General features: G+C 37.7%; 3 protein-coding genes and 2 pseudogenes across 10 annotated transcripts; 1 reads left to right on the top strand and 4 right to left on the bottom strand.

Moving 5' to 3' along the window:
• Positions 1-10,933: 10,933 nt before the first annotated feature.
• C6H11orf97 (chromosome 6 C11orf97 homolog) lies at positions 10,934-31,181 on the bottom strand. 2 transcript variants are annotated; one of them, XM_036028650.1, is made up of 4 exons: positions 30,413-31,181; positions 25,690-25,794; positions 14,436-14,601; positions 10,934-11,141 (listed from the first exon to the last, which is right to left on the bottom strand). In XM_036028650.1, exons 1-3 carry the CDS (start codon positions 30,693-30,695, stop codon positions 14,438-14,440), a joined length of 552 nt encoding a protein of 183 aa, XP_035884543.1. In that variant the 5' UTR covers positions 30,696-31,181; the 3' UTR covers positions 10,934-11,141; positions 14,436-14,437. The 2 variants fall into 2 exon arrangements, with proteins under 2 accessions (XP_035884543.1, XP_028370663.1); XM_028514862.2 differs by having other exon boundaries at positions 14,476-14,601; positions 30,413-31,180.
• A 12,001-nt stretch (positions 31,182-43,182) lies between these two features.
• Positions 43,183-54,718, bottom strand: ANKRD49 (ankyrin repeat domain 49). Its single transcript, XM_028516948.2, has 3 exons — positions 54,454-54,718; positions 51,442-51,796; positions 43,183-50,007 (listed from the first exon to the last, which is right to left on the bottom strand). The coding sequence occupies exons 2-3, from the start codon at positions 51,718-51,720 to the stop codon at positions 49,546-49,548; spliced, it is 741 nt and encodes a 246-aa protein (XP_028372749.1). The 5' UTR covers positions 51,721-51,796; positions 54,454-54,718; the 3' UTR covers positions 43,183-49,545.
• A 137-nt stretch (positions 54,719-54,855) lies between these two features.
• MRE11 (MRE11 homolog, double strand break repair nuclease) lies at positions 54,856-134,641 on the top strand. 7 transcript variants are annotated; one of them, XM_036028645.1, is made up of 20 exons: positions 54,856-54,925; positions 55,659-55,776; positions 57,416-57,548; positions 61,042-61,202; positions 64,359-64,446; positions 65,259-65,400; positions 68,398-68,512; positions 70,694-70,879; positions 71,760-71,931; positions 73,309-73,389; positions 78,120-78,246; positions 81,401-81,501; positions 82,683-82,856; positions 93,650-93,712; positions 101,829-102,048; positions 103,021-103,104; positions 111,872-111,930; positions 121,803-121,870; positions 127,154-127,235; positions 129,657-134,641. In XM_036028645.1, the coding sequence occupies exons 2-20, from the start codon at positions 55,757-55,759 to the stop codon at positions 129,711-129,713; spliced, it is 2,133 nt and encodes a 710-aa protein (XP_035884538.1). In that variant the 5' UTR covers positions 54,856-54,925; positions 55,659-55,756; the 3' UTR covers positions 129,714-134,641. The 7 variants fall into 7 exon arrangements, with proteins under 7 accessions (XP_035884538.1, XP_028372108.1, XP_035884540.1 ...); XM_028516307.2 differs by having other exon boundaries at positions 54,872-54,982; XM_036028647.1 differs by having other exon boundaries at positions 54,877-54,982; positions 103,024-103,104.
• Positions 125,666-126,790, bottom strand: LOC114499823 (annotated as a pseudogene).
• A 6,514-nt stretch (positions 134,642-141,155) lies between the features above and the next one.
• Positions 141,156-142,976, bottom strand: LOC118501220 (annotated as a pseudogene).
• Positions 142,977-144,179: the final 1,203 nt, after the last annotated feature.

Below are 144,179 nucleotides of genomic sequence, written 5' to 3'. Positions count from 1 at the left end.
AATGTGTGGCAATACAACTATGTACAGTATGTAATGATAATAAACGACTATGTTACTAGTGTAGGTATTTCCCGTACGATACATTTTTTTCCATTTCACAAGCATTTTATTAATCAGACGTCCATCAGCTTGCTCAGTTCAGAGAAATAATTGCTGCCAACAGCTTTCAAGAAGCCAGGGGCCTGCTCCCTGTGCCCCCTTCAGGAATCTGGGTCTGCAGGCCATCCGTTGAGTCACAAGTGACAGGCAGACGTGGTTGCAGCCACACACACTGTAAGTTCTTTGGAGTCCACCGTGGAGTCTCCATTGGCATCTAGGTCCTTGAGCAGTTTGTCCATAGCATCCTTGTCCCGTGCACTCTGCAGGAAGCCCAGGAGCTACTTCTCCAAGAGCACCTTTAACTCCCCCTTGCTCAGGCTCTGCTTGTTGCTGTCTGTACCCCCGTACCTGGCAAAAACCTCCCCAATCATGGTCATAGCCAACCCCAGTTGTGACATGGTGCTGGGGGCATGGTTGAGGGAATTTCTTCCTGGCGGCTGGTGTGGCTGAGGGAATGCTCTACACTACTTTTTATCATTATTTTACTATTTCTGTTTATTAAAAAAATGTTTGTTGTAAAATAGTATGCTGCGTTACACTGGCAACAGTCTCACCCATCTCATCTTCACCCTGTGTGAGTGCATTGTTTCCCTCTGATTTAATCTTGTGTTGTTTTGTACAGTAACATGCTGTACAGGCTTGTAGCCTAGAATAGGCTATAGCAGCTAGGTTTGTGTAAGTACACTTTCACGATGCTCACACAAGGACAAAATTGCATAAGGACACATTACTTGGAACACTTCTCCATTGTTAAGCAGCATAGGACTGTAGTGATTAAAGGTCATAGGCATTGATTTATTCACAGGGCAATTGGTTAGTTTTTACTTAAAAAGAATAAGAGGTCGGGGAGGAAAGGCATTAAGGGAAAGGAATAATGCCAGCTGTTCTCATTTATTCCTTTAGCCAACTGGGAAATGGAATGAAAAACACTATTTCTACCTTCAATAATCTGTAAGAGAAACAGATAGGAAAGAGGGAAGGGATCATGGAAGTCTTTGAGGAAGTGGCTCCTGGAATAATTAAAAACTGTTGGCATGGGGGAGGGAGAAGGCTTAGATGTGTAGTCTTAACAAAAGGGGCAGCGCATGTGAAAGCCAAGCAGAGGAGTGGGATGGTAGGTTAGGGATTACTGGGGTTTAGTTCGGCTATGGAGATGCAGTTTTATCCTGAAGTCTGTGGAGAGTCCTTTAAAGGTTTTAATAAACCAAGGGAGCAAGATAGAAGTTAGAATTTTAAAAAGCTTATTTGTGAGGGGAGGGGAATACACAGAAGGGGAGGTGAGGTGGGCTTCAGGTATGCTGGCCATGTGTGTTGACACAGGCCTTGGTTAATGAGTGTGTTGGCTGGGAAAACTCATCAAGCTGCATACATACGCACATACATCACTTCAGTAAAATGTTTTTTTTGTTTTTTTTTTAAGATTTTATTTATTTATTTTTAGAAAGGGAAGGGAGGGAGATAGAGAGAAAGAGAGAGAAACATCAATGTGCAGTTGCTGGGGGTTATGGCCTGCAACCCAGGAATGTACCCTGGCTGGGAATCGAACCTGGGACACTTTGGTTCGCAGCCCACACTCAATTCAGTAAAATGTTTTAAATAAAAATTGTTCTGTCATTAATAAAAGATCCATTGGGTGTTAAGGACCAAGATAAGAGTAGAAATAAGTCCAGTTGGAAAGCTATTGCTGTAATTCAGATATGAAATCAAAAGGGCCTTAACTAAGACAGTGGCTGTGAGAATAAGAAAAGTAAAGGAAAATAGAGTCACAGATACCAGGAAGCCAGTCCCTTCCTCTAGGAAGCCTTCCTGGACACCCATATGCACATATCCAGGGTAGGCTACATGCCCCTGCTGTGTGGTTCCATATGTACATCTTTCCATTTCATTCATAACTGCATCATGTAAACAGATCTAGGTATCTAGTAGTATTCATCATCTCAATGAATACTTGTTTAATTAATGAATGCTTTAAAAAAATCCTCAATGGAGGATATGTTTATTGATTTTAGAGAGAGAAACAGCTATGTGAAAGAAAAACAATTGGTTGCCTCCTGTAAGTGCCCCGACCTGGCATTGAACCCACATCCTAGGCATGTGCCCTGACCAGGCATGTGCCCTCAACCTTTTGGTGTATGGGACGACACTCTAACCCAGCCAGCGAATGAATGGTGTTAATGTATTACTGAAATGACCTGTCAGTATCTGTGTTCCCCACTTAGAATGTGGATAGGTATCAGGAGGAATTGGCTATGTGAATGACCTACTGGGACCTTAAGAAGCCCCTTTAGCTTTCAGTGTAAAATGCTACATTTGTATTAATCAGAACCCCGGTGACAGGCATTACAAATTTGATCAAATTAGGCTGGCTCTCATTGGTCCAGGTTGGACCAAGTACACATTTGTGGTTGAGGGAACTCAAAGGAGTTTAGACCCTCTTTTGGAACTATGGGGTAGAATCAGCCCCACATCTAAACCTCAAGGACCAACAATAATGGGAGGGCAGGTCCCCAAAGGAGAAAGGTCAGCAGGCAAAAACAACATTGCCAAATGTAAAGAATTATTATTATTCTAGAGGAACTGTAAATTCCTTAGAACTTTATAAACATTTCATGATTATTTTTAAATTAGTAACATAAACATATGATTCCTTGTGTATTTAAAGGCCTCTTCAACTTCCACAAAATGTTAAGACAGAATAGTAAGAAGCTAGGAAAATTCCTGGGCAAGCAGAATGTGGCAACTGAGACAAGAAAATTAAACAAGGCCAAACAATTTAAGCAACTTACTCTAGCTGGTTAATCGCCAAAACCTTATCTCCCGTAACCAAGGACACTTAAAAGAAAATGGTTTATATCTTTCCTCCCCAATGGAAGAGTACCTGACCTCCCTGGCCATAAACCACAGCACAGGTGTTCGGGAAGAGAGGGACGCTAATGCAAACAGAGAGAGAACACCAGCACAAAGGCAGCCAGCTTGGGGAGAAGCAGCACGACTCCCCTTTCAGCTCCTGTTCCCAAAAGAGACAGTACATCTGTGTCCCATTAGAAACTCGCCCCCCTCCCCAAATTCCCACATTTCCCCAATATAAACTTGCTTCTGAAAGCTCAAGATAAGGTGGATGTGAAGGTTTTTACCTGCCACCTTCTTAGAGTGCTGGCCTCTGATATTAATAGAAGCACAGTTATAATCCAATCCTTGTCTCTGCTTTTTGGCTAAATGGTGACAGGCAGCAGGAGCCCAGACTCGGCTGCCTTCTGGTTTCAATATTACACAGAAAGAGTTGGCTTTCAGTTGCAAACATGAAGACAACAAGGTCAGGTATAAAGGAGGGCTTTTGGAGCCCAAGGCTTGATAAAGCAGCATAGAAGAGAGTTTCATAAATTGAGGCTTATCAATGTGTCCAAGAAAGACCCGTTCAGTTCCAAAATGTAACATAGGGCACAATTCTCTGGGGGCAAGAACCAGGCCAACTGTGGTTCCTAGAAGTCTAACTCGTTCTTTGTTCTTCTCCGGGAAAATAGTTCATTTTAAGCTTGTCCTTGTGCTCCTCACCACAGACAGCTGGGATTTCCCAGGGAAGCACCAGAACGCAGCCCCAGGGCCTTGGCTGTGCTCCCCAGCTCCAGGCTCTGCTGGCCTAGGAGCCACGAGGCTGTCCTCAAGTGGCTGCTGTTTTTGATTGGATCTGTGATGTCTCTGACTTAATATTGACCTGCTAAGGATACTTTCAATTTTTTCTTTCTTCAAGAAACAAAAGAGCTATTCAGAGTCCTCCCAGTAGTATGTACTTAACCAGGAGATGGGGAGTAGCCAGTAAACAGGTGTGGTTAGAAAGTTTAATCTGTACAAAAATAGGTGGAGATTGTTTCCTTTGGCAGATGCATATGAACCTAATCATTAAAAATTAATAAGACTTGTGTAAGTTCAACAACAATCCACAAATTTTTGTTATTGCCCTATTAAATCTTTGATAGAAAAATAAACCTAACACTAACTTATGAGGTCTTTTCTTTTTTTCCAAGAGCAAAAACTTACTGCCTATGAAAGACATTGTTATGAATAGTCAATATGAGAATTTGCTATGTTTATTTTAGGGTTTTACTCTTGTGCACATTCAAGTTTTTCCTGCACATTTACTGGGCTAAATAGGTAATGCAAGAATTTTGGATGTTCAGAAAAATGTACATAGTGAGATTTTTACTAGAGTCATAAATATTTGTATGATATTTTAGATATATAGAGGATTTACCTCTGTATTCCTCTTGTTAATCTACTTTCTAAAAAAATACAGATTATTTTTAGTCACGTGTAACAATTATGGAATATAAGACTCACACAAAAGAAAATTATTTTGATGGTGAAATGAACATGTTAATATCCACAGTACAATGCCTGCTACATATGAGATGTTTCATAAATACTTATTAAATAAACAAATACACAAATGAGTGAATGAGTGAATGAATACCACTTACTAATTTCATGAAAATACATTTCATGAAGCACTTATGAAACAACTCAATTTCTGCTCATGAAGATTATGCAAAAGACTGGGACTATAAAATGATGACTTTGACTAAAAAAAAAAATAGCTCCCAAGTGTAGGATAAAAATGGTAGGTATCATGCTGGCCTTCCCAAATCCTTCTCAGGTTCACCAGTACTAACTTCTTACCCTCCACCCAAGTCTACTTTACTTGGGTCCTCAGTCAAGTGAGTTAGCACAAATCCTGTGGAATTTCGGGAACTCTGGCTTATCTGATCTGGGTTTGCTATGGCACCTGCCCTGTATCAGTACCTACGTGTGGCCACACTCAGGGCAGCCAGACTCTAACTCAAGGAGGCAGCCCAACTGTCTGTGGATGGAGAAAGGGATCTTGACTTGGCTGCCCCTCTCCCTGTCCTGACCTACTTCTCACACAGACCCAGGGCACAATTCACAAAAGAACATGGAAGGAAGATGAATTTTCCCCAGAAGTCTGGTAATTCTACCTTCATTAGTAAATTCCCCCAAGCAGCTAATCAGACCACAACAGTGGTCAGACTGGGTTCTATCATACTCGTTCCTGTGATTCCTCCTCTAAGGGTCTGAGGTACTGGAAATATTAAGAAATACTTGTTGGATTAGAGTAAACAAAATTAGTGACCTATAAATGATTTTGGGAAAGTGTGGAAACAGAAGAGCAGATTGTTTACTCTTGTTGCTCATATGGCAAGGGAAAAAAAAGAAAAACATTCCTGAAGGAGGAGGACAGCCAAATTTTACAGGTCCAGATTAAGCTTATTGTAGCCAAATATACCCCAGCCCAGAAATCTTACATGATGCATGAAAGTGAAATCACATTGAAAATGTTGGTTATAGTAGGATTACTTTCATCCACTCCACAATGAGCCTTTGGTCTGTATTTATCCTCAGTAATGTTTGGTGCAGTCCACCAAACATTCAGCCTAGGGAGGAAGAGAAAGACGATGAATAAATACTGTCTGGTCTAGCTGCATTGCAGAAGCTCCTTCTGTCCTGGTAGCACCACTGGGCTCTGTGAGAAAAGGGAACTTCTTTCTTGAGTGTGTCACTGTTCAAAGACTTAATTTCCTGGATCACTCAAGACAGTGGGGAAATGGCAGCAACTCTTCAAGTCAGAGATATTAGATGCGAAGGATAGTGGGAGGCACTGCCTGACCCCTGTGGCCAGAGCCCACCCTGCATCCCTTCCACCACTGAACAGCTCTTCTGGCTCTTCGGGCTCCCTTGAAACTCCCCTGGGCACATTTCCCAGTTCCCAGTTTAAGAAAGAAGCGATGAGGATTGTTGTTAGATTTTGATATGATGACCCCAGGATTTGCTGTGTTCCTTTGAAAAATAAACTACTTCAGTTTTGTCTTTAATTTGATGTATTATGACATGACTCTCTTGTCCTTACCAGCTGGTAGAGCTGTTTCTAAAGCATTTACCAAGAAATACCGGACTGAGAATTATCCTATAATGACATTAGAGTCAGACCTTGCTTGAACTTATAAATCTGCACAAGTATAACTTCATGCAATAACATTTATTGATGCCAGTCATGTGCCAGGCACATGAGGTACAGCTGAACAAACAGACAAACCAACATTTCTGCCCTTGTGGGACAGCTGGCTACCATACTCAACCCACTCACATAAATTATAACTTTAGAGCAAGTCCAGATCAAAAGAATCCAAAGGTTGACGTGAGAAGCTGTGATGTGTTCAGACTGCACACTTGTCTCTTGAAGCACCATTTCCTTGATTACCTTATCACTTTGTCCTTTATCACTTCTGTATTGATCCAGTGTCACTATCAGTGTAGAAAGTTCTTTCAGGCCTCTATGTTGGAACCTTTTTTATCTCCATTTACAATTAGTTTAAGCAAAGTTTGCCAGATTTTCAATGAAGTTTTTGAAGGTAAAGGAAAGCAAGTTTCCGTTGGGGGGAGGGATAGAGATGAGCCTCCTCACCCCATAGTTTCCACTCTCCCTCCTTTAGTTATAGGGATGTGCAATTATAAACCAGAACCAGTGAGCCTGCACACAGGCTCAAGCAAGCACTGTAATTAAGTCAGATAAAACTAAAGGCATTTGTGTTAGTAAGAATTCTTTTGGTTGCAATTACAATGACTTACAGGAGGCAGTTTTAGACAAAAAGTTGGGGCAGGGGTGCAAAATTTGCTGCCATTTTAAGTGGTGTCATCTATTGTATAGGCACCAGAAAAAAATAAGAGTTTGTTATTTAACAGATGTCATTGCTATTCACCATGCAAAAGACAGCTGAAAGGTAAAAAAAGTAAGACCAAAACTTACTGAGAACTGAGATATGGTAAGAAATAAGATATATAAAAGTACCTTGGGGTAATTGGGGAAGATTTTTTCCATAGCGCTTATTGTATTTGTCTCATATTTATTATATGAAAATTTTTAATACAGAAAAATATAAGAAAATAATGCTTCTCTTTCATCTCTACCTCAAGATAACCACTTTTTATATTTTAGTATTTGATGAACACATAGTATATATAAATGAAGATCATATTGTAATACTATATGTATTCAACTTTCCTCCTTTAATATAAGCTTTGTCCCATGACTTTAAATACACATCAAAAACATGACTTCATCATGATTTCATTATAACACACACACAAATCTCTAGTAACCAGCGGCTGGAATTCTCTCTACAAATAGCCATGTCTTGAACCATGCCCTGTAAAAGGGAAACCACCAGTCAATAAGCTTTGCTCACACACACAGTTTTAGTCAGCATTTTAGCCTATTACTTCCTTTTTAAAATTTTATACCCAATGATTAGCAATCCCCTAATTCTCCTTTACTTCAGCCCATGGCAACCACCATCGTATTCTTTGCTTCTACCAGTTTGACTATTTTAGATACATCATGTAGGTGGAACCATGAAGTATTTGTCCTCCTGTGACTGGCTTATTTCACTTAGCACAATGTCCAAGTCCAACCACGTACCTCTAATCTCCTGTCTCGTGTGTGTGTGTGTGTGTGTGTGTGTGTGTAAACAGGAATGTGAATCTGGGGGAAACATTGAAACATTCTGGGAACTCAGGGGATCGGTGCTCTTGAAATGGACAATGTTGACTCCCGACTTGACTGCCCTATTCTCATTCAAAGTTCTTCTGGTTTATTCCTTCTGGAGTATAAACCTACAGATTTCTATCAGGATTAAGGAGAAAACCAACTGGGTTATGAGAAAATCTGACTAAAGGGTTTCCTATTTGTTTTGTGGGCAGAAGGAGATGGAAATATTTCTTCAAATGCCAACTGAATGTAAAATGAATACCCATCAGTAGGGACAAAGTTAAGAAAATTTTGGTACTGTCATATCGATATACTATATATATAGCCTATAAAATCATGATTTTGACAAAAATATTTTATACAGGAAAATGGTCATGGTGTATGACTAAGTGCAAAAATGCAGACTATGTAGTATGTGTAATGTGATAGTATTTTATTTTTAAAAATGTCCTCATTTCCATGACTGGTGTGGTTCAGTGGGTTGGGTGTCATCCCACAAACGAAAATGTCGCCGGTTGAATTCCTGGTCAGGGCACATGCCTGCTTTGTGGGCTAGGTCCCTGGTTTGTGGCATACAAGAGGCAACCAACTGATGTTTCTCTCCCTCTCCCTTCCTCCCTTCCTTCCTTATTTCCCTCTTTCTAAAAAGAAATAAATGAAATCTTTTAAAGATAAAAAATAAAATAAAAACCTTCTCATTATATGATTTCTATCTCTATAAACATTTTAGTTGCAAGACAAAGGACATGTTTATGAGATAAACCAAGGGAAGGATTTCTTTAAGACTAAAAAGTTGTCTTTGCAGAAAACTTGTGGCCCATTTTGTGCAGCTAAATAGCCTTCCCAATCATTTCAGCTCGTTACTTTCTACTTCTAATCTTTTCATCTGTGTAGCTCACAGATACTTTGCCAGGAGTATTTGGCCAAATTAAGAATTGGGGTGCCAGCCCCATGACACTGAGTTATCCAGTGTGCTGTTGTGGCACAAACTGAGGAAATTCAAGGGCTACTGAGGCCAGGAGCATATAAAATAAAGAATGAAAGTGAGCAAGTTGCAAACATCATTAGGAGAAAAAAAGAGCATTTTTGCTTTATTCCTGAACTTAGAAGGAATGTTCTTATTCTATATCATGAGGTATGCAGATGGCTATTGGTTTAAGATTGCTATAGATTTTTATCATTTTCAAGAAGTGTCCTTGTAATCCTGGTTTTCAAAGAGTTTTATTTTAAAAGTGCTTATTAAATTAAAAACAAAAAAGATGCATGATATGATATAGTAATTTTAAAAATCATTCTCTACATTTGGTGTTAGATAGTCTTAGTTATTCATTATTATAAGCAGTCCTGTCATAAAAAGCCATGTACGTGACTCCAGTTAGGAGGCTATGCAATGGGGCAATGAAGAACAGAATTTAAGCACAAAAGGAACCAGGGCTCCAGAGCCCCAGAGTGGAATAAGGACAGATACCTAGTGAGGAAACAGTGCATGAATCAGTTCTCAGGGGAGCACCCAGCCCAGGCAGCAAGCCTGAGAATGAAAGGGAGTGGGGTGCAGGTGGATTGGTGACACCTTATTTATTGAGCAGGAGTAAAGTCAAGTGAGGAAGGAAATCCCTGAGCATGTTTGTAAAGTCACACTGGGAGCTCAAGTGCAAACAGGATATCATTTCCAATGGATGAATAATACTTCCCACCCCCTGTGCTTTTTCTGTCATCCTAATATACATGCAAAAAAAAAAAAAAAGGATCGTAAGCATTTTTAGAAGGTTAATATCTTGGATCAATAAGTAAATGCTTTACCGCAACTCCAGGTAGATTCTGGTGTTACAGCCCTTGACTAATTTAAGATGTAATCTCTCCAATTTTAGCCACTGGCCCAAAGCACTGTTATTGAAATAGCCAATGATGAGAGAGTTCCATAAACACAGTAGTGGCTGGAATTGGCTTACAGGTAGGATCTCTTCTAGTGTGTATTAACTAAATGGAAAATTTTTCTAAAGTCTGGAGAAGTTTGGACTTTGACTCAAAATATTATTGGCTGTTTTACAGTGTAAATATTTTTAAGTAGGGAAAGGACATAACCAACCAACAAATCTTTGTTTATCTGATTGGATTTATTACACTGAAACTGAGAAGTAACCCTAGCTGGTATGGCTCAGTGCACTGAGTGTGGGCTGCACTCCCAAGGGTTGCTGGTTTGATTCCTAGTCAGGGCACCTGCCTGAGTTGTGAGCCAGGTCCCCAGTGGGGACCTGAGAGGCAACCACACATTGATGTTTCTCTCCCTGTCTTCCTCCCTTCCCCTCTCTCTAGAAATAAATAAATAAAATCTTAAAAAAAGAATCTTTATATAAAAAAAGAAACTGAGAATTAAACTTCAGAACTCTAAACTGGAGGAAGTTTTAAGATGATCTTAGCCTACAGAAGAAGTAGAATGAACAGTGTATTATAACCGGAATACTAGGAAAAACTTTTTAGGAGGTGGCTGTGGTAAGTAAATCACAACATTGTATATAAAATGAAAAATCAAAATGTCCAAAAATAAATTAGTAAATGTAAAAAATTAGTAGAAACATATAAAAACTTTTAATGTAATTATTTAAAGCTAAATTTTAATGAATGGGAAGTTATATGATGTATGTTAAAAGGACAATAAATATAGATACTGTACATGTGATTTCAAATATGTAAACTAAAAAATGAATAAGAAAAAAGAATGAAAATATATAAACATGTGATCAGTGGTTGTTTCTGGGAAGTGAATTACAGATTTTTTTCCTTTATTTTCCATTTTTTCTTTAGTACATAGATATTACTTTTGACAACTGGGCAAGGGGAAAGGAAGAAGGTTGGATCTTTCCCCTCCTTTTAATTTTTTTTTATATCCAGTAGTATTAGTACAATTTTTTCCCTTTCTTTTACATCTCTCCATAAAATTCCAGGCCGCTTAGTATTCAGTGGACAAATTCTAGAAAAAGGAGGAGCTCTAGCAAGACCAGCGTGAAAATGGTTGTCTCCGAGTCAGGGCCTTTCCGTCCCTGTCGTTCATTTCCTCGCCTACACCTGCACCCGATGGACATCCGCTTTGTTTTGTTTTTAATGAATGAACATAATGGTATCCTAGTGAAAGGTTAAAGTTTATAGTGTTTACCTGGAGTAAAGACAATAAGGCACCTTTGTTTTATTATGTTTTATATATTTAATAAAATGATCTGAATTACAAGCTCAATATATTCCGACTGTGATGACTAAAAATAAGTATATTTTTCTTCACTGTTTTCAGGTGCTTAGCAAACTTTACTAATAGTCCATCATTACTTTGGATTAATTGATAGGTAGGAATTAATACCAATAATAGAAATTATAGATTAATGTACATTTTTTACACCTCTTAAACTGTGAAACAAGCTTGGATTTCTTCTCTGTTTTTCAGACATTAGGAGAAAGAGGTTTCTTCTCAAAGGAAAAATTTATTCTTCTTACCCTAGAGTAAAGAAATATGTGAATTAAGTAAATTTTACTCTGGGAAAATGCTCTTTAATTCCAACCCCATTTTAATTTAAACTTGATTTAGTGTCCCCAACACTAAGTCATTACTTCCTTCATTTGGTAGAGCAGAATGTAAAAGCCACAGCCACGTGATTCAGGGAACTGAGAAACCACCCCTCTGCCTTCTAGCCCCTCATCACTCAGAGTGCAGTGTCACTCCAGCAGCACTGGCTTCACCCAGGGCCTCCTCAGAAGTGGAGGATCTCAGACCCCACGCCAGACCTACTGTATCAGAATCTGAATTTTAATGAGAGACCCATGTGATCTCTTAGCTTTAATGTGCCTACACATTGAGAAGCACTGGACTAGACAGCTTTTTGTTGTTTTTACAAGCCACAGGATAAGAAGGAAATGCATAAAAGTAAAAACAAAACTTGTTAGGATGATGAAAGTGAAACTTCTGTTTGCAGTCTCTAACAGAAATGTGTTTTAGAACTATAATTGGATGACCATAACTCTAAATTTTAAGTGAGGTGCATTAAATGTTGGAAAAGTCACAGCTGCAAGGATCATGTTGTTCACAAGTGAGTGGAAAGAAGTACAAGTGAATAGAAAAAAGATGACGAATAAGGACTGACTGAACTATCTAAATGAAGTACACTTTACAGGAGAAGTTTCTGGAAATATTGTAACCCATGAAAAACCTCTCTCTGAAGTGTCAGTTCCAAAGTATATAAAAGATATGTGAAACTTTTCATGATTCACACACTAAAATCAATATATTCCCTTGCTTTTCCTTCTATTATCTGTATTCTGTTTAACTTAGCAGTGTCAAGTGGCAGAAAACCATAGACTTTTGTGGAGGGAGAGACATATGTGAGTTAGCAGCAAGAATATTCTAAACACGTAGTTCACATTCATCATGCACATGCTGGTTCATCACTTATTGGTCATTCTCATGACAAAAGTGATAGAGCATTTACTCTGTCAGGCCCAGGGCTAAGTTCTAGATACAGGGTGGTGAGTGAAAAGATACAGTTCCTGATTTCATGGTGCTTCTGACAGTGTATGAATTACTACCAATCGATTTTTGAAAACTATCTTTGGATTTTGTTCATCCATGGTATCTCTGTGCCTTGCATCTATCTACCCTTTTTCACTGATAATGAGAAAGGTCTAATTTTCAGTTATCAGTCTGACTCATATAGACTGATCATTTGTGATTGGTATGGCAGATAGTAGCAGTTCATAAAGCAAAATGCAGCTGGCCACTTAGTGATAAGGAACTAAGATATATAACAACAACAGTTTCACAGGGTAACATGATCACTACAAGGGTTTGACATGGGCTGGAGACAGAGGGCTGGGGGCTGCCAGAGAAGCCGTGTGTGTGAGTAACAATGAGCAGGAATCATGAACAAGTCTCTCCTGAATTCCATGAATGGAAGTAATACAATTATGGCCAAGATAAAACACACATTTTTAAATCATATGTCCCCAGCTAAGGAACTGGGTAATCTATTGGACTTCTTGCCTTCAAATGAAGGTAATTTGTTCTCCAAACCAGTCTTATAACGTAGCATGAAGAAAATTATTCACTCTCAAAATGAATTGCTTTATGAGTGTTCATGGAACGATGGATTTACCCACTGTAAGTAGGACCTGGCAAATTGGGTGGAAAGCTGAAATAAATAACTCTCAATGGGCAAGTGTCCCAGATGTGGGTTGAATCAACCATTACTTCAGGACATTGATATCTTTGTGGATTTTGAGTGCAGTTGCCTTCTAAGTTCCTAACCCTGCAATCCCATAACCCTGGGATTTGTGCCTGTTTAACCACCATGTCTGGTTCCACCCTTGTTTCTTAGTGACTAGATTCTTTGCCATGATGGCCCTGTGGTGAAGAGTATAGTCTCGGGGGTTCGATGGACACAGCTTTGTAGTTCTGACCTCATTACTTCCTAGACATGAGATCTTGGATAATGTAACGTTTCTATGCCTCAGCTTTCTTGCCTGGAAAGTGGAGATTGAACATCTCATCTCATGTGATTGTGTGGGTCACAGAATTATATAAGATACTTACAGCCATGCCTGGCACATGGTAAATGGTGGCTACTACTACTTATTAGTAAACCCAGGTCTCCATATTGCTACATGAATCCCCCTTAGTAACAAGTGTTTCTGTTTATTTGTATTACCTTGTGTCTCAGTCTCTCAGTGTCTATATTTTCTCCCTACTGAATTCATATTCCAGAGGCTATCTCCCCAGGAATCTTCCTCCTTTGTGACACTTTTGCTGAGGGTCCTTTGTGACACTTTTGCTGAGGTCTCAATGTCCTCCAGGTTGAACAGACACCCATAACTTGGGCACTGTTTGTCTCAGAGGCAGTAGTTCCTCATGGTTAAAAGCCACTGGAGACTGGCTGCCTGGGTTCAAATCTCAGTATTTCCACTTATTAGTTGAGTGACTCTGGATAAATTACTCAACCTTTCTGTGCCTCAGTTTTCTCACCTGTGAAATGAATTATAACTGTTTAATGTGATTGTTGTAAAGATTAAATAGATTAATATATGTGAAGAATCTAGAATAATAAGTGCTACATAACATTTGTTATTATGAGTCATACCTTGTGTAACTCCAAGCTTGGCACTTACCCACTTTTCTCTTCTTACCCTGGAGTAACACCCCAACTGTAGAGCTATTTTTAGGATACCCAATTTCATATCCCTAGACTATCTGAACACTGCTGTGCTTCCATGTCAAGCCCCCTCCCTTCTCCACATCCTGTCACAAATGTTCCTGGCAGACACTGACTGTGACAGTGAGGGATGAGTAATATTATGTTCCAAACTCTATGTCTGTGTGGAAGAGTACACTGTGCCCGGCCTGATGGCCTCTTACATGAAATGGGATGAAACCAAGAGAGCCAAACAAAGCAGTGGCCTTATTCTTCCTTACTTCCCTCATTTCCCATTCCCCATTTCCACTGGTAACAAAGATCATTCATCCAGAAGAAAGGACCATGCAAGATTCCTCCCCACTGAGGCTGGCTGTGTGCTAGAAAGTCTTATATGCATATACATAAGTAAAGGAAAGAGTCAGATACGAACTTCTATTGCTTACATGGGATAAAAAATCGGTTAGCTGAACTGTTAACTGCTTAAATTCCACAATGAGGCAATGTGGCTAAACTAAAAGCAACCTGAGAAAAGTGAGGCAAAGGAAGATTGAATTTTGATTGAGAACTTTGAATAAAGGATAACCACCGGTGTGTAGACTATTCAGCACCCTCAGGGCTTTGGTGGAAGTTGGGGTGTTGGGGTCTTACTTCTCATCCCTCCATGCCTTGAGTAGAACTTGGCTTGTGGCAGTGAAATGTTTCTGCTGGGCAGTGCTGGCTTCGAGCTTCCCACAGGGAGATTCCTTTTAATGCTCCAAATCCCTTCCAGGGCCACTGTTAATATTTTCAAAAGCGAGATGATGATTATTACCTTATTCTCTTCTTAGCATAATGTATTTTTAAAGTACTTACTTGTTGATTATTTTTTTCAGTCATTTGGGCGGTGGTTTATTTAATTAATCAAACCACCCAAGATTTTTATTAGTTGTTTAATTTTTTAGTCCAGTTCATTCATTAACCATTATGCAATTAAACCTCTACAATGCTTAATTATATTATTTTAATTTGTCCTTTAAGAAGTAGATGAAAAGCCAATATAGAAATATAAATAACAAAGCACAGAAAGATCAAGAATAAATAACAGTTAATATAGAGACTTCAGTCAAATTTCTCTGATTCTGATTTAATTCCAGAATCCTGATTTAAATTCCTAAAAATTTCCAAAAGTAATATAACCCAAAGTTACCACATTGATTCATCCAATAAATTCAGCAATCTTCTAAAAGGCATAAACTAGGACTTCTGGCCAAGATGGAGGCATAGGTAAATATACTTTGCCTACTCACACAACCAAAAGGACAACAAAAAATTTAAAAACAAAAAATAACCAGAACTATCAGAAAATTGAACTGTATGGAAGTCCAACAACCAACGAGTTAAAGAAGAAACATTCATCCAGACCCACTGGAGGGGCGGAGACAGGCAGCCAGGGTAGAGAGGAACTGTGGCAAGGTGGAATCTGGATGACCAGGGTGGGTGAGGCAGAGGCTGCTGGACCAGACGAGGCCGCAGCTGGCAGACCAGGTGGTCCCACATTTCCATGCAGATAAACCAGGAGGAACAACTAGGGAATGAGACAGACAGTGCAACCCAGGGCTCCAGTGTGGGAAATAAAGCCTCAAAACCTCTGCCTGTAAAAACCTATGGGGGTTGCAGCATCATGAGAAACTTCCAGCCTCACAGGGGAGTTCATTGGAGAGAACTCCCATACAGAAACCCACCCACCCAGGAATCAGCACCAGGACCCAATTTGCTTATGGGTAGCAGGGGAAGTGACTAAAAGCCTGCTGAGAGCCAAGCAAGCAGCATTGTTCCCTCTTGGACCCCTCCCCCACATACAGTGCCACGACGCTGCATCATGGGTTGCCCGACCCCAACGAATACCTAAGGCTCTTCCCCTTACTACATAACAGTCACACTGAGATGAAAAAATATGGCCCAAATGAAAGAACAGATCAAAGCTCCAGAAAAAAATACAACTAAGTAATGAAGAGGTAGCCAACCTATTAGATACAGAGTCCAAAACACTAGTAATCAGGATGCTCACAGAAATAGTTGAGTATGGTCACAAAATAGAGAAAAAAGTTAAGAGTATACAAAGAGAAATAAAGAAAAACTTACAGGAAACCAGTGGTTAGGGGAAGGAAACCAGGACTCAGATCAATGATTTGGACCAGAAAGAATAAATAAACATTCAACCACAACAGAATGAAGAAACAAGAATGAAAAAAATGAAGAGAGACTTATGAACCTCCAGGACAACTCTAAATGTTCCAACATCTGAATCATAAGAATGCCAGAAGAAGAGGAAGAGCAACAAATTAAAAACTTATTTGAACAAATAATGAAGGAGAACTTCCCTAATCTGGCAAAGGAAATAGACTTCCAGGAAGTCCAGGAAGCTCAGAGAGTCCCAAAGAAGTTGGACCCAAGGAAGCACACACCAAGGCACATCATAATTACATTAGCCAAAATGAAACATAAGGAGAGAATCTTAAAAGCAGCAAGAGAAAAGGAGACAGCTACCTACAAAGGAGTTCCCATAAGACTTTCAGCTGATTTCTCAAAAGAAACCTTGCAAGCAAGAAAGGGCTAGAATGAGGTATTTGAAGTCATGAAAGGCAAGGACCTACATTCAAGATTGTTCTATCCAACAAAGCTATCATTTAGAATGGAAGGGCAGATAAAGTGCTTCCCAGATAAGGTCAAGTTAAAGGAGTTCATCACCACCAAGCCCTTATTCTATAAAATGTTAAAGGGACTTATCAAAGAAAAAGAAGATAAAAACTATGAACAGTAAAATGACAAACTCACAACTATCAACAACTGAACCTAATACAAAACCAAAACAAACTAAGCAAACAACTAGAACAGGAAGAGAATCACAGAAATGGAGATCACATGGAGGGTAATCCGTGGGGAGGAGGAGAGGGAGAATGGGGGGGAAAGTACAGGGAATAAGAAGCATAAATGGTAGGTCCAAAATAGACAGGGGGAGGTTAAGAATAGTATGGAAACGTAGAAGCCAAAGAACTTATATGTATAACCCATGGACGTGAACTAAAGAGGAATGTTGGTGGGAGGGGGTGCAGGGTGGAGAGGAATAAAAGGGAAAAAAATGGGACAAGTGTAATGGCATAATCCATAAAATATATTTAAAAAATAAACAAAAGCCATAAACTAGATGCTGTTTTAATCTCCCCTTCAAAGAAACATAAAATACTAGAAAACACTATAGCAGAATATTTGGAATATGATGTTTGTACATTGGCATAAGGAAAATTATAGGCTTAAATGCCATTCAGTAAGTATTGGTTTAGTAATAAATTGCACTGGGCTCTCCTCCATACCCTAAGGTCAATTATTTAGGTTTTTCAGAGTCACAAATTTTCAGAGGTAATCACAAATTTGGGGAAAATCTACTGCATAGAAATCTGTGACCCAAGTGAAGTAAGGTAGTGAATTCGGGTTAGTGCCATAAGTTGGTTTTCCCATTTTGGAAGCTGCAACTTTAGATGACAAGTATTTTCCACAGATCCAAGTTGTCCACTGGCATCCACACTCACATCTGATCCCTCCCTAAAGGATTTCATACCATGTAATGATTAGGGGCATGGTCTTTAAGTTCAGAGGGGATCTGGTTTCAGTCTCTGCTCCACCACCTACCAACTGTGACTTTGGGCAAGTAATTTAACCCATCATGTCTCGGTTTCCTCATCTATGAAATGGGAGTAATAATATTTACCTTGAAGGAGGAAATGGATACAAGTGCTCTGCACTGAATAAACAGCAACTGTTACATTTAAAGGGACAATGATTTTCCTGTCCAAGCATGGGCTTAGATTCCATTTCAAGAGGCGTAGTTACTGAGCTTACTCACTGAGCTGAATTTCGATACTTGCTTTTCCTTCCCTCTCCTGAATGGAGTAGCCAAAGGTATCTGTCAAGATTAGTGCCTTCCTTCTTCTTCAAAGACCTTCAAGGAAAACTCCACAGTCTTCTTCTGTCAAGACTTACAAGGTTTAAGCCGTTCCTTATATCTAACATACATCTTCCCCCATCATTCAAACCAGGTTCCTTTCCTTCTATCCTATTTAGAGGTAGAAGATGGCTGCTCCCTTGTGTCTAGGTAATAAAGTCTCAGATTTAGGACTCCATAAATGTTTATTAAATACCCCCTTTGCAAGACACCCTGTAAGATTTATATTTATTCTCCATTGTGTGAAGGTCTGGTAAATGGGAAACAGTTTAAAATAGGAGGCAGAACTATGTAGCAAAATCATATCAAATTAGATAGAAGAACTGTTCTAGTCTAATTTAGTTGTGGTCTTTCAGATGCTATCACAGGCATAGCTGGAAGTTTACAACTTGATAGGGAGAATACCTGAAATGTAAATGCAGATGCTTGGAAATGCATGGGAAAAAAAAACCCCAACAACCTCAAAGCATCACTGTGCATAAGTATTAACTGTACTCAAGAGCAGAGGCTGCTGGAAAAAATACCATTTCTTTGATCTGATATGATGTTTGGGTGAAACATCATACATTATAAAAGATAATGCATTCAGCTGGAGAAAATGAGGTATGGAAAGAAGCAAGAATCCCCTTTGAAGCAGCTGCTTCTTTAAGGAGAAATCCAACTCCCTCAGCTCTGGCCACGTGCGTTCCAGGAGGAAGAAGGAAGACAAGGGGAGCAGCTCCAGAAAGACCTGTGTTGGCAGCTGAAGCTAAAAAGGAAAAGGGCAGCAGGCACAAAAGAAGAGCTAAAAGAAAGGAATTAAATTCTTTCTTTCTTGAAACTCAAGATCTTCTTAGGGATTCTACTTCTTTGTTCCCCTCTCATTCTCCCAGCTCCTTCTACTCAGAGACCTTTTCAGGTGTGTTTTTATTCTGAATTTTCAAGTTACTGAACCATGCTCTTGTGCTGGCAAGTTTAGCCAGTGGGATCTGGCCTGGTCATTCAGGGAGGGGAAGCTTGCCCTTTAAAAATATTTTGTTTCCTTACGCTGTCTCTGGACTGTGCATAATGAACACTAGAGCTTGAAAAACTAGTTTGGAGACATATCGTCTATGCCTCCTTTGGGTAAACATGGAAGGATTTGACCAGAGGAAGAAAAATTTAAGTGATTTAAATTTATGTTTGCTGGCTTCTAGGCTTTGTAATTATCTTGACATGCCTTTGGTGTCTAGTAAATTCCTGGCATACTGCAGGTACACAAAACATTTTTGTTGAATGAATTAATGAGCAACAAATGTGTCTACTCTCACTGAGCAACAATTTACATGTTCTGAGTTGGTACTAAACATAATAAATAAACCAGACTCAAAATTCAGTTTCCATGCATTAAGACACATGTAGAAACAAATAAATGTATTTGGTAGGACATTATTGAAATTCACTGGAAAAGGAAATATGGAAGAAAAAACTAGTAAGCTTCATTAATCAAATTTATCATAACTACTAAAGTTCTGTAGATTTTAGCCAGAAAAATACAAAAGTTCTTGCAATTTGAAAACATTAAGTTAGAATATTAATTTATTTCTGTGAAGTCTTCTATAGAAGTTCTTAGATAAATAGAAATCATGTCTCACAAGCTTACTTCCTCTTTCAGAGAGGTTGTGAGGAGTGGGAAGTCTTCAGGGAATCACTAAGAATATGTGAATGATGACGTTCAATAAATTCTTATTTATCCAGAAAGTTCCATAAGTTGCCCCAAATTCCATTTTCATCTGACAAAAGATCTGATCAAAAAATTGCATTTCTTTTTCTTCAGGATGATGAAAACCTTTTGTGTAGATCCCAGGCCATTCTTATATGACAAGAATGTGTGTAATACCTCTGAAGCCTTGGTTTTACCTCAAGCTGAAACCTAAACTGAGGCTGATACTGAAGAAAATTGTGTCAACTTTTTTTTTTAACTGAGGAGGGTACTATTTGCTACCAATGCAATTTCAAATCTTTTTCCTCTCAGAAAATATTGCCCTATGTTTTAAAGAAAGACAGTATAACCCAGTGGCTAAGAGTAAGGACATCAGCTTCTGACAAGCATGCATTCAAATATCAGCTGTTTCAGTGTGTGACAATGGACAAGTCACTGCACCTCCCTAAGCCTCAGCCTCCAGCTCTGCCAAGTGGGAATGATAAGAGCCAGGGTTGTTGTAGGAATTAAGAGAAATGACAATTTGTATGTCCAGAAGACATCCTGTGAATAATAGCCATTATAATAATTATTATTATTCCCATCATCACCATCATCATTTTACATATAGAGATACATTTCACCCACCCCTCACCCCAGCATCCAATGCTTCTTCCTACTGAGCCCAGTATCTCTGCATGAAGAGCCTGGAAAAAATCAAAAGCCCTGTCTGTGGTCACTGATGCCATTCCCGAAGCCCAAGTATGGGGTACACAGTAGCAATCACCTAGGACATCTTGACCATTTCATTGTCTTCACAGCTTTTATTAACTGTTGCCACAACACAAGCACAGAACAGCTGGGCTCGCTCATTCAGCTGAGGGCCCCAGAAGGCTGAATAGTTCTTTGTCCTGAGTCCCCTGTTGCTGCCCAAACAATATTCTAAAAGAAATGTGATGTTCACTTTAGATGTCCATAAAACCTAACTTCTGGATCTTTTGATTTTTTTTTACCAATTTCATTCAACCCAAGGAGAATAAACTTTTGAGCTTTTGCCAGTTTCATTCAACCAAAAGAAAAGAGAAAAAGCACAGAAATCACTTAAGTCTATTACTTCTAGACACTTTCATGATTGTCATCATTAGCTCAGTCACAAGTAAAATATCTATAATTTAAGTTTCTTAACTTCAGGATAAATCTTCCTCTTAACAAATGGTATAAGCTCTTCAGTAAGTTTACCTGCATGTACTTTGTTATGCAGTCATGTTTTCGTGCTTTATCTACAGTTGAAGGGAAGTCCAGTCTGGAAACTTTTTGAAATCTTACCTTCCCCAATCATACTATTGCATAAGTATGTTAAATGTGTTGTTTAAAAATTCAAACAAACCCAGGCAGTGCATATATAACTACACAAACATGCTTGGAAACATGCATATGTACCTTGGAGTCCCTAGAATTAAGGTAGAATTGGGTCTAAGAAATAGTATATATTAAGACAGAGGCCAGGCAGGTAACATAAGTAAGTAAAGCCAGGGGTAAGAAATAATTGGCTTTCCCAGTCTTATATTTTTCCCCCACTGTCATTGGAGGCATGGATGCCAGAGAAATACTTTTTTCCCACTTCTACCACAAGAAGAGAAAGTCTGCAGTGAATGGGTGAACATTGAGCAGCTTGTGATATGCCCCACTGGACTGGGGACCCTGGTGAGCAGTGGTCAACAGCAGAGTGGGGAGGCCAGCAGCGACAGTGAGACCCAGCTCCAGCCACGGCTGCCACCTGTGAATGCAGACTCTGTTGTCACCTCTTCCCTTCTCATCCCTCCTTCCTCTTCACCCAAGATAATCTAGAAACCTAGATATGTACATAAAAAATCCTGTTTTTAAAAATGTTGACAACTGCTTGATATGTTTAAAAATACACAGCAGAACAAATAAGTATGTCTATATGTTTGCAAGAGGAAGCTGATGTATATGAGTCAACAGTTTGGATCTGAAGCCAAACTAAAGTACCCCCAACAGCCTGCTGAGTGAGAGGTAGGACACGGTGATTGGGAGGAGGAATGGAAGATGGCTCTCTGGTTTTAGACATGGATATCAGTCCATGTCATCCATTGGGATGGGGGACAAATAGGAAGGAGCAAGTCAGGGAGAGGTATAAGTTTCGTTTTGGACATTGATCCTAAGTACTTATGGGACATGTGGGAGGAGAGATTTAGCCTGGAGACACAGATTTCAGAAGCATCGCAGTGACAGAGCACGGGAAACTTTGGGAATAGCTGAGATGATCCAGGGAGAGCCAATGAAACAAGATCAGAAGACTGTGGGTAATAATACCCTGGTAAACATCAATATTTGAAAATGGGGGTTAATTAAAAATGTTCATAAAGGAAGATGAGAAAGACCATCCAGAGAAGTAAGAGAAGAATGAGGACATTTTAGGATCAAGGAATTTGAGGAAGGAAGAAGGTTTAAGGAGAGAGCCATCACCTATGTCAAATGTTGCAGAAATCTCAGGCCAGCCAAGGGGTGAAACAGTATCCACTAGATTTAGCTACAATATGTCACCAGAGGCACTATAGGAACAGGAAGTCAATGGTGCCCTGGCTGAGTGCTCAGCTGGTTAGAGCCTCGTTCCGATACACACCGAGGTTGCAGGTTCCACCTCTGGGCAGGGCACATACAAGAATCAACCAATGAATGCATAAATAAGTGTGACAACAAATCAGTGTTTCTCATTCTCTCTCCCTCTTTCTATCTCTTCCTCCCTCCATCCCTCCCTCCCTTTCTTTTTCTGTCTCTGTTAACTCAATTTAAAAAAAAGGATGTCAGTGGCATTTGGGGTCAAATCCGAGTTTGGAATTCAGCTTTTCCACTTAATGCATAAACTTGGACAGTAAAATACTTCTCAAAATTTCAGTTTACTCATTCATAAAGTGGAGATCATAATATCTACATCACATGGCTTTTGTGAGAATTTATGGTAAGCAAAATAAAGCCTCTATCCTCAGGTAGCTTATGTTGTCGTGGGAAAGACAGTCAATAAAGTTAATATATAATTTCAAGAAGTGACAGAAAAAAGCAGAAAGCAGAAAGTAGGGTGAAGAATTATAGAGTAACTTGGAAGGGTGGGTAGTTTCTATTTTAACCTGGTAGAGAGGTTACCTCGGAGAAAATGACATTTGACCCAAAATTTGAAGGGAGAAGAAGGAAGACATCTGATGACCTAGGTGAAATGTAAAGGTCCTGTGGTAGGAATGGGTTTGGCCTGTTCCAGAATTTTAAGAAAGTCTGTTTGGCTAAAGTGGATTCGGGAAGTATAGGAGATGAGTTCAGAGATGTGAGCTAACCATAAAAGTAGATTAAAATGTAAACTAAGAATTATAAGCCATTGGAGAGTGTTGAGTGAGCATGGAGGTGATGTGCAGTGATTTACATCTGTAAGAGGTCTGTTTTCTGTGTAGAGAATAGGATGCTGTTGCTGAACCTGCAAGATGTGATAGAGGCTTGGGCAAGGTTGTGGTTGGGGAAATTCAGGATATATTTCAAATGCAGATTCAAAGGATTAGCTGATGGATTGGATGTGAAGTGGGAGGACTTGACTTCTGGGTCTTTGGACCTAATCAATGGAGTGAATGGTAATACCATTTTTTTTCTTTCTTTTTTTCTAAAAAAGATTTATTTATCTATTTTTACAGAAAGGGGAAGGGAGGGAGAAAGACAGAGAGAAACACTGATGTGTGAAAGATACATTGATTGGTTGCCTCTTGCATGCCCCCAATTGGGGACGTGGCCTGCAACTCAGGCCTGTGCCCTGCCTAAGAATAGAACCTGTGACCTTTCGGTTGGCAGGCCAGCACTCAGTCCACCAAGGCACACTAACCAGGGCAATAGTACCATTTCTTAAGAAGGGTCAAACCTGTTGAAGTATGGGATTTTAAAATCTGGAATAAGAATAGGAGTTCTGCTCTGGACATGTGACATTTAAGAGACCTCTTAGACATCCAAGTGGAAAGTTGGCTTGTGGGATTTGAGAGGGAAAGCACAAGCTAGAGACATCAGTCTTGGAGTATGATAGGGCTAGATACCCAGAGAGGGAGTGCAGATAGAGAAAAGAGCCTGTGACTGAATTCTCTAAAGTTTAGAGAAAAAATTCTCCACAGTGGTATGAGCAAAACCAGGAGACTGGAGCATGGTGACCTGGAGGCTAAGCTGAGAACGTGTTTTAACAGGGCAGATATAAACAATTGCATCAGATGCTACACAGAGGTTGAGTTTGACCAGTTTGTGGATTGTACCTGACCTTTAAGATCATGGGATTGACCTTTTTGAGGAAAGCCATTTGCATACTGGAAAAGAACAGTTTCCCTGTTTTCATGGAAGCAAAAGCCTAATTGGAATTAGTAAAGGAGCAAAGAGGATAGGTAAAGAAGTGGAGACCATGGGTCAAGTTCACTAATTCTTACATCTACAGGAGTCATAAATTCCTGCAAGTTTTATGCAGAATTTTGGGCGTATGGTAGCAAGCTGTGTTTCCCAGGAACAGAAGCCATGTCTTTCCCCATAGATTTAAAGGACTGTGTCACTGACACTCGGCACTAGAGGCCCAGTGGCTGGCCCAGGGCTGCCAACACTCTCAGGCCAAACTGAAAGAGGTGGCACCTTCGCCAGGTGCTAGTTCCCTGCTGTGGCCAAGGACAAGAGGCTTCCAGCCATTTAAAAGAGAAGGGGGGAAAAAGGAAAAAATAGAAATTTCTGTTTTCCATAAGTTAAGTCCCTTTAAAACTTAACTTTAAGTTTGGACAAGTGGCTTAGTTGGTTGGAGCGTTATCCCGTGCGCCAAAAAGTTGTGGGTTTGATCCCCTGTCAGGGCACATACCTAGGCTGTGGTTCCATCCCCAGTCAGGACGCCTACAGGAGGGAGACAACCAACTGATGTTTCTCTCTCCCATCAATGTTTCCCTCTGTCTCTCTCCCTTCCTCTCTCTGTGAAACTCAATAAACATATCCTTGGATGAGGATTAAAAAATAAATTTAAAAAAGTTAAAAACAAAAAACATTAAAAAAAATCTAGTCTCAGCTTTGGAAGATTTTTCTAGACTAAAATAGCACCTCTGTGCGACCTCTAGTGTATGTTATAAAAATGCAGCCCAAGCATTCTATTTTACATGAACATATTTGAAAAGATAGCTTAGAAAAATGAATTTTTATAAACCAAATGCTATTCCCTATTATACACATTTGATTGTTCCTATATGTATAAGGATATGTATATTACTGTTAATGTATATAATAACAGTAATGTAAGATCTAAATGGTATATAAATAATAAATTTGTAAGTGTATAAATGAAAGTAAAACCCAAATATAACAGTATAGACTTAAAAAAATGTTTTCTAACCATCAGGCAAATGGTACCTGTAGGCTGGGTTTCAGAGAGACAGGGAAGTGGTCATTCTCCATCCATTCATAGAGCTCAAACTGGACTTTCAACTTTCCTTCAAAGGGAGGCAGTGTATGGAGGTGGAAGAGGGTATGGGGGGATTTGGAAAGTATAGGCGATGAGTTCTAAATAACATCTGTGAGGAATTCTGAGGATTCTAGAGAATATCTTTTCCCAAGGGATCCATCAGTGAAAACTGTCAACACCACGGACTCATAGACTATGTGTATGTACAACACAATCTTTGGATGAGTTGACCTATTTAAATGACTTACATTCTTCTGGGCCAGGCATTTGCAAAGTGAGGTCCCTGGACTTGCAGCCTCATCACCCTGGAACTTAATGGAAATTTAAATTCTTGAACCCCACCCAAGACCTACTGAGCCAGTTCCAAGCAATCTGCTTTTAATAGGCTCCTCGGGAATACTGATGAAATCTAAACTTTGGAAACCACTGTTATTGGTGATACCTATACTGATAAAGATTGAAGATACCATTGTGCTCTTCAGGCACTTGGAGGAAAATTCTGTTTGTCATTAAATAGAAATAAGCCTTCAAAAAATGTGCGACAGTATTATAGATACTGATACTTAACTCATTTTTTCCCTAAATATAACAGCTTATTTGGACATAGGCAAATAATTATAAAGTTAGCTCAATAATTTCCCAAAAGACCCATTTTTCTCTTGAAAGTCATGGTTTTGTAATAACTAATCATTCTGATATAAAATAGGTAATTTTATACCTATTTCACAAATATACTTCTTTTGTCACTGAGATTACCTGCAGGTGGATTTTTAATGTGGCATTCATCTTTCTTAATATAAAGTTCTTCTTCCAGTACTTCCTTAATTCTCTTATGTGGCTCACAATATAAAAATTTCTTCCCTATAAAGACATCAACAAAATTGGTTATGTATAATAAAATCTTCCCAACCTTCTAGCCATCACGCCTACATGAATAGCTTTAAAAAAAAAAGACATATCCTTCTATACGAAGGCAGATGATTTACCTTGCAGACTATTTTCAGAAGATCTCTTTCATTCTGGCTCCTGGTTCTTTTTGGTGCTTCACAATTCCATATAATTCCAGCTTTTGGGGTAGTTTAAGATACATCTTTTAGGTATTATGAAGAAGCTAATGTCTTCATTAACTTCAAGAAAACTTTCATTTATTCAATAAATTCTCATTAAAGACCTACTCTGTGCCAGGCATTTGGCTAGCTAGGGGCAATGGACATAGCCATGAAAAATTCAGATGTGTGCATGAAGTCTACGATCCAGATATATAACAGAACAGCCTCACCATTATTTAATAATCATTTTTTAGAGGCTGAACCTGAATTGTAGTAGTGAACCACTTATGGATAAATGACTGTGCTGGCCTCTAAACCTGACCCTGAAGGAACTCCCTACAATAGTGGAGAACTGTATCATTTGTTCTAAGTACCTGAGTTTTATTTCTTCAGCTCTGTGTGATCTGACCCCATCTGTCTCTCCAATCTCTCCTGCTAGCCTCTCATTCTCTAAACTCCAACATGGCTCTTCTGCCCACTTCCACATTCTATATTCTCTGCCTAAACTGTCTCCTAATTGTTTCCCTGGGTAACTTCCATGCAAATTTCAAGTGTAGCCTTAAATTTCAGTTCTTGAGGAAAAGTTCCCTGATTCCACAATCTTGAAATGCCCCTGGTTTCTTTTTCTCATACAACTTTCCTCTTTTCTTTCATTTCACTTATTGTAATTTATCTATGGTTTCATTTAGTTTATATACAATTACTTGTGTAATGATTAGTTTAATATGTCTTCCTTTCCAGGCCATAAATACCCTAAGGGCAGGGATGTCTATTCAGTCAGCAGAGTCCTAGAACACGGGTTGGCATAATAGACACTCAGCAAATGTGTGTTCAAATAGAACCAAACATTGTTAAATTAGATAGAGCTCAAGGCCATTCTGTGTGCATGTCTGCCAGTGTAGCCTTGTGAGTGTCAGGACACTAGTACCTCTAGTCTCAGTACTCAAAAGCTCAATGCAAAGAACCATGCAAAACCTAAACAACCAAGTACTTTATTCAACATTTGACTTTAAACTCACAAAGACATGGCAGGTGTCTCATCTTTTCCAGACTAGTCAATAAACAACACATGTGAATAAATTTGCCTTCTCTGCAGGCTGGCCCAAATGGGGAAAGAGACCTGCTGCTTCAGGCAGGGATCCCGGGTTATTCCCAGTCATGAAGACCCACACACACCCTTAGACACAGAGAAGAAAGAGATGTTTTGTACCTCTCATTCTCATTTCCTCACCTGAGACCTAGGAGTCTTATGAATGAGAGATGGTATCAGCATTACTTCAGTTTAATTTCAGGATAAACTGTTTTGGCTAAAGTTTAGGCAGAAAAGGTTTTAGGAAATGTGGCTAAGGAGGACGAAAAGCCTAAAATAAGTCAGTAGAAAGGAAGAGATCATCTGCCCTAAGTTCAAGTCTTCTGACACATTTCAGCCCTGCTACTTCAAGAATTTGCAGAGGAAATCACTAAAGGTTTTGAGGAACTATAAAAAATGAGAGTAGAAAAGAGCCAGTATAGGCATATATTCCCTGCTCCAAAAAAGGAAGGAAGGAAGGAAGGAAGGAAGGAAGGAAGGAAGGAAGGAAGGGAGGGAGGAAGGGAGGAAAGAAAAGAGACAGAAAAAAAACTAGCAACAGCTTAAGGTTGACCTTCACCAACATTCTGAATGAATCGGTCAACAGCTTGATTGTGAGGACAGTGAGGAGCTGTGTTTACTACATGATAAGGACTGCTGAAAACATTATTATTCCAGGCTCAATTATTCTTTTTTTTTAGTTAGGGGCTAATAACAATTGCTGTAATTTATTGAATGCTACCGTGCCCTAAACATCTTACATATATTATCTCTCTCATAATTACCCTATGGGTAGATATAATTATTCCTATTTCATAGTGAAAAAGTAACTCCCATGTCACAAAACTCATCAAAAAAGTAAAAGCCTTGACTACCTGACTCTTCCAAACACAAATTACTAAACAAACTAGATTAGTGAGATGTACCCACAATGTATCTGCATTTCAGCAAGGCATTTGATAAAGTGTATTTGTAGGGGACAGAATGCCCACACCAAAGATGCTGACTGACAGGTCAGGGGCTATTAGAGACTCTTCTTGGACTTGTTGAGATAATCTAATTTGCTCATTTGGATGTAGGAACTGCCAACAAACCTGACAAATGTGAGAATGGTACAAAGTTGGCGCATGGCAAACTCAGGTCTCAAAGGGCTACTTCTGTATCTGGAATGAAGTGCTAAAATCTATAGGATGCTATTGATGGGGGATAACTATGACAACATGTATTTGGGACCAAACAAATGAACTGCATAAGTATAGGATAGAAAAGGCCTGGCTCAAGTATTTTCTTTTTTTTTTTTTTTTTTTAAGATTTTATTTATTTATTTTTTGAGAGGGAAGGGGGGGAGAGAGAGAGAGAGAGAGAGGGAGAGAAACATCAATGTGCGGTTGCTGGGGGTTATGGCCTGCAACCCAGGCATGTACCCTGGCTGGGAATCGAACCTGCGACACTGGTTCGCAGCTCGCGCTCTATCCACTGAGCTATGCCAGCCAGGGCAAGTATTTTCAAATGTACTGAGGAGAGGAAGAGAAACTATGGATGTCATAGACTGCATTTGTTAAATGTGTTAATAATATAAAGTGTCTGCCAAAATAGCTACTAATGTTCATATCAAAGGAGGTTATAGTCCCACCACACAATTCTAATCTGATCATATCTAGAATACTGGATTCAGTGATTTAATAAAGTGGAGAATATTGGAAGAGATCAGCCATCATGAGGAATGTGCTATCAGTTATTTCAAAGGTAATACTGAAGTCTGTGAAAGATTGATGGGTGCTCAAATGAGCCATTTTTATTTTTTCAAAGATGGAGTTATATAATTTCAATGAGAAAGGACTACATTTTATCTGTGTGTATTTAAGAGCAGATTTGTGACTAGGGAGTTGAAGCTGTAGAGTAACTGAAGACCTTTCCAAAAAATAGACTAAAGACTTTTCCAAAAAACATTTGAAAGTTGAATGAGTACTTTGTGTGGGTGTGAACAACCTGTTTCTACTTAGACTGAGGCCCTAAAAGGAGGCTTTCAGGGAGGCTGAGGAGGGAACTGTGTATTCCCAGACCCTGACTTTGTGAGCTCCAGGTAGTTTACACTCTTGCCTCACAATTTATCACTCACTCCCCTGCAACTTGCCCATTACCTAGCATGCAATAAAGAGTCAGTATTTGTTAAGTCCATGAGTGAATGACTAATTCTACCTTTTACACTTACAACCACAGGAATAAAGAACCTTTAAATTCTAGCATCTTTAATGAGAAAATTCCCAGATAGAATTTTATCAAAATAAGGAATTACTTAAACATACTAAACACTTTAATATACTGAATTCAGTTGCTCTAAGGCCTCTGCATGCTGCTGATAGTAATAATAAAAGAAATGAAGCATCATAATCAGTCATATTAGGGCTGATGCCGATGGAAGAGGCCCTTTCATCAGGAGGCAGAGGTTTTGTGACTTCTTGATGTGAGAGAGGTCTTGCCTGAGGATGGTGTGTGATCGATCCCCTGGGGTGGGAGATCTGAGCTTCTTCAGCCCAACCCTTCCTCCTGGGGATGGCTGAGCACAGAGGGACTTGGTGGAACAGAACGGAGACAGCTTTCTAAAGAGGCAACAAGGAGATACCTCTGAAGGGCTGGCAACCGCTTGAGCTCCTCTTTGGCTTATTATTTTCACTATCATCATTCCTTAGCACCTACTGAAAACCTGTGGGGACCCAGGGACTGTGAGATACCTGTAAATTCATGGAACAATATGGATGAGTGCTGCAACCTGGCGTGGACTCAAGTTACAACAATGTCGGTTGTAACTGTGGACCAGAACTGCCTTTATGTATTTGAATATTGTCTGTGTGTTTGGCTGGGCAGAAAGGGGACAGCAGTGTGGTACAAGGTGGCCTGTGAGGTTCTAGAAGGATTAGGTAATAATGTATGAACTGAAAGTCCAAGAGGTGAGAGTTTAAGTGTTTTAAGTATTTCTCCAGCACTGACTGTCTGTGGTCATATCACTTCCTTTTTTCTAGTCTAGACTTGTTTCCTGGTCTGTAAAATGAGGGAATTCACAAAAATGATCTACATGTTTCCCTGTATAAGGTTTACACATTTTATTATATATTTTAAGTAAATAGTATAATATTTTCATAATTTTATATTTTTAATAAATTTTATATATACATTTTTTTCAATACCTTCCAGGCCCATGTTGCTACCAATTACGTCTCAGTCTACCCAGGGAAACGGACTGGATGCTTTCTGCCACAGTGCCATCACCTCTCCCTTTGCCAAAACAGCAGCTCCATCCCCGCCCTCCAAAATTTTCTCAGCTTCAATCAGTCTCACTCCTGTTTTCCCGTTCCCTTCTCACCAGTTCTCCACACCGCACGTCCCTCTGCGCAGGGTCCGCGGCTGCTGGGGAATACACTTTGTTTGCGGGACTCCTGAGGGCAGCTGGAGCTGGGCTCCCAGCGAACTCCGCACCCCAGCCCGGCCTCCTGCCGAGGCTGCTCCCCGCTGGGGCTCGCCTCGGGTGCCACCACAGTAGTCATTACCACCACCTTCTCCACTCTCCTGCCGCCAGTGTCGTCGCCAGTCGCCTTCTCGGCTCCGCCGCAGGCTGCGGGAGAATGCGAGGCGTCTCCCGTTGCCATAGTGACTAGGGATCCTCCCCTCCCCCAGACGCTCTCCGCAAGTTTCACCCCAGCCCCAGGGGTCCCGCGTGCACCAGAAGCCACCTGCTGCGGTTAGTTACTGACCAAAGAAAAGCTCTTGCTGTCAATCTCTCCTTTGTTCCTCACATCAGTTTCACAAGAGAGACTTTACTATTCTCTGAATCGGTAAGGAAACCGATTCAGAAATAGCTAAAGAAATTGTCTGAGATCACACAGGTAGGAAGTGGCACAGCGGGACTCTGAATTCAGAAAAGTGTAGCACCAGAGCCCAAAGAATAATCACCTTAAGGAACAGGTAGGGGAGGGAGCTGGTATTGGACAGGTGAGTTGAAGATAAGGTCCCTGGTTTCACACAGTACTTAATGCTTAGCGTGTCCACTGCCTACTACACACACAACGTAATTGAGTAAATGAATGTTGAGGATTCCCAGTTTTGGATTCTAAGTTTTTATTATTGTTGTTGTTAAACAACTCTTGTAGTTTCTAAGCACTTATGTATTCACAATGTATTTCAATTTATCCGAGGTCTGTCTGGGAAAAAGGCCAGCTGTTGTTAATACAAGGAGAGCAGGGACTGTGCCACAGGGACTGGAATGCACATGCGTGAACAATGATAACTTCACTATACTAGTCAGTGGGGGTAGCAGAGCTGTTGAGTGAGCATGTGTACTGTATGGTAGCCACATTCAAAATGACTGAGCAAGTAGAGCAACGAATCTGCATCAAATTTTGCATTAAGCTTGAATGAACATTCCTCTATGGAAACTATTGGGATGATTCAGAAGGCTGCAGCTATGGGCAATTGGTGACTGGCAACTCCATAATGACACCTCCCCTGCTCATGCGTCACGTCTCATGCAGAGATTTTCGGTGAAACATCAAATCACCCAGTTGACTCAGCCCCCCTACAGCCCAGATTTGTCACCCTTCGATTTCTGGCTTTTCAGAAAACTAAAATCACCTTTGAAAGGGAAAAGAGTTCAGACCATGGATGAAATTCAGGAAAATATGACGGGGCAGCTGATGGTGATTGGGAGAACTGTGTGAGGTCCCAAAGTACCTACTTTGCAGGGTACTGAGGTGTCATTGTCCTATGGACAATGTTTCTTGTATCTTTTTACATAAATGCCTCTATTTTTCATATTACATGGATGGATACTTTATGGACAGACCTCTGTATACTCAATTTTACAGGTGAGGAAATCAATTTCAGAAAAGTTTGATTTGATAGCAAATGGGAAAATCTAGAGTTTTATTTGTAGCCTGAGGTTGCTTTTGTGTTGTTTTTGCAGCCATATAAAAAGGCTTTTTGTTGACTTAATATTATGAAAGCTCAATGTTCATTATTTTACAGGGTTAAATAATACTACAAAGCTTGCAACCAAATACAAGGCACACCATCTGCCTCCAGTTCACTCCAGAGGCAGCCACTTTCACCTCTTTTGGCTGATAATTTACTTTTTACAACCATATAACCAAATGCTTATTTTGCTGCTATTTATTTTTCAATTTTTGGTATCATATGTTGATTTTCTACTATGGAAGATGAGAATTTAGTTAATGTTCATGCTCACCGTCTCACATATAATTACTACCCCCTCCAATTGCTAATACAGACAAGCTGTAATTTTGGCGGGAGCATTTTACATTACTGTGACTATGTAAACCCCCATGACAGCTGCCTATGTAATATCCTATGGTCACTTTTCTCTTCTGGAATTAATAATTGCCTTGTTTTTCAGTTTGCTTGATTTTTAATGTCCTTATCACTTATTAATTCCCAAACTCTTTATCCTTGTGTAAATTTCTTAGTATGTCCAAACACATGAGGGATTCTATCAATTTCATCTTTTCCACAGAGTCCCTTTCAGAGAGTCTGGACTGGTCCATTGCTCTCTAGGCCTCTGGCTGCACAGCTGTTGTCCAAGGACTTCGCTTCACCATGCTACCTCTCTCTTGTGTTGGATCCCTTATTTGTTAATCCCATCTTTTTCTCTTTCTTGGTTTACTCATTATTTGGTGGAGCATATCTCCAGTAGCACTTTGAGAAATGGTCTATGGGAGATAAAATGTCCAAGTCCTTACAGATTTGCAAGTGTCTTTATTTTACTCTCTATCAAAGTAGAGGTCTAGCTGGATAAATAACTCTAGATTGGAAATAATTGTTTTCCTCAGAATTTTTTTTATCCTCACCCAAGGACATGCTCATTGATTTTAGATAGAAAGGAAGGGAGGGAGAAAGAGAGGGAGAGAAATATCTGTGTGAGAGAAATGTCGATCGGGTGCCTTTTGTATGTGTTCCACCTGGAGACCAAATCTGAAACCTAACCTGACCAGGAATCAAACCTAAAGACCTTTGGGCTTGTGGGACAACACCCAACCAACTGAGCCACACCAGCCAGGGCATGTCCTCAGAATTTCAAATTCATCGCATCATTGTCTTCCTGGCATCCACTGTTGCCATAGAAGTCTGCTGCCATTGTTTCTGTTCCCTTGTTACAGGACCCGTTTTTCTCTTTCTAGAAACTTGGAGGATTTTTGTTTGTCTTCATTATCTTGAAACTTCATACATCTTGATATGGTTTTATTTTCAACCTTTTTGCTGGGCACTCAGTAGAACACTTCAATCTCAAATCTCATATCCTTCATTTTAGAGACTTTTTAAAAAATCACTTTATTTCAGTAACTTTGTTTTCTTTGTTCTCTCTGGAACCCTGGTATTTGTATGTTAGATCTCCTGATTTGTCCTCTAATTTTCTGACCTATTTTTTTTAACCTTCACCTAATGACATTCTTTCATCGCTTTTAGAAAGAGGAAGAAGAGAGGTAGGGGGACAGGGAAACATCAATGTGAGAGAGAAGCATCTATTGGTTGCCTCCTGTTCACACACAGATGGGGCATCGCTCACACTTGGATAAAAGGATGGAACCCAAAACCTAGGTATGTACCCTGACTGGGAATCGAGCCCACAGCTCGACTTCAGTTAGGGGATGATGCTCCAACTAACTGAGCCACACCAGCCAGGGCCTGACCTATTTCATATCTGTATTTTTGTACTATATTCTGGGAGATTTCCTCATTATTTTCTAGTTTTCATTTTTGCTATCATGTTTTTAATTTCTCAGAACTCTCAGAATATTCTTTTTTATGTAACACCTTGCCTTTATATCTGAGAATATTAATAATATACTTCATTTCCAACTTATTCTCCTTATATAATTGCTGTTTCCTCCAAGTTACCTATTTCTGTTTGTTTTGGTCTCTGTTTTAGTAGATTTCCTCTATCTTCCTTTATCTCCTTTACTGTCTTGCCTGTTCTAATAGTGCAGATTATGAATCTGTGTACACAGGTGGGCCTTACTGACTGAAAGTTTCACTGATGGGTGATCTGTCTGGGCTGTTTAGTTGGGGAACCTCTGATGTCAGTATTTTAAGATCTATCTCTGGAACTGCTCTGATACTCCAAGGGGTGTCTCCTTCAGACTCCCTGTTGGTGGGTATCTTTAGTCTGGTGCCAGCACCCTGGAAAGTGAGTTGGAGAAGAGAAATGAAGACTCAACATGGAATTACCCTGTTTCAGCATGGTGGTCCTGCACCCAATTATGCTTTGTACCTTCCAGTCTAGAAAGCCTGACTTCTTCCACCAGTCAGTCATCTTCTGGGGTGAGGTCACCCATCTAGTTGTTTCGAATAAGGGAACTAAAGGTCTAATTGCTTTATTTTTATTGTGATAAAGTATAGATAATATAAAATCTACTATTTTAATCATTTTTAAGTATAAAATCAATGGCATTAAGCACATCCATAATGTTGTACAGCCATCATCACTATCTATTTCCAGAACTTTTTCATTGTTCCAAATAGAAACTCTACCCATTAGACTTGTATTCCCAATTTCACTGTTTTCAGTCCCTGGTAACTTCTACTTTCTCTCTATGAATTTGAATACTTTAGGTACTTCTTATAAATGGAATCACAGTATTTTTCCTTTTGCAATTAGCTTATTTCACTTAGCACCATGTTTAGTATGTATCAAAACTGGATTCTTTTTAAAGGATGAATAATAGTCCATTGCATGTATATACCACATTTTGTTTATCTAGTCATCTGTTGATGGTCATCTGATTGTTTCCATCTTTTACCAATTGCCAATAATGCTGCAATAACATGAGAAATTATATGTTTGAGTTCTTGCTTTCAATTCTTTTGAGTATGTACCTATAAATGGAATTGCTGGATGACATGGTGATTCTATGTTTAAATTTTTGAAGAACCATCTAACTTTTTCAAGTGGCTGTACAATTTTACATTCCCACCAGCCATGCACAAGGATTCCAGTTTCTCTATATCCTTGCCAATATTTGTTACTTTTCTCTCTTTCTCTCTCCTTTCATAATAGCTATCCCAAGTAGTGTGAAATGGTATCTTTTTGTTGTTTGGATTTGCATTCTTCAAATGACTAGTGGTGTTGAACATCTTTTCATGTGCTTATAGGCTATTTGTACATTTTTCTTGGAGAAATGTCTATTCAAGTATTTTGCCCATTTTGAATTGTGTTGTTTGCTGTTCTTAAGTCTTAGGAGTTCTTTATATATTTTGGATGTTAATCTCTTATAATATATGGTTTGTAAATATTTTCTCACATTTCATGGGTTCTCTTTTCACTTTGTAGATAGTGCCCTTGCTTGATTATAAAACATTTAGATTTTATTGTAGTCCCATTTATCTATTTTTTCATTTGATACCTATGCTTTTGGAATCATATCCAAAAAAAATCATTGCTAAATTCAATATCATGATTTTCCCCTAAGAGCTCTATAGTTTTGACTCTCATACAGGGTGGGGGAAAAAGTAGGTTTATAGTTGTTAGTATGAAAAATTATACAATAATAAACAATGATACAAGAATAAACTTTGTGTTGTGCATATTATCACTATAAACCCACTTTTGCCTCATCTTGTATTTAGGTCTTTGACCATTCTGAGTAAATTTTTGTATTAATATTATAGTGTGATTAATATTATAGTCCAACTTCATTCTTTTGCATGTGCATATCCAGTTTTCCCAATGCCACTTGTTGAAAAGACTATTTTTTCCCTCCATTGAATTGTTTTGACAGCCTGTCAAAAGTAAGTTGTATATGCCCTGGCCAGTGTGGCTCAGTTAGTTGGCCAACATTCTGCACCCAAAAGCTTGCGGGTTCAATTCTCTGTCAGGGCATACTCCTATGTTGTAAGTTCAGTCCGCAGTGGGGGCATGTGCAAGAGGCAACAAATTGATATTTCTCTTTCTCTCTCTCGAATCAATATGCATATCCTTGGGGGAAGAGTACAAAAAAAAAGTTGATTGTTCATAAATGTGAAGGTTTATTTCTGGACTCTCTCTCTCTTTTTTAATTGAATTGTACTTATTTATTTTTTTCACATTTTAAAAAATTATTCAAGCACAGTTTTCTGCCTTTTCCCCCCACCCCAGCTCAACCCCGCAGCCCTCCCCACCTCCCTCCCACCTCCACCGCCACCCCCCCCCGTTATTGTCCATGTGTCCTCTATAGTTGCTTCTGCAAACCCTTCACCCTTTTTCCCTAAAATTCACTCCCCTGTCCCCTCTGGTCACCATCACCCAGCTCTCAATTTCAGTGTTTTTGGTTATAATTTGCTTGTTTGTTTGTTTTGTTGATTAGGTTTCTGTACTCTGTATTCTTTTCCACTGATCTATATATGTCTATCCTTAATGCCACTACCAGAATGTCATCATTAACATAGTTTTCTAGTTTTATTTTTTAATTTTTATTTTAAAATTATATTTTATTGATTATGCTATTACAGTTGTCCCAATTTTTCCCCTTGTGTCCCTCCAACAAACCTTGCCCTGCTGGCTCTGGCAATCCCCACACCATTGTCCATGTCCATGGGTCATGCATATGTGTTCTTCAACTACTCTGTTTCCTGTGCTGTGCTTTACATCCCTGTGATTATCTCTGTAACTTCTAATTTGTACTTTTTAATCCTTTCACCTTTTTTATCCATCCCCTGGACACCCCTGGACCCCCTCCCATCTGGCAACCATCAAAATATTCTCTGTACCTATGATTCTGTCTCTGTTCTGCTTTTTGTTTATTGTTTTTTTCAATTGTTGATAGATGTGTATTTGTTGCCAATTTATTGTTCATATTTTTTATCTTCTTCTTAAATAAGACTCTAACATTTTGTATAATGCTGGTTTGGTGATGATATACTTCTTTATCTTTTTATTGTCTGGAAAGCTCTTTATCTGACCTTTGATTCTAAATAATAGCTTTACTGGGTAGAGTAATCTTGGTTGTAGGTCCTTGCTTTTCATTACTTTGAATATTTCTTGCCAATCCCTCCTGGCCTGCAAAGTTTCTTTTGAGGAATCAGCTGACAGTCACATGGGGGCTCCCTTGTAGGTAACCAACTGCTTTTCCCTTGCTGCTTTTAAGATTCTCTTTAACATTTGGCATTTTAATTATGATGTGTCTTGGAGAGGGCCTCTTTGCATCCATCTTGTTTGGGACTCTTTGTGCTTCCTGGACTTGCATGTCTACTTTCTTTATTAAATTAGGGAAGTTTTCTTTCATTACTTTTTCAAATAGATTTCCAATGTCTTGCTTTCTCTCTTCTCTTTCTGGCACCCCTATGATGTGAATCTTGGTACACTCGAAGTTGTCCCAGAGGTTCCTTACACTGTCCTTATATTTTTGGATTCTTTTTTCTTCTTGCTGTTCTGATTGGGTGTTTTTTGCTTCCTTATATTTCAAATTGCTGATTTGATTCTCAGGTTCATCCACTCTTTTATTGTTTCCCTGTAAATTGTTCTTTATTTCAATTTGTGTGTTCTTCATTTCTGACTGGATATTTTTAGCTGTTGATGTTACTGGACAGCCTTGTGCTGTTCCAGAACAGTTGGTGACTATCTAATGCTTGCTGCTTAGAGGCATAACTCTGAAGACAGGAGTTTGGCAAAAAGGAAAGGGGTTGTTTATTTAAAGGTTATATAGTTTTGGAATAGTGGGAGGTTTTGCCTTAGGGCCCTATTCCCTTTAAAATACCCAAAGACAAACAGCCCTGCCACCCTCTGCCAGTTCAGGAATGCACCTGAAACCCATTTCCCACTCCTAAAAGTACTATCTTTTATGAAATGCAGCTAACTGCAGAAGGTTCCCAGCCATGGTTTAGCTAGCACTGCCCCTTTTTATGTGGGATGGGCTCCTGAGACTGCAGGTTCCCTGGAGCTTGGCCACTCGGTCTCCAGGGAACCTGTGGTCTCAGGAACCCAGGCTCCCTGTGGCTGACCAGGGTGGCTAGGGGAAGGGAAAGAACTGACAGACCTTGTGCTCCCCAATGCACTCCATCTAAAAGTCCTCTTCTAGAATCCCATGCATGCTGGGGGCCAGTGGGAGTGTCCCATTTCTAACCAATGAGAGCTAATGTTGGCCATGTTTGCCTTTGTCCCTCTTCCACCCACCATGCTCCATAAGGGAGCAAAGTCTCCAGTCATACATGCTCTGTACAAGCTTCCTTCTGCTGAGCCACAAGTTGCCCAGGTGCTTCTGGCAATTTCCCTCCCCTGGCCCCTCCCTTCGCAGGGAGGTCAAGCTACTTCTAATCTTCAATCCTGCCTTGGGGTTTTCTCCCTGACCCCTGCCTTCTCCAGTATTTGGCATGAACCCTCTGTCACATTGAGGACCTAACTAAGTTCCTTGAGCATCCTTATAACCAGTGTTTTGAACTTTGCATCTAGTAGATTGCTTGTCTCCATTTTGTTTAGTACTTTTCTGGATTTTTGTTCTTTCATTTGGGCTGTTTCTTTGTTTCCTCATTTTGGCAGCCTCCCTGTGTGTTTACATGTATTAGGTAGAGTGGCTGTGTCTCCCCAGCTTGGTAGAGTGGCTTGATGTAGTAGCTGTCCTGTACAGTCCGGTGGCATAGCCTCCCCTATTACCCACGCTGGGCATTCATGGTGCACTTACTGTGTGGGATGTGGACACGCTCCTCTTATAGTTGACCCTTGATTACTGTTATCACATCCAAGATCAGCCACTGCTTGTGTTCTGTCCGGGGTCACACAGAATAAGCTATAAAGCGATCCTCAGATGGCTGCTACTTGTGGTGGGCTTAGAGGTGCCCTGTCAGGGCCAAGCTGTGAATCAAGGCTGGCTGCTGCTAGTGCTGCTCCTGGAGCAACTTGGCAAGAGGTATAGGGCTTGCCAAGATGCTGCTTGTTTGAGATAACTTAGGAAAATCTGAACCACAGGTCAAGGCAAGTCATTCATGTGGAAAAGTCACTGGAAACAGTTTGGGTGGGCCCCAAAATTGGGTGGGACACGGTCTTGGAGAAATCACCGGAGTGGGGCAGTTTGAACCAGGTTGGTGGAGTCTTAGATATGGCTCCCCACTGCCAGCTCTGTCAGGGAGGACTCAGGAAAGAAACAGTGGCTTCTGTCAGCACTTCTCTCTGGGAGAAACTGCCCCCTAGCTCTCATCCTGGTGCTGGACAATTCAGTTCCTCCCCAAATGTCTCTGGTGCCTTACACTCGCTGTCACAATACTGGAGCTCAAAGGGAGTCAGTCTGAGTCTGTGTGCGGGCCCTTTAATAGGATCTGCCAAGGACTTCAGAAGTTTCTGTCTTCCACAGTTTCAATCCTCACTGGTTTTTGCAGCCAGAAATTGTGGCGACTTCTCTTCCTGGCATTGGAACCCTGGGCTGGTAGGCCTGTTGTGGGGCTGGGACCCCTGGCTTCTGAGATATTCCTCCTGATTTTTAGCTGCCACATGTGGGTGTGGGACCAGCCTGTTCCATAACTTCACCCCTCTTACCAGTCACATTATATTTTCTCCTTTAATTCCGTAGTCATAGGGCTTCCATTCAGCTCGATGTCTGATGGTTCTGAATGATGGTTCTATAGCTTAGTTGTGATTTTGATGTGATTGTGCAAGGTAGCAAGCAATGTTTATCTACACCTCCATCTTGACTTGGAAGTCACTGGTGATATCTTTTCTAGTAAGTTTTAAAATCAAAAAGTGTAAGGCCTCTAAATTTGGTGCTCAGTAACATTTAGAACTTTTCAAATTGCTTTCATTATGTTTTGTACTTCTCAGAAGAAAAGTTTTGCATTTCTTTTGTTAAATTTATTTCAAAGTATTTTATTTTTTCTGTTATTGCAAATAAAATTATTTTCTTAATAATTTAATTTTCAGTTTGCTCACTGATAATGTTTAGAAATACAATTGATTTTTATACATTGATCATGTATCCTGGAGCAGTGTCGAATGCATTTATTAGTTTTAGTGGGGTTTTTTTCCCCCAAAGGATTCCTTATGATTTTCTATATATAAGATCTTATCATCTGTAAATACATGTATTTTTACTTCTTTTCCAATCCGGATTCCTTTTATTGTCTTGCCTAATTGCCCTGGCTAGAATTTCCAGTACAATGTTTAATAGTAGTGAGAACAGACATCCTTGTCTTGTCCTTGATCTCAAAAGAAAAACATTCACCAGTAAGTTAGGATATTAGTTTTGGGTTTTTATAGATGTACTTTATTGGGTTTAGGAAGTTCCCTTCTATTCCTAGTCCGTTAGGTGTTTGTATCATGAAGATTAGTTACAGCTCTTTGCTGTGTTTATTTTACTGGTTGCTTTAGTGTTTACAGTATACATTTTAACTTTTCACAGGCTGGCTTCAAGGGATATTATACCACTTCAAGTACTTCGGGTATAGTTTAAGAACCTTCCATTTCTCCCCTCCCAGCCATTACATAATTGTTGGCATATATTTTACTCTTAGATATGTTATAAACTCTGTACAAATTAATATTTTTGTTTAAAAAATTATCCTTTTACATACTTATTTTATAAACCTGTATTACATTTACTTGTAATCTATGAGACCATTTAGGGTATTTTGAGGAATCACAAATATTTGAAATTATCTTTTTTATATGATTAACAGTTTTTACCACCTTAGCCCATTTTTAAGTATTACATTGTTCTGTACCATCTCTAGAACTTAATCATCTTGCAAATATATACTTTATACCCACTGGAGACCAGCACCCTCTTTTCCCCAGCCTCTGGCAACAACCCATCCTATTTTCTGTTTTTGTGAGTTTAAATACTTTAGATCTCATAAAGTCATACAGTACATATCTTATTGTGACTGGTTTACATTTAGCATAATCTCAAGAATCATCCCTTTTCTAGCATGTGACAGGATTTTCTTCTTTTTAAAGGCTTAATGATATTGTTTTATGTCTATACTACATTTTCTTTATTCATTCATCTGTTGAAGGACATTTGGATTGCTTCCACCTCTTGGTTATTCTGAATAATTTATAACAAATGTGGGTGAGCAAATATCTCTATATTTTTATATTAACCCCTTCTCAGATACCTGATTTGCAATTATTTATCCCATTCTGTATGTTTCCCTTCCCCTTGAAACTCCTCCAGATTTCTATTATTTATCTTCTGTATACTAATTTTTTTCTTATTCCCATACTGACTTTTTCATTTCTACTAAAAAAACACATAAAATCCTTCCCAACAAGATCATTCACATTTGGTCTCCAGTTGTTCACACTCAAATCCCTTAAAAACAAAAAGATTTTATTTATTTAGAAAGGGAAGGAGAAAGAAAGGGAGAGAAACATCAATATGTGAAACACTGAATGGTTGCCTCTCAGCATGTCCTCAGCCGGAGACCTAGCCCACAATCCAGCCATGTGCCCTGACTGGGACTAAACTGGGGACCTGTTTGCAGATGATGCCCAATCCATGAGTCACACCAGTGAGGGCCCAATTCACATTTTAACTTCCCATAGCCTGTTTCCACTCTCATCATGTTATTGAATTTAGTCTTTTGAAGGTCACCAAGTACCTACCAGTCTTCAAATCAAGCTATGTTTTCTCACGTTTCTTTACCTCTCTAGTAGCATTTGACAATGATTTATACCTCATTTTTTCTTGAAAACATCCTCTTGGTTTCCAAAACTACATTTTCCTGACTTTTCTGCCACCTCTTTAGTGGCAGAAAATGTCCTCCTTGCTGTCATTATTCTTTACAGAACTCCAAACTCATCAATGTAAATATACCTTCAAGTTCCCTTTTTGCCTTTTTTTTGGGCGGGGAGCAGGCGGTGCTGGTTGTGTTCTGTATCTAGATCTGGGTTGTAGTTACATGCATGTGTTCACTTTGTAGAATGCACCAAGGTTTATGAACTTTACTGTTTTCTATACTTCTACAAAATTATACAAAAATTAAGTATATTTTAGTTAAAAAATTAGTCTGAAAATTTTACTCAAAAGTATGGTTTACTTTGATCAAATAAAAAGGAATTATGCAGTTAGTTTTTCCCTTTTTGTGTCTAATATGAAAATACTTAGAGATAATTTAATAGTTGTAGTAGTAATTACAATATATTAATTTAGGTGTTTTATTTCCTTTTTTTCTCCTTCTAAATGGCTTTTGATTTTCTATTCCTATTTATTATATGTTTTAAATTATATACCACCTGAAATCTTTTTGGGAACAAGTTACTAATAAAAATAAGTTTAAAATTTACTGCTTACCTAGAAAATGTGGTTATTATTCTTTACTTTTTTATTTTAAAAAACTGAAAGTGAACAACAAAAACAGGATGGCTTATCCTTTTCTCATTTTAATTAAAACATTGATATGTTCAATAGATGGAGGCAAACCCCAATAACATTTTCTTGTAAGAAATTATACATTGTATTGTTACTACATTACTTTGTGTTAATGATACATCAGTAAAAACTAGGTAGATTAATTTTTACATTTTGTGTTTAATTCTCTAGATCTTGAACACATCTCTAGAAGTCATTTCCATGTTCTGCTTAGTAACAGGGCAACTGAGTAAGCAATGGATGTTTAATGCTCTGTTTTTCCACCAGAGAACTATTGAATAGATGCTGTAATCACTCTGATATCCTAATTTCTAACATTCCTGATCTAAATTATTTTTTTAATTTAATTTTTTAAAAATATCATATTTATGTATTTTTAGAGAGAGGGTAAAGGAGGGAGAAAGAGAGGGAGAGAAATGTCAACGTGTGGTTGCCTCTTGCACACACTCCACCAGGGACCTGGCCTGCAACCCAGGCATGTACCCTGATTGGGAATTGAACTGGTGACCCTTTGGTTTGCAGGCGGGCACTCAATCCATTGAGCCACGCCAGCCAAGGCCTGATCCAAATTATTTTAAAAGACAACAAAATCCTTCCTATAATAATTAAGCCATCTTTTCTAATTTGTTGAATGTTGTCAAATGGACTATTTTCGGACAATTATTTTGCTTCCTACTGTGGCATTTAATGGAGAAACTGCTCCTTCCAATTACAAAGGGCTTTTTGCTTGGGACTTTAAAATTCCAGTGAATAGGTGAGATCATCATCATCATTATTATTATTATTTGCATAATTCACAGGACTCTGCAGCCCCAAGGAAGATATACCCCTTAAATTTGGTGAAGAGATACTCATATGCCCCTACTTGCTATGGACAATGAAAAGATGAAATTAATCATTGCAAGATGTCTAATTTTAAAAAATCAATTTTACTGAAGTATAACTATGTACAAAAACTTAATTCCATTAAATGTATAGAATTTAATGACTTGGGCATTTGTATACTCATTTATCTGCAAAACTACCACTACAATCAAAATACAGAACATTTCTACCACTTCCAAAAATTTTTTCCTGCCTTTAAAAAAAGACTATTTTTAATGTGAGAAACATACATTGGTTTGCCTCTTGTACTCCAAGATCTGGGACTGCAGCTACAACCCAGGCATGTGCCCTGACCAGGAATTGAACCAGTGACCTATCAATTTTCAGGATGACACCCAACCAACTAAACCATACCAGCAAGGCAGGTGCTTATGATTTAATGAAACTTGTTTACTTATGTTTTATGCCATAAAATGCAATTTGCTGCTAATGGTAATTTTTATATCCTCAAATACTACCATAAATAAACTACATAAAAATAATACAAAATTTAATTTTTGTTATGATTATTTGATAAACTGGTGGTACATGGATATTAACATTCAAGACCACCACAGATGAAAAGCTGTAATATTTAATCGTGAGCTTTCTGGAAACCTGGTTCATGACAATGGGTGATTTACTTAACCTCCATTAGCCCAATTTCCTCATGTCTACCATGGCATTTACCTCATGGGGTTATTGTGAGGCTCACACAAAATAATGTGTGTGAGCACCTACAGCACAGTTGGTACACACTAAGCACTCCATTGTTAGCTATTAATAATATCACAGTGATTCGGTGTATCTTACGTTGGACATATAAGGACTTCCATAAATAAGATCAGATGAGACTCTTGCATTCAGGCATTATATAAATGATGATTGGGGATAAACAAATGTAGAATTTTTTTTACACTATGATTTTGATATATTTTATCTTGGAATTTTTAAAGTGGACGTAATTGCCAAAATAAATTATACCATATCATTTTTATATTTATTTAAATAACCTACAAGAATTTTAGATCTGTAATGACATTATGAGTGTATCGTCTATTTCTCCAGTTGTTTCATACCTGGAACTGGCTAGCTCCCTCCACAGCTCATTCTTCTCTGACAAAGGCTGTTGGTTTTGTTTATCCCTTTTCTTTTAGAAGTAAAGTGCTCATGTATCAACTTAATTGCATTTTATTCTACAATTCAATAACAAATTCACATTTGTAATGTTGCAACCTATTAAAAATCAGGGTTTGATTATCATCTTCATTAATACCCAGAAGTTAGAATTTCTCTAAAAATAAAGTAATCTGACCTAAGGGGTAAATTTCCTAGAGATCAAACCTGGAAGTAGGAAGTTTTTCTTACAAATGACACTCAAAGAGTTTTTTCCTAATTGTATGGTTTAGCCAATTTTCAAATGTGTTTAAATGATAATAAAATACTAAACATTTAAAAAAGAATCAATGATTATCTAATTTCTGAGTATATACTGATGAATATTAGGACTCTAAAGAAAACGCCCTTTAAATAAAATTTAATTGCATGTGAATAAAACAACTTTGAGGCTAGCCAAATAATAAAATCTCCTGACATAGAGCAGGGGACATCTGGCAATGTCTGGAAACATTTTTGGTTGTCGTAAGTGGAGAAGAGGAGGTGGAGGTGCTACTGGCATCTAGTGAGCAGAGGTTGAGAAGTCTGCTCAAGATTCTGCAATGCCCAGGATGCCCCTACAACAAAGAACTACTTGGTTCCACCGTCAAGTTTGGGGGACCCTGACATACTTACTTTTCTAAACGGACTTCAAAACCTCCTCATTGCCTAAATGTACAAAATAAAGTCAAAGGAATGGAGAAAAGGACCTTAATATAATGTTTCTTCCTTTTGATTCTTTTTATAAGCTTTGCTTATCTTCAGATAAGAAACATGCAGAAGCATGCCTTTCATTCTGGAACGTGCCCTGAAGGAGCTGTTTCTTGTGTCAGGTCTTTGCATAATTCTCACAGCACAGCTATGTCTTAGCCCTAGAATCAATCCCTTCAATCAGGATATGCTTTCTGAGTTATTAAATTGAAGAGTGAAAAAACCTGATAGTCACCTGATTTTTGAAATAATGGCAGGCTCACTTTCTGATTTTCTGACTGCTAAAAATTGCCTCTATTTAAGGCAGCTGTATCTGAAAATGGAGCTCTAACGACTGCTCAGGAGATGATGCTCCTTACGAACTCACATTAATTCTCCAGGGATGTTTTCCTAATTTTCAAGTATTTTACACCTAGTAGAGATGAAATGCTGAACTTATTACAATAGAAAGAGAAGGAAGAAACAAATTAGGCAGCAACGTGCTTTTATATTTTTATAAGCTATACATTTCATTAAGGAGATTTTCTGCTTCTCTGAGACCTGTTGGCACTCATGGTCATGGCAATGCCATTAAATTCCTAGTGAGAACAATTAGATTTACCTGAGTTTCAAGTGGACAATTAAAGCAATAAATCAAAAATGAATGCTTTTGTTTGTGTTTTCATTCCATTTTCTCAATGTTAACAAGACCCATCACAAAAAGGGAAAAAATCAGGTATGAATTTAAAAGAGCAATTCATTCACTAGGCATAGAGAAGCTGCACAGAAAGAGCAATAAGCCATTCTCAATTTTAAGGCCCTGGATCCATTCTGAAAATAGATTTTCTCTCAGAATCTCCTATCCTTTAAGTCCTTGTAAGTATTTGCTGAAATTCTTTTTCTTTATTTTGCCTACTTCCTGAATTTTTTTCTTCTATTGGAGACTGGTGACACCTAGTAAGGGCCTTGGAAGATGAGGCTGGCATTTTTTCTAAGTGTGGAGGTGTTTGGATTCTTGAAAGAAGCTCTATACTGCATATTTTACTGTGAAGTCATGAGAGGAACTACAGTACATATAGGAGTATAAAGCTAGAGCTTTGAAATCTTCAAGGATCCAAATACCTAAAGCAGGAAGGACATTTCTGCTTGAAATGCTGGGTAAGGGAACCCACTTAATAGCATTTTTTTGGAAACCTACTATGTAATAGGAACATTATTTACAGTACCGCTCATTTATTCCTTATAGAGCTCTAACATGATAGACACTATCTCCATTTTACATAGTAGGAAACTGACTTTATTTAACCAAAGTCACACACAGATGGCAATCAGTATTTGAACCCAGATTTGTCTGGTTCAAAGTTTAGTTTCTTCTAACTATTCTGCTGTGCCTCTGGGGAATGCTTCTGGCATCTGGACCTGCCCTGTTCAACCATGGCCACCAGTCAAATGTGGCTGTCTGAAGTGCAGTGTGCCATAAAGTACACATTGTACTTTGAAGACTTATACTATGAAAAAATAAAAATGTCTCAATAATTTAAAATACCTATTTTGTGTTGAAATGAATGCTCTGGATTTATTAGATTAAATAATGTGTATTATTAAGATTAATTTCACCTGTTTTTAAGGCAGCTACTAGAAAAAAACTAAAAATTACACATGTGGCTCACATTATGTTTCTTTCTGACAGCCTGATTTACATAATTTTTGCTTAGGTTTCCAGAAGTAAAATTTAGGGTTTCAAAGGGAAATTTTCAGAAATTTAAATCACCAATAGTTACTCAATCCTTCTTAATTTATGGTCTTCTAAACATAATAAACAGAGATCTTAAATTCCCTTAGAGAAAGCACTTCATGTTGCACAAGTTAAATGGTCACCTGGTAACCCTACAGAGGGACTAGATCATGCCACAATAAACTAATTACAGTAAAGGCGTAATCAGTGACTTTGTGGTCATACTTTGTACCTTCCAGTTCCAGAAATTCCTAGAGCCATTTCAGGCAGGGTGAGGATGGTATATGTGTTGATCAGGAATCAAGAACCAATATAGAGGTTTCATTTTATTATGGGACACAAGTCTCAGAGCAAGTGCTACTGCTGTGGGACTCTTTTGATCATGATGTCCTAGCAGAGTGGTGTGTGCATTAATAGATGCCAACAAATAAAAATGAGAATTAAGACTCTAAATCCCATCCCTGTGGTAGGCTGTGGGCCAAAAAGCTTCCCAGAGAATTGTACTTAAGATTAAAAGAATAAAGTCATCTAGTTCCACTGAGGGCCTATGAATTAAGATGTGTCCCTTAAATAATGACAAAAGGTCACCTCTTTTTCAGGCATGTAAGTTAATCACAATTAAAGCCTTAGTTATGAAAAGCATAGACTTTATTTTTTTAAGAGTCTTTGGATAGACTGTATAAGATTAGAGAAAATTCTGTTTGCAAACTGAGGTATTTAGCTTTTTTAAAACAAACTAAAAATTATAGATAAGTAATATAGTCAAAAGCATAATTAGTGAATGCCTTCTATAGACAGAGAAGTCTAGTAAGTACTAAGAAAAGCATAAAGGAAGCAAACAACATAAATTCTGCCCTCAGGGATGGCAGGGGTTTCCATGCACTAGCTGAGTGCTGTGTGGTCTGGAAGCCAAGGGGTAGTTACATCTCAACTCAACTCCTGGTCAGATTAAAAGGTGGCTTCTTTGACCCTATACTTAAGTGGAAAGCTTATATAAAATCATGGATGCAACTCACTCTCAATTAAGAAAGGAGTCATGGGATCTTTGCCTTTCAGACAACTAGGAAGCCTCACTTAGCAGTCTACTGGGATGGAAGGGATCCTGTTATATTGTCACTGTCTATTAGCTGTACCTGTTATTTGGTATCACTAACTGGGCCAGATTAAACAGAAAGCAACCCTCACTTTCTGCCAAAATCCTTGTGTCATAGATACTAACACTCTGAAACCCAGGAATCTCCTTGCCACATAACATAAAATAACTGAAGTTCTCCTAACTGTTAAGATACTGTTTGTCACAAAGATTCAGCTCATATATTAATTTTTCAGAGATGACTCATTTTGTTCTACCTAAAAACTGGCACATATATTTGATTAAACATTATTATTTAGTCTAAGTTGATTAGGTCACAAGGGTTGGCTCAGAATAGACAAACCTCGGTGGACATTTAAAAAATATAACTGAAGGAAGGGGCCACTGTTTTAGTGCCCTTTGTTTTGTGTGTTGGTTCTGGTATTGAGAAGGTAAGAGAAAAGCCTTCAGGAATTGTCACAGGAGGGTTGGTAGTGAATGTGAAACTGATTCTGGAAACACTGATAGTAGATAGTAAACAAACGTGCTGGATAACTAAATATGTATGGATTCAAGGAAGCTATATAGTTAAAAAAATTCATGCTTTTTGTTTGAAACTTATTTTTTGAGTATTTATAGTTTTGTCACTATCCACACTGTGGCTTTTTAAAAAGCCTCAGCCATTGTGTGATTCTAGCCCCAATATAATAATCATCTCCTTACTCTTAGAATTTCTTTTCCCTTGGTACTCGGCCTTTGTATGTTTTTTATAAAAATGAGGGCCCTGGAAAATGAATACTTCTTGTGAACTTGAATGGCTATATGAGCAGTGCCCAAGTCAGCAGGATTGGAAAGGTAAAACCAGCTGGGTAACAGATATATTAGGATCTCTCCGACAAAGCTGTAGTTGTGGGTGTGTCACAACTGCAAGTTCATGCTGACTCACCAGTAGAATAAGAATTACGTAGGTGGACTGGGGTGAGGTAGGACTGTCTTCAGGACTGTGTAATTGTGATGGGGGAGGCTGTATATAACATTCATGGATTAAACACCAGCTAACCAGTCTCCTAAAAATGGTCTAGGTTCTAAAAGACAAAAAGCTAGGTTCTTGACTGTATTAAGTTATCAGGATTCAAGTTACTATATATGTTAGTACTTATGGTTTAAAATGAAAGCAAATGGCTATGGTAACACAGAGATGACAGCTGAACTGCACCAGTATATTTAAGACTTTTAAATTGAATTCTGAGTTACCTTACCTTATAAAAATACATGTCATATACTAAATATTCAACAAAGATTCAGGATGGGGGATATTTAAAAATACATTTTTCTTGAATCAGCACCAAAAATATCATTAGTTTTCTGTACAACTCATGACAAATTTTGAAGTATAGGTAAGTTAAAATTATTCCTGATAAAAATCACACACTCCACAGAAATCATTAAAGATATATCCAAACAACTTTCAAATGCATTTGACATCAAGGCCAGGCAATTCACTGGGAAGGATATAATGAATACCACTGAATTTCTGTAGTAAGACTTTTGATGTCAACTTTGTATTATGGGGATTTCTGACATCTCGCACAAAGGAGGCACTGGTACTTAGAAACTTAAGAAAATGATCAGAACCGTTAAGACTGAGGTGAAGAATTTGTGCAGCCTTCCACAATTTCAAAGAGGTAGTGATAGATACTTGTTCTTCTGGCGATATCAAATGCGGTTTCTTCCAAGTTGTTTTTCAGGCCTGGTTTGATGTAGCGGTTCATCAGGAGGAGTTCTAGAGTATCTTTGCTGTCTCTGTTCCCAGCAGCAAGATGTAAGGGCGTCAAGAGGCCTTTTGTTTGGGCATTGATATCTGCACCATGCTGAAGTAAGAAAGATGCTACTCTAGTATTATTCCACTTACAAGCACTGTGCAGGGGTGTCCAGCCATCCACAGTCACTGCATGAACATCTGCTCCTTGTGCTATTAGCTCACGGACAACTTCTAAGTGTCCACTGTAGGCTGCTCGGTGAAGAGGTGTATACTCATCTTCATCTCTAGTGTTCACATGAGTGGCCTTTTCAGAAAGTAGCCTCCGCACTGTATTCAGCTAAAAAGGAAAAGAGAGATCTTTAAAAAACCCAACTCAACACTAAGCAGTAAATTGAGAAAATTAAACTGTCTGGTGGTGCTACATTTAATTAAGTTAAATAAAAACCTACTTGTTAGAAGATGACTTTAAAATAAAAATAAGATTTCATTTTTTGAGGGGAGAGGGTAATTGATTTAAGAATGGGCAAATTAGCCCTGGCTGGTGTGGCTCAGTGGATCTAGTGCTGGCCTGAGAACCAAAGGGTCATCAGTTTGATTCCCAGACGAGGCACATGCCTGACTTGTGGGCCAGGTCCCCAGTAGAGGGCGCCTGAGAGGCAACCAGTGATGTTTCCCTCCCTCCCTTCCACTCTCACTAAAAATAAATAAAATCTTAAAAAAAAAAAAGAAAAAGAATGAACAAGTTAGTGTTAACCATAAACTGTTAACCATAAACTGTTGATTCTAAATGTGATTCTCTTAATAGCAAACCATTAAGCCTTACTGCACAAAAGCTTTAGTCCTAGATAAGTAATATAGGCTATCATTGTTATGTAATATTTTACATGTCAGCTGTAATGAAAACATAATTAGATTGGTTTTTCTGTAGGGGTAGCACACCCACACCAATACATGTAATGTATGAAACTTTAAAAAATAAACTTATGAGAATGTAATGGTAACAAAGAAATTGAGACATGAAAGCTCAATTCTTTCTAACTAAAACAACCCTAGACATGTGTTTTCAGGAAGTCATTTTCTGTTTGGTCTTTGGACACCCAGCAGGACAAAGCATGCTCCAAAAATGCAAGACACTTTGTTATTACTTTACTAACAGAGACATGCAGGAACTTAGTCAAGTGAGACAGAAGTGACTGAGTGGGAAGAATAGACTTTTGATGTTAAATAGGATCATCTTACTTTGATGATCCTGGGCAAATTAATATTCCTGAATCTCAATTTCTTAGTCTGTAAAAGGGATAGGAAAAGCATTACCTATATTTAGGGATATACAAGGATTAAATCAAATAATGCAATAAGGCACATGGTATAGCTGGCATCCAATAAATGTTCCCATCCTCCCTTTCCTAAATAATGTTTCTAAGATGATCCTAATGACTTAATATAAATGACTTAAAAATAGATGATTGCTTGCCTTCTTTATAGTTAATTATCCTTAAGCTCCCTCCTTCCCCAAATACCTAATTTGACTCTTTATAGCTTACCATGTGCTTTCAATGTACATCGCCTCATTTGATCCTCAAAACCCTGTATAAAAGAGGCAGATATTAAGGTGGCCATTTTTACTGATAAGAAAATAGAGGTTCAGAAATAGTAGGACTTGCCCAGAGAGAGTTACAGACCAAACAGAGATTCAAGGACAGGTCTTCTGTCTCCAAATCTAATACTTTTCCTGTTATATTATGACTTCTTCCTTAATTATTTTTTTTACCCGATTTTTTTCAGCAGCCCAAAGAAGCAATTTGCTTGGATCTTTTTCCATTTTTTCTTCTTGCAATTGATACCACTCTTCAGTCTTTTCATCTTGTTCCTCATCGTCATCAGAATTCCCTACCCACTGACTTTGGGTACCAGTGGGAATAAGGTGTCCATGTGTTTCCAACAACTCAAGTTGGTTAAAGTGTTCAGAAAAGTCCAAGGAACTCTCTGGATCTGGCTGTCCATCATTATTTACTTTCTCTTTTTCCATTTTTATTACTATTCTAAACATAAAGCATTTCAAATACCAAAGTATAAATAATCTTTTTAGAGATGAATTGTGTCTGCTTTATTTTATTCCTTAAGATCTGAAAACACAAACAAAAATTATTAGCAAAACAGTTACTGAGGCTTTATCAACACCATATATGTCTTATACACATACACAAATAAACCCTGTTTAAACTCTTTGGTGTTTATTGATACCCTTTATATTCATTAAGTATCAGAGCTGATAGATTTGTTACTTATATCTTTAATAACCTAAAAGTTCTTTTTTGCTGTTGTTTTCTTCTAAGTCAGTGGTTATAACTATACAGGCAGACCTTGTTTCATTGCATTGAACTTTATCATGCTTCACAGAAAGATTTTTTTTTTTACAAATTGAAGACAAGACCCTTCACCAGCAAAAAGTTTACCATTAGCTTTATTTCAGTGGTCTGGAACCAAATCCATAATATCTCTGAGGTATGCCTATATTTATTTTGAACCTATTGGTTTAGAGACTATATTATATTAAGAGTGAGAAATGCTTGAAGCTTTTAAATTATAATAAAACAGATACATTTTTTAAAATAAACTAGACACATAGATACTATAGAGCAGAAACAAAAACTTCTAAACAAAAGTCTACTTGAAAGAATCAGGCAGTCTTAGAGACGGAATAGCCCCGAAGGACATGTGTCCCAATCTCTCATCAGTGCAGATATCTTTATCATGATATCTGTAATAGTTATCCTATTTCTACTTTAATAATTTCAGGCTTGGGAAAATTCACTGCTGTAAAAGCAGTCCGATTCATTGACAGACAACTATTGTTCTTAATTACTTCTTGTTTTGAAACTGAATTTTGGCTGGGATTCACCCTTCATTTAACAAATATGAATAGAATGGCTGGTATGTGCCAGTCTCTGGGCACTGGGATTCAATAATGAACAAGATCCACATCTGAACCTCAAGAAGCTTATGGTCAAGGTGGAGTGACTGGTGAAGACAGCAGAGTAAATGCTATGATAGGACCATGTCCAGATACAGTGTGTTTGGAGGGTCAAAACTAACCCAGCCCTAAGGGATTAGAGAAGGCTTCCCAAAGTATGTGATGCTTATTCTGCTAGGCTGCCATATTAATTTATAAACAAATATCAGCTTAAAGTTACACAGCATATTAAACATTAACCAATCAAAGAAAATGAGAAGAATGAATATTTTAAAAATACAATTTCTACTTATCAGAGTGATTACAATGTGAGGTATATAGATGTCTAATCACTATGTTGTACACCTGAAAAACTAACATAATAATATTGCATGCCAACGGTGATTGAAAAATACATTTTCAAAAATACCACTTTCAGCCTCCCAACTATATTTGTTTTAAATCATCTTTCAGTCCTCTTCTCGGGTGTTATTTCTTTCATTAATTCCTTCTTGATCTTCCAGATTATCTCTCTCTCATTTCTACTTTTTTGTGTGCTATATATTGTCTTATTTCACCACTAATTTTTGTTGTTTTGGACTCTTAAGTTTATGTATAGGGACTATATTGATCTTATATTTATGTCCCACATATACAGAAATATTGTAGAATTAAATTTAATTAAAGTCCTATTGCTTGATTTTGACTGGAGTGGATTCTGAGAAGTTGCAGTTAGTCATACTCATAAGATACTCACTTCTTTATACCTAATTTTACAAGTTTAATAGTATACAATCCTAATGTAGCATTAGATTTTGTTACTAGTGCCAAGAGTATTAAACTCAAATTTAAGTCTACCACTCATGACTAGTACTTTCTCTGGGCCTGTTACCGCATTGTAAAATGTAAGGATTTTACTAAAGAACTTCCAAGGCCCGTCCAACTTGTCAGTCTATGAGAGATGCTATGAGAATTGCTTTATATTTTAATAGTCCTTACTTTTTTCTTTATTCTCAAGTTATTCCCTGAACTTTGCAAAGCAAAAGTGACCATGCATCGCCCTGGCTGGCATAGCTCAGTGGATTGAGCGCGGGCTGCGAACCAAAAAATCGCAGGTTCGATTCCCAGTCAGGGCACATGCCTGGGTTGCAGGCCACGGCCCCCAGCAACCACACATTGCTGTTTCTCTTTCTCTCTTTCTCCCTCCCTTCCCTCTCTAAAAATAAATAAACATAATCTTTAAAAAAGTGACCATGCATCAATTCATGAAACAATAAATACTAGTAATATAAAATTCACTTGTTAATTACATCAATTTATAGCACAGATATCATGGCCCACCTTTCCCTTTTATGAAGACTCTCTTTTTTAAAAAATAAACTTCGAATTTACTGCTCCAGATACGATAAAATTACATAAAATTACACATAAAAATCTCTTGTTGGATTTAATTTAAAAAGTTACACCCCGGTGCATCTCACTGATTCAGGATTTAAAAAGTCAATCAGGATTCTTACTTGATTATATTTCACCAGGAAGAAATAGGGTATGTTTCTTAACCAACGGGGCACATTCACAAACAACTCAGTAACAGGTAGGGCCCTAAACCCCATTTTACAGGTGAAGGAAACTGAGGTTCGAACAGATTAAAACTTACATCAAGGAACTTCAATGGAACTGAAAGCCTTTTCTAAATCAAAAGTTTCACATTATTTTTACTGCACTATATTCTGCTGCCAGCACAAAACAATACAGATGTGCCAAATGCGGGTTGAAGGGCTAAGGGGAAGCAGGGACAAGCTTGTAAAATTGAGGATCTGAATGCTCTACCTCTGGGCAGTGAGAGTAAGAGGGAAGGCCACCAGTCCCGGCCCTCCGGCAGGCACCGGCTGGTCGCTTCACAGGACCAGGAGTAGCTCTTGCGGCCTTCAGAACAGCCCACAGCAGAGTCCCTGACGGCGTCGGGGTCGACAGACGACCGACCCCTACCCGCTGGAGTTCTTAGGTGGCACCAGGGTACCTATATCTTGGTACTGAGCAAGGAAGAGGTACCCACCTTACCGAGCAGATAACGCCGCCGAAAACCTCGCTTCCGGGGTTAGTTCCCAAGGTTGCTTAGGATTGGCTCTTATACCAGGGCGGGGTCTCGCTGCTACTTTCCTAGCTCGTTCTCGCATTCGACAGCCAATGAGAGCCGAAGAGGACTGGAACTGCTCGCGTCCACGTTGAAGTACCGCGAGAGAGAAAGAGTTGGCTCTTTTCTCCCGCCTTATTCCGGTTAAGGGCTGAGCAGTTCTCAGAGGCAAGCTGTGGCTGGTCTGGTGCTTTTCTGCTTACGCGTCTCACTCCTTCTTCCCGGGTAAAAGACAGCCTTGGGTCCCAGTATGTGGCTTTGGAGAATCTTAAGTGTGCGGTATTTTAGGTGTCGTACCCGTCTCCTACCTTTGCAGCATCCCGGGCGGAAGCCCAAAGTGGATTGACCCTCTGAGAAGAATGGGCCGAGTGGGCTGGGGAGGAGCCTTGGAGGGTTCCGCGTGGGGCATGCTAAGGCTTGGAATCACCACGGCACTGGGGATATCTGGACGTGGGAGAGGTTGTTTCGCGATGGCAGCCGCTCCTCCCCTAGTGTGCTGGCCATTTGTTTGCTGGCCGCTGCTGTTTCTCTGTAGACCACGTGTTTCTGTTTATTGACGCTTGCCTTAAATGCTTGGCCGTTCTCTTTACGAAACTAGCCCATTCCTTTAGAAAATCTTGTGTTTAAGTAGGAAGTAGGGATTCGCCTCCATGCCTCAGAGTAGCCTATGCAAGCACCTTTAACACTTCTGCACACTGTGTTAAACCAGAACTTAACGTTGCCCAGTAATTTAGCAGTTTCCCATAGGATGGGAAACTGCTAGAATGGCACTACAGATGCGCTCATTTCTATTCTTAGCTGTTAAAAGTACCGTAGGTGCTTCGATGAAAATGAGAGTTCCATTATTGCCAGTCTGCCTTTTTAAAATGTGTGTGTTATAATAATATGATTTTGTTTTTAGAATTTGGAATCGAGTGTGTTTTCTGACATTTGAGCAAAGGACCAGGGGTTAGTTGGAGAGAAAACGTCCTGGAGTAACTGGACTGACAGACCATAGAAATGAGCCCTGCAGAAGCCCTGTAAGCACCTGTCGTCTGGAATATTTTTGTTGCTTTGGGTTTCTAGAAACTTGTCAACTCTGATCACCCTAAAAGAAACCATTTAATAAATTAGCACCAAATAGCTTGACTATGAATAGAAGTGATAGTCATAAAAAAGAATATTTGGAATGTTTAAAAATTCATACTATGTTTATTAACAAAAAGGTAATATGCAGCAATAGATTGGGTCTTGCAGTAATTTGGTTGTGTTGCTATAGTATGTAAATTTATGTTCTTGGGTATTGTCGTAAAATATTGGAGCTATAAATATTTTTGAACTTTCATGATAAAGTCTTAGTAGTCAAGGGAAGTCTGTTGAAGCACTTTTTAGAGGACTAAACTGCTGTAGTAATTTGAAATACTTTTGAGTAAGATGAAGATAAAAGGAACAATTATGTGGAAAAAGCTTTAGACTTGGAGTTTTTTACCATGGTTTTAATTCCTTGGTTAATTCTGTGCGACCTTGAGCAAGTTAGCAATTGTCTAATCTTTGCCTCAGTTTCTTCATTTGTATAACTGGAATAAAAATGCCTTCCTTAGATTTTGACTTTTAAATGAGACAGTCATGAAAATACTTCATAAGTTGCTGTGGAAGCAGGGGAGTAATGTGATCCAAAAGTATTCAGATCTACCTTTTTGTACATAGCAGAACTGTGTGCATAATGTTGTTAAAGTTTCTGAAGAGAAATGTTTTCTGGAAAAATCTCTTGCATATAAAGATTTGAATTTTGGAGATGTATATGTATATGTATACTTTTAAGTCCATAGTGATAGTTTAGTGAAAAATAGCCTGAATTTTAAAAGATTTTAGTCCTGTTTCTCTTAGTTGTGCAATAAATCAGTTAATTTCTCTGTGTCTAGCCTTCTTATATTTCAGAGATAACAATAGCTAACTCAACCTGTGTGAGTTGAGTTGAGATCATAGATATAAAAATACTTTTAAAAATGTTAAAACATACATTAAGCTTGAGAGTATTAATAACTATTACCTTGCTGCTTCCCATGAAAGTACCTTTGAATACTAACAAATTTGAATGGAATTGTAAATAATTCTGTTTTGTTTCTTGGCCAAGTGTTTGTTAAGGAAACACTTAACAGTGTAGAGAGTAGAGAGTCAAAATAAGCAACTCAGGGGCCCAAATGTAAGTTACTAATTTACTAACATGGAATATACTTATAAAATAAGAGGGAGAGCTTTTAAAATTAACCAGTTAGCTCTAATTTTTCCTAGAGGAGTACAGAGTGGATAAATAGCAAATTTAGATAAGGTATCAAATCTTCTTGGGTTTTTGCTTTGAAACAATAGGAAAACAATAAAGCTTTTAGGTCTAGGGTATGAATGAGTATAAAATTGGTTGTGACAAGGCTATAAATTTTTGAAATAGTCACAGACCTTTTTAAAATTTATGCACATTGGTTCTGTATTTGAATTAGTGTTAGGCGAACTATGTGAGGAGAAAGATCTTTTGAATACTTCAAGTTTTCAGACCTAGTTTAAAAACTAAAAAAGTGATTTTACTCCGTAACTGCTGTTATTTATTTTATAAGTTTAGGTTTCAATTTACCTGAATATTCTTTTAATGAATTATATTGAAACATTTCTTTTTTTTTAATATAGTGATGATGAAAATACGTTTAAAATCTTAGTTGCCACTGATATTCATCTGGGATTTATGGAGAAAGATGCAGTCAGAGGAAACGATACATTTGTCACATTTGATGAAATTTTAAGACTTGCCCAGGAAAATGGAGTAAGTTTGGTTAATGTTTTTGCAGTTTCTCCTGTGTTCCCTTATTCAGCAGCCTCCTTTTCCTTCTTAGAATTAGAAGTTTGTTTTATATGCTTATGGGCTCACTTTGCCTGTTTAAATAACAGTATACTAAAAACCCAGAGCAGGTTTTGTGTGCTTCATGCCCTGAGTAGAAGTAGCTCCTACTTCTGAAAATAGTCTGTAAAAATCTACAAAAGTACTGATAGGGTATTTTCTGAGTGCAGAAATGCCATAGTTTCTACTTTCAAGGAACATATAGTAGACAAATGTCCAAAATGCAAGGTCATATGTGGTAAGAACCCCCCCAACCCCAAAATCCTAAAAAGCCTTTTCTGGGATTTTAGAGGTGGAAGAGATGATATTTCGATAAGGATAGCAAGTGGAGTTTAATAAAGGAGATGGCATTGGGCTTTGAAAGGTAGGTAGTCGTTTGACGGTGAAGAGCATAGAGAAAATACATTTCACAGGAAGTAGGAGGAAGGGCACACAGGTGAGACAATATGAGGTATGTTACACGAACAGCAGATCTAGTCAGCTCACTGGTGGGCCATGTGTTTATGGGAAAACATGTCGAAAGACCAGAAATGTGGTTTGAACTGCATTAAGGAGAGCTTCAAATTCTAGGTTGAGGAGTTTATACCCAATTCAGTAGAAAGTCTTCTGGCAACAGGGTATATAGCATGAATTGGAGACCAGTTTGAGGCCTTGTTAAAGTGGTAGCACAGGCTGGAAAAGAAGTGAATGTAAGAGATCTTCCAAAGATAGGATTTGCATACTTTGGTTAGTTGTAGGAAGTAGGAATGACAGTGATGCTGAAGTGTGTTAAGTTTGGGTAAATGGTGGTACCAATAATAGAAATACATTTTAACTAAGAAAGAGGTACTGCTTAAGAAGGTGATGAATTCTGATTTAGGCCATTGGAGTTGGCAGATTCCAATAGGACATTCAAGGAAACATTCTAGCACGCAGTTGAAATGTCAGTCTAGGGCCCAGGAGAATGCTATCCTTTCTTTTCTAACTTTTAAGTGTTAAAGTATTTTTTCCCTGAGCATAAGCTTTTTTTCCTACTTTGGTCTTCTTTTTCTGTTGTTGTTGTTTTTTTGTTTTTTGTTTGTTTTCTTTCCCTGCATTCCTTATTTTAACTGCCCCCTCCCCTCATGGCCCCATGCTGATACCTCCAGATGCACATTACATTTACTTTTTGCCTTCATTTTGCCTGACTCTTAGTCTTCTATTTTGTAGGGCCTGCACCATCTACCAGCTTTGTTTCTACTCCCTAGTTCCTTAGAGTCTTTTTAAAAAACTTTTAATTTTGAGACAATTGTCAGTCTTAGAAACATTGCAAGAATAGTACAAAGAAGTTTTTGCCCTTCACCCAGTTTTTCCTACGTTTTACCACATTTGCTCTATCCTCTCTCTGCTTACATACACACACACGCACACACAGTTTTGTGAACCACTTTAGAGTACATTGTATATACATGACCACAGTGCACAGTACACTTACCAAAACCAGGGAATTCACATTGATTCAATACTATTATGTAATTTTAAGATGTTACCAATTACCTTAGTAAAGTCTATTACTGCAGTCTGGGAGCAGGTAGGTAGTATCCAAATCCGGATCCAAGACTGCATTTTGCATTTAGTTGTCATGTTTCTTTAGTCTGTTGTATCTGTCTGTGTCTTTCATGACTGACGTGGAAAAGCACAGGATAATATTTTTGTAGAACATTCCTCAGTTGGATATGTTTCACACTTCCTCATGATTAGATTCACTTTTGGTGGGAATACCATAGAAGCGAGTCACTGTGTCCTTCTCAGTGTTCCCTGGAGTCACAAACCAGTTTCTAAAAATACTAAAAAAATTTTTTTCTTGTAAAATGCACATAATAAAATTTACCATCTTACCCATTTTTAAGTATATTACACTTCAGTAGCTTTAAGCACATTCACATTGTGTAACCGATCTCCAGATCTCTTTTCATCTTGCAAAAGTGAAACTATATGATTTAAACAACTCCTCCTTTCCCCTTCCCCCTAAAACTGTTTTTTATTTGTTTTGTTTCTTCTATGCTTTTGATTGTGATCATTTTCTTCCATTACTTAAATCATGTTCATTTTTGAAGATCTAGCTTAAATCCCAATTTTTATTAAAACTTCTCTGACTACTGTAGGGATGGAATACTTTTCCTTTTCTGTCTAGGTTCTTTGGTTAGTCTGATAATTGCACTGACAGATTAACAGGAGAAAAACAAATTTCATACATAAAAATATGAGGCTGCCTGGTAGGTAATTAAGGCTTACCTATCATTCTGAGCAAAAAAAAGGATGGGGTTTCAAAGGGGATGAAGGCACTTCGCAGGAAGATGGGAAGAGCAAATGCTTGGTAAACAAATGTTTGCCATGCCTTGCAGATGAGTCTTTCTGACTTTGGTAATAGCTTTCTTGCTGGTATAGGCTCTCTATCCAAACTCTTGGCAGTTAAGGGAGAGGTAGCAATGTTTTTCTTGAGTCAGCTGGGTGTTAATTGCCTTTAGCACAAAACCTGCAGAAGTGACACATTTTGGGGTGGCACTTTTGGGTACCCCTCACTACTGTAGCCCACAGTGATCTGTACTGCTGGGTTCCTTTGTGTAGTTAAAAACTTAAGTAAACTTTCTCAGATAGATTGTACCCTTTTTGAAAGCATCAGTGTGTTGAACTTAATTTTGGTATGGTTTTCTCCTCTCTGGTTGTTGCTAGAATGCTCTTCCTCAGAATCTCATTTATCCTTCATAGTGCCACTGTGCAGGCAGATCCCTCCCAGACTCACTGTCCTAGGAGGAATTTCCTTTCCTCAGTTAGAACTCATTGTCACATCAACTCTGCTCCTGGTTTGTTGACATACCCATTCCAGTGCATGTTAATCTGACTTTCCTAAATGCATAACAGTTTGTTTCTTCCATTAGATTTTGAACATTTTTAGGATAGGAATAGTATTTTATTTATCATTGTATCCTCAGGGGTTAGTACAGGGTATAGTACATTGTTAGTATTTAATGAGGGCAGGGACATTATCTATTTTGTAGATTGCTATTTCCTTAGCTGCCGGTGCCCCTAGAAACTCTAAATAATTGTTGAATGAACTGCATGAATAACTTGGATTGAATTGGCTGTCTCTTTCATAGGTTCTATTAAAGCACTGAGTTTATTCTTTGTTTGAGTAATGGGAGAAATATGGTCCTTTGGGTTGCATTAGTGAGAGACTTGGTGTTGTCATTTGAAGGTAGATTTTTTGAAGGTGGCCTAGGAACCTAAATTGTAGTCAAATTAACCACAAGATTGGAAGGTCCTTGGAAGGAATAAAATATAAAATTTTAAATTTCCATATATGATAGCATCTTATATGATATGTTTTTCTACTTCTTTCATCTATTAGAAAAATTTTATCTATAAAACATACTAATTTTAACACTTTTCTGCTGATTAGGTGGACTTTATTTTGTTAGGTGGTGATCTTTTTCATGAAAATAAGCCCTCAAGAAAAACATTACATACCTGCTTGGAGTTATTAAGAAGATACTGCATGGGTGATCGTCCTGTACAGTTTGAAATTATCAGCGATCAGTCAGTCAACTTTGGTTTTAGTAAGTAAGTATATTTATGTGCTTACATGAAGTTTCCTTATGTAGGATATTTTCTGTATAAGACACATAAACACATTAACAATGAGCCATTTCTCTTTCATTATAACCTATTTTCATTGTAAATGTAGTTCTTTGAATTTTCTGTACATCATTACTGGTATGTTAATTTGTAATTCTCTGATTAATTGTGGGACTGAGTATCTTCTTGAAATCTTACTTTTACATTTTGGTGTCTTCTGTTTATATCCTTTGCCCATTTTAAAAATTGGGATTTTTGCCTATTGCTACTGACTGTGCAGAAGTTATTTATATATTCTAGATACGAAGCTTTCATTAGGCGTGTATTTTTTTTCCCCAATCAGTGGATTATCTTTTGACTTTGTTTATGGTAACTTTTGTTGACTGAAGTATTTAATTTTGATTTTTTTTTAAGGTTTGTGCTTTTGGGACTTATTTTGATATCTACCAAGAACCCCATGTCATGAAGATCTCAAGTTTTTTCTTTTTCTTTTTTTGTTTTTTTAAGATTTTATTTATTTTATTTTTAGAGAGGGAAGGGAGGGAGATAGAGATAGAGAAACATCAATATGCGGTTGCTGGGGGTTATGGCCTGCAACCCAGGCATGTACCCTGGCTGGGAATCGAACCTGCGACACTTCAAGTTTTTTCTTAAACATTGTATTAGAATACACTTTGGATTTAGTTGAAATGTTCTGTTGGTCTTCAGTCTATCCCAGTTTCTTGGTCTTCCATATATTTTATGACCCTGACACTTTTGAAGTGTACCGCTCATGTATTTTAATAGAATGTCCCTTGATTTGGCTTTTTCTTGTGATTAGACTAGGATTATGGTTTGGGGGAAGAATATTCCCCACAGAGGTAAAATACTTACTGGGAGTACATGCTCTTAACATGGTTTATCACTGGTGAGGTTAACGGTGGTCGCTTGGTTAAGATGGTGTCTGCCAGGTTCCTCAGCTGTCAAGTACACTATTTTTTAGAATGGAGTTGCTAAGTCTAGCTTGTACTCAAAGAGAGGGAATTAAGTTCTACTTTCAGGAGAGAGGAAGGGGTATCAAATAATTTATGGCCATGGTTAAAACCACCACTGGAACTACTAAATTTTCAGGGAGGGATATTTTGAGTCTGTGCAGTTATTCTGTTTCTCCTCAAAGTTTGTCCACTAATTTTAGCATTCATTAGTGGCTCTTGCCTTTAGCACTTCTGACTGTGGTGTTCTAATGGTGATTTTCTATTTTCCACATTCTTTGTACATTTATTGACTGGCATTCTTTAGTAAGGAATATCTGTCCCATGTCTCATTTATGTATTCAATTGTCTGTGTCATTAGGAACTAATTCAGTTGTTTATTAGTATGAACTAATTTTTTTCTTTGAGTTAGAATTTAATACTGTCGTGATCTATTTTGTAGTTTAAGTAAATTTACCAGCATTAGCCTTTGGTTGTTCTTTTAGATTGCCACCTTTATCCTTTAGACATACTGAATTCCTGCAGTAGTCTCAATAAATGTAGGAATTTCGTATTTGATGAAGGCAGCATCTCTTATCTTCATGAAAAATATGGATTATTCAATAAAAGTACTAGGAGAAACTTTTACACTTCTTTAAAAAATCTAGATGGCTAAAAGGCTTTTCTAAGTATGGCACAAACCTAGGAGCCTTAAAAGAAAAGATTGGTACTTTCTATTTGTAAAATTAAATTTCATTGTGTCAAAGCAAAGCCAAGAGTCCAATGAGGTAAAATATTTGCAACTAATTCCAAAGTAAGGTCTAATTTCCATAATAGATAAATAATTCTTTCAAGTCAATAAAAAAAATCTGTGAGTTAGTTACAAAAATAGATAGAGAATGTGGACATAGCTCACAGAAAAGGAAATAAAGAAATAAAATTGCATTTAAACATATTAAAAGAATATAAAAACTATAAAATGAAGTACATTTGTAAGATACAAAATGAAGTATACTGAAATATTTTTCTCCCTGTTAGATTAGCATTGATCAGTGATTTGCAATCCTGGTACACATTATGGTTACTTAGGAATCTTAAAAAAATATTTATGCCCAATCTTCAGGCTGATCAATCTCTTTGAGACTGTCGTGGGCATTGGTATTTCTTGAAAGAGTCCTCGATAACTCTGACATACAGCTAAAATTTAGAATTGCTGGCATAGTTTAAAGGTTTGATAATAAAGTATTATGTTGGTGGAGTAAGGTGAAACTGTCTCTCATGCGTTGCCATCGTATTTTATGTAGATTTGTTCAGTCTCTATGGAGGGAAATTGGCAGTAGCTATCAAATTTATAAATGCACACAAATTCTTTGGCCCAGCAATTCCCTTCTAGATATTTTCCTATCCTCTTAACAAGGGCAGCATTGTACAAGATTACTGACTTGAACATTTGTAAAACAAAACACCGGAAATAGTCTAAATATCCATTTGTAGGTGACTACTTAAATACATTATAATAATCAATACCATGGAATACTGTCCAGCCAGAAGAGCACAAGAAGCTCCTCATGTACTGACATAGAATGATTTCTAAAATATGTTAAATAATAAAAGCGGAGTATAGGAATCTATATGTGCTGTCATTTGTGTAAGAAGGAAGATGTATTTATTTGCTTTTACATGTATAAGATAATTTTGCAAAGATACACAATGTGCCTCAGAGTAGAGGAGCTAGACAACTGGGGACAGGAGTGGGTGGGAGACCTTAAGTTGTACAAGTAGTAAGTGATAGAGCTGGAATTTTTAGTGTAGGTCTTTTGGATTAAAAGTGGTTGTATTTCTTGCCTTCCCCTTTCTACAAGTTAAAACATTGTACGACTTTTAAATTTTTGAAAACCTATCAATGCCCCATTAATTAGCTATACCATTCTTGTATACAGTTCACAAGCATCATTTATTGTAGGGTTTTCTTTAATAAAGTGTAGTACTTTGACATATTTTCAAACTTGAATTGAAATGAATTGTTGCCTATGATATTATTTTTTAAAGTCCTAAACTTGTCATTTTTCCACTTCGATCATCCAGTTTGTCTATAATTGCATTATTTTTTGAAAGAGAATACTGGGGGAAACAGCTTTTGTCTTTTACAGAACTTTTAATTACCTTCTTTTTAAAAATTTTATTTTTTCAGGTTTCCATGGGTGAACTACCAAGATGGCAATCTCAACGTTTCGATCCCCGTGTTTAGTATTCACGGCAATCATGATGATCCCACAGGGGTAATTTGGGTTCTTACAGTGTGTTGAAATTTTAGAAATGACTTAGTTTGTCTGTGGAAAATAATTTTTAAAAGAGTTAAAAAGTCAAATTGACTTTTCATCATTCATACATTCTTTTATACTGCTTTTGAGATAAATTTTAAAAATTTGGAATAATAATTGGTGTGTGAGGTAAGCTTTTCCTTTATTAGTGCTGAGATTAACAGTAAGTAAACCAGGAGTAGGAATAAGCCAACACCTATCTTTTGTATAATGCTTTATAGTTTACCAAGTGCTCTTGTATGTCTTATCATATAATCTCACCTGTAGGAAATGAGTGTTTCATCAACAGTTTTAAATGTAAATTAGGGCATCTTATTGTCTGTTTATATAGAGGCAATAATAGAGGTTCTGAACTGAAAATATCTTTCCACGTTAATGGTAATGAATATTGTGAATCACTAGTTATCTGGTTCCCCCTGACCCCCTGGCCCCCACATCTTAAGAGGCCTGCTTAATATTACAAAGCACTTATTTCATGGCTAGTTCTTAATTTTCAGTGGCTAAGACATTGTAAGTTTTGATGAAATGTTCACTTTGTATTTAGCATGTGATTCCAATTGCAGGTATTTTCTGATACAAAAAATGTAGAAAAACTTTTAATATTGTAATTTTGTTTTGAGAAGACACTATGTTAATCTGTTTTTGTCACTATTATATAGAATCTGCTTTTGTAACTAGTATGTAGAATATATTTTAATAGGTAATAATATGCTATACAGATTACTTATTTTTAAATGTGCATTTATATTCTTTGAAAATATTCTGCACAGGCAGATACACTCTGTGCCCTGGATATTTTAAGTTGTGCTGGATATGTAAATCACTTTGGACGTTCAATGTCTGTGGAGAAGGTAGACATTAGTCCAGTTTTGCTTCAAAAAGGAAGCACAAAAATTGCGCTATATGGCTTAGGTAAGATGGTTTTATTATTTATGTCAATAAATATTTAATTGTTTAAGCAATTGCAAAATCACATTCTGGAGTTAGCTTATTTGCTGTTTAGAAAAATTTGAGGCAAATCTGTATTCTTTATGAGTTACTATAAAAATGATAGGAGGGTTTGGTAGAAATTTTTTAGTAGTTAATGAGAACCAATAGAGCCAATACTTGTTTTTAATTGCAATTTTGGTGAAAAAGTATTTTTTGAAGTATCTATTTATTCACTTTTTTCTTTCTTTTAGACTTAGATAATCCTGAACATTACAATTAGGAAGTAATTAGAAAAACTGCAGTTTGATATCTTAGACAACTTTGAAAGGTCTAAAACTCTGTCCACTGTAGTAATCAGCCTTATATAGATGCTGAGCACTTGAAATGTGCCTCATCTGCATTGAGATATGCTAGAAGTATAAAAATAATGTCAGATTTCCAAGATTTAGAAAAATGTAAAATACCTCATTAACATATTGGGTTAAATGAAATATGTTAAAATTAATATTACCTGGTTTTTTACTTGTTTTATTTAATGTGGCCAGTAGAAAATTTTAAATTATGTATTTGGTCTCCATTAGTGACTCATGCTATCATTTTTATTAGACAGTGCTAGTCTAGAGCTGTCATCTTTAATGCTCAGAAAATTTGCCTTATCAGCTTCACTATGTTCAATTTATTTAGTGTCTAGTAGGTAAAAGTCTATTTGTTAGGATTTATTCCATGTGAATGAAAGATCAAAGACATTTTCTAATAATTTAAAAAATATTTATTTATTTTAAGAGGGAGGGGAAGGGAGGGGAAAAGAGAGGGAAAGAAAGAAATATCCATTGGTTGCCTCCCATACACCCTCAGCTGGGGACCTGGCTTGCAACCCAGGCATGTGCCATGACTGGAAATCGAATCAGCGGATCAGTGACCTTTCAGTTTGCAGGCCGGTACTCAATCTACTGAGCCACACCAGCCAGGGCAGACAAAGATGTTTTTAGAAAAATGTCTGTTTTTCTTAAAAAAGTCTACTTTTTAATCTTTCTTGAATTAAATTTGCTTGATGTTTTGTTTTATAGATGTAATAGCTTTATTATGTTTATTGTGTATGGAGTATTATAAAAATTATATTCCATATTAAATCAACCTTGAAATACCCTGGGAAAAATTGGGAAAAATTTCACATTCTAGCATCAAAATAGGTTTTGTTATTTTTTGAGTGATTCTGGTGTAATAGAAGTCATAGAATTTCCTTACTTATTTATTTCATGTGTCTTTGAATATATTTTTAAAATAATAAATTATGATGGATGGGTCATTTAAATACTTTTTCTAGGGAGCTTATAGTCTTTGTTTACTTCATAATTTCTCTAACAAGTAGAAAAGAGTCATGATTATATTATAGAGATACGGAAAATGAGGTTGAGGTATATGTCTAATTTTACAAATGATAGAGCAGAAAGTGAAATACATTTTAACAAACCCTACCAACTGGTATTTTAATTACTGCAGTGTTAGGGTTCCTAACTACAGGAAATGATTGATCCTATTGCTTTCAGACTAGAGACATCCCATTGTGCTTCAGTCATCCACTTGGCTCTCAAACTCTCATCCTATTCTGTTTTCCTTAACTGGGTACTGTCTACCCTCCACTGCCTACTCTCACTCCCGCTGTTCTCTCTACACTTGAGAACTGTTTTTATAATTAGTAGATTCCCTCCTTTCATCAGCCTCTCCTCTGAATGTTGTCTCTACTCTCTGACTGGCCCTGAGGCTACTGTATGTTCCACTCAGTTCTCTCATTGCTGTTTATGGGCCTCAGGTGGTGGGCAAGGACAGTCACAATCCCTGTTCTCTTTGTTCCCTTGGAGCTAATTGCCAGCTGGCTAACCTGCCTTCTCCTTTCCCTCAAATTTTTTCCCAGCCTACAAAATGTCAAGTGTTCTCTGTGGTTTAAGACTTAAATAGATCAACCTTACAATGTCCTCGATTCAACTTTTCCTCCCTAGTTATGTTATGCAGCCCACTGTCTATTCCATTGGTCTCACACTAGGAATTCTCTTTAGAAGCGAGGACTCTTCTAGCTCTTATACTTCTGCATTGTTGGCTTTTCTTGAAGGCCTTCCTTGATCTCTACATACAGTAGCAACCTTGTTCCTTCACTGACATTCCCCATCTCAGCATCCTAACTTTTTCTCCTTTTTTAAAACTTAAAATTGTAATTTGTGTGTTTACTTGTTTTTGTTGGCTTCCTTGGCTAGATTAAGCTAATCCTCTGGATTAGAGGAAGAATTGTTTAAAATTGTTTAAATTATTAAGAAGCACAATATTTTTAAAGATTTTTTTTAAGATTTTATTTATTTATTTTTAGAGAGGGAAGGGAGGGAGATAATGAGAGAGAGAAACATCAATGTGCGGTTGCTGAGGGTTATAGCCTGCAACCCAGGCATGTACCCTGGCTGGGAATCGAACCTGTGACACTTTGGTTCACAGCCCGCGCTCAATCTGCTGAGCTATGCCAGCCAGGGTTCACAATATTTTTATTAAAAATGCAGTATATATGACTATTATGTGTGAATGCATTTATTTTTTTATCTTATCCCTTTTAATGTCTTCTTGTATATTTTATAATGTATGTTAGATCAAAAGTACCATGTACTTACAATAAGGGATAGTGAAAAACAGTATTTTAATAGAAATTTTAATAACAATTTAAGTATAGAAAACAAATTTTTATTCCATATTTCTAGATTTTGAAGGTACATATATTTGACAGGAAAGCATTCTTTGAATGCATTTAACTGCTCAGCACTTGCCATGCAAGGACCTGGAACACACTCATTTACAGATAATGATGCAAGATTTCAAGTATATCTCTAATAGGAAAGTGAAATACTTCGAGATGAGAAGCACATAATTTAGATGTAAAACAAACTCATTTTTTAAAACCAAGTAAGAAACCGATTTTAAAGTATGTAATGTCCATTTCAGGATCCATTCCAGATGAAAGGCTGTATCGAATGTTCCTCAATAAAAAAGTGACAATGTTGAGACCAAAAGAAGATGAGAATGCTTGGTTTAATTTATTTGTGATTCATCAGAACAGGTAAAAGTTTTCTCTGGAAATTGTTGTGTCAAGTATTGAGGTTCCCCAAATCTCTGTTTCCAGGCTTACCTATTTCAGTCAAATGGTCCTTATTCTTTGAAAGTTGTCAGTGCAGGGTCAGGCAAAACTTAGATATACTTTATGTGGCTGTGTTTCAAAAGTTTTCAACATATATTCATAAGGTATAAGAATGACCATAAGGTGAATATGCTTCAATCCAGCAAAGCAGAGTGCTGCCAGTACATTATCCCATGCCCTTCCCTGACCCCATTTCCTTCTGTGTACCCCAGAGAAGCACAGTCTCCAATTTTTATTTACTAAGCCCATTGGTTTTCATTATTGTTTAATCACATATATATCCATAATGGGTTGATTTAGTTTTAGTATAACTGGAACCACGCTGTAAATTTTGTAGCTATCTTATTATGTTCAACATTACAAAATTTATCCATTTTGATGCTTAAAATTGTGTAATTCATTTTTACTGATGTATACAGTTTACTTTCCTCCTGTTTTTAAAACCTTTTTGTTATAAACATTCTCATATACATCTTCTGGTACATATGTGCAGGTACTTTTCCAGAATATTACATATAGCTAGATCAGCTTTCTTTTGTTAGTTTTAAGAAGTTTAATTTTATTGATAAGGTGCAGGATTGATTGAAGGGAATAGAGACTTGAATAAGCAAGATTTATTACATGATCATTACAGTAAAAAATTGTAAGCCCTGACCTGTGTGGCTCAGTTGGTTGAGTGTCGTCCCACAAAGCAAAAGGTGGCTTGCTTGATTTTGAGTTTGGTCCCCAGTTGGGGCACTTATGGGAGGCAACCAACCAATCTATGTTTCTTTCGCGTGTCATTGTTTCTTTCCCTCTGTCCCTTCTCCTCTCTCTAAAAAGGAATGAATGAAATCTTTAAAATAGATGTTTTTTTTTAAGATGTCAGTAAGAATGATATGTAAGGGACAAAGCTGAGAAGTTATTAAGGAAAAATCTAAAGGGATTTGGGTTTGAATTTTAGACCCTAGATATATGCTTTCTACATAAAACTATTCCTAGGTACATGATTCTGCTCTGACTTCACTTCCTCCTCTTTGCTGCATTCATTCTGCTCAGCTACACTGATCTTGCTGTTCTTGAAATCACTGAACACATTCCCACCTCTGGGCCTTTGCCATCTGCTTATCCCTCTGCCTAGGTCTTTCTTCCCTTGCATGCTTCTCCCTCACCTCAGTTCTCCGCTCATTTGTCACCTGTCAGAGAGGTCTTTCCTGACCACACTGTGCGTAGTGACGTCCTCCTTCCATGCCATTTTTCTTTTATTTTTCTTTATAGTATCTATCAGTACCTGGGCAAATATATATATATCTACCATATGTGTGTGTATATACATATACATCTTGTATTGTTGCTTGTTTTCCCCACTAGAACACAGACTTTGCTCACTACTGTGTCTTAAGTGTCTAAATATTTGTTGAATGAATATTGGTTTGCATTAAATGAATGCTAGGTCAAAGTATTTGACTACTTTTACTTAAATTCTCAACTATGTAAGTTGGTGTTATGAAAAACCTTCCCTTATCCTTCTCATCTTGGGTTTTCACATATCTTTTAATTTTAACTAATTTAGGTATAAAACCAGAATTTGTAAATCACTTACTTACATGATATTTAATATGAAAAACTCATCTCTTATATAAAATTAACATTCTTATTCTCATTTTTATAATCAGTAATAAAATAGGTGATGCTAAAAAATGACTAGGCATATTTAGAGATTTGTTTTTATTCTACAGTGTTTAGTATTTGCTCTCTTTTATTTTCTGTATTCTTTCTTGTTTTTGCTGTATAAGTAGAGCTGTTTATAGGTTTTTGCTATTAATAGAGCTCATGCTTTTCTGACTTGCCCAAAGCATTCCTCTGTAAAGCCTTTTGTGATCTGCATCTAAATGTAGGATTGACTGCTTCCTCTTTGGGGTCTCCTTCTTGTCTGTCCTGAAAATTTTTAAGCCCCTTGAAGAATTAGTTAATATCTTTGTATTCTCAGTCCCTTGCATAGTTTTGGCACATAGAGAGATGTAATAAATCTTTAATGGAAGGAGAAAAAGAGAATACTTAATATGATATTTTTTCTATGTTTCTAAACATTTATGTTATTTAATTTTTTAAATCTTGGTATAGGAGTAAACACGGAAATACTAACTTCATTCCAGAACAATTTTTGGATGACTTTATTGATCTCGTAATCTGGGGCCATGAACACGAGTGTAAAATAGCTCCAACCAAAAATGAACAGCAACTGTTTTATGTGTCACAGCCTGGAAGTTCAGTGGTTACTTCTCTTTCCCCCGGAGAAGCTGTAAAGAAGTGAGTAATTGTTGAAATCCTATATTATCACAGTCCTCTTATAGTTTCGAAGTATTGGTAGTATTATTATTTATGTGATAGATTTATTTATTTATGAACATTGATCATTTGATGTAGTCTTGCTATTTTCCTACATTTTAAGCCATTTTTAACACAACAGCATCCCAATGGTGTTAATAATCTTGCTGCTTATGAGGCAAATTCAAAACTAACATTTTTATTTATTAAATTTTGAGTTGGAGTGCTATAGATGATTACTAATTTCACAATGTGCAATAATGAACAAATTTACCTAAAGCCATTTACAAGGTTTTTCTGGTACTAAATGTGGTATTACAGCATATCTCATTTCTTTGGGGGGACAATTATGTAATAATGTAGTTAATGGTGTCTAACTGATAGTGGTTTTACCCTTTAATTCACTCAAGTCCTGATTATTAAGATGATAATAGGTTTAAAGAATATGGTAGTAGGATGTAAGTTTGCCCTTTTTTTCTTCATAGTTCTACAGCTAATTTATGTGTGCATGTGCACATATACACACATAATACATATATGTGTAGAACTATATACCATATATGCTACTATCATGGTCCTAATAACATCATTGTATTATACTTAACTGTTATGTTTGTCTTCTACTAAACTGTATATTTGTTCAGGCAGGAAAAATGATGGATGAGTGTATTTTATTCTGAGGAAGAAGAATGTTTAATATATTCTCCCATGACATAACATTAAATTGCTAAAAATATTTTTAAGGGTATGATTTTATAAAGAATTATTTTGTAGAAACTTAGAAATATGATAGTTTTGGCATGCACATTTTCCTAAGGAAATCTACAGTGTGACTAGGCTTTCATTTCCCTCCTCGTTTCAGACATGTTGGTTTGCTACGTATTAAAGGAAGGAAGATGAATATGCAGAAAATTCCTCTTCACACAGTGCGGCAGTTTTTTATGGAGGATGTTATTCTGGCTGATCACCCAGACATTTTTAACCCAGATAATCCTAAAGTGACCCAGGCCATACAGAGCTTCTGTTTGGAGAAGGTAATTCTTCTAGATAAAGGTCAATGAGATCTACTTTAGTTGAGAGGTTATTTAAATTGAATTAAATACTGTGGTAGAGGGAAGTCACTGTCTTTGTTACAGGCTCCTGGAACCTGTGGGGAACCACTGTGTTCAATAAATGAATTTAGTTGTATCAAAAATCCTTTGTTTTAAGTTTTCCAGACGGAAGATTGTTAATTATAGAAGAAATTTTAATTAAGCCCCTCTCCCAGTGCCTTTCCCTCTTCTCAGAAACATATGTAATCTTTTCTCTCTGTTTATCTTGATTTCATAATTCATTCATTTTATTCATGAAAGCCAGCAGTAGCTTTGATGGGGGAATGGTAGGATATTTTGATATATGAGGAGAGCCTTAACCTCTTTAACAGTCTCTGTGGGCATCCCTTTCACCCTCAGAGCTACCTCAAATAAAGTCTTAAAATGTGTTTGCTATATACCCTGTAGCTTCAGCATAGTCCCATACCTTCCCTTCCATGCAGACTGCTACCCCTAAACCTCTACAGAAATTCTAGAGCCACTACAGAAGTTGGGAGAATCCATTAAGAATTTGTAAGTTGATAGCTTAATAGCATTAATTGCTGACACTCAGTTCTTACTCTGTGCTAACTCTTCTGGTTTGCATTTTATTCTCATAAGAAATCATATGAGATAGTAATAATGATAATAATAATTATCACTGATATTCATTGCTTACTTATATATTATGGGCACCATGGACAACATTTTACATTTAATCCACTCAGCGATGCTATGCGTAGGGAGATTCAGCTGTCCTTATTTTATAGAAAGAGGAACTGAACCTTAGATAAAGTAACTTGCCCAGTATAACAGCTTTATCAGCAGCATGTAATTCACATAACAGAAGTTTAAGAGGATGCTGGTTTCAAGATGATTTGATCCAGAAGCTCAAATTAAGATTATGTTTCTCTGTCTCTGTTTCTGTCTAGCCCCATGCCACCCATTCTGATGGTTTCTGTCTTCAATTTTACTATAAGGAAGGCATTTTCACATGCCAGCTCACAGACTTCCATTATCCTTTTGGCTGAAAGAATCATTTTTTTCCCAGTGGCTCTAGTAAAACCCTTAGCATTGAGTTTCATTGGACTGAAGCCATGTACTTGTCCCTAAACCCAGTCTCTGAAACCAGGAAGATGGAAAATGAATTCATTGGTCAGTCCTTATTCAGGGAACCAGTGGACTCTTGGCTTTGGCATAACTGACATTTTAGACTGGGTAATTCTTTGTTGCAGGAAGTTCTGAGAATTGTAGGATTTTAACAGTATCCTCTCTGACTTCTCCCCCACTGGATGCCAGTAGCATCCCTTCCCCCAGTCATGACAATATTTTTATTTTGAGATTGAAGAAATTCTTGAAAATGCTGAACGGGAACGTCTGGGAAATTCTCAACAGCCAGATAAGCCTCTTATACGACTGCGAGTAAGTTCTATTTTATTTTATTTTATTTTATTTTATTTTATTTTATTTTATTTTATTTTATTTTATTTTTGAGTAAGTACTATTTTAAATGAATTTTGATTTTCAGAGGATAGTTCAAGGGAAGGGGGCCCTTCAAATAAATGGAATTATCTTCTGGAAGGTGGGGCCCTTGTAGTATAGGCTTCCCCTGCTAGGTGAGTGCTTTAGGAACCCCTCTGTATTAGTGGACCAGCTGAGGTTGTGAGAGGCTGCGTTCAGCTTCAGTGAAATTTTTTTGAAGTTTCTTTCAACACATTTACCCATTTCATGGGTGAATTACGAGTGCACCTACCCACACCTTGCTGAGGTGTTTTTGACCCAAAATGCCATGATCCCCATGCCCCACCCGCTCTATTCAGCCATTATTGCCCCAAGTGCCTCCCTGCCCAGATGAAAAAGTCCTCAAAGGGAAACGTTTTGCTGATATGGAAAAGGTGAAACAAAAAGTGGCAGAAGCACTAAAAGACATCAAAATTGATGAATTTAAAAACTGTTGTGAGCAGTGGAAAAAATGTCATGATAAGTTTATTGCATCAAATAGAGAGTACTTTGAAGGTCACTGGTTTAAACATGTAAGAGTAAATACACACATTTTTATAAATAAATTCCAGGGTTCTTTTTTTGTGAGGTTTATTTCACTCTTTCTCACCTTTGCCTGTGTGACCCTGCTGCATGGAATGTGCTTCTCTTCTGTAATTTCTCCTTCATCAGCTACTTAAACCTTCCCCTCTTCAGAGAAGCCTTTCTTTTTTTCTTTTCTTTCTTTATTTTTTTAATATATGTTTTATTGATTATGCTATTACAGTTGTCCCATTTTCCCCCTTTACTCCGCTCCACCCTGCCCACTCCCTCCCACCCACATTCCCCCCCTTTAGTTCATGTCCATGTGTCATAAGTTCTTTAGCTTCTACATTTCCCATACTATTCCTGCCCTCCCCCTGTCTATTTTCTACCTATTGTCCATGCTACTTATTCTCTATATCTTTTCCCCCTCTCTCCTCCTCCCACTTCTGTGTTGCTAACCGTCCATGTGATCTCCATTTCCATGGTTCCGCTCCTGTTCTATTTGTTTGCTTAGTTTGCTTTTGTTTTAGGTATGGTTGTTACTGTGAGTTTCATGTCTTTTTTTACTATTCATATTTTTTATCTTCCTTTTCTTAGATAAGTCCCTTTAACATTTCATATAATAAGGGCTTGGTGATGATGAGCTCCTTTAACTTGGCCTTACCTGAGAAGCACTTTATCTCCCCTTCCATTCTAAATGAAAGCTTTGCTGGATAGAGCAATCTTGGATGTAGGTCCTTGCCTTTCATGACTTAGAATACTTCTTTCTAGCCCCTTCTTGCCTGCAAGGTCTCTTTTGAGAAATCAGCTGACAGTCTGATGGGAACTCCTTCGTAGGTAAATGTCCCCTTGTCTCTTGCTGCTTCTAGAATTCTCTCCTTCATTTTTATCTTGGCTAATGTAATTACGATGTGCCTTGGCATGTTCCTCCTTGGGTCCAACCTCTTTGGGACTCTCTGAGCTTCCTGGACTTCCTGGAAGTCTATTTCCTTTGCCAGATTAGGGAAGTTCTCCTTTATTATTTGTTCAAATAACTTTTCCACTTGTCGTTTTTCCTCTTCCCCTTCTGGTACCCCTGTAATTCGGATTTTGGAATGTTTAAAGATGTCCTGGAGGTCCCTAAGCCTCTCCTCATTTTTTGAATTCTTGTTTCTTCATTCTTTTCTGTTTGGTTGTTCTTTTCCTCCTTCTGGTCCCTTCCATTGATTTGAAACCCAGTTTTCTTTCCATCACTATTGGTTCCCTGTGCATTTTCCTTCATTTCTCTTATTGTAGTCTGCATTTGTTCATCTAATTTATGACCAAATTCAACCAATTCTGTGAGCATCCTGATCATCAGTGCTTTGAACTGTGCATCTGATAGGTTGGCTATTTCTCGGTCGCTTAAAAAAACTGGCTCTGGGGCTTTTAACTGTTTGAGCCATCTTTTTTATTTTATTTGTTTTTTTCCTTTGGTGTGGTCACACCTGTTATGTATGAGGAGCAGAGCCTTAGGTGTTCACCAGGGCAGGGCACCTCAGTCACTGGGTTGTGACATTGTATGTGGGGGTGGGGTCCGAGAGGGAACAGTGGCGCCCGCTCCGCTCTCTCTAGGACTTCAGTCCCCTTTGCTGCTTCCCACAAGCAGATTGGGCCCCTCTGGTGCTGGCTCTTCGGCAGGTGGGTTTTTATACTTTCTTGGACCCTGTGGGTCTCCCCAAGGAGCTCCCCTGTGAGGCTGAGAGAATCTCCCGGCCTCAACTCACACAGGTGTTTTCTGTCAGTGCCTTTAGGCTTTGTTTCCTGGCGCTGGGTCCCTGGGTTGCGAGGTCTGTGTTGCTGCCCGTTTTCACTTAGTTTGTCTGCGTGCGAATGTGTGGCTGCACGAATGTGTGGCTGTGGACAGCCAGCTGCCTCACGCGCCTCACTGGGTCTATCCGTTGCCTCCTGCACCCAGGGTCTGCCACCAGTCAGTCAGCTGCCCTGCGCTTCTGCGGTCCGCCAACTGCTGTCTGTGCCCTGCATGCCCACGTCTGCCAGCCACCGATTTTTCCTGAGGGGACCCCTCGACCCCTCTCTGTAGGCCTCTGACTCCACCCCTCCTTACCGGTTTGGATGTATTGTATTCAGACTTCCATTTGGTTCATTTCTCTCTGTTTTAGTTGTTTTTTGTTTGTAAATTCTTGTTGTCCTTCCATCTTGGCCAGAAGTCCTAAAGAAGCCTTTCTTGACCTCCCTTCAGAGTCATTGCATCCTCCTTTGTGTCCTCAGTTTGTTCGCGTATACTTCTTGCAGCGCCATTTCCTTCTGCTTATAGTTATTATTTACATGTTTGTCTTCTCAGTCAGCTTGTGGATTTCTTGACAACCAAGACTGTTTTATTCATGGCTCTATCTCTGGCTGTTAGCAGAGTGCCTGGCACATTGTGAACACTAAATAAAGTTTCCTTAATGAACAAGCATTGTGAGTCTTAGGAGCAGAACATTACAAATAAAGCGGGGCTGGAGTATAATTTTTAAAATGTCTGAAGAGTTTGGGGACATCCAACAGCTTGAGCATTTCACATTTTCTGTTTATATCCTGGCAGCTGTGGAGTTGGTCTGGGTAATACAAACATAGTTGCTTTGGGAGAACCACATAGTTCTCTGTCAGGGCAGAGGATTCCACGTTTCTCATCTGTCTTCCTGATACCATTAGGACCAACCAGACTTAAATAGAAAATTGGCATTCCTTTTCCTAAACTCAGTAAATTATTAATCATTCATGAAACAAATGAACAGATATTTCCCTGGAAGTAATATTCAAAGGTACATTGTATCAACTAGGTATCTCTTATTAATTCATTAGTTCAGTGAACCAATATTTATTGAATATCTTCTATCCTACATGCTGGGGGACACAGCAATGGTAACACGGACGAGGTGTTGAACTTGTGGAGCTTATGGGAGGTGGAGATGTAAGGTATAATAAACAGCCAGTAAATGGACAAAAGTCAGCCCATGCTAGTTGTGATGAAGAGTGTAAGAAGGTGGAGGTTAGGAAGTAGTCTGGATAGGCTTGTGATGCAGTATAATGTTGGTTCCCAGAGCGTGACATTGAGAGTGAGAACTAGTTTAGGAACATGATTACAGTTAACTCTTGAACAACACGGATTTGAACTGAACAGGTCCACTTATATGTAGGTTTTTCATTAAATACTGTAAATATATATTTCTTGTGATTTTCCTTATAACATTTTCTTTCCTCTAGCTTACTTTATTGTAAGAATAGAGGATATTATACATATAACATACAAAATATGTGTTAATCAACTGTTTATGTTATTGGTAAGGATGGTCAACAGTAGGGTATAATTTTTTTAAAAGGTTTATTTATTTTTAGAGAGAGGGGTAGGGAGGGAGAAATAGAGGGAGAGAAACATCAATGTGCAAGAGAAACATTGATCAGTTAGTTGCCCCTCGCACATCGCCAACTGGGGACCTGGCGCAGAACCCCGGCATATTCTCTGACCAGAATCAAACTGGCGACCTTTCAGTTTGGGGGTGATGCCCAACCCCGTGAGCCACACCAGTCATGGCACTAGGCTATAATTTTTGAGGGAATGGAGAGTTACCCATCTCTTAGAAAGAAATGTAGTATTGTTTTTAAAGGTCCTTGTACACTATAGACTTCTCTAAAAAGGGACTGCCTTGAGAGTGATTGTTAGTTCTAAGTAGATTCCATGTTTTGAAGGGTATATATTTCTCAAAGCTCACAGATTTGATTCTTTTTGTACATGGATTTTCCCAGCATTTAGTCTTGTCTAGAGTGAGAGAATATACGTAAGAGGGTAGACCTGTTAACTGATGCATCTAGGGACAGCATTTTATTTTGGTGGAGAATTTTCTTTCTGTTTTAGAAGTTTAAAAATTTGTTTAAAAATTCTACCACTTGCTATATATTGATTCCATCCAAACAGAGTGTTTTGAGTAAGCTTATAAATCTTTGAAGCTTTATTTTTTAGTAGGATAAATGTTATAATACCATCAGTATCTTTAAAATGAATGGTAGAACATTAATTTATTAACATAAAAGTATTGAGCAAAACCTAAATACTGAAATGGTAAACCGTTGTTACATAGCCCTCACAGCTTATCCTGCATTTCTAGGTGGACTACAGCGGAGGTTTTGAACCTTTCAGTGTTCTTCGCTTTAGCCAGAAGTTTGTGGATCGAATAGCTAATCCAAAAGATGTTATCCATTTTTTCAGGCGTAGAGAGCAAAAGGAAAACATGGGTAAGCTAGTTATTTTTACAAATAAAAAAATGTTCTTACAGGGGTTTTGTCTTTAATAAAAGAAGGATACTATAATAATGGAAAATGTTATATGATTCTAGTGTCTTAGTCAAATAAACTGATAGTTGGATTAATTAAATTTCTTCTAAAATTTAGATAGCAACCATTTTTAAAAGGTGTGTATATCAAAAAGAAATGGAGGCTTTCTCTGCAGATGTACTTTTTTAAAATAGTGCTGCTGAGTACCAACACGTACAGACTTTACAGATTAATTGCTAAAAATAAATATATATTATTTATTATACATTATTCATGTTCAGAGAATGTATTCTCAAATTTTTACATTATTACATAAAGTACCTCAGCTTTAGAGTGTAGAGTGATTTAGGAAGATTCCAGTCTTTTGCAATAGGAAGTATCCCATAGTTTGATGTTTTTGATAATCAAATAATTAGTTTCCAATTAATAATTTCCTAAAAATTAATTGTCCTTATTTTAGCATTTATGAAACAGGTGATCTGATAGAAATAGCTGAACTTTGAGCAGCATGGGTTTAAACTGCACGGGTTCACTCATACATGGATTTTTTCAATAAATATATACAATGCTATATATTCTATATGATTTTCTTAATTACGTTATATTTCCTCTAGTTTGCTTTATTGTAGGAATATAGTATAATACATATAACATACAAAATACGTATTAACTAACTATTTATGGTATCTGTAAGATTTCCAGTCTACAGTAGGCTGTTAGTAGTTAAGTTCTGGGGGAGTTAAAAATTATTACACAGATTTTCAACTGTGCATTGAGTCGGCACCCCTAACCCTCATGTTGTTCAAGGGTCAATTGTAGTGTTTCTTCATAATAAATATGTTAAATATAGAGGCTGTTTTTCTTAGAGCTATTGAGTCAGAATTTTCATAGAAAAATATGACCCTTGGTTACGAGTAAGCTACCTAGGTTCTTAAAAACTTGGATTTAAGGGGCTTCTATTTTTAGTGTCAAATTGTTATTAAAATTGTGTATGCTATTAATTCAACCTGAAATAGTCATTTAGATATTTAAATGGAGCTCATAGAATACTGTTTTAGGGGAAAATATCTGTATCAGAGAATTGTATTTTCATGCTTTGAGTTTTAATTAGTTATTAATGGTGCTTTACTTTAATTATCCATCCTTATCAAGTCCTTAAAATTATGAGTGTCACATTTATAATAGAATATAGAACTAGTACAGTATATTATTTGAGTTTATTGTCAGTTTTGTTCTAATGATTCCTTTTTTGTTTAAACATTAATTGCTTAATTGAAACAATGACCCCTTTGAATGTTTTACTGAAAATATTTTTTGTTGTTTTGACTAGCTCTACTACTTAAATACAGGTGGTACATTTTGTAAATTATTTTACCTGATGTCTGTAAAATCAGGATATTAACTGTACCTGCCTCATAGGATTGTTGTTGCACTGTGTATAGATGATCTTAACATAGTGTCTAGCATTATAAAATGTAATAATCATATTAATGAAGTTATATTAATTCTACTCTCTTGGAATTCAAAAAAATTTTTTGTTTATTTGTGCTCACCACTTTGCAAGAGGTACATTGAACATTGTGCCTCTTCCTCCTCTAGACTGTTGCACGTACTTTCCCCTCCACCTGAAATAGATTTCCTTCTTCTGCAAGTCTTGATTCAAATGATAGCTGCATTAGATAACTGCACATTATTCTCAACCTTCTTTAAGAAGAATTAGTTTGTTTCTTCTCCATTTGTCATATCTGTTCTTACTTCTCTGTAGCACTCATTACCTTGTATTGTAATCATTGGTTTTTATGGGCAGGGATCCTATCTTTTTATCACTGTGTTTTCAACACAAGGTCCAACACTTGCTATGTTGTTAATCATTTTTTTCCCTGACAAAGATTATCAGCAGAGCAGATACTGGACCTTATGCTTCCTGGCTTCCTACCTGGTACTCTTTTTATTCTTCACCAGCTGTTTTTTGAGACAACCATCCTGCTTAGGAGTGTAACAAAAGTGCTTTAAGTGTACATCTTATTTATCTCACAGATTATTAAAAAGGTATGTACTTCAGAGCTGAGATTTAATTAAATTAATAATTTTTAGTTTTTCACCAAGGACATTCTAAAGAGAAATTTTTTTTGTTGTTTTGTTTTGAACTGTATGCCATGATGACTGTTAGTAGAATTCTGGGCTACTACCCTGACTCATTCCAAGGCACTGACAGTTTTACCCATGATTGCTTTTATATTATCAGTGCAAATGTCATCATAGTAGAACAAGTAAATAACATCTTAGTATTATTATTAAAGTAGTTTTCACCTTGAGCACCTCCTGAAATGGCTTCGGGAGCCTCAGAAGTCTGTGGACCACTGTAAGAACAGCTTCAAGAGATGTATTGGTTTGGTCAAAAAGTTCGTTTGGTTTTTTCCATAAGAGGGCTCTAGTAGTGCTTAGCTGTCTTTACCTTCATTCGAAACAATTTTGTTAGATGGTATTGTGACAGCTGCATGCATTTTAAAAAAGCTTATGAAAATTGGTGAATTTTTGTATAGCCATTTTAATACTGAAGATGGGAGAAAATATGCAACATTTTTGGCATATTCTGCTCTATTATTTCAAGAAAGGTAAAAACGCAGGGTGGAGAAGGTACTGTGACTGATCAAACATGTCAAAAGTGATTTACAAAGTTTCATGCTGAAGATTTCTTCCTGGATGGTGCTTCACGGTCGTGTAGACCAGATTGAAGTTGACAGCAATCAGATCGAGGCATTACTGAGAACAATCAGTGTTATAACACGTGGGAGATAGTCGACATACTCAGAATCCATATCAATAAAATCATTGGTGAAAATGGAAAATGTGTCTTTTATTTTATGGAAAAAATCATATGGACTTTTTGGCCAACCCAATACTACTTGGAGATATGGAAAACAAATAGACTTTAGGGAAAAGACTGGCTATTAGCAAAAATCCTGTGTTTTTGCCTCAAAATTTACCACATTGAGCAAGCAGACAGTTGATAAAATTTGGCCGTATCTCCTCTGCTGACAGCAACCTACACTGAGTTTGGGAACTTTACATTATAATAGAAGCTGCTGTTTTTTCATGGATTTCTTTTTTCCAGGAGAAGAAATCAACCTCGGGAAGTTCATTACTAAACCTTCAGAAGGAACAACTCTAAGGGTAGAAGACCTTGTAAAACAGTATTTCCAAACTGCAGAGAAGGTAATTTCTTAATTACAGTTCACAGTTTAAATGATGGCCATCTTATAGTAACAGATAATTTAGAATAAGTATTATTGGTAGTTTAGATAAAAGGGATCCTCAGAATATTTCCAAGAAGTAGTCAGGGTGGCAATTAATTGTTTTCATTTATAGCTACTACACACCAATATTAATGTTATTAGTATTATCGTGGCCACTATTGTTGATGTTATTATCCTATTTTCTTTTTATTGCTACGGCATAAGTCTGAATCCAGGATTTACATTTCTTGTCTCTGGACGTAATTTCAGAATTACATGATTTAATTACATGATTAATATAGCCACAGGATTATGAAGCTACTCTTACTGTCTTGAGTGTATGGCACCCCAAGATCCTCTGGTTGTACTAGTTTCTTATTGTTGCTGAAACAAATTCCACAAACCTAGTGGTTTAAACACAACACAGGTTTATTATCTTACAATTTTGTAGGTCAGAAATCTGACACCAGTCTCACTGGACTAAAATTGAGGGTCAGCAGGACTGTGTTCTTTTCTGGAGATTCCAGGGTAGACTCATTTCCTTATCTTTTCTAGCTTCTAGAGGGGCCCACCTTTTGTGGTTCATGGGCTTCTTCCATCTTCAAAGCCAGCAACACTGTATCTCTCTGGCCATTTTCCCTCAGTTACATCTCTCTCTGACTCCCTTCTTCAGCCTTCCTCTTCCACTTTTGAGGATATTCATAATTACACTGGCCTTACCTGGATAGTCCCTGATAATCTGATTTTATAGCCAGGTGGTTAGTAACCTTAGTTCCATTTTGCTATGGGACATTTTCAAGGGCCCAGAGATCAAGATGTGGACATTTTTAGGGGGCCATTATTCTGCCTACCACACTGGTTAACATGATCTGTCTTAATCATCAGCAGTTAGTACTGGTCTCTGTATCCCAGCCCCTCAACCCTTCACATTTTCCCTTGTCTTGTACTCCCACTTCTTGTTTTTATTTTGCTTTTTTTGGCTCTTAGTATGTATCACTGGGCTTAACTATGGTCCATTGTTTTGTTTTCCCTTCAATAACTAGATAACATATGTCTTTTTCCCTGGAAATTATATTCTGTAATTTTTCTTGTTCATACAGAATTATTTTGTAAGGAATACATACTATTTTCTGCATCCAGAGATGAGTATCTCTCTTACAGAATGTGCAGCTCTCACTTCTGACGGAAAGGGGAATGGGTGAAGCAGTACAAGAGTTTGTAGACAAGGAAGAGAAAGATGCCATAGAGGAATTAGTGAAATACCAGTTGGAAAAAACACAGCGATTTCTTAAAGAACGTCATATTGATGCCCTAGAAGATAAAATCGATGAAGAGGTGAGTAACTAATTTGGGGGTAATGAGTCTATTTAGATGGTCTCTCCTTAAGAGTAACTCTGAGTTTCATTCTGGTAAACCACTACTTACTCACTCTGATTTGTTTCATTTTCTTGTCTATAAAATTGAGATCATAAAATAAGATTTAAGACAGAAAATATCTAATATCTGGAGCAATCTTAAATATGATTGCTACCCAATAAATGTTAGTTTTGTTCTCCATAGATGGTATCTTCTTTGGAAGATCATAAAAATGCTTTAAACTGAACTTTGTAGGATACAAATTTCAGTTCATTTCAAGTTTTTAGTAGTTTAATTGAGATTTTGAATTTCATCTAGAAAATGCATTCTTAGCATAAAAGCAGTGGAAGAATCACAGAGAAAAAATTTTAGACTACATAAAAATTTTAAATGCTGTATGACAAATGTCAAAAAATAACTAGAAAGTATTGACATGGGGAAAATATTTGTATATTGGCAGAATAAGGGTTAGTATTCTTACATAATATTAAAGTGCTCCTATAAATCTTAAGAAAAATTTTAAACATCTCAGTAGAATAATGAACGAAGGGCATGAATAGATGGTTCACAAAATAAAATGGTGTTTAGCTTAGGATAGTCCAGAAGCTCAAATTAAAAATACAGCTGACTCTTGAACAACATGGGAGTTATGAGTGCTGATCCCTGAATGGTCAAAATTTTGTATATAACTTTTGACCCAATAACTTAACACAGATGTCTCTCAGTATTTGTAGGGGATTGGTCCTAGAAACCACCACCCTGAACCCCAATACCAAAATCCGTGGATGGTCAAATTTCCTATATAAAATGGTGTAAAACATCTAATATAGTTAGCTCTGTTATTTGTTAAGTTCACAGATGTGAAACCTGGGGGTATGGAGGGCTGACTGTTAATTTATTGAAAAAGTCCACATATAAATGGACCTGCTCTGTTCGAACCTTACTGTCCAAGGGTCGACTATGTTTTTATTATTTAAAGCAGCAACAGTTTGAGAAAAATATTTACTATGTTGCTGCTGGAAGTACCAAGTTTGAACAGCTGCACTGAAAAGCAGTTTGACACTGTATATCAAGATGGTTAAGATTTACCCTTTAACTTAGCTCTGGGGAATATTTAAAGATAATAGTGACATAGAGATTTGTATATGGAGAAACTCAGTGTTACCTGCAGAAGGGAAAAATTGGAAAAATTGTTTTAAAGATTTTTTAATTTATTTTTAGAGGGGAAGGGAAGGAGAGAGGGAGAGAAGTATCAATGTATGGTTGTCTCTTGTGCATCGCCTGCTGGGAACTGGCCTGCAACCCAGGCATGTGCCCTGACTGGGAATTGAACCGTGATCCTTTGGTTCGTAGGCCCGCGCTCAATCCACTGAGCTATACCAGCCAGGACTGGAAAAGTTTTATTAAAACAAATGTTGACAGCCCTAGCCAGGTAGCTCAGTTGGTTGGAGCATCATCCCATGCACCAAAAGATTGTGGGTTCAGTTCCTAGTCAGGGCACATACCTAAGTTGCAGGTTCAGTCTCTGGTCAGGATGCATTTGGGAGGCAATTGATTGATGCTTTTTTTTCTCTCTCTCTCTCTCATGTCCTTTTCTCTGAAATCAATAATCATATGCTCAAATGAGGATTAAAAAAATAAAAATAAATGTCGACACACACACACACTGTAGAATACTCTGCAGCCATTAAGAATTACACTTCTGAAGATATATTTCCAATGTTAGTGAAAAAATAATTTCAAACATGTAAAACTTACACAGCATGATCTCATGATCTCATTTATTTTTATTGTGTGTGTGTATGCAAAAACCAGAAGATTTCTGAATATTGACTTTGTATCCCACTGTTTTGCCAAATTCATTTATTAGGTCAAGTGGTTTTTTGGTGGAGTCTATAGGATTTTCTATGTATACTATCATGTCATATGCAAACAGTTTTGCTTCCTCTTTTCCAATTTGGATGCCTTTTATTTCTTTTTCTTGTCTGATTGCTGTAGCTAGGACTTCCAATACTATGTTGAATAGAAGTAGTGAAATCAGACATCCTTGTCTTGTTCCTGATCTAAGTGGGAAAGCTTTTAGTTTTTGCCCATTGACTACATTTACACCATGGAATACTATGCAGCAGAAAGTAGGAGCTCCCACACTTTGCGATAGCATGGATGCATCTGGAGAGCATTATGCTAAGTGAAATAAGCCAGGCCGTGAAAGACAAATACTATATCATCTCACCTATAAGTGGAACCTAATCAACAAAACAAACAAGCAAGCAAAATATAACCAGAGACATTGAAATTAAGAACAGACTGACCTTAACCAGAGGGATAGTAGGGAGAAAAGGGAGAAGGGTTGTCAAGGAACATGTATAAAGGACACATGGACAAAGCCAAAGGGGAGTAGGATCGAGGGTGGGAGGTGGGGTTGGCTGGGTGGTGGAAGAGTGGTGGCAGGAAAACAGAAACAACTGTACTTGAACAACAATAAAAAAATACTTTAAAAAATGGGAGAAAATATCTCAGACATTATCAGTGGTTATGTTCAGGTAGTGGAATTATAGGGGATCATTTTCCATTTTTTCCAAATTTCCTCTAAACAGAAGAACAAAACATTATTTTAAAAACTCATTTCCTTTGACTTTTATTTTTTATTAAATTATTTTTTATTGTATTTTTTTCCATTGCCATTTAGTTCTCTTATACTTTCCCCCCTCCCACAATCATCACACTATTGTCTATGTCCATGAGTCCTTTTTCCTTTTTGCTCAGTTGTTCCACCCCCTACCTGCTCCTCCCTTTGCTGTCATCCTGCTCTCTATCTATGAATCTGTCTCTGGTTTGCTTGTTAGTTCAGTTTGTTCATTGGATTCCACATATGAGTGAAATCATATGGTGTTTGTCTTTCTCTGGCTTATTTCACTTAGCATAATGTTCTCCAGGTCCATTCAAACTGTTGTAAAGGGTAAAACTTTCTTCTTTTTATGACCAAGTCGTATTCCATTGTGTAAATGTCCCATAGTTTTATCCACTCATCCACTGGATAAAAATTGTAGAAGAAAACATAGGCAGCAAAATCTTGGACATAGCTTGTAGCAATATTTTATCAGTTACATGTCCCCAGGCAAGTGAAACAAAAGAAAAATAAACAAGTGGGACTACATCAAACTAAAAAGACAAAGATTTCCTGCAGAGCAAAGGAAATCATCAACAAAACAAAAAGAGAACATACAGAATGGGAGAACATATTCACTGATACATCTGATAAGGGGTTAATATCCAAAATTTACAAGGAACTTATAAAACTTAACTCCAAAAAAACAACCCAATCAAAAAAATGGGCTAAGGACCTGAATAGACACATCTCCAAAAAGGACATACAGATGGCCAATAGATATATGAAAAGATGCTCAATCTCACTAATCATCAGAGAAATGCAAATTAAAACCACAATGAGATATCATTTCACACCTGTCAGAATGGCTATTATCAATAAATCACCAAATAGCAAGTGCTGGTGAGGATGTGGAGAAAGGGGGACCCTTTTGCACTATTGAGGGGAATGCAGATTGGTGCAGTCATTGTGGAAAGTAGTATGGAGACATCTCAAAAAAATTAAAAATGGATCTGCCTTTTGATTCTTTGACTTTAATTTTAGTGTTTTTAGTTGGCATGATTCTCTTAAAGCCTTATGTTGTCAAGGAACAACCAGTAATATTCAATGAAAAGTATTTTCTTAGGACAGGTAATCCACTTTCTAAAGCCACTTCACTGTGATTCTTGGGTTCACTGTGGATGTGTTGGGTTCATAAGTGGATTTCTCAGTTAAGTACAAGAAATAAAACATGACTATGCATACTAAAAGTAAAATACAAAAGTATAAAGCTCCTAGGAGATAACATAGGAGAAAACCTAGACAACCTTGTGTATTTTGATGACTTTTTAGATACATTAAAAGCACCATTTACGAAAGAAACAATTGATAAGTTGGTCTTCGTTAAATTTAAAAACCTGCTCTGAATAAAACAAGAAAATGAGAAGACAGGCCATGGATTAGTAGAAAATAGTTGCAAAAGACATACCTGATGAAGGACTATTATCTAAAATACAAAGAACTCAAAATTTCAAGAAAACAAACAACCCAGTTAAATAAATGGGCCAAATACCTTAATAGACACCTCACCAAAGAAGACATATAGATGACAAGTGAGCACATGAAAAGATGCTCTGCATCATGTCATTAGGGAAATGGAAATTAAAACAACAGTGAGATACACCACTACATAATTCATTAGAATGGTCAAAATCTAAAACTTTTTAAAAGTATTTTTTATTAATTATGCTATTACAATTTTCCCCCTTTATCCCCTCTCCACCCTGCCCCCCAACCCTCCAGCAGTCCCCACCACCTTAGTTCATGTCCATGGGCTGTACATACAAGTTCTTTGAGTCCTCTGTTTCCTATTCCATTTTTTATCTTGCCATGTCTATTTAAAGCCTACCAATTATGCTTTGAACCTTTCCCCCCATTCCTCCCTTCCCCCTCCCCACTGAACTCCCTCTATGTCATGTCCATTTCTCTGATTCTGTTCTGTTCTGGTTGTTTGCTTAGTCTTTGTTTTCATTGTTTTTCTTTTCTTTTAGGTTCATTTGTTGTGAGTTTGATAGTTGTGAGTTTGTTGTCATTTTACTGTTCACATTTTTTTATCTTCTTAGATAAGTCACTTTAATGTTTCATATAATAATGGTGTGGTGATGATCAACTCCTTTAACTTGACCTTATCTGGGAAGCACTTTATGTGCCCTTCCATTCTAAATGAAAGCTTTTCTGGATAGAGTAATCTTGGATGTAGGTTCTTGCCTTTCATGACTTCAAATACTTTCCAGCCCCTTCTTGCCTGCAGGTTTCTGTTGAGACATCATTTGACAGCCTTATAGGAACTCCTTTGTAGGTAACTGCCTCCTTTCCTCTTGCTGCCTTTAAGATTCTTTATTTATCTTTAATATTGGGTAACTTGATGATGTACCTTGGTGTGTTCCTCTTTGGGTCCAACCTCTTTGGGACTCTCTGGGCTTCCTGAACTTCCTGGAAGTCTATTTCCTTTGCCAGATTTGGGAAAATTTCCTTCATTATTTGTTCAAATAAGTTTTCAATTTCTTGCTGTAGGTCTTCTCGATCTGGCACCCCTATAATTTGGATATTGGAACGTTTCAAGTTGTCCCAGAGGTTCCTAAGCCTCACTTCATTTTTTTGAATTCTTGTGTCTTCATTTTGTTTCAATTGGATGTTTGTTTTTTCCTTTTGTTCTAAATTGTTGATTTGAGTGCTGGTTACCTTCCTGTCACTGTTGGTTCCCTGAATATTTTGCTTTATTTCATTTTGGGTATCTTTCATTCCTTTTTCATTTTTCGAACAAGCTCAATCAGATCTGTGAGCATTTTGATTACCAGGGCTTTAAATTCTCCATCAGATAGTTTGGCAGTCTCTTGCTCACTTAGTTCTCTTTCTGAGGCTTTGCTGTGTTCTTTCATTTGGGCCATATTTCTTTGTCTTGGGGCAGCTGATAGGTTGTAAGGGGGCAGGGCCTTAGGTATTCACCTGGGCAGGGCAACCCTCCTTGCTGCGTTGTGGCATTGCCTTGGGGGGGATGGGGCTGGGGAGGGAACAATGCAGCCCACCTGCTCATCTCTAGCACACTTTTCAACAAATTCTTGTGTGAGACTGGGAGTTTCTCCCACTGTGGCAACCCCAGTCTTAGCCCACAATCTGCTCTGAGTCTCAGTTTTCCCCTTAAGTCAGCCCTTCCCTTGAAGCCCACTGAGCTTGGCACCCAGGCCTGCCCCTAGGCCTGCTGCTTTGCAGTGGTTTTTTTTTGAGTTGGCCCATGCAGTCTGCCATCTTACTGGTCTGGTTGTTCTGATTGATTTTTTCTTTTTTCCTTGGTTGTCAGAGTTTCATGCAGTTTGATTTTCTGGTGCATTTGGTTGTTTATTGAGTTTAGATTTGTTGTTATCCTGCTTTTGGTTGTGCAAGGAAGTGAAGCGTTTCTACCTATGCTTCTATCTTGGTCAGAACCTGATGATCCAAAATCCAAAACTCTTGACAATCCAAGTGTTGGTGGTAATGTGGAGCAACAGGAATGCTCATTCATTGCCGGTGGAAATACAGAGTGGTACAGCCACTCTGGAAGACAGTTTGACAGTTTCTTATAAAAGTAAACACACTCTTCCCATATGATCCAACAATCGTGCTCTTTGGTATCTGCCCAAAGGAGTTGAAAACATGTCTAAACAAAAACCTGCACATGATGTTTATGGTAACTTTATTGCCAAAACTTAGAAGCAGCTATTAGTGTCCCATAGTAGGTGAATGAATATGTGAACTGTGAAACATCCAGATGGTAGAATAGTATTCAGCACTAAAAAGAAGTGGTCCATTGAGCCATGAAAATTTATACTACTGAATATTAATTAATTAAATATATATTAATATTAAGTGTAATTATTATTAATTAAGTCCATACTACTAAGTGAAAGAAGCCCATCTGAAAAAGCAACATAATACATGACTTCAACTGTGTAACGTTCTGGACAAGGCAAAACTGTGGAGACAAAAAGATAGTGGTTGTGAAAAGTATGGCAGGGGTGGGGAGAAGGGATGAGTAGGGTGAGCACAGGATTCTTAGGGCAGCGAAACTACTCTGTATATTAGCATGGTGGATACATGTCATTTGTTCACACCTGTAGAATGTACAATGTAACACCAAGAGTAAACGCTAGGGTGAACTATGGAGTTTGAATGATAATGATGTGCCATGTAGGTTCATCAGTTACAACAAATGTACCAATCCTGGTGGGAAATGTTGACTATAGGGAGGCCATGCATATGTGGGGCAGGAAGTATATGGGAAACCTCTGTACCTCTCTTTCAATTTTGCTGTGAAACCAGAGCTGTTCTTAAAAACAAACAAACAAAAAAAAACACAAGAAAACCCCAAAACATGACCATCTGTACCTGGAGTGACATCGTGACCCCTACCCAAGAGCCTGTGTATGTGCATGTGCACCCATGGCGGGACATGGTGGCCAAGAACGAGGACTCTGGATCAGACCGCCTATGTCCAAAATCAAAGTCCTTACTAGCTGTGTAACCAGTGAATTATTTAACCTCTCTGCCTCAGTTTTCTCATCTATGAAATGGGGGTAATAATAGAACACAGGTAGCATACACAAGGCCTGCAGGCTGAATCTGTCCCTTCACCTTGTGTTATCTGGCTGGCACCTTGTTTCTACCCAGCAGCAGAGCCGAACTCCTTGCCCCTAATTAAGGTTTATACTAGAGCATACTAGAGTAGTTAGGTTTATACAGTCCTAAAATTACATTCGGCCCTTTGGAGGCAACCGCAAAGCTGATGTGACAACCCCCGGTGGAAATGAGTTTGATACCCCTGTAATAGAACATCCTTCAAGGTGGTTGTAATACGTGGAAAGTTCTCAGAACACTTGTTGGCACATTAGTGCCTGCTCAGTGTTTTTTCTCTCACATTTCTTTTCTGTGAAGGACTCAGCACTTTGGGTATGTCACACAGCGCACTTTAACATACTATTGTAATCTTTTTTTTTTTAAGTTATTATTGCTGTATTTCCTCCTGCCACTGAATCATAACATAGTTATTTCTTTCAACAAATAAGTCTGGATCCTGTTTCCCTTTAGCTACCACTGTATTTTTTTGGTTCCTCTTTTACAGCTTCAAGAAATTTTCTATATTTGTTGCCCTGATTATTCTTCCTCCTTTTTCTCTTCAACCCATCTATTCAGGGGTTTTTACCTCATTATTCCAGTGAATCTGCTCTTGTCATGGTCACTAATGACCTCCATTGCAAAGTCCACTGGCAGTTCTCTATTATAAAGTTCACTTGACCTCTTTAAGAGAAGCCTTTTTTTCTTGGTTTTTCGGGCTTCACACTCTCCTTGTTTTCTTTTACTATATACCCTTGGATGTGTATTCTTAGTCTATTGTTGAGTCTTCCATCTTTCCAGCCTCTTAAGTTGGAGTCCCCAGAACTCAGTCCTTGGACCCATTGTTCATCCACACACTCCCTTTTGTAGTCTCATCCAGCTTCCTGGCTTTAAATATCTGTCTGGTGCTGATTTTTGAAAGTCAAGCCAAAACCTCTCCTCTCAGCTCAAGACTTATGTGGCTAATAGCCTGCTAGACATTTCCACTTGGATGTTTAATAGACATCTCAAACTTTTAACGTTTCCATCATAATTGCTAATCATTCTAATGGAAGTGTCATTCTTCCATTTGCTCAAACCAAAATCCTTGAAGTCGTCCTTGACTCCTTCCTCTCTTTCTGTACCTGTCTCCTGTCTGTAAATCCTTTGGTTCTACCTTCAGAATATATATACTGTAACTACTTACCTTCCTCACTACCAATGGTTAGAGGTATTACCATTTCTCAGCTAGATTATCCCAAAAGCCTCCAAACTGGTCTCCCTATTTCTTTCCTTGCCTTTTCTCCATCCCTTATTATGTCCTCAATTCTGCTGTGGGTGATCCTAAAATATTTCAGATGAAGTCACTCCTGCCTTGTAAAAGTCCTTATCATTGCCCACAAGGCCTTGTTCAATCTGGCTCTCTGTTACTTTTTTACCTTCATATTTAATCTAGCCACCCCAACCTTCTTGCTATTACTTAAACATACCAGGCATGCTTCTGCCTCAGTGCCTTTGTACATACCCTTTCTTTTAAATGGAATAATGTTTCCCAGTTATTTGCAAGATTGATTCCTTTCCTTTTAAAACCTTTGCTTATATATTACCTTCCCAATAAGGACTTTCATGATCATCCTATTCAGATTTTACCCTCATCCCTGTTCTTGTTTTATTTTTCTCTGAGCACTTACCACCTTTTCAGAGATTTCACAGGTTCAAATATTTGAGAAGACTCACAAGACTCCACTGAGCAAAGTCACTTAAGATTTTTATTTAAAGGCAAATAGTATAGGGTATATGTACTATTTGCCTTTATAGGCAAAGAACAGGAAGTGTATAGTACAGGAAGAACAAGAGTATAGGGAGGCATTAGGAATCCTATTTGCTTATAGTGTACCCTGAATTGAACACCAAGATCTGTGTGGAAGTTCCTAGGGGGTCTTTTATGCCCCTCTGGTCCCAAAATCATGTGATGCTGTCCAACTACATAGTTATGTAGATTGAAAACCATTAGGAAATAAACTGGCTGTGGGAATGCCAGAGGCTCCTCAGACATAAAACTAGAGCTTTCCCAGTTTAGCTTTTTTTTTTTTAATTAAATTTGTCATTTCTTTTTTCTTTTTTAATTTTATTTATTTATTTTTTAGAGAGGGAAGGGAGAAAGAGAGAGACACACACACATCAATGTGTGGTTGCTGGGGGCCATGGCCTGCAACCCAGGCATATGCCCTGGCTGGGAATAGAACCTGTGATACTTTGGTTCGTAGCCCGCGCTCAATCAACTGAGCTACGCCAGCCAGGGCCCCAGTTTAGCTTTAATTAACTTGATCCTACATGCCTTCTATAATACAGTATAACTTCTGAGTGGCATGGCTCAGTTGGTTGAGTATAGTCCTTCAAAGCGAAAGGTTGCAGATTCCATTCCTGGTCAGGGCTTGTGCTTGGGTTGTGGCCTTGTCCCTTGTTAGGGCACGTGCAAGAGGCAACTGATCAATGTTTCTCTCTCTTACTTTCTCTCTCCCTTCCCCTCTCTCTAAAAGTAAATAAATCAAATCTTAAAAAAACACAACTTCTTTTTTTCTTTGTTTTTTTTTTAAGATTTTATTATTTTTAGAGAGGGGAAGGGAGAGAGGGGGAGAGAAACATCAATATGTGGTTGCCTTTTGTGTGCCCTCTACTGGGGACCTGGCCTGCAACCCAGGCATGTGCCCTGACTGGGAGTTGAACCACGACCCTTTGGTGCGGTGCTCAGTCCACTGAACCATACCAGCCAGGGCAAAATAGAACTTACTTTGTTTATTGACTACCCTTCGTAACACACACAAAGATTATAAGCTCCATGAGGGCAGAATTATTTACTATTTTATTCATTGATGTATTCTTAGTTTCTGCAGTTGAATAGTAGAATTCTGCTTGGTGAATAGTAGGTGCCTAATAAATATGAGCTGAGTAAATTATTGAGTGGAGTTTCTCTCTAACTACCTAACTATATTAGGAGACCACTTTGAAGCCAATGAAAAAGGAATCTCTGGTGTCCTTCATGACATCCGGACCATGGTCAGCAAACAGCCAACATTCCACAGTTGACTGTTGAAAAAATGGGTCTCCAGGGGCTGACCCACTGCAGACACCATTTCAGAGTCTCCTGAATGTCTGTAGCCAGATGCTTGAGAGTGATTTGAGCAATGTCATAAATAATTCAAACCTTTTAAAAGTGAGATTTTTTTTAGCTGTCTTGCTGAAGTATAACACCCATAGGATATCAGCATTCTTTTCCTCTGCAGCCAGACAGACTGTTTTTCAGTGACATGGAACATTTTGGCAGCAGGTAATATGATTTTGTTTCGGGCCAATTTTTTTTAAGTACATCTCTGAAATTTTAATACAAGTCACTGAAAAAATATGATTGCTTTCATCAGTCTTTTGTGAGACAAAACTACTTAACTTTCCAAGTTTTATGTTGTAATGGAAAGCAACTATTAATCACCTATAGTTCATTGTTTTATAATTTACATAACAGGAATAAGCAACGTTTGTTATTTACTCTGTTGTAACCTAGGTACGTCGTTTCAGAGAAAGCAGACAAAAAAATACTAATGAAGAAGATGATGAAGTTCGAGAGGTAGGTTTTCTGCTGTGAATTCCTATGCTTACATGTCAGTTTGTTAAATCAGAATAACCGGTAGGTTTATTTAGAGGAGTCAATCCATGGTGGATAGGACCGCGCAGGAGTGGCCGAGGACAGGTGCCTTTGACTTGTTCCAGTCCAGCCTACATTATTCTGCTTGTTGATTGTTTTTTTTTTCCTTTTGCTCTTGTCTAAAATTTATTTGTGTGTGTTTGTGGGTAGGATCAAGAACCCTTAATCAAAATAATACCTAATTATTACAGAGCCTCATATCAGTGAAAGATAAAACCTTACCCTACTGAGCCAATATTATTTTGAGCAAAAAGGAAGAAACTTCATGTTTTTTACTTAGTGTTATCGTAGGTAAATGTACAGTGTCAACTGGCCTCTCCAAAATGTTGAAATTAGCTTAATCACCATCATCGCTGTCTTCTCAGTCTCTTTGCAGTTTAGGAGCTTGAGACTGGCAACCATTTGCTTCAGTTTTGGGCCCTATCTGGTACTTGGTGAATTCACAATTGAAATATATTTTCCTATTTTCTTATTGACCTTAGTGTTTTTTTATTGCTATGTAGTATTTAAAATTAATTTTATAAATTATTTACTTTTGGGATTTTTGCCTTGATGGCTTTCGTTCAGTGTTTTTTGTAGGACCTATTATGGGTAGCCGTTCTGCGTTGTATTGGGAATACAATATGAAAAAGGTATGGTCTGTGTCTACCAGAGACTCTCGGTTTAGTAGGTGAGACAGACATATATAGAAAGAAAATATTAAATCTTAGGAGCTGAAGTTTTATCCTTATGGAATTAGTGCAATTGTCCTACTCATCCATTTTGGTTTCCTAAATATTTCAGAGCTGTAGCTGACAAGTGGTGAATTAGAAAGAGTTGAAGTGCTTGACACATCCCCTAACTTTTACAAGCTCCACTATTTTCTGTGCTACAATAAAAAAAAGGAATTAGCAGGAGATATACCCCCTTCCTTCCATTTATTTATTTATTTATCCTCTCCCAAGGATATGTTTTATTGATTTTAGAGAGAGCAAGGGGGAGAGGGACAGAAACATTAGTGTGAGAGAGAAACATTGGTTGGTTGCTTCTCATATGCTCCTTGACCGGATCAGAACCTGTAACCTAGGTATGTGCCCTCAGTGGAAACTGAATGTACAATCTTTTGGTGCATGGGACAACATTCCAACCAGCTGAGCCACCCGGCCAGACCCCTCTCTTCCTTTTAAATAATACGTTTTGCCTTATTTTAAGAACACTACATTGGTAAAAGTCAATACCTGAGACACTAAGAAGGAAAAGGAAAAGAACTCTGCTTAAGGAGATGAGCTTCTCAATTTGCCTTTCCCCCCCGAAAAGAACCCCTGTTTTAATAGTGAATATACTAATGACTATTATGTAATACCACGTGCTTTAATGACAAGCAATTTTAGACCCTGACATAGGAAAAAAATCAGTTCTCAAGTAATTCTGTACCATCTCCATAGGCCCTGAGACAGACTCTAAGCCCCCTTTTTTTTCTTTTTAAAATACCTTCCATGCCTAAATCTGATTTCCTTCACTTGGTTCACTTGATATTCCACATTTGCTACTTAGGATTTTAGACTGATTTAATAATGGCACTTGCCTGAAATTTTAAGGAATAGGAAAATGACATTTTTGGTGTGCGTTTTTTCCATTTGTCTTATAAAAGTTTGATGTTCTGTGACTCCCACTTCCACATCCACAAAGAGAAGACAGATGAGAAGACAGGTAAAACTGAAGGACATATGGTGGGGCCGGAATTTGAGTTCAACAATTTCTACCCACAAACCTAGACTTTTCCACCATACTTTGTCCTATCATAATTTTATATTATAATAACATTAACATAATGCATGGCCAATGATTGGCTGAGAATTTGAAACTGCTAAAACTGTTGTGCAGCACATCAAAGTCACTGTTCATAATAAGCACAGAAACAACTGCTGTGCCATTTACAAGATGGTTTTTGGAAGCTCAGTCGAGGAGGTGAGATCAGGGATCTCCTACCACACTTACTATATTTGTACCCATCTTACGGAGTGCCCTCGAAGCAGAAAAGAGAGTTTGTCAGGTGGCAGGAATGAATGCTTACAAAGAAATGATTTCTGGTTCTTAGATTATTTGACTTAAACTTGATTAACTCTTTTAATTGGACAGATTGCAGAAATATTTTGTTACAATGGATGCTTTGTGTTTGAAGCCACTAACCTCAGTTTTTAATTGCTCTTTTTAAGAGTATTAAAACATTTTAATTCAAGAAAGGTAGGGATGACCATGACAGATTTCATAGGGGAGTTTTTCAGAAGAAAGAACTTTTGGGTTTAGATTTTCAGCTACATTTTAAAACCAGTGATCAGGGCTTTCTAGGTAATTTTTTAGCGTGCCATGGAGTGTTACAAATTTTTTAAATTCTTATAATACTCTTTAGAATTTGACTTATGGAGTTGGAGACTTTCCCAATCTGTAATTCACAGCTTTACAGAATCATTTAGCTCAGAATATGAATCCCAGTACCCAGCTTAAATTATTTGAACAAACAAAAGCATTAGCCCTTCCATTTAGAGGAGAAAAAAAAAAAACATGCTGTAAGGTCTCTTGTTCACATAGAGAAACTCTCAAATGTTTTCTTTAAGTTCACATTTAAGTAAAAAGCCAAATAGTAAATATTTCAGTCAGGCCATATATGGCCTCTGTCGCATGCTCTTATGTTTAAAAAGTTTTTTTACAACCCTTTAAAAATGTAAAACTATTCTTAGTCTGATCCACAGTTCATAGTTTATCTGGCCTCTGATTTCTTGTGTTCTATCTGAATTTGAGGCCGAGTAGATACCTTCTTTCAAGTGGTAATACCAAATACTATCAAATAGAATGAAAAGACATCCCACGGATGGGAGAAAATATTTGCAAATCATGTATCTGATTAAGGCTTAATATGAAGAATATAAAGCACTCCTAAAATTAAACCACAAAACAACCCAATTTAAAAATGGACAAAGGACTTGAATAGACATTTTTTTAAAGAAGATATGTGAGTGGCCAATAAGCACATAAAAAGGAGCTCAGTCAGCATTACTGATCATTGGGAACATGCTAATCAAAATCTGGAGACACTGATCTGGCTGGGTGGCTCAGTTAGTTGGAGCTTGTTCCCTACACCAAAGGGCTGCAGATTCAGTCCCCTGTCAGAGCACATCCCTAGGTTGTGAGTTGGGTCCCCGGGTTGAGTGCATATGGTGGCAACCAGTTGACGTTTCTCTCTCACACTGATGTTTCTCTCTCCCCCCTCTTTCTCTCTAAAATCAATAAGCATATCCTTGGGTGAGGATTTGAAAAAGTTTTTAAAAAGACAAAACAAACAGGGAACACCACTTTATACCTTTTAGGGGGGAGAAATTGGAACCCTTGTGCATTGTTGGTGGCAATAAAGGCTGTATGGGAAATAGTATGAGGATTCCTGAAAATTAAAGGTAAAATTACTATATAGTCTAGCAATTCCACTTCTTTGTGTTTACCCAAAATAATTGAAAGCAGGGACTCAAACATATTTATGTACCAATATTCATAGCATTGTTCACAACAGCCAACAGGTAGTAACAATCCAAATGCCTATCAAAAGATGAATGGATAAACAAAATGTGGTGTGTACATCCAGTGAAATATTATTTAGCCTTAGAAGGAGTGAAATTCTGATTATACTATAGTATGGATGAACCTTGAAAACATACGAAGTGAAGTATGCCAGACACAAAAGGATAAATATTGTATGAATTCAGTTACATGAAATAACTAGAGCAGCCAACAGTAAAGTAGTGATTCCCAGGGGGGTTGGGGGCCTAGGGAGTGGGGAGTTAGTTTGATGACTGCAGCATTTCAGTTGGGACAGTGTAAAAGTTGTGGATCTCGGTGAGTCAGCGGTTGCACAACAGCGTGAATATACCTAATGCCACTGGACTATTCACTTAAAATGGTTAAAATGGTAAATTTTTATGTTGTGCATATTTTCATACAATTTTTAAAAGTAATACTTTTCAGGATAGTATGTTTTCACATCTCACAGAAAGTATATGGAAACATCGTCTTGTCACTCATTGGCTTTAGATCTGCACTCATGGGGTAAACTCTTAGATGTGCTTCATAGATAGTCTGTTGCACAGAAGAGGCAGAGTTAAGACACTATTGAAGATGTTTGAAATGTTATAAAATGAGGGTACAGTATTTAGACAAAGAGAAAGTACAAAATTTGGAAATGATGGCAATTCATTCCAAGAAATAATAAAAAAGTATTTACATTTAAAATTTTACTAGATTCTGCCAAATTATTCCAAAGGTGTTACACCAGTTTACATTCCAACTAGTAGTATTGGAGAATGCTAGTTCCCCAATCCTGTCCTGGTGTTTTACCACATCTTTTGGGTGAGAAAGGGTGAGAAATTATTTCTTGTTGTTGTTTTGAGTTCATACTACTTAATATTACTAGTGAATCTGAACGGTTTTTATAAATCATATGAAAAACCTGGTCATCTTTTTTGCCTATAAATTTTTTTTAGAGGAGGTGAGCCAGGACAATGTCTTCACCAATGTCTTCCTCTAATTCAGAGGTGTCAAACCCATTTTCACACGGGGCCACATCAAGCTTCATGGTTGCCTTCAAAGGGCTGAAATAATGTTAGGACTGTATAAATGTAACTACTCCTTACCTGTTAAGGAGTTGAAATTACATTTGGCCCTTTGAAGGCAACCAGGAGGCTGATGTGGCCCTGAGTGAAAATGGGTTTGACACTCCTGCTCTAGTTGATTTGTAAGCTCACCCATATGAAAGTGTGTGCACACTGTGTGTATATACCTTTAGGGTTTTTGCCATGTAAAAGAATAGCCACCTATTCCTGAGGGGTTTTGTTTGTTTGTTTAAATCCAGAATGGGTGATGAATTAAATGACTTTTTGGCATCTGAGGAGATAAGCCTGTTGGGGTGGGGAGGGGGTCCTCTTGTGTTCTGTGAATGATTAATATTAACACATCCTATTATTGACTTATCCTCAGTATCACTTTGTGAGCCTCCTGGTAATGGGTATATTGGTCTTTCCACATGCTCCTGGATTCTCTTTGTTTGATTTAATATTCACAAGATACTGTAATTTTCTTTTTATGCATGCAGTCCTTTGTCAGTTTTCAGTACCATTTTCTGCTGGCTTTATAAAAAGAATTTGGAAACACTCATTTGTTATGTTCTGGTATTATTGAAATAGCAGTGGAATTATCTGTTCTTTGAACATTTGGTAGAATATACCTGGCTGTCCTTTTTGAGAGTGTAGTTCTTTTAGCAAGTTTCTCAAAAAAAATTTTTTATAATTAGTCTGTTGAGACTGCCTGTTTTCTTAGGTCAGTTTAGGTCACTTATTTCCCAAATTACTTAGAATTGAGCAGAATATTTTGTCGTGATTTTAAAAATTTTCTTTGGATCCTTTTTTCCCCTCCATTCTCATTTCTTTGCTTTAATTTAGTTAACTTACTGTTGCAATTGTTTTTATTTGTTCTGATATGCAGTATTTTTATTGCCATTTTCTAAATGTTAACAGAATTTTAGTTTTGTAGTTTGGAATCAGGGGTTTTATTTTACTAATTTCTAATTTTACTGCATGGTCATTACAGAATACAATGATATTTTTTTACTATTTAGAATTTAATGATATTTTTCTTAGCACCCCACTATATGTCAGTTAAAGCATTTCATGGGGTCTTGTAAAGAAGTGTGTTATTTTCAGAGTATGTAGTTCAACATGTATCAATTAGATCTAGCTGGTTAATTATGTAATTAGATATTCCTTTTTTCTTTAAAATCTACTTTTTTTAAAATGCACAACTGGTTCTTATTATTTGTGGTGGTTATGTTACATAAAGTCACTGTGAACACTAAATTAGTGAACACTGAGCCATGCATCAAAGGGAAATACAGGATTAGGTTCCTGCTAGCTACTAGTTACAACGTTTTCATCAACTGAACAATATATAACCTTTTTCATGTGTGTTTCTGTTTAAAGACACCACATTTAATATACATTTTTCATTTGTTAACATTGAACTCATGGCCATCAGCCTAGTAACTCATGTCTGAATGAAGCTTAATTAGCACGTGTATGTCCTCTGTGAGGCACATTACAGCCTGGTACTTAGGAACACAGTGCCGTACACTAGGGAGCCTTTTTACATGTACTGTTACCCAAAAGCATAAAATTGTGAAAAACGTGATACTAAATATATTATAGAAGGGACACTTGTCTAAAGTACAAGAGCTGAAACAAGAAGGCTGTCACTTTGTTTGACCTCATCTGTGTATGTGTGTGTCAGGCGACTAAGAAGTCTCAGCATTCTACACATGTCCATGGATAACCAGGAAACTATCAGGAGTGCAGTTTTTGGAGTTACAAATAAATTTTAGCAAGTAGGTGAATTTGAAAACATGAAATCCAAGGATGAGGACTGACTGTACTTTATCTGGGACAAGAAAGATGAACTGAAATCTTTTTCTACTGTTTAAAAATATTTTTTGTGGCCCTGGCTGGTGTAGCTCAGTGGATTAAGTACAGGCCTGTGAACCAAAGCATTGCTGGTTCGATTCCCAGTCAGGGTACACGCCTGGGTTGCAGGCCATGTCTCTATTATGGGGTGTGCTAGAGGCAACCACACATTGATGTTTCACTCCCTTTCTTTCTCCCTTCTCCTCTCTCTAAAAATAAATAAATAAAAAATTTTAATATAGATATTTTTGATGTATTCCCTAAAGTTTTTTCTTTTTGTGTTGGGATGCCATGTTGAACCCTTCATGTAGTGAGTTAGCTGTTGTTTCACTTCGGGTAAGACCATCATTACAAAGCTGGATTACTTCTCCCCTCCCACCCACTTCATTCCTGTTTCCACCCTGCCTGCCTCATTGAGCTGTGTCTCTCCCTATTTTGTGGCATTGTATAGAGCTTAGAAATGCTCTAGCCACCCCTCCTTAGACACAGAATGTATCATTTCAAGTAAGAAAGACTGTTGTTGTGGCCTCTTGATATGTGAAGATCAATTTTGGAGAATTCTACACTGCCCAAGACTCTTCTCAGCCTTCTCTCTTAACTAGGTCAAATATTCACCATATCCATTAACTTTTTATATATTTTTGTGTCTGGGGGTTAGAGCTATTTTCTAATTTTACTGAAAATGTGTTGTGTTTTATTTTTATTTTCCTTGTTAAATTTTGTTTGGTGTAGGGGAGGAGATCAGGGAACATTGCTTTTATTCTATTTTTAATGAGAAAATCAATATTCATTTCAGTTAATCACAACATTTTGTAAATCTCGAACTTTTCTTACCTAAACAATTTCTTTTTTTTTATCCCTTAACCATTTTTACCCTGTCCTTCAATGTCCTCTCCTCTGACAGCTGTCAGTTTGTTGGCAGTTTCTTATCAAAGTAAAATTTGTGGCATATTTTTGGTTTGTATTCTTTTTCTAGGCTTTCAGTTATATTTTACTTAATTCTTGTTATCATATATTTATGAGATTATTGCTCATGTTTTTCTGATCGCAAAAGTAATTTTTAGAAAAAGTATATTGTAGAAAATTTATAATATATAAGAATAAAGAAAAAAACAAAAGTATCCTAAAATTTCATCACCCAGAAATAACAGCTATTTGTAAGGTGGGGTTTTTTTTGTTATTTATTGAGCCCATTGTACAAAGTAGTACAAATGGTAACAGTCTCTTACAAGTGATGTTGAATTAGGGGCAATTGCCAGTATTTCTCCCAATTCTGAAAGTTTTGATTCTGTGAGATGTTTTCTTGCTTGGTAAACATTTCAGATGGTCTCATTATATAGGTAGTATTGTAAATTGATCTGACAAATTATAGGTATTGAATTTGATTAACAGAGGAAGGAGGTTGCTTGTTTTACACTCATAGCATGGTTAGTGAAAAATAATAGTATAGACAATTTTTCAATATTAAGTATTTATGCACATGATCAGACAAATGACTTTTAGGATGCTGCATTATCTGTGGATACATATTACTGTGTACTTTCTCCCTGTGACTCCCTTAGGCCATGACTAGGGCCAGAGCCCTCAGATCTCAGTCTGAGGACTCGGCTTCCACCTTTGGTGCTGATGACTTCATGAGTACAGATTTGGCAGAACAGGTGGCTGATGACTCTGATGATAGCATCACAGCAGAAGCCAACAAAGGAAGGGGTCGAGGAAGAGGCCGAAGAGGAGGAAGAGGACAGAATTCAGCGTCAAGAGGAGGGTCTCAGAGGGGAAGAGGTTAGCACTGAATACAGTACAGTCTTTTGCATACATTTAACTGGGCCATTGCATGGGAAATACAGAATTGTATTGTTGTTAGAATTAAGTTACACAGTCTTTAAAACAATTTTATAGTGCATAAAGTCAGTCTTTAATGTAGTTCAGACAAGTACATTTTACTCAAATTTTGAATGGCTGTGTGCACACAGGGTTTTCATTGCTCTTAACACACATATAATTTTTAAAAGAACACTGTGCTTTTCACACAGTACCTTTAGTACATTTATTGTCTTATTTTCTCTTACATGTGCCAAGTAATAGTGAGGCAAAAATACGCTGTTGAGGAAAATGACTTTGCATTAGCAGCAGGAAGAAAACTCCAGATCGTGAGAATTAATATTTTTGTTGCTGTCATAAGATACAAATGCCCACATTCTTGTGAAGTGGGTTCATAAAATTTGTTTGAAAAGAAAAACCACCCTAAAATACAATTTGATTTATTAAAACAACTACTAACATTTATTGCCATCATTGTGTTTAGTATGACACTGTTATCACTGAGTAGTCCAAACAATAGAAAACAGTCACCCAGTGACCTCCTGGTGTGTTATATAAATCTATCCCTAGGAATATTTAAAAATTATTTTATGAAATATTCTTAATAGGTATTTTAAGCTGGTAAAATGGATAGTAATTTAGTTAAAAATATCCAGGGGTAGAAATCCTCATTTTCTAGTGAAAATTATTATCATTGTCCTTACATTTAAAAAGTTTTTCCTTAAATTTTAATTGGAATAGTATGAGCCAAATGTGGTAGTAGTAGTATGGGAAATTTGACTGATCAGACTCTAGATGTTTCTTGTGTATATCACTGACTTTTAATATGTAAACTATGTTTTGATGTTACTTTGTTTAGATTTCATTTTGTTGATGTTTAATAAACTTTGGCTGGTGATGGGATTGTATATTAATTGCTCGTTATTGTAACAGCAGGCACTGGTCGGGAGACTTCTACTCGAGGCAGAAGTTCAAAGGCTACTGCGTCAACATCTAGAAATATGTCTATTATAGACGGTGAGTACAGACTGGAAATTATTACCTAGCAGTTATTTGTAAATTCCAACACAGGAAAACCTAGGAAGCCCCATTAGTAAATCTTATTGGCTTGTCACCACTGAGGAATCAAAAGGGTTATTAGAATCAAAGGATAAATTATGCTAATTTAAAAGATCTTCAGGGCTTCCAGTCAAGATGGAGATACAAGCAGACATGCTTCGCTTCCACACACAACCACAAAAAGAATTACAGCTAAACCTCAAAAAAAAAAAAAAAAAAGATAACACCCAGAATGGTCAGATAATCGAACTGTACAGAAGTCCGACAAACAAGGATTTAAAGAGGCCACATTCATCCCAACAGGCAGGAGGGGCACAGAGGTGAGGGGAACACGGTGTGGCACAGAGAGGCAGCAGGAGCAGAATGGGTGGTCCTGCATTCATGTGTGGTGGATAAAAATCTGGAGGGATACTTTGGGAACAAGCAATCCAGCTCCAGGCCAGACCACATAGCCCAGGGTTCCAGGACCAGGAAGATAAAGCCCCATAACTTCTGACTATAAAAACCAGTGGGATTGGGTCTGTGGAAGACTGCCAGTTTTTCAGGAGAGTCCATTTAAAGGGCCTGCATGGACTCAGAATGTAAACAAACATTCACACTGGGATTCACCACTGGGGCAACAGCTGGAAGGGCACCAGTCGCATGCCAGAAATGGGTGAAGTGACTAGAAACGGGGTGAGTGCTGGGCAAACCTACAGAAGCCAGGCATCGTGCCTTCTACAACTCTACAAGCCCTCCCCTGACATAGAGCCACAAAGCAGTGAATCAGGTTGCCCTACCCTAGCCAATACCTAAGGCTCCACCCCGTACAACTCAACAGGTGCACTAAGACAGGGACCTAATACAGAGAAACAAACCCAGGGACACCACCAAATTGAGGAGACAAAGAAATATGGCCCAAATAGAAGGACAGAACAAAATTCCAGAAAAAGAACAAAACAAAACAGAGGTAACCAACCTATCAGATGTAGAGTTCAAAACACTGGTGATCAGGATGCTAAGAGAACTCACTGAGTACAGCAACAACATAAAAGAAGAAATGAAGGTCACACTAAGTGAAATAAAGAAAAATCCACAGGGAACCAACAGTGAGGGGAAGGGAGCTAGGATTCAAATCAACAGTTTGGAACATTAGAAGGAAATAAGCATTAAACCAGAACAGAAAGAAGAAACAACAATTCAAAAAAAAAGAGGGTGGTATAAAAAGCCTTTGGGACGTCTCCAGATGTGCTAACATCTGAATTATAGGGCTACCAGAAGGAAAAGAGGAAGAATAAGAAATTGAAAACTTATTTGAAAAAGTAATGAAAGAAAATGTTCCTAGTTTGGTGAAGGAAATAGACATACAAGTCCAGGAAGCACAGAGTCCCAAAAAAGATGGATCCAAAGAGGGCCACACCAAGACACATCATAATTAAAATATGAAGGGTTAGAGATGAAAAGGGAATGTTGAAAGCAGCAAGAGAAAAGCAAAGTTACCTACAAAGGAGTTCTCATAGGACTATGAGGTGATTTCTCAAAAGAAACTTTGTAGACAAGAAGGGACTGGCAAGAAGTATTCAGAGTGATGAAAAGCAAGGACCTACATCCAAGATTACTCTGTCCGGCAAAGCTATCATTTAGAGTTGAAGGGTAGATGAAGTGCTTTTCAGACAAGGTGAACCTAAAGGAGTTCATTACCAAGCCATTATTATGTGGAATTTAAGGGTCTTATTTAAGGAAAAGAAGATCAAAACTATGAACAGTAAAATGACAACAAACTCACAACTATCAACAACTGAATCTAAAAGCAAAAACAAATGAACTAAGCAAACAATCAGAACAGGAACAGAATCATAGATATGGAGATCATTTGGCAGGTTATCAGTGGGGAGTGGGAGAATGAGGGAAAAGGTGTAGGGATTAAGAAGCATAATTGGTAGATACAAAATAGACAGGAGGAGGTTGAGAATAAATAGTATAGGAAATTGAGAAGCCAAAACACTTAAGTGTGGGACCCATGGACATGAACTAAGGGGGGGATTGCTGGAGTGAAGGGGAGTACTAGTTGGAGGGGGGCAATGGGGGAAAAATTGGGACAACTGTAATAGTTTAGTCATTAAAATATACTTAAAAAATTAAAGATCTTTATTGATTGGAGCTCTTGGAGAGTGAGAGCTTTAAAAATTACTTTTTATAATTCCTTACTTTAGGTAACTTTGATTACTTTTATAAAAAAGGATCATTAAGACATAGGAAAGGTAATCAATTGGTCAGTATATCAACACTGGTCAAAAGAGAAGGAAGGACTTTTTTTTAACTTTTTAAAAAAGATTTTATTGATTTATTTTTAGACAGAGGGGAAGGGAGTAGGGAGAGAAACATCAACGTGTAGTTGCTTCTCACACCCCCATACTGGGGACCTGGCCTGCAACCCAGGCATGTGCTTTGACTGGGAATTGAACCAGTGACCCTTTGGTTTGCAAGCCAGCCCTCAGTCCACTAAGCCACACCAGCCAGGGCTAAGCACTATTACTAGAAGTTGTACATCTATACATCAAGGAAGTTCTCCCTCTGTATAGAATTGGCTGCATCATGTTCATGCATATGAACCCTGACTGATGTTAGAACCCCACAATGCAGGTATGTGCCCTAGGCTGGGGATTGAATGTGGAAACCTCTGGTGTACAGGATGATGCTCCAGACAACTGAGCCACCCGGCCAGGGCAAGAGCCTGGTCTTCTAACTTCAGAAGCATGATGTCTTCATTGCCATTTAGGAAATGGCTTCCAGAATGCTGCTTCATTCTTGACAGGCTTATGATAAAAACAGAGAAGGAAAGAAACAGAGAATGAAAGAAAAAAGGCAGCCTGGTGGCTGAGTTCACCACTTAAAAGCATAGTGACTTTGGACAGGTCACACACTCTCCTGGTTTGTTTACATGGACATTGGGACTAATGATCTCTGCCATATTGGATTATTCTAAAAAATAAAAGCAAAACACTGGCATTTGGTGCATTTATGAAAGGTTAGTTATTGCTATATATAAAAAAAGAGGGAGTTAGAAAAGCAGAGTGAATAAAAATATATATATATATTTTAAAGCCTATTTCCCTCCAGCTGGCTATTTGGTATTTTGCAGTTTCACTATGATAAATCTATATAGGAATTTTCTTTTAATCCTGCTTCGGATTTATTGGGTTTCATGAAGTGTGAATTGGCATCTTTCATCATTTCTAGAAAATCCTTAACTATGATCCCTTAATATTACTTCTGTTTTATTCTTTTTCTCCTCCTTTCTGGGTCTTAAATGTATGGCCTATCCACTTTGTTCTCCCATGCCTCTTAACCTGTCTGTATGTTCTGTTGTTTTATTTTTCTGTGCTACTTTGTAATTATTTCTGATCAATCTTCAGTTTACTCATCTATTCTTAAAACTGTCTATTGTAGTTTTCATTTTTTGGGAGGAAGGGAGGGAGGTTAAAATTCTGCTTAATTCTTTTTCAATATGCTGTTACTTTTAATAGTGTTTTAAAAAATTCTCTGAAGATGTATTTAAGACTGTCTTTAATTTTTTTGAGTGTGCATGATAAGGATATTTTTTTTATTCTGTGTTTGCTAACTCAGTATCTGAATGTCTTTGGCCTCATCCTATTGTCTATTTCTGATTGCTGCTTCTTAGTTATGGTGATTTGTTTCTTTGTGTGCTTTGTTATCTGTAGTCCCCCCAAAATTAACAGTAGGAATAATTTGAGATCTTGTATGAAGATGTCTTCCTCCAGAGTAGATTCATAGTTGTCTTGCTAGGTTTATAGGGGTACCACTAGTCTTAGACCCTTTGAATTTAAAATTATGATTTGAGGACCAGCCGGGGGGTATGTACTTGTAAAATCCTGTTTATGCCGGCGTCTCTCCTTAACCATTGGTGTTTCAGCTTACACTAGGGAGGAGATGCATCGGGCTCCCCACCTTGGGTGGACCTTGAACAACAGAAGCTCCCTCGCTTTCCTTACAGAACTATCAAAAACAGTGTTAATATTTGCCCAGGTCACCAGGTGTCCTCAGGGAAAAGGATTCTGCTTTATGAGCCTCTCTGAGTTCGAGCTTTTCTTCAGTTTTTGGCCTGATAATTCCTTACTATGTGATCAAGTCTTCAGTGCTATTAAGATTTTTTAAAAAAATGTTTAATGTAGTAATTTGGGTTGTTTTCAGCAGAAGTATTTGTCTGAATAATCTAGCCTACAATGAACAGGTACAGAGGTTTTCTTCTTTATTATCCTCATTTAAATCCAATCCGAGACTGCCCCCTTTGTAGCTAGAACTCTGTCTCACAGGGGTTCTGTCAGTCTTTTTTTTCCACTGCCTAACATCAGCTCCTTTCAGAATCACTGTGCCAGTGAGACTTTCAAAGGTACTTTTTAATGACTCCTGCTCTGTTATCCATTGATAATGTGAAATAAAGCTTTTTTTGTAGAGAAAGTAAGAGACCAGTTAAAATTGGCATGACTAATAATATTCATTTATAACAGGAGGCTATGTAAGTAATCTAACTTAATATGAAACTTAAGATTTTCTGAATCATGTTCCAGGGGAAAATCTTATGCCATTTGCAGTGGATGGTTGTGGTTAAGAATCCAGGCTCTAGAGTCAGACCCGCTGTGGTCAGCCAGCTCTTCACCTGCTGGCTTCGTGTCCTTGCACTGTAAGGACCCAGGGAACAGGGGTTGCATTATTTTGTTCATCATTGTATCCACAGTGCCTGGCACATAGTAGATACTCGTTAAATACTTTAGAATGGCTGAACAAAAATTACTTAAGAGATTGTGTAGCTCACAGGTTGAGAGCAAGCTTTTGAATTCAGACAGACCTTGGTTTGAATTCTGACTTGATTTACTAGCTGTGTGTCCCTCGGCGGATTAGTTTAGCTTTGCTTCTCTAAGCTTGTGTGTCCTCATCTGTGAGACGAGCCATGATTGCATTGACCTCCTTGGGTTATTTTGGGGATCAATGAGAAGATGCGTGTGAATACCTAGCACAGTATCTGTTCATATTATGCCCCAGTGACTGTAAACTATTATTATTCTATAAGCTTTAGGTCCCTTAGCTATAAAATTGGCAGTGTAATCCTTCATAGAGTAGTTCTAACTATTAAACAAACATGCATATACACTGCTGAGTACAGAACTTAGTAAGAATCAAATGATAGCTGCTGTTAGTATGAGTGGCAGTGTTTATAATAGACTTTTGAAAATGGATGTTTTATAAATTAGTGTAAATTTGTCTATTATATAATTGATTTGGTCTAATGCTTTTGCAGTTTAACTGATCACCTTCAACACTGGGCCTTTTTTGAAAAAATGAAATTGACTTTTTAATACATAGGTGGAAAACATTTCTATCAGATTAGATTTGGTGTTACTCTGATAAAATAACCATAGTGTATTAACTATAGTTACCATAACTTGGGGACAAAAAAACACTTTAAAACTGTAACTATTCTAGGTCCCTCCTATGAATGGAGAAATGAAGAGATAAATAAAGGTCAACTTTTATTATGACAAGCTCCATGCAGTATAGAGATTTGTTATTGTACTGGAATTGTATTGGGAAAGGTAGATACTATGTTTAAAGCTAGCAGTGGTTGTAAATAAAAGTTGACAGCCCAGAATTTTCCATTGAGGTTTGTTTGCACAGAATGGTGACTCAGATAAGTAAAAGATACTTCTGAAGCCTCTACCTTTGCATTTAATTTACCACTGAGGCTGCCACTGCTGCTAATACCTTTACTACTACTACCATTGCTAGCGACATTCTGAGAATGCCTACAACTTTTGGATACTTGCCAAAGCAATTAACTCACTTTTTTAATTCTTTCAATGAACTTCTGCATGAAGTATTATTAACGCTATGTTACAAATGAGGAAACTGAGACTCAAACCAGAGAATTGGTCATCCATAGTCACCCAGCTAGCAAGTCAAAACGAGCCTGACTCTAAGACCAGAGCTCTTCAGCTCTGTGCTGTATTGCCTTCCTAACAAAGCTTATTTTCTGACAACACCATCTCACAAACTTTTATTTATCTTTTGCTATTTACTGTTTTTTTTTTTAAGGCTCACGTTTTAAGGATCTGAGAGTTTGAGGAGTCAATTAGTAAATAACTTGAGCAGAAGTATTCTTTGAAAGAGTCCTGATGACTGCCTTTAGTCAGTTGCTCTCTCCAGCCTTCTGAGTGGGCTGTGAGGCCACTGTGGAGGAGGGCAGATAGAATTTTGCAGAAGCAGAATTTGTCTCTACCTGCAGGTGGACATCACAAATTGGAAAGAGGGCCTGGAATAGGAAAAAAAACAAATCATACATCCAGGCTAGGTAGAAAGATTCCAGAGTTTTCTGACTAGGAGAATTTTGAATTTTGTGGGATTCCTTGAGCATTTAATTTTTCAAGCTCTCTTTTTTTTACCTCCTCTTGTCCTATTACATGGTTTGGGGAGTGTCTTGGGGAGGCTTTATTTTATATTAGAAAACTGGTAAGACTTGGGAGAAAACAAAGCTCTAGTTGGCCGTTTGAAATTTATCCTAGGTTTTTTAATACTCTACACTTAATTGCAATGTGTGTAGTGGTGGGTAGGGGCGTGTGGGTTCCCCACACTACCAAGCACTTCTCTGGAGACCAGCTGGGAGTTCTACATTTCAACTTAATTCTGATGCTATGTGCCCAGAGATAGCATCAGAATCCACAGGTTAATTGCTCAGTTCTGCACAAGTCTTTGCACAAGTCTGCCCTTCTCCACTTCAGATGTCAATCTGAACCCAGGTTGTTACTGGTGCTTCTCACTGACAGGCTGTAAATCAGAGGTTCCCATGACTCCCTCCTTGGGTTTGATTAATTTGCTAAGGCAGCTCACAGAACTCAGGAAACTAGTTTACTTATTAGATTACTTGTAAGGATACCAATCGACAGCCAGGTGAAGAGATAATAGAGAAGGAGCTTGTGTCCTAAGGGAGCTTGGGATCTGGCATGGTGGCACATGGAAGTGCTCTGGTTCACCTGGAAGCCCTCCAAATGCCTTTTTGGGGGGTTTTAATAGAGGATTCCTTATGTAGGAACCATTCATTAAATCATTGGAATCATTGGCTGTTGGTGGTAAGTGTAACTTCCAGCCCATCTCCCCTCTCGAGAAATCAGGGAATGGAACTGAAGTTTCAACCCTCTGGTCATGGTTGGTTTCTCTGGTAACCAGCCTACAACTTTAGGCAGAGTTCTGAGGTCACCAAAATAACATGATACCTTTATAGCTCTCATCACTTAGAAAATTCAAAGGGTTTTAGGGGCTCTGTGCCAGAAACAGACAAAACCAAATTATACAGGGTGGGACTACAGTTGTAAGTACCCAAAACAGTATTTTTGTATTATTAACTTATTATTGCATTTATTATTATTAACCTACTTTTGCCCACCCCTGTACATTTCTTATTGTAAAAGCGTAATATCAAAGTTTAGGACTTGGAAAAAATAGTTGACTAAGCTTCCTGTTTCTAACCAAGTTTATAAAATTAAAAAAGTAATGGTTCAGCAATTAAAATGCTTCCCAGATAAGGTCAAGTTAAAGGAGTTCATCGCCACCAAGCCCTTTTTATATGAAATGTTAAAGGGACTTATCTAAGAAAAAGAAGATAAAAAACATGTAAAATGACAGCAACCTCACAATTATTAACAACCACACCTAAAACAAAAACAAACTAAGCAAACAACTGGAACAGGAACAGAACCGCAGAAATGGAGATCACATAGAGAGTTAGCAACAAGGAAGTGGGAGGAGGAGAGAGGGGAAAAAGGTACAGAGAATAAGTAACATAGATGGTAGGTAGAAAACAGACAGGCAGGGGGCAAGAATAGTATGGGAAATATAGAAGTCAAAGAACTTATATATGTGATCCATGGACATGAACTAAAGTGGGGAAATGTGGGTGGGAGAGGGTATGCAGGGTGGAGAGGGGAAAATAGCATAATCAATAAGAAATATATTTAAAAAAGTAATGGTTCAGAGTAAAGTTTTATGATGGAATAAAAGATCTACTGTTTTCTAGAATTTCCCTCTAGACTGTTTCTTAAGTACTGAGTGTGGTTAACAAAGTAGAGGAGAGTAAGAAAGCTCTTACTGGAACCATAGCTCCTACTATAGCCACGGGGAAAGGTATTGCCAACTCTAAGAGAAGAGGGACACTAGGAAGGTTACCTAAGGGATCAGATTCTATCCTTCAGGTATTTTTCTATGAAATATTTTTAGTGTAGGTGCCCTGATTAGTGGCTCAATTGGTTGGATGTCATCCTGCAAAGTGAAAGGCTGCGGGTTCGATTCCCAGTCAGGGCATGAGGGAGAGGCAGTGACCCATGTTTCTCTCACACATTGATGTTTCTCTCCCTCCCTTTCTTCCTACACCTCACTAAGAATAAATTTAAAAAATTATATATATGTGTGTGTGTATATCTAGTGTAGGTGTCTTTTTAAACACAGTTTATTGCTATATTTGAGTAAGCTGAGATACATGAAACTGGCAGTTAGGCATTGATGTATTTGAACATGTAATTGCACCTCCCTTCAGATTTTAAAAAGTATAAATGGTTTTATAATTAGTCATCAAGGGATTTTGCAGGTAGGACTTAGAAAATTTTTAGCTAAAGAAATGTGAAAATTTTTCTAAGTTATTTTAAGAACAACAATGGATATCTCATTTTTTCCATTATAGCCTTTAAACCTACAAGACAGCAGCCCTCGCGAAATGTTGCTACTAAGAATTATTCAGAGGTAAGAAAAATAGTTGTGTTTTAATAATTCATGTATTCTGAATTATAAATTGCTTATTCTTTGATTGACAAAGTAGATAAAAGAAGTGTGGAATATTAAGGCTGGAGAGAATTTTTAATTATCTAGATAGGGCTTCTAGGATTTTTTTGTTTTGTTTCTCCCTTTTTAAAAATAATGGGTCACATGATTAGAAATCCATAAATGTGTATAGTAATGTTTTAAAGGATAACAGTGTTAAACCAAAAGGGTCCATGCATGGAATATTAATATAGAAGGTGGGAATTTGGTGCATATAAAGGTTTTATTTATGGCTGGCTTCCCTTTGCTGTGTATATTCTCGTAACTCTGGATTGGGTCTTAATGGCTGAAGCTAGACTCAAGAAACTAAAAGGCTGGAGTCTAAGGACCTCTGTGTTCAGCTCTAGATATATAACACAGGCCTCTGCTCTTCCTTTGTCTTTCAAGAAGAGTCCAGTATGGGCTTGACTCTCTTGTTACCTCACTTTCAGAATCCATGTATCTTAACTCTCAAGCCAGTATTCTTCTCCCTGTATCAGAGTTTCTCAGCAGCAGCACTGTTGACATTTTGGACCAGATAAGTCTTTGTTTTGAGGGACTATCTTGTGCATTATAGGATGTTGAGCAACATCTCAACCTCTGCCTGCTGGATGCCAGTTGTATCCCCCTAATTCTGACAGTCAGAAATGTTTCCAGACATTCCTAAATGTTTCTGGGATAAGAATCATTGTTTTGTATCATACTGCCTCAGCAGCTTTTTCTCAAATTCTGTTTTTGATCTCTTCAGTATATGACACAATTGATTGCCATAATTTGCAGAAAACAACTTCTCTGTCCTTATTGTAATCTTACTCTTTTTTTTGGATAATATTTTTTTTAATTTTATTTTAATTGTTGTTGCAGTGCAATTTTCTGTCTTTCACTCCCATCCCAGCTCACCCACCCATCCCTCCCCTCCTCTTTCCCATTTCCACCCGCCCCTAGTTTTTTATCCATGTGTACTTTATACTTGTTCCTGTAAATGCTTCCCCTTTTCCCCTGAAATTTCCTCTCCTCTCCCTTCTGAACACTGTCAGCCTGTTCTCTATTTTAGTGTCATTGGTTATATTTTGCTTGTTTCTTTGTTTTGTTGTTTAGGTTCCTGTTAAAGGTGAGATCTTATAGTATTTGTCTTTCACTGCCTGGCTTATTTTGCTTAGCATAATGCTTTGCAGTTGCATCCATGCTGTTGCAAAGGTTAGGAGCTCCTTCTTTCTTTCTGCTGCATAGAATTCCATTGTATAAATGTACCATAGTTCTTTGATCCATTCATTTACTGATGGGCATCTAGGTTGCTTCTAGCACTTGGCTTTTGTAAATTGTGCTGCTATGAACATTGGGGTGCATAGGTTCTTTTGGATTGGTGTTTCAGGGCTCTTAGGATATAATCCTAGCAGTGGAATTGCTGGGTCGAAAGGCAGATCCATTTTTAGTTTTCTGAGAAAATTCCATACTGTTTTCCATAGTGGTGGTACCAGTCTGCAGTCCCACCAGCAGTGCACTAGGGTCCCCTTTTCTCCACAACCTCTCCAACACTTGTTGTTTGTTGCTTTGTATATGATGGCCATTCTGACTGGTGTGAAGTGGTATCTCATTGTGGTTTTAATTTGCATCTCTCTGATAGCTGGTGATATTGAGCATCTTTTCATGTGTCTCTGGATCCTCTGTATGTCCTCCTTGGAAAAGTGTCTATTCAAGTCCTTTGCCCATTTTTTAATTGGGTTGCTTGTCTTTTTAGAGTGGAGTTGTGTAAGTTCTTTATATATTCTGGAGATTAAACCCTTGTCTGAGGTATCATTGGCAATATGTTTTCCCATATAGTTGGTTCTCTTTTAATTTTGATACTGTTTTCTTTAGCTGTGCAGAAGCTTTTAATTTTGATGAGGTCCCATTTGTTTATTCTTTCCTTTATGTCCCTTGCTCTGGGGGGTGTATCAGTAAAAATGTTGCTGCGTGAAATATCTGAGATATTTCTGCCTATGTTCTTCTCTAGGACTTTAATAATGACATGGCTTATATCGAGGTCTTTTATCCACCTTGAATTTATTTTTGTGTATGGTGTAAGTTGGTGCTCAAGTTTCATTTTTTTTGCATGTAGCTGTCCAGTTCTCCCAGCACCATTTGTTGAAGACACTGTTTTTACTCTATTTTATGTTGCTGTCCCCTTTATCAAATATTAATTGACCATAGAGGCTTGGGTTTATTTCTGGGCTCTCTGTTCTGTTCCATTGCTTCATGTGCCTGTTTTTATGCCAGTACCAGGCTGTTTTGATTACAGTGGCCTTGTAATAGAGTTTGGTATCAGGTATTGTGAACCCTCCTGCTTTGCTTTTTTTTTTCCCTCAAGATTGTAATGGCTATTCAGGGTCATTTATGGTTCCATATAAATTTTTGAAGTGTTTGTTCTATGTCTGTGAAATATGCCATTGGTACTTTAATAGGTATTGCATTGAATCTGTAAATTGCTTTGCGTGGTATGGACATTTTGATTATGTTAATTTTTCTAATCCATGAACATGGTATGTGTTTCCATTTGTTTGTGTCTTCCTTAGTTTCTTTCTTCCATGTTGTGTAGTTTTCTTTGTATAGGTCTTTTACCTCCTTGATTAGATTTATTCCTTGGTATTTTATTTTTCTTTTTGCTGTATTGAATGGGATTTTTTTTTCTTGATTTCTGCTTCTGCTGTTTCATTGTTGGTATATAAAAACGCCTGTTTTCTGGATATTGACTTTGTATGCCAAATTCGTTTATTATGTCAAGCAGTTTTTTTGCAGAGTCTATAGGATTTTCTAGGTACACTATCATGTCATCAGCAAACAGTGACAGTTTTGTTTCCTCCTTTCCGATTTGGATGCCTTTTATTTCCTTTACTTGTCTGATCGCTGTGGCTAAAACTTCCAATACTACATTGAATAGAAGTGGTGAAAGTGGACAACCTTGTGTTGTTCCTGATCTTAGTGGAAAAGATTTTAGTTTTTGCCCATTGAGTATGATGTTGGCTGTAGGTCTCTCATATATGGCCTTGATTATGTTGAGGAATGCTCCCTCAATTCCCACTTGGCTAAGTGTTTGTATCAAAAATGGATGCTGCACCTTATCAAATGCTTTTTCCACATCTATTGATATGATCATATGATTTTTGTCTTTGCTTTTGTTTATGTGATGTATTACATTTACTGATTTGTGCATATTGAACCATCCTTGCATCCCTGGGATGAATCCCACTTGATCATGGTGTATGATCTTTTTAATGTATTGGTGGATGCAGTTTGCCAATATTTTGTTGAGGACTTTAGAGTCTGTGTTCACCAGTGATGTTGGCCTGTAGTTTTCTTTCTTTGTTGTGTCTTTATCTGGTTTTGGGATTAGGATGATGCTGGCTTCATAAAAAGAGTTTGGGAGTCTTCCATCTTTTTGTATTTTTTGGAATAGTCTGTGAAGGATGGGGGTTAGCTCTTCCTTAAATGCTTTGTAGAATTCTCCTGTGAAACCATCTGGACCCAGACTTTTGTGTGTCGGGAGTTTTTTGATTACTGCTTCAATTTCATCTGCTGTTATTGGTCTGTTCATGCTTTCTGCTTCTTTTTTATTGAGTTTTGGAAGACTATATTTTTCTAGAAATTTGTCTATTTCACCTATGTGTTCAAATTTCTTGGCATATAGTTCTTCATAGTAATTTCTTACAATCCTTTGTATTTTTGTGGTGTTGGTTGTAATCTCTCCTCTTTCATTTCTGATTGTGTTTATTTGGATCCTTTGTGTTTTTTTCTTGATGAGTCTGCTTAAAGGCTTGTCGATTTTGTTTATCTTTTCAAAGAAACAGCTCCTGGAATAATTGATCATTACAATTGTGCTTTTAGTGTCTATGTCATTTAATTCTGCTCTGATCTTTGTTATTTCCTTCCTTCTACTTGCTCTGGGCTGTCTTCGTTGTTGTTCCTCGAGTTCTTGTAGACATAGGGTTAGGTTGTTTGTTTGAAATGTTTCCATCTTTTTTAGGTAGGGCTGTATCGCTATGAACTTCCCTCTCAGGACTGCCTTGGTTGTGTCCCATAAGTTTTGGGTTGTTGTGAGTTCATTTTCATTTGTTTCCAGAAACTTTTTGATTTCTTCCCTTATTTCATTCTTGACCCATTCATGGTTTAATAGCATGCTATTCAGTCTTCATGATTTTGGGTGTTTTGGGTTTCTTCCCTTGGGGTTGGTTTCTAGTTTCAGTCCCTTGTGGTCAGAGAAAATGCTTGGTATAATTTCAGTTTTCTTGAATTTGTTGAGTCTTGCTTTGTGTCCTATCATGTGGTCTTATCTTTGAAAATGTTACATGTGCGTTTGAAAAGAATGTGTATTTTGCTTCTGTGGGCTGAAAGGCTCTGTATATATCAGTTAAGTCCATTTGATCTAGGGCATTGTTCAATGCCTCAATATCTTTGTTGATATTTTGTTTGGAAGATCTGTCCGTTTTTGACAGTGGTGTGTTAAAATCCCCTACTATAATTGTGTTGCTGTCAATATCTTTCTTGAAGTCCTCTAAGATTTTCTTTATGTTTTTGGGTGCTCCTATGTTGGGTGCATATATATTTACAATATTTATGTCTTCTTGGTGGATTCTTCCCTTGTATATTATGAAGTGACCTTCTGGGTCTCTTTTTATGGCCCTTTTTTGAAAGTCTGTTTTGTCTGATATGAGTATTGCTACACCGGCTTTTTTTCCTGTCCATTGCTTGGAAAAATTTTTTCCAGCCCTTCACTTTTAGTCTGTTTAGATCTTTTGTCCTGAGGTGGGTCTTTTGTAAGCATCATATGTGTGAGTCATGCTTTCTTATTCATTCAGCTATTCTATGTCTTTTGATTGGAGCATTTAATCTATTTATGTTTAAGGTTATTACTGATAGGTACTTATTCATTGCCATTTTTGTACCTGTGTTCCTCTCTCTCCCTCTCTCTCTCTCTCTTTCTTTCTTTTCCTTCCTTTCCTTAAAGCAGTCCCTGTAGCATCTGTTGCAGAGCTGGTTTAGTGGAGGTGTATTCTTTTAGACTTCTTTTGTCTGGGAAGCTTCTTATTTGGCCTTCTATCTTGATTGAGAGCCTTACTGGGTAAAGTAGCCTTGGTTGCAGACTTCTGGTTCTCATTACTTGGAATATTTCTTGCCATTCTCTTCTGGCTTGGAGTGTTTCCGCTGAGAAGTCAGCTGTTAGCCTCATTGGGGCTCCCTTGTATGTTACTTCCTGTTTCTCCCTTGCTGCTTTTAAGATTCTTTGTCTTGGCATTTTGCCATTTTAATTATGATATGTCTTGAAGTGGGCCTCTTTGGGTTCCTCTTGATTGGAACTCTCCGTGTTTCCTGGATTTGTGTGACTTTTTCTCTCATCAAATTAGGGAAGTTTTCCATCATTACTTTTTCAAATAAGTTTTCTATCCCTTGCTCTTCTGCTTCTCCTTCTGGTATCACTATTATACGGATATTATTACATTTCATATTGTCTTGCATTTTTCTTAATCTTTCTTCATTCTTTCTGAGCCTCTTTTCCTTTTCTTGCTCTTTCTGGGTGTTTTCTTCTACTTTGTCCTCTAGCTCGCTGATCTGATCTTCTGCTTCATCAATCCTGCTTTTGATTCCTTCTGCTGTGTTCTTCAGTTCAGAAATTGTATTCTTCATTTTCTCTTGGCCCTTGTTGATAGTTTCTGTTTCCTTTTTCATGTTCATATAGTTTTCAGTGAGTTCATTGTAGTTTCCCTGTAGTTTCTGGTAGCTAATTGTGAGCTCATTGAGCTTCCTGACAATTGCTGCTTTGAACTCAATATCTGATAGTTGAGTTGCCTCTATTTCATTTAGCATTCATTCTTTTGGGGCTTCCTCCTTTCCCTTCATTTGGGGATTGTTTCTTTGTCTTCCCATTGCTTGTGAGACTCTTCTTTTTAGCCTCAGCTTCTTAAATTGCTCTGTTCTGGCTCCCTGGGTTTGTGGTATGAACTTCTGTGGCAGAATACCAGTGGGTTTCAGTGGTGCAGTTTCCTTGATATCCTGAGCTCACTGGTCTTGGGCTGTCATTTAAGTTGGCTTTGTGTTTGCCTTTGGGTTTTGATTGTTGTTGGGTCTTTCTTTGGTGGTTCCTTCCCACCAACTGGTTAAATGAGGGTCACTCTGTCCACCACCTCTTGTATTTTGTTGTGCTGGTGAGGGCAGGTTGTGTTGAAGCTGGTTCTTCCATGTGTATAGGGTTTTGAGGGTTCTCTCTTGCTCTTGTTCAGTTGTTTGTACTGAGTACTGTCTCTGCTGTTTAGTTGTATTTCCAGATAGTCCTGGATTGAGGTTTGTGTCGTTTCCACTCCCTCCTTTACCTTCTTCTGTTGTTATCTGTGGGTGGTTCCTTTGTCATTGGGTTTCCTCTTCCAGTGGGTATTCTGGTGTTCACCAGACTCTGGTGTCCACCTACTCTTTTTGTGATCAGTTGGAGGGGGGAGGCAAATGGTTTAAGACAGCAAGAGAGTATTCTATGATATTTACAGTAGCAGCCAATAGAGAAGAGATAGGAGATCCTTTGGCTATGTATAGTGTTAACTGTGATCTTCCACCCAGCTAGCTGATTTTTAGAAAGGGTGGAAAGAAGGTAAGACTCTTGTTGGGGAGAGAAGGATTGTGAGTTGGATCTAGAAAGCAGTGAGGTTGTGGGTGGTCAGATTCTGAAGTAAGGTGAGAGTAAAGGATAGTAAATAGGTGTAGTGTGTGAGAGAATAGAGTTAACCACTACAGTAATAGAGTTCAGGAAGCTGTGAAGTGGGCTAAGACCTGGGAGGGGTGTTGTGAAGTATTTACAATTGCATGGAACAGCATGTATTTACAATAATATTAGGTCAACAATCATATGACAGAATATATGAGATCTAGATAACAAGAATAGAGAGTATAGAACCGTGAGTAGTGTGCTAATGGGACACGGGTGAGGTAAAGAACAGTAAATTAGCAATACACTGTGAATGAGGTATCAGGGGAAACCTGTCAGGTGATATAATATAACCAGCCTAGCAAAGCAGACTATACAGAAAGAAGAGGAATACAAAAATACTATTTAAAAAAGATGTTAGAATAATGGAAAAATAATAATAATAATAATACAAATATGCCATAACTTGCAGGTTCTCTGTAATAGCAGGGTGAAATTTATCTCACTGTCCCAGGTGTTGTGATGCCCCTTCTTTGGGTTCAACTCTGGTCTTTTCACAGTTCCAGGTTTTTGTCTCACTTGTAGGTATTTTTTTTTAAAAGGCAGACGAAGGAAGGAAGAGGAGATAAAATTGGAGGAAAGAAAGTAGGAAGGAACCTACTATTTTGTACCTACCATTTATGCTTCTTATTCCGTGTTCCTTTTCCCCCATTCTCCCCCCACCCCCTCTCCACTGATAACCCTCCATGTGATCTTCATTCCTGTGATTCTCTTCCTGTTCTAGTTGTTTGCTTAGTTTGTTTTTGTTGTTTTTAGGTTCAGTTGTTGGTAGTTGTGAGTTTGTTGTCTTTTTACCATTCATATTTTTTATCTTCTTTTTCTTAGATAAGTCCCTTTAACATTTCATAGAATGAGGGCTTAGTGATGATGAACTCCTTTAACTTGACCTTATCTGGAAAGCACTTTATCTGCCCTTCCATTCTAAATGATAGATTTGCTGGATTGAGTAATCTTGGATGTAGGTCCTTGCCTTTCATGGCTTTGAATACTTCTTTCTAGGCTCTTCCTGCAAGGTTTCTTTTGAGAAATCAGCTGGTAGTCTTATGGGCACTCCTTTGTAGGTAACTGTCTCCTTTTCTCTTGCTTTTAAGATTCTCTCCTTATCTTTCATCTTAGGTAATGAAATTATGATGTTCCTTGGTGTGTGCTTCCTTGGGTCCAACTTCTCTGATATTCTCTGAGCTTCCTGGACATCCTGGAAGTCTATTTCCTTTGCCAGATTAGGGAAGTTCTCCTTCATTATTTTTTCAAATAATTTTCCATTTCTTGCTCTTCCTCTTCTCCTTCTGGCACCCCTATGATTCAAGTGTTGGGGCATTTATCACCTAAGACTCTCCTCATTTTTTTGAATTCCTTTTTTCTCATTCTGTTCTGTTTTAATGTTTATTTCTTCCTTCTTGTCCAAACCATTGATTTGAGTCTCAGTTTCCTTCCCTTGCCTGTTGGTTGGTTCCCTGTATATTTTTCTTTATTTCACTTTGTATAACTTTCACTTTTTCCTCTGTTTTGCGACAATACTCAACCATTTCTGTGAGCACCCTGATTACCAGTGTTTTGAACTATGCATCTGGTAGGTTGGCTATCTCTTCATTGCTTAGTTGTATTTTTTCTGAAGCTTTGATCTGTTCTTTCATTTGCCATATTTTCTCATCTCAGTGTGTCTGTTACATAGTAAAGGGCAGAACCTTAGGTATTTGCCAGGGCAGGGTAACCCATGTGGCTATGTTGTGCTGCTGTATGTGGGAGAGGGGTCAGAGAGGGAACAATGCTGCTTGCTCAGCTCTAAGCTGGCTTTTAGTCACTTCTGCTACCAACAAACAAACTGGGCCCTTCTGGTGCTGATTCCCAGGTGGGTGGGTCTGTATAGATGCTAGGTCCTTGAGGTTCTCTCCAACCAACTCTTCTGTGAGGCTGGGAGTTTCTCCTGTCTCCACAACCCCCACAGGTTTTTTCAGTCAAAGGTTGAGGCTTTATTTCCTGGAGCTGGAACCCTGGGTTGCGCAGTCTGTCTCATTCCCCAGTTGTTCCTCCCAGTTTATCTGCATGAAAGTGTGGGACTACCAGCTCCACCAGCTTCTGCTTCACCTGCCCAGGTCCTCTGGCTGTCTCCTTGCCAGTAGTCCTTTCCACACCGGTCTGGATGAATGTTTCTGCTTTAACTCCTTGGTTGTCGGAGTTCCATACAGTTCAATTTTCTGGCATTTCTGGTTGTTTTGTTTTTAAATTAATTGTCCTTCTTTTGGTTGTATGAGGAGGCACAGTGTATCTACCTATACCTCCATCTTGGCCGGAAGTCCTTTTTTCCATTTTTTTGATTGGGGTTACACAGTGGTAGGTTAGGTGGGTGTTGAATGCATTTGATTCCTTCAAGGCACATAAGGCAATCTTCTGATAGTTTTGTGGACAAAATGCAGAAATATTGACTAGATTCATAGCCACTTGTATGACTATTTAATGACTTTTGACTAATAAGCAGTTCATTGTCACCCTGGAGGGGAAGATCATAGGTGCTACCTTTTCAGTATTTTGCCTTTGTCTTTATTGTAGATGAAGTCATAGCAAATGTGTGTATTAAGTCTTAAGATAACACAAAATGTAGATGAATGGGTAGCATTTTAGATGTTAGAATCAATAATCGCAAGTATCTTTCCTGATGCTTAAAACCAGCAAATGGTATTTAATAGGGATAAACAGAAAGATAGAAACCTGGTACTTTCCACCCAGTCGTATACCTCATTTAAAATTTGAGATGGAACACTGATGATCAGACTCCTCATTAGAACCCAAGAAAGTCACAGGGCACTGTCTGCACATGGCCCCGTGTGAGTCATTCACCAGGCGAACTGCACGTTCCTTCAGGTACTCCGGCTGCCCTGGTGACCAAGAGGGAGGTGAAGCCACACGTGTTGTGTTGAGTACTATTTGTGAATGGAGAGTGAGGCGAGGCTGAGCTCTGGTTTTAATAGTTGCTGATTATGTGATTTCTGCCTCCTTTATTGTGATTTTTTTGTATGTTTAAAAAAGCTTGAGAGTCAGTTGTTTAATTCATTTTTGTTTAGAGCTATTTGCTGCTTTGTTTTTTCTGCCTTAGGTGATTGAGGTGGATGACTCCGATGTGGAAGAAGACATTTTTCCTACCACTTCAAAAACAGGTCAAAGGTAAGTGCAGTGACTTCCTGCAAAAAAAAGAAACCCTGAAAAATTCAAAATTATCCAGAATTTTACTTATACATATTTCTATGCCACAGATGTTTAACAGATTTATTTACAGCTAGTCAAAGTATGTAGAGAAGTGAAGAATAGACCAAGGACTGCTTCACAGAGTTGGTGCAGTGTTTTCACTGAAAATTCACATAACCCGTAATTTTTTTTATCTTTAATATGCAGTGATTTTCTTGATGGAGTATTATGTTCTCTCCAATTAACAGAAAATAGTTTTGTATTTCGTTAAAACAATGCTTTGATGTCTCTTGATTTCAACTGTGCCATCATATTTCTATGGACTGAGTCACACAGGCTGCTTTGCTAAACGCTGAGAAGAGGATCATGTCGCCTTTCTCTGCCTTCTCAGACAGAGCACCTGCATGCTTTCATGTCCTTTTGAACTTTGCCCTTTACTGTAAAGCTTGACTTGGTTCAGTATTACTGTTTTCTTCTGTGTTAACATTTTAAGTGAATACAGCTTAACTATAAAACTCAGTTAATGAAAATTTTAACTGAAGAAAATAATCAACAGCTTATTATACTTATGTTCTCTGTGAGCATTATGTTAGGTCTGATGGGGGCCATAATATTTTAATAAGCTTACTGCTCTCAGGCAACATAGATTATAGTGGCAAAGAGAAATGAACACATTTCAATCCATTAAGGGGTGATTGAGTCAGTACATAACTATGTATAAAACTTTTTTAAAATACAAACTAGGCATGAGTACATATAGGCTCTCACAAAAAGGAGCAAGAAGTGTGGACTCTCATACCTCTCATAGATGAAAGAGCTTTATAGAGGGAGTAAAATGTACCTGAGATTTTAAAGATAGAAATTACTTGGATTAGGGGGATGGAGAAAGACAGCTGAGAGTAACGGCAGAAGCAGGAGTTTTAAAATAGGGGGAGATCGAGGGAAAAGCTCTACTTCAGGGTTATTCAAACTTTTTTTCATGATCTAAACTGTTTTTTCATTACCTGTGTATAAAAATTACGTTTGATTTAAATTAATTAAAATGACTTAAATTTACAAATTAAATACTAAAGAATTACATTTTGTGGGGTAGCATTGAGGCTGAGGCGGCCAAAACCATTGTAATATCTAAGATTTTTCACCTACTCCATTCCCTGGAACAAGTTTTCATTGCACAGATATAAGAATATGGTTTATGTGAATTGAGGGTCTGTGTTGGAATAACTGTTAAGTGTAGTTGCAAATCCACTTTTTATTCAGTTAAATCTTATGCTGGGACCTGGAGATAAAAATATAAAAGAAATGTCTCCTTCCTTCCAGCATTGTGCACTTTAGTTAGTGCTGTGCTGATTACAGAGACCTAATAACCCATCAAGATAAATGAAGTCTAAGCGAAGTGCCTTCTTAGGATAGGTCCTTGAATTTTACAGAGAAGGCAGGTGAGATTCAAGTTGATGATCAACAGATACTTGGAGGAAATCATCAGGGTGCAGCAGGAAAATAATGTCACAGGCCGCAGGCATCTACTTTGAAAGGGCGATTAGGCAAGGCCTCTGCAGAGGTCACATTTACGTTGAATTTTACTGTGATAGAATTTAGCCTTGCAAATTCTTCCATTGTTATAGTGGGAATAAGAGGACCCTTTCAGATTTGATAGAGCTGGCAGAGAAAAACCACCCTCTCCTCAAAGCAGCAAGCGTGAGAAGATGCAGCTCCATCTGGCCAGGCAGAGGAGGAGAGATTGAGGGGATTCTATCAACCCTTGCCATGGGAAGAACTAACATTTCGGCCTACCATTTATGTGCCAGGCACAGCCTCAGGCCAATTTAACATGTTATGCTTGTAGCACTGCTACACATGACTTACTGGCTGAACATCTCTAGAGAGGAATTCTAATTTATGGCTTCAAATTATATCTGAACAAAAATGGAGAAAACTTACACTCCTGGCTCTCAATTTGATACCCGCCATTTCCTTACTTTTGAGCCTCAGGAGGCTAATCAAATCAAACACTGTTTGACATCCCAGACAATAGCCCATTTCCTCAGCCCTGTGGTCAAAACAGATTTAGGGTTCTTGCTATGATCAAATGAGTCAGTGTTTGTCATAGGCACCTGGCTTGTTTCTGGGCCCCATTGGTTATTCTAGGGAGAAATCAGAAAGCAGAGTCAGGTCTCAATGGGTGCTTCTTTCCATAACCCTCCGCCTTTCCCAAAACTCCCAACAGCAACACATTAACCTGTCACCTGAGCACTCTGGCTTTATGCTTTTGATGATCTTCTCCTTCCTGGAAACAAGTCAGTAACTAACCATTTCCTGCTTAGGTAAAGTACAGAGAGATGGAGGCTCCTGAGGTGGATCAGTTGATAAATTTCTTGATCCTCTACCTCTAAAGCTGTGTTACTCAACAGATCGTCCTGTCCTTTACTTTTGTGCATAAGAACTTGTGTATGTTTCTGTTTTCTTCTGACCAAGACCTCTTGATTCTCAACCTGTTTGCCCAGACAAGACCTTCAGGCATACTTGTTTTGCTGTAACAACATCCCAAAGCATCCCAAAATTGGCTAAGAATGCACACTGTTTTCATTTAAAACAGAAGTCAGCCTATTTCTTAAAGGGCCAAATGGTAAATATTTTAGGCTTTTCAGACCAAGAGGCAGAATCTAGGACATTGTGTAGGTACTTACATAACCATTTAAAATGTAACCATTTCAAAATGTGAACATTCTTAGCTCATAGGCAGTTAAATACAGGCAGGCTGGATTTGGCCCACTAGACATGGCTTGTTGATCCCAGAGCCAAGATGACTTAAATTTTATATGAATAAAAAGACAGCTCTGGCTGGCATTGCTCTGTGGATTGAGTGCCAGCCTGTGAACCAAAGGGTCGCTTGTTCGATTCCCAGTCAGGGCATATGCCTGGATTGGGGGCCAGGTTGGGGGCCAGGTCCATGTTTGGGGGTGTACAAGAGGAAACCAGTGAATGTTTCTCTCGCACATCAGTGTTTTTCTCCCTCTGTCCTTCCCTTCCTCTATCTCTAAAGAAAAAAAAATAAAGTCTTTTAAAAAAAAGACACAGGAATATGAGTTCTACTACCACAAGTTAAGCTTCATAAGGGTAAGAATCATGATTTTTTTGTTCAATGACATTTTCCAGGATCTATCATAGTACTTGGCTAGGAGCAAGCACTCAGTAAATATTTTCTCTTTGATTTGGATTGAACACGAATAATACAAACAGGCAACTCTAGAAAGTGGGGTGCCTTCCCTAAGTTCCTTTTATGTGTTACAGCAGTGGTCCCCCACCTGTTTGGCACCAGGGACCAGTTTTGTGGGAGACAATTTTTCCACGGACTGGGGCAGGGGCAGGGGTGATGGTTTCAGGATGATTCAAGTGCATCGTACTTCTTGTGTACTTTATTTCTATTATTATTACATTGTAACATATAGTGAAATATGCAGCTCACCATAGTGCAGAAATCAGTGAGCTTGTTTTCCTGTAACTAGCTGGTCCCATCTGGGGTGACAGGAGACAGTGACAGCTGAAGTGTGTTGCTTATGTCCAGTCTACTCCCTGATCTCGCTTGGGTTGCTGTCACTGCAGAAAACCCTGCTTCACAAAGATAGGATGTTGGAAATGGAAGCAGGCTTTTCTGTGCTTTTGTGGCACTCTTAGGACATTCCGCTTTGACTTTATTTTTTTATTTTGCCTGTGACAGTTTTTTAATTTTTTTTCCTTTAAGGCTACTGAAAATCTGCACATAAACAAGGCAGTTAATTCTCATAATAAAAATACCCCCGTCCATATAGTCAAGGTCTCCATCAGATGCCACAGTGAGCATGTGGCATGTCACATTCTATTCCACAGGGCCATTTTCTTGTGAGCGTGGGAGTATGATGAATTCTTTCTGGAAATACCAGCTTCTCACAGACCGACTCCTTGAGCAGTAAATACTGTGCTGCTTCACTGTGAAGAAGGAACGTGGAACACGGGTTAAATTAGCAATTTTGCTCTCGTGATATATATTCTCATAACATGTAGTCATGTAAGCCTCGTGGTCATGTCATTCACTCTGATAAGCACTCCATCAATTCTCAAAAAAACTGCAGCAGCAGGATAAAGCCAGCAGGTGTTACTCTCGTTTTCACACCTAGACTTGAAACTCCATGATCACCAAGTTCATCCTCAAACTGGAGAACTTTTTCAAAAAACTTACTCTGTTCTCTGGCTTTCAGTTTCTCTGTATCTCAATGATCTCTTGTTGGTACAACCTTTAACTTGAGTGATTCTCCAAGTAATGTTCCCTTATAATCTGTTGTATAGGTCCAATGATACAGTTCAATAATCTCCTTGGGGGGTTCACCCTCCATCCTGCTTTCCTCCCACTCTTCCGCACAGGCTCCTTTGAGCATTCCTTGGTAGCTGTTTACACATCTTAAAGCATCTGTAGCATTGGACTTGAACCCAAAGCCAGAACCGTGCTGGATTCTTAAAATGTTGTCTCCAAACACCATTTCGGGGAGGGATAGTATATGCAGTTCATCAGCTACCTTCTCCATGCCCACAGACTGCATGATGTGGATCTTGGTAGCTTTCAGCTACCAGGGTCCAAAGAAGAAGTCCACGTGGCTGCTCTGGAAGCCACGGATCATCATGGCCCAGGTGGGGCCATGTGGGGCCATGTGGGCTGCTAAGGACAGGCCTGAGGGGCAGTGGCAGCAGGCACCAGTTCTCTGCCTTGCTGTAGCCCTGCCTCCACTTTAATCTGATCACCTCCTGCTGTGCAGCCCCACCCACAGGGTTGGGGATCCCTGTGTTATAGACAAATAACTGAGATTGGAATGAAACAGTATTTCAGTGTTGCCACTGTTTGCAGGAGTAGGGATGGTAGTAGACACCATAATGATAAGTAAGCATCTGTAGTGCTTCATGTGTCAGGCACTGATCTAAGTGTTTAAGTACATTAGCAAATTTAATCTTGAAAAATTATTATCCTCATTTTACAGTTGAGAAAATGGAGGCACAGAGGGGTTCAGTAACTTGCCTAAATCCACATAGCTAGTAAATGCAACGTTGGAATTCAGACCCTGGCCTCAGAGTCTATTTCCTCACCATTAAGTTTTTACTACCTCTCATGTAGATTGCAGGGATGTGTTAACATTTTTGTTCATGGATACTACAAGAGTGAAAAACTTAGTTTGTAAGGAACCTTTGCTGAGTTCTCTGGTTCATTTTCTCTGTTTTCCCATGTTTTTGCTTCAGGTGGTCAAACACATCATCATTTTCAAGCAACCCCATGTCACAGAGCCAAGCAGCTAAAGGGATCAATTTTGAATCAGATGAGGTAATAAAGTAATATTGTTATATCTTAACTTTTAACTGCTTCTAAAATTTAAATAAGGACTGCTAAGCTACTTGCTGGAAATTATTTTTAAAAATAGTTTGAATTGATAACGTTTCTTTGAAGTATAGCTAGTAGTTGAGTCAATAAGTACTGTCTGTTGAGTGCCCATCAATATAAATACCTCAGATTTGTAAAAGGCCTGCAGATTTAAAAAATATATTCATTCAACTCTAGTTAACAGGAGGATCAGAATGCGTTTTTGTGGGGTTTTTTTTTGCTTCTTTCATTTATATTAAGAGAAATGATGGTGATGATATCCTGAAAGCTTTTAATGTTACCTTAAAGGTACTTGTTAAATACCCACTATATGCTGCACACATTTCATATATAAGAGAATACATGCTGGTGATTTTCTTGTCACAGACGTGTTCAGATATTGACTGAAATATGCCATGGGGCAGGATGTCTGAAATAAACTCCAGTCCAATGTGGTTATCTGGACCAGACGACTATGAAATCTCTTCTAACTTACATGGGAAGGAATGGGAAGAGGTAGAATCAGGCCTTGCTTCCTACCTTTATTCATTTGTTTTAGCTAAACTGAATTAAAGCTACATGACTGAAGGATACTGGCCTTTCCCTGTCCTCCATGGCCGCCATTTGAGTGGTCTTTGCTAATTTTTGTTGAATTGTTTGAAGGTGTTTCTTTTAAGCCTATTGCCTCTTTCATTTATTTATTTTTATTTAGAAAATTTTAATTTTATTATGGTAAAAACACTTAACATAAAGCTTTACCGTCTTAACCATTCTTAAGAGTACATACAGTTCACTAATGTTAAGTATATTCACACTGCTGTGCCACAGACCTCCAGAGCTTTTTCATCTTCCCAAACTGAAAATCTCTGCCCATTGAACAACTCCCTGCTTCCTCCTCCCCACTGGCCCCTGGCAGCCAGCCTTCCTTCCGTCTCTGAATTGACTGCTTTAGACACCTTACATAAGTGGGCTCATACAGCGATTGTCTTTTTGTGACTGGCTTCTTGGAGCGTAATGTCCTCCAGGTTTGCTCCTGTCGTAGTGTGTGACTCACCCCTTTTATTTCAAACTTCAACAGCTGCTCTCATGTTCCATGTATTCCAGCTGTGGTTTAGAAACTGCTTGAGGAGAAGACTCACCAAATTCAGGCTGCAGAGAAAAATTACACCTTGAACTCCATCAGTTAAATACTAACATGTTGCCTCCAGGAGGGAAGTGAGAGGTTGTTGACTGATTTGTTCATTTCAAAGCATCTAGAAGTACCTGTGTTTATATATTATAGTTTAAAAGTCTATATAGGTCATGTTAATGGCAAAGAAGGACTAATAGCAAATAACTCTATTAAATTTCAATTTGAATTTATCTCTGGTTTATTAACAAGTTCTACCTTTGGTAGCTGAAAATTAATCAACAAATAAAAGTTAATTTTTCAGGGCACCCATTTTTCACCAGAGATAGCTCTCTTAGCAAACATTTGAGTATGTTAATACCATCAACAAAGCATAATATCAAATAATTATTCCTTTTCATTAATATCGTAAAAGAAATATAAATTAAAAATTTGTGGAAATTATGCTCTTCTGAATATTTAGTTGTAGAATAATAAGAATTAACTTAATGTTATCCTCATCAAATTATGTAATTTGATGTGAGGTTCATTAGTTTTCTTTCTCTTTAATTAAAGTTCTTGGTTAATCTCTGATATTCTTATCTCTTGTTACAAATCATATAATCTGCAGCCCAGCAGCATGGGAACGCTTTGAAAGTGAAACACTCCTATTTCTTTCTTATGAAATATTTCAAAGGTTGCTTTGCTACATTCTTTTCTTGCATTAGTCCTAGACTAGTTATTTATTTCTAACACTAAATGTGTAATAAGAAAAACAAATTACAGCTATTTCTCAGTTAGATCATGTGGCTTCATTATTTTTTTGTTTGAGCTTTCAGAACATCAGATACTACAATGACATGTAAATGAAAAATACCTGTTCAAAAACCAAATAGAAATGACTTGAAGAGTATTTATTTTTCTGGCTTGTCCACACCTTATTTGTCTTTATTAAGGTCAATAGCTGGGAGAACTGTATATAGTCAATATTGTAGGTATATATACACACATATACCAGGATAAATTTTTATTAATACTAGCTAAGAATTTAATCGGACTTACTAATTTCATCAGTGAAATAGCTAGTGTCAAAGCGGGGAAGAAAAAACATAATTGACAAACTATTCATATTTATAAAGGAAATGGAAAAATGAAAGTCTATCTCATGTGATAGGAGAAAATTACTCTTACTGGTATTGTTTTGCCCATAAGAACTTCTGTCTTGTCTCAGTGAAGCATGGAGCAGTCACTGAAATAACATTTGTATGTCGTTTCAGGACGATGATGATGATCCTTTCATGAACACTAGTTCTTTAAGAAGAAACAGAAGATAATTATTTAATGGCACTTTGTAGTTTTCAAGATTCAGGAAAAATCAAAACATTGCAGGCTAAGAGTTTACTGTAGAAGAATTTAAAGTATTGCTGTTAACTGAAGAATCTGAAAGAGACTTACTTAACAGAGAGAGAATGTATAAGAATTTCTGGTTCTGAGCACCATTTCCTGAGGATGGCTCCATTACTTACTTGAGGACATCCCAGCTCAAGGACATATAACTTGGCTGTGGTTTTTCTCATTTTTATATCTGGTTATTAATGTTACGTGGTGATGCTCTATAACATTTAGACTGTTACTTTCCTGACATATATTAGTGTATATTTTAGAGCTTTGCTTAAATATTAATCTTGAATAGTGATTAAAATCAATGTGCCATTGTACATTTCTGCTTCACAAAGACTGCATCAGTATTTTAATGTACTTTAGCCACAGTTGAGAAACAGAGCTTATAAAACTTAATCTCTTTATAATTTTAATAATTTCTAAGGATTCTCTATTTGCTGAAGATAAAACACTCCCTGTGAAACTGTGCCTAATCTCACTGTTTGTTAGTGAGTATGTGTTCTCTTTCTAATGGTTGTGATAGCATTAGCCATGGAGACTGAGATGATTAAGATGTACCTTATATTTTGAGTAATTGGATATGTTTGTATAAAAAAATAAAACAGATGATCAGAATTATTGACTTTTTAATATTTATTTGTAAAAGATTATGTTCCAGTGGATGGTGGTTATTTTCTCCATTCTTCATTCTTCATGATTCTCCCTGTATCTCTCTCATCTGTTTCTAGGAAGAAAAGAAAGCCTTAAAAGGCCCCTGAGAGTATTCCTTCTTTTCACCTGGGAAACAGCTGTATTTAAAGACTGCTCATGGAAGGTATAGGTCTTGGCAGTGCAGTAGTCTGGCATTTCCTCACGTGCAGAAACAAACACTTGACTGGGCAGTATTCATGTTTATTGGCATAGGCATACCTGAAATATGTCAGATTATGAAAGAACATTTGCATAGTGGCTGCCTTTATACTATACCTCTGAAATGACCTAAGTCAAGAATTGTGATGTAACATTGTAATGAGTTTCTTTAAAAATATTTTCTGTACCTAACTTGAGCATAAGGATTATTTTAGCAGGCAGCATTAACTCAATGGAAGAAGGCATTGTCCTGTGAAATGTTCTCAGGCACCTCTGCGCACCTTTAACGTTCCCAGTGTCTGAATGAAGCAGAGGTGAAGGAAGGAACAAGAGTTGCCCTGCACGAGGGAATGGAAGCCAGTGTGGGTGGCGGTCTCTGGGTGGTGCCGCCCCTGCACAGGGCAGCATCAGGTCCTGGCTGTTCACACCTGCCACTGAGGTACATGTGCCTGGGTGAGTGTCATAGTGAGGGAGGTGGCTGCTGAGGCGTCCTGACAGGTTCCTGAGAAAAATGAATAAGGCTTTCTCCCTTTCTAAAATTGTGCTCTACACTATGAAAGAGGCACTACGTGTGATGCAGTTAGCTCCTAGGAAAAGTGATTCCACAGCTGAAAGGTGAAATTCCCTTGAACTAGTCATTTTGTCACTAGTGTGTCACTTACTGGAAATATGGAAAATAAAACATGAAAAAAAATCATTTGGAAGAATATCGTTGCACAGTTAAGTGTGCCATATTATTCTTGGTATTCTGTATCGATGTAGTGCAGTCGAGGGGTTTGGGACAGTTTCAGACATGTTAGCATGGGTGTGTAGAGGTGATTCTGGATGATTGTGGAGAGCCAGCTGTTGCCATTGAAGGCTGAGAGCAGCAATGAAAACATCCTGAGGAGAAAATCTTTCTGTCATTTACCAGAGAACATACCTCTTTCTCATCTTTTGTTCCCTATCATAAAAAACAATAGTGCATTCACAAGGTAATGGACACATTGCAGTTGTAGGAAAAATAAGTGGTGGAAAATTCAAGCATGTAGGCATGTAACTTTTCATTTGGGCACATATACCTTTTCTAAACCTTTAAAATTGCAAAATACAGTGACAGAAAAGTCACATGGTTTAACAAATAATTACGAAGTGAGCACTCATGGCATCTCTGCCACTCAGGATGTAGACTGTCCCAAGTGCCTGGAAGCCTGCTGAGTGAGTTCTCTCTTTTGAGGAACTGCCTGCCTTGACTGTAATTGAGAAGCTCTCTTTTTTTGCCACAAGGTGGTGCTTCCACCATTAGATGGCAGATAGGATGATGCAACTGCAAGTCTACAATTAAGTTAGTGTAGTTTTGCAGTAAATTTGGAACCTATGCAATAATACTCTCCCTATGCAGTAATACCAAAATTAGCCTTCTAATCTTATATGTACATTGTTTTACCTATGTCACCTGGCTCTGCCTGTTACTAAGGGAATTGCCAATTTCATAAATTTTACATATAAAAAAGTTCAAGAAGAAACTTTTATGCTTTAATAAACAAAGAGAAAAACCCTTTATTAGAAACACTGAATTAAAAAGTCTCCCATTGAGCCCTGGCTGGCTGGTTCAGTTGGTTGGAGTGTTGTCTCTTATACCAAGGGTTGTGGGGTTTCATTCCCCATCAGGGCAAATACCTAGGTTGTGGGTTTGATTCCTGGTCTGGGCTCATGCAGGAGGCAAATGATCGATGTTTCTCTCTCTTGTTACTCCTCTCTCTGAAAGTCAAAGTATATCCTTGGGTGAAGATTTTAAAAAAATTCTCCCATTGTAAAATTTTACTGTTGAAATGTACTGTTTAAAAATATCTTTCCCCCAGTATAATCTGATGTCCTTTTTTATATCTATTATATATTCTTAGTATTTTGTGTTTTCTTGTAAAGCTAACTACTATTAAGATTATTATAAAAGTTTTATAGAATAAAGACTTGTTTTTTTGAGTCCAAAGAGCTTCCATGTTCTTGAATAAAAAATGTCCACATTTCAGCATATGCTTACCTCATTCCCTTTTAATATTTTTGAACTTAATGTTTATTAGCTAGATCTGAAAACACTAGAATTTTAGTTTGATCTCTGTGAGCCAGTTCCAGTGCTCACAGATTGCCATGCACATTTGTGTATCTTTACCATGACTGATCACTAACTCTGATTTTAATTGTTGTAAGGGCAACCCATATTCTCAAAGTTCAGACATTGAAAGATGTATCAAAACATGTGTCCTCTCCCCTGAAATCCTCTTCCCTCTCAACAGTTAGGTACATATTTCTCCAATTACTATTCTCTGAATGACTACTAACAAAAATTATTGAATAAGAACCCCAAATTGTATAGTCAAATATTTTAGTTCCCATATCAAGGCATATATGTTCACCTTCATATTTATCTTGACATTCTGAGTGTTCCACATCTATTTTTTTCCTTTTTTTTTTTATCTTTCAAAGACAAAATTTTAACCCACATTTCTCACACTGTATTTCATCAGGTTGCCACTCTTAAGACACTACAAAACCCTACACTATTCTCCAGTCTGAAAGGCAGACACATATTGAGATTTTGAAGGCATTTACACAAAAGTAGTTAAACTACAATGCTTTTACCACCTGCAAATATGACATACAAATGGACATTTATGAGTTTCTGGAAACAGCAAGCATAGAGAAATATTTATTTACCTTTTACCAGAATTCGCCAATTTTTAACATTCTGACATTTAAAAAATTCTTTGTGTGTATGGTACATACACATATTTATATACACATTTAACTTTTTTCAACCTTTTGAGGGAAGTTTCCAAAGGGCAGTTAATGCTTTTATCCCTTTATACTGAAGCATATATTCCCTAGGAATAAGGATTATGTCTTAAATAGCAACAGTATAGTTACCAATTTCGGGAACTTTAATACTGATTTAGCAGTTTATAGTCCATAGTCCAGTCTTTTCAGTTGTCTCAATAATTTCCTTACACAGCATGTTTTTCTTTGTAGTCTAAAATTTAATTCTATTTTTTGAATTTGTGGAACATTACCGTGCTTCCAGAAATCTAAACCATTCAAAATGTGTACTCAAATCTTAGCTCCCTTCTCTATCCTTTTCACTCCTTTCTGCTCCATTGGTCTGTCTCTCCATTCACCGGTAGCACGGGTTCAAACACGGAGGCTGTGGAATGTGTTTTAGTGTCTGATAGGGCTAATCACCCCTCATAGTCTTTTATTTTCCATGTTTGCCATAGTTTTTCAGTTTCAGTGTTTCAGTGTTCTTCTGTGTTTGTTTTTCCAAATGAACTGCACTGTCAGTTTCCTAGTTCCAGCAGCTGCACGACCTCTTTCCTGGGACTTTATGTCTGACATCCATGGTGCAGCCTGTATCTGTAGTTTGGACTTTCGTTGCTTCTCATAACTTACACTCCCACCAGGGATACAGGCGTGTCCTAGGTGCTCCCTGTCCTTGCAATACTTGGTATTGTCAGTCTTTTTTTTTTTATTGTGGCTTTAATTTTCATTTCTCTGATGATTGATGATGAGGAACATTCAAATGTTTTGGGGAATTTTGAATCCCTTTCTGATACGTGTTCACCTTGTGCCCATTTTTAAATAGGTTGTCTGCCTTCTTAAACTTGATTCCAGGAGTTATATATATTATTTAGGTGATATTCATATATTTTAAAATTCCTGCATTAGATATATGTATTGCAAAATCTTCTCCAGTCTGTATCTGGCCTTTTCCTTCTATAAATGGTATCTTGTAGAACAGAAGTTCTTAATTTTAATGAAGTCCATTGTATCAATGGTTAATGTTTTGTGACCTGTTTGAGAAAACTATTTTCTGTCCTAAGATCAAAGAAATTCTGTTATCTTCCAGAAGCTTATGTGATCATCTTTCACATTTTGCTCTGCAGTCCAGCTGGGAATCGATTTCTATGTGTGGTGTGGGAGAGGCACTTTGTTTCACTTGCACCAGCAGTGTTTGGTAAAGTGACTGTCTTTTCCCCCTGCTTTGCAAAGATATCTTTTTCTTCAGAGCTTTGAGGGAATTTGTTGAGAGCTGCTCTCATATATCCAAAGAGTGCGGAGCTTTTCTCTATCATTGGCAGGTGTCACAGGTGGTCCCTTTATTGCCACTACATAGTAGGCCAGACTCCAACGACCACAATAGCCACGAGCAACAATGGAATCACCATTATCACCTGGCAAGGTGCTGCTTTTTTGTCCACCATAGTCACACGCCGGGTTTCAGTGTGAAGTTTTTCATCTGTGTTTTCCACCAAGTGGGCGAACTCATCAATCATTTCATTCTGTTCACGAAGCTCCTTCTTTACCTCTTGCCCCATTTGCTTTTAGCAATTTAAGATAGAAGAAAGGGCATCAAATCCTGTGTACCTGGATGGCTTTCTGCTGCTGTTGCCTGATTTCTTCAAAGCTCAAGCCTCTGGTCTCCTCTAGCTCCTCAAAGAGCCAAGGGTTGGATAGGCCTCGCTCAGCCCTTCCTGTCTTCAGGATGGGCCTCACTTGTATTTTCACCATTTCTTTCACACTGGTTTCATTGTTGAATTTTCTCAGCAGTCTCTTGTGCAATTTGGCAGGTAGAACCATAAGCAGAGAAGCCTGGGCTCCAGCGGAGGTGGGGGGAGTGGACCGCAGTCATGTGAGGAGAGACTGGGGCTGGTGGCTCCAGGGAGGGCGCCGAAGGGACAGCTGCCAGGGTCCCTGTGCTGAGTCCCTCTCCCTCACTGCAGTTGCCATCTTTCTTGCAAAACATCTTAATTACTTATCAAGAGACCACTTTATACAGATCTGTTTTTGAACTTTTTTATTATCTTCTATTGCTTTATTTGGAATTAATTATTTAGGTTTATAATGAGCCTTTTTATCTAGTATAACAAGTCTTCCTTTTTAATTTTTCTTCCAAGGGTATCTTGATAATTCTTGGCTCTCTAATTATATATAATTATATATACTGCTGTGACCTAATACATGGTTTTAACAAAAATAAGTGCTTTGTTTCATTTTGATTGTAATTCTTAACTATGGTCAATTGCAGTTGATTTAATTTAAAACTGATCTAATTCCCAGGCTTGACTAGACATTTTCTTTGATAGCCAAGAAACCGATTTTGGTGATTTATTGATAGACATTCTGACAGGTGTGATGGGATATCTCATTGTGGTTTTAATTTACATTTCTCTGATGATTGGTGACACTGGCCATCTGTCCTCTTTGGAGAAATGTCTATTCAGGTCCTCTGCCCATTTTTTAATTGGTGTGGTTGTTTGTTTTTGATGTGAAGTTGTATGAATTCTGCATAAATTTTGGATATTAACATCTTATCAGATGTATCAGTGGCAAATACCTTCTTCCATTCAGTAAGTTGTCTTTTTGCTTTGTTGATGGTTTACTTTGCAGTGAAAAATTATTTAAGTTTGATACAGTCCCATTTGTTTATTTTTTCTTCTGTTTCCCTTACTCAAGAGATATTTCAAGAAAAAAAATTACTAAGAACAATGCCAGAGAATTTATTTTCTATGTTTTCTTCTGTGTTTCAGGTCTTACATTAAAGTGTTTAATCCATTTTGAGTTTGTTTTTACATATGGTAAGAGAAAGTGGTCTAGTTTCATTTTTATGCATGTATGTGTTCAGTTTTCCAACCTAATTTATTAAACAAGTACAGGCAAGGATGTGGAGAACAGAAATCTCATTCACTGTTGGTGGGATTGCAAATTGGTGCAGCCACTATGGAAAGCAGTATGGAGATTCCTCAGAAAATTAAAAATAGTACTACCTTAGGACCCAGCAATTTTATCCAAAGAAATTCAGAACGCTAATTTGAAAAGATATATGCACCCCTGTGTTCATTGCTGTGTTATTTATGATAGCTAAGATATGGAAGGAACCTAAGTGCTCATGATTGGACAACTAGATAAAGATGTGGTACATATGCACGATGGAATATCACTCGGTCATAAAAAAGAATGAAATCTTACCATTTGTGACAATATGGACCTAGAGGATATTATGCTAAGGGAAATTATTGGGAAAGACAAATACCATGTGATTTCACTTTATGTGGAATCTAAAGAACAAAATAAAACAGAAACAGACTCATAAATACAGAGTACAAACTGATGGTTTCCAGATGACAGTGGGGTTGGGGACTGTGTGAAAAAGGTAAAGAGATTAAGAAGTATAAGTTGGTCAATACAAAATAGTCACAGGGTTGTAAAGTACAGCATAGGAAATACAGTCAATACTATTCTAATAACTGTGGTACCAGGTAGGGTACTTGACTTATTGAGGTAATCACTTTGTAAATGATAATTTTCTAACTACTGTGTTGTACACCTGAAACTAATGGAAAATAATATTGAATATAAAGCGTAATTGAAAAAAAAGAAACATTTTGGTTGCTAGAACTAAAGCTTGCTCTATGAGATTGGGAAGATGCCCTCTCTTTGCTAGACTCTGTTTTGTGCCTGAGATGCGTGTCTCCTTTACTTGGCTTTAATGTTCCTCAGCACATTTGTGACAAAGCTCCATCAAGAAAAGGTAATGATGTTTCTTGTGCCCCCACCTTCCTTTCCTTAGACCTATTTAAAGTGCATGGTGTCTTTTTCCCTGCTTTATTGGGAACTTGCCTACATTTACAAAACTTTCAACCCAAATGTTCTTCCAGTTCTGATTCTCACTACCCAACCCTCCCTGCCTCTCCACCTACCACTCCCCTTCCATCTTCACTTCCAGCTCCCTGACACAGCCATTTCCTTGTATCTGTAGGGTCCCTTCTTATCAAATGCAGCTGATGCTGTGAAGGGAAAGGACTGAGGAAAGGAGAAAAATGAAGGAGGCAATTGTTTATTGAATTTCTATTCCATGCCAGGCTAAGGTATGTACAACTATGCTATCATTATTTAATTCTCAGGACAACACTATAAGCCAAACGTTATTATTTTTTGTATCAGTAAGGCTTAAGTATAAAATCACACAGCAATAAATGGTAGAGCTGATATTGAAATCTAATTCTATCTGAATCCAAACCTCAGTCTTTTCTTATCACCATACTGTCTCCCATAACTGAGGCATGTCCTGACTTAACAAAACACGCCTCTGAACAGGGACCATACATGGATGGAGGGCCATGTCCAAGGTAGAGTGTGAGCTGGGTCTAAAGCTGGTGACTGGCCCAGGCAGGGTGAACCCAGGAGGAGCGCTTTCTTTTGGAGAGAAACATTTCAGAGGACTGCAAGGATTCAACTTAAACAATGAGTGGTAAATGTGAGTGACCTGTTGATCAAGTACTTGAGGATACTGAAAATTTTAATGGCTTCCAATCGGTTTAGATTAAATCTATAATAGATGGTAGACTGAGAATAAACTTTCACTGGGATTCTTAGGACTGATTTAGTAAGTTTAATATTTAATCCACCAAAAGTCTGTTTAATAGTGACTTCCCAAATCACTATTAAATATTTCTATTTTTCCCCCAAATCACATTTATTAGTTTTCTTCTGATTATAAAAAAAAGATGGGAAACCCCAAAATACTACACAACATAAAGAAAAGAATATATGTAATATATAAGATATACATATGTATGTATATGTATTTGTGAATATAGCTACTATGTTCCTTTATGATAAATTATTACATGTGAACTTTTTGCACAGAGTTGGTCATATTTAAAGACTTGGTAAAACTGACAAATTGCCTTGTCGTACAGCCAAAGGACATGAGTTAGAAAATGACAGGTGGGAAATGCAAACAGCTAATAAGCCTTAGACTTTATTAGTAATTAAATTAACTTAAATGCCATACCATCTTTAACTGTCAAAATAGAATTCTTTCATTCATTCGATACTGAGTGCCTGCTATGTACCAGACACTAAGCAAAATGCCAAAAAAAAACCCCCCAAAACCCAAAATAGACGTAACCTCACAGAACTTTTAGTCTGAAAGAACTATACCATTTATTAAACTCTATTTGCTTGCCAGGATTGTACTAAGCCCTTCATAAACATTATTATATTTTAACTACCACAAAATCCTACATGGTACGTATTCTTACTAAGGTAGGAAGCAGTGCTCCGAAACTGACTAGCACAAGTCACATGGCTATCCTGGCTGAGGACTGAAGCCCAGCTCGGCTGACTCCTCAATTATCTCACCATTGGCTTCTGGGTGATGAGTTGTAAACCCCAAAAGTCATTGAAAGGAGCCTTTTATAATGTAGGTCAAAATATCAAATAAATAACTAGGTGTGGTTTAGAGTGCAGTGAAAGAGGTGCTTTTGTGTTGTGGGGGGCAGTATAAATAGATATATCCTTTCTGCAAGCAATCTGGCAAAATATCATGAGCCCTAAAACATTTTCATCTCATTTACCTGGAATTCTATTTTTAGACTCTGCCCTAGGGAGAGAATCAGAAATGTGTTCAAAGATTTATGTACAACTGACTGGTTAAAAAATAGAGTATATGTAATATGCTCTATATCACATACATAATGTACTCTATATTTTTATCAAGTTAAATGATATGATTATACAATGTCTGAAATTTTCTTCAAAATAACCTGGGCTAAGGGACGGAAAATGGATTGGAGCTGAAGGATGTACATGGGTACACGTGACTTTATTATACTGTATTTCCATATAAAACTAAAAATATTTATGTAAAAATGTGATTTTATCAAGCATTTATTATAGTGAAAAATATGTTGTGCTATGGTATTCCATGAGACAAGTATATGCAGCCACTAAGCTGAAACTTTTCGTAAAAGTTTCATGGACAGTTTAGAGAAAAATTTAGTAACATGGAACAATGCTCTCAGAATAATGTAAGCAAGACACAAAACTGGTAACAGCTCACTTAAATTATGTAAAAAGACTTAAAGGAAACACACCAAAATGTTAATAGCAGGATTTTGAGGGTTTTTATTATTTTGATCCTTTGTGTTATTTTACAAATACCATTTATACTTAGGAAAAAAAGTGGCTTACAATGAATGCATCTTTACCTGTAACAGGTCCCTTATTATAGTCACTGTCAGAGGTGGGTCACTGTCCTGATCAGCCAACTGAGCTGACGTAATCTGGGTGACAATTTTTGATTAGATACTAGGAGGTTATTGGCAGAGAGAAAATGAAACTGCTAGCTTTGTAAATTTATACCCTATACTCCTGCCACAGGATGCAGCCAGGTGTGTTTATTGGAGATATTTCCGTTGTCGAGGAGTGATGGGCAATTAATAGCTCCACTTTAGTTATGAGTGTTTGGAATTTTTGTCTTAAAAAGACTTCAGTAGTTAAGTTTACATGCATTAAATATTTCGTAAGAGCCTGCTCTGTGCCAGGCACCATGCTAGGCTTGATTTAACAGATGAAAAGAGCAGACTGCCTGCACTCCAGGGAGCTGGTCTAATGGGAGAGGCGGATGTCGGTCCTTGTTAGGTGGTGCGGAAAAGAACGACTGTGGTGCAGGTCAGCTCAGGATGAACCCGGCAGGCCCAGCGGGGGTCCACGGCCTTGTCAGAAGTTACTTGCTGCTGAGATCTTTTATTTAGCTATTAAATTTGTAGGTATACTATAAATGGTGCAGTCGTTTTTCTCACACAATTTAGATTTTATTACTTTGCCCCTAATTTCAGGTTTTTATGACATCCTTAATGGTATTTTTTCCAGTTTTAACTTCACTGTTTTAATATCATGAAATGCAAGTACAAAACATTGTATAAATATACTTTTTAGTACATGGAGATATAATAATACATTTGTGTTTTTACCAAACTCTACAGTAGCCACTGTATTAATAGCTTTCCATGGGTGGGGATTTTTCACTATTCCCATGAGATTTTATTGTGAATAAAAAAGCTCACAAGTCTTTTCAACCATTGCAGATTTATATGTATCTTAATATTTCTCTTCAGCTGCTTTAGAGAACTACTAAGAAATACAAATTCACCTTAGTCAAGAATTTCAAGTTTTGAGTAATTTTCTCATTTCCTGTTGGCTGAAATCTCCCTTATGGTGGCATTGCAAAAGCACTCTGTTCTTACAGGGGGTAAGAAGACATATTGTTTCAATAGCCCTCTTAAGGTTTGGAAAGGCAGATGACCATTTCTTGAAAAGTACAGAATATTATAATAAGTAGTTATTGGCTATGCAGTAATTCATGAAACTCCATTTATATGAGACAAATAACTATAACAGAGGACCATAAAGCCCCACATATATTAAAGAAAACAAGTTTGCAAATATTAAACTGACTTTTCTCTAAACTGGCTTAACCACATCAAGTGAGAGGAGAGTAACATCAGACAATACAAAAAAAAACAAACTGCTAAAGTGTCCAGAATTCACCCTCCATAGTGCACGTCAGACTTCAGCTGTTTCAGCTAAGACTTTTGTTCTGACAAACAAAAAAAAGAAATGGCAAAAGCAGCATTTACTTTGTTGGAAATGAAAAAAAAAAAACACTGCTAATTCCATGAAGTATTTGAAACTAATTTTGTTTTTATAAATAAATTAAAGGTATTTATCTTTTTAAAAAGGTTTTGATTATCATTCTTACTGTTAAAAATCATTAAAAGTTATGTCAACCTTTAAGGATAAACTTTGGAGTATTTAAGAGGACATGATTGGAAAACTGAACCACATTTTGATTAATTGCCTGTATTATGCTTTGTTCTTGGTAGGATCATCTTTGTTTCTTCTCTCTATGTCCCAGTTATAAACCTGGCCATAATGACTTTGGTGGTAGCAAAGTGATCCCCCCAAAAGTCAAGGTCTTTCTCAAGAGAATCAAGATTCTCTGTGGCAGTTGATAAATTATTTTCCAACAATGCCTGAGCTTCATCAATATCCTAGTCAAGCATTGCATTAGCCCCCAACCACAGACACACTTTATTGGTAGGAGGAGCTGAAGCTTTGCAATACAGGCTACTTGCCATTAAGAATCTGGACTCCAGTGAATTGGTGGACTCATCTTCCACATGTATTTTAGAAGTTCTAAAGTCAGCCTAATTTCATGAATCTGACCTTTCAGCCTCCTTTTCTTTTGAGCAAGGTTGAGTTCCATAAATTTATACTCCGGTACTGCTCATCCAGCTTCTTTAATACTGTATCCACAGTCTCATTCCCAGGCTGTATCATAAAGGAACTCATGTCTTCCACAGTTGTGGCCTCAGGAATCCCTAGGTGGAGCCACTGAGGTCTCTGCAGCCACTTCTGAGCCACAACCATCTTTTGTGGCTGCCATCCTGGAGAAGCCAACATGTGACTGCTTAGTGGTATTATTTTTTTGAACAGTCTGGTTGGTCAAGATCTGACATTCACTTTCAGATCCTGCTTGTTTCCCTCATTGTGTATTTTTTTTCCTTAGAGAGGTATGATTACCATATTTCAAACACAACAGACTTCCTCTGTTCCATTGCCTGCAAACTGAAATCCCAACTGTAATTGCTAGAATTTGTCTTTATCAGAGCATGAACTTTATAACATAGAAGCAATATAAAATTAACATGAGAATAGACAGCTCATCTTTTTTGGTGCTCAAAACCAATGGCCTCAAGTGGTTATTTAAAAAAAAAACCTTATTAAAGCATTTTTCAAAACAGTATAAGGTTGATGAGTGCTATTGCTTACATCCTGCGAAAGTGGGTTGCAGATCCAGTGATGCTTTTTAGAAATAATTTGTAGCAAAATTTTCACTTGGCATTGTTAAAAAAACCATTAATCATTCCTTCCTCAACAAAATTCAGTATTAATCAAGCAGCTTAAATACCATGCTTAATTATCCTCTTTTTCTGGGGATCTGATTTGAAACAAGGCACACAGCAGAACTAAAGGAGAAGAAAAATAGCTCAATAGCAATTAAGAATATAGAATTAGAACTGTTGCTAAGAATTATGACTTAACCTGTAGGATTTAAGAAAATCTTGAAACACAAATTTCATGGTTCCACCCATCAGAGGATCTGTATCATCTTCTCTTTGTCCCATGAGAGAGCTCATGAAAAAAAATCCTCATTTTAAGTGTTTAATGGGGAACAGAGCCAGAAAATATAGTTTTCACAGAAAGTAGGTTTTACATTGAATTGAGAAGATGGAAGTTTATATAATTTTAAATGATTAAAATTTAGATATATCTCAGGAAACTATTAGAGAGAAAAAGGAGTATTCTGAATTATACTTGTATCCCGGGTTGTCTGAATCCAGGTGCACTGTCTCTGCCGCTATACTGCCATCTCCCCTGCATGACAACTCTGTGAGGCTCTGGGAGATAACAGTAGGTGTAAGAGCGTCCCTGGCCTGGAAGAGCTGACCGTTTAGTTGGCAACACTAAAGATAAGTCACAAATAGCATACAACAAGGAACACCAGGGAACAATCACATGTTATGGAAGCACTTTTAAATGAATAGATTTGGGGACACTGACCCTACTTGTTCTGGGGTTGTGAGGTCAAGGGCATGAGAAGTCCTTACAACACTTGAGCTGGGTCCTAAAGAATGAAGGAGAGTTTTTCTGGCCCTGGGGGTGGGAGAAAGGATGGTTCAAGACAGTTCTAGAACGTCTTCAAATACATCATGAAGTTGGTGGGCTGTGGGATGACCCCAAGATTTTAACCATGGTGAATAAGAGAACCAAAAAAGGGTTAAGTATAAGAAAGTGAGGAAGAGTGGGATATAATGAGTTTAGTTTGGAGCTTACTGAATTTTAAGTGTGTGGGGATATTCCAGGTGAAAAAGTCCATTCAACAGTTGGATATATAATATTGATCTGGAGCTTTCAACAAAAGTGGTAAGTAGAGATTCAGATCTTGGAGTCAGTGGTGAGGGACGGTTCAACCAGTGGAGGTGGCTGAGCTCATCTGGGGGGACATTTAATTCAAGAGGAGCAGATAATGGAGACTCACATCCCAGAGCACCAGCACTTAACTAGCAGTTCTGTGGTACAACTAATGCTCCCATTTATCTGCATTATATATTAAGGGGGCTGTTAATGACGGCCCAAGAACCATGCCTCCATTTATAAAACTTTCTATGTAAAGTGCAGAGTAAGTTCAAGCAAATTAGAAAAAATTCTGAAGCTACAAACTGTAAGATGGAACTTGGGTATATTTGCTTTCTCTTATTTTAACTATATATTTTTTACCTAATGGCTCCAGTGTACTGAACTTTGGAAACCAGTTCCTAGCATAACCTGCCCATACACTTTGTGTTTTTATTGCATTCGGGATTATCTTCAGCCATGCTTTATGGCTCAGGCCTACCTGGTTCATTTGTAAGTCAAATATGATGACTTTTGCCATTAACACAAACTTTGAGTGACTGCTGAGTGCCTGGCATGCTGCTAATTGCTCCTTCTTGTCCTCTGTCTGCCACTGTGATTGACACCAGAGAAGAATTGTGGCGGATGCTGAGGTTTTAACTTTTCAGGAAACAATATTGGTGTCAAATTAGCAATTGCTTGTGGTGCCAGGAATTTTGATACAGTGAAGCTGTCAGAAACACCTCTTTCTAAAGCCTCTGTGTGATATTATT

This window comes from Phyllostomus discolor, chromosome 6 (genome assembly GCF_004126475.2).
Source record: "Phyllostomus discolor isolate MPI-MPIP mPhyDis1 chromosome 6, mPhyDis1.pri.v3, whole genome shotgun sequence".
NCBI lineage: Eukaryota > Metazoa > Chordata > Mammalia > Chiroptera > Phyllostomidae > Phyllostomus > Phyllostomus discolor.
Note: the sequence above shows the minus strand (reverse complement) of the source record. Positions and strands in the feature narration are given on the sequence as shown.

What these genes read in the sequence shown, in the direction of transcription:
- C6H11orf97 (XM_036028650.1), bottom strand. Translation starts at nt 30,695, where the DNA reads ATGGCAACGGGAGACGCCTCGCATTCTCCCGCAGCCTGCGGCGGAGCC. An exon ending in ACGTGCGGTGTGGAGAACTG is followed by an intron (nt 25,795 to 30,412) that starts GTGAGAAGGGAA and finishes ATGTCTTTATAG; the next exon opens with GGAAGAAATTTTTATATTGT. An exon ending in CATTAAAAATCCACCTGCAG is followed by an intron (nt 14,602 to 25,689) that starts GTAATCTCAGTG and finishes AAATATTAACAG; the next exon opens with TGGCCCTGGAAGGGATTTGG.
- ANKRD49 (XM_028516948.2), bottom strand. Translation starts at nt 51,720, where the DNA reads ATGTTTAGAATAGTAATAAAAATGGAAAAAGAGAAAGTAAATAATGAT. An exon ending in GGGCTGCTGAAAAAAATCGG is followed by an intron (nt 50,008 to 51,441) that starts GTAAAAAAAATA and finishes TTTCCTTTTTAG; the next exon opens with CTGAATACAGTGCGGAGGCT.
- MRE11 (XM_036028645.1), top strand. Translation starts at nt 55,757, where the DNA reads ATGAGCCCTGCAGAAGCCCT. An exon ending in TTTGTGATTCATCAGAACAG is followed by an intron (nt 68,513 to 70,693) that starts GTAAAAGTTTTC and finishes ATCTTGGTATAG; the next exon opens with GAGTAAACACGGAAATACTA. An exon ending in CCCGGAGAAGCTGTAAAGAA is followed by an intron (nt 70,880 to 71,759) that starts GTGAGTAATTGT and finishes TCCTCGTTTCAG; the next exon opens with ACATGTTGGTTTGCTACGTA.